Below are 131,397 nucleotides of genomic sequence, written 5' to 3'. Positions count from 1 at the left end.
TGCCTTCTGTGGGAAGTGACAATGGAGAAGACAGAGCAAGCCTCATTCCCAGGGATTCTAGGTAGTGAGTGCAGAAGAAACGAGATCTGGGCTGTCACGGTTTTCACACAAAGTAGGAGCCCTTAATGAATTGCTATCAGAAGTAGGAAATGGTAAGGTTTCCAGGCATTCTCGGCCTCCTAGATAAGGGTGTGCACCCCTTTGCTTACATAGGAGTCCCCATCAACTCCCTACACTGGGCCTGATCAGGCCTCCAGATGGGACTGCTCCCAAGTCAGCAACATAAGATGCAACCAATAAATCTATAGTATGAGGAGCTCGGCTGAACAAATAATAGAGTTTAAAAAATACATTGCATATAAAAATACAGACTAGTAAAAGGACTTATATGTTGAGATTTAACAGGCTTTATAAGCCAGTTACACTGTATGGATTTAAAATTTAATGCTGTGCTCTATTTAAAAATGTGTATGTGTGTGTGTACATGCTCAAACATGTATGTGGAGGTCAGAAGACAGCTTATGGGAGTCAGTTTTCTTCCACTATATTTGCCTTGGGGACTGAACTCCGGCCATCAAGCTTGGTAGCTGGTGCCTTCACCCACTGAGCCATCTGATTGCTCCGAGGAGTTGTTAGGACTGGATTTATATGGCAGTTTGTTAAAATATGGAGGCACACCATTGGATAGGAACTATTCCCTTTCATCCTTAGGGAAGCCTCTGACTCTGCGATTCTTTTCTGGAACCAGTGCTTATATTTTACAAGTCTAGGCTACATTTATAGATGAGAAAGGAAGGGAAATGGAACAAGCGTTGTTTGAAGTCAGTGTGCTGACAGAACTTAATAATTCACCAAAGAAGCTCTTGATGTGCCTTATGCAGAATGGACACACACACACACACACACACACTCACACACACTCACACACACACACACTCACACACACACACACACTCACACAAACATACACACATATGCACTACACACACACTCATGCATACACACACTCACACAATACACACGAACATACACTCTCTCTCTCACACACACACATACACACACACACACACTCACACCTGCACACACAACACACCCTCCTGAAAGTCCCCGAGGCTGTGGGCTCTACTTTGTCCTCTCACCAGTGAAACATGGCATTGCACACAAGAGCACAGTTCAGTTCTGGAAGCTACCCTGGTGCTAGACAGCAATTTTGTGAAGGATATAGGTAGAAAAAAAAATCACTTTCCAAGACTTTCATGACTTTTTTTTTTTTTTTGACTTTTATGCGTTTGCTTACTCCATAAAGCAAAAGAGACCCTTCGTTAGAGAGGCCATCAGCCCTGTTAGTGAACAGAGAAAAATGGGAAGAGGAATCTCCTTCTGAGGGAGGCTCAGGCATGCCACCCGAGCCTCAGAAGGGCAGCCCGCTCCAGCAAGGGCGAGCAGGATGACCTCAGTGCTATTATTGAACTCTTACAGTGTACACTGCAGGCACTTTCTCACATCATTGCATAAAGACTCAATGGTGACGAGACAGGTCTCTTTATACTTGTTCACTACAGAAAAAGACACATGGTAACTTGCCCAAGGTCAAGGTGGCAGAGCTGGGGTAGTTTTGAGGTCCAAAGACTACATTTACCCTGCAAAGTCTGTCTACAGGAGCAGCAGCCAGATCCTCAGGGCAATCTCCCCAGGGAGGAGGGGTTGACGAAACCAAAATTGTGCTTTTTTCCCCCTTCTGATTACTGTTTCTGTCTCTCCTTCAGGCACTGCACCCTAAGATTTCTGTTGTCCCCTGCATGTAGCAGCAGCGCATCCTTGGGTCTCTCACACAGACCACTGGATCATTCATTGACACAAGGTGACCTTTATCCCATCTATGACATCCACTGATGCTTCTGCATGTGAACCCTAGGTCAGGGTGAGGAAGAGGCTGACGGTGTCTTCTCTGCAATCTTTTTCTTTCCAGTTCTCGAAAAAACCCCAATTCTCTCTTTCATTATTATCTTTTTCTGCTCTCTGGGTAAGGAATTGATTTATTTTTCTCCCTGTAATCCTTATATGATCCAGAATCCTCTGACTTGCTGGGTTCTTTATTGAGTGGCAAATCTCAGAGCTGTAGAGTTCTTCTATTTTTATTACCTTTTGTATTTTTTTTTAATTATAAAAGAAATATATGTTCGAGAATAGGATTCTTAAAAGGGCCGTCAAGTACAAAGAGACTGTCAGCCGGAACGGTAGATTTCTTTATTAGGAGGGGCCACAAGGTTGATTTATGATTGGCAGATGGCTCCCATCTGAAGGAGTCAAGGGACTGGTTTCTAATAGGAGTAACATGTCCTTATGTGGGGAGTTGGGGCAGCTTGCAGCCACTGGCAGCTGGTGAGGGTAGCTTTTCATTTCTTCACGCCTGGGTCACTTCAACAGCTGAGTTTTAATAAAGCAAATGTAGCTCAGACAAGGGGGGGGGGAGCAGGCCTCCCAGAACACCAAGGCCCATTTGCACCCCTCCTACTAATCTCACTGCTAAAAACAGCTGAGGCTGAGAGGCCCTCAGAGCGCTGGTTGGATCTGAGCAGTGATCCAGTTGCCCGGAGCTATGCTGAGACATTCCAGAGGCTCTTGTGTCCTCGGCTGCAGGCCACTAGGAGCCAGAAGCCCAAGATGGTACGGACTATTTTTGTTCAAGATGGCCATGCTATCTATGGCACATAGAAGCAAGAAGCCCCTTCTTAAGGGCATGTTCTAACAACTGAAACATGGTCCCCTTTGGGGGAAGCTTTTGGGAGGATTAGGATTAAGTCAGCAAGGGAGAATGCACCCCCCGTAGGGCTGGCTCTCTTCACAGAAGACCTGGACAATGCTAAGAAAAGGTTCCTTTTGAATGAAGAACATGGAGAACTGCCATCTCTTCGGGCTTCCCAGCAACTAGATGGTGCATAACTCACTGAACAAAGACAAGTAAGACAGGGCCTTGAATTCCAAGGACAGTAGATGGAAAATAAGCACCCGAGTAAAGATAAGAAGAAACGGAGAACAAAAACAAAACAGAAAACTCTTAGTGCAGTGGAGAATTGAGGAAGGAGGCAGTTTTACAAAGATCAAAAGGAAGGCGTTAGCCACGAGCATAGTGCTTTGTGCGCAGCAGGGGTGTCATGCGCAGTTCTTCTTAAAATCCAGTTCTTCGTAGAAAAGGTCAAAGGAAAAAAAAACGGGGAGACTATGTTGCCCTCGAGAAAAACCTGTTCTCTCTACTCCCACTTGTTATCCCGCCTTGTTATCCCGACTCCCGGTCAGTAAGGAAGAGACAGTACACTTCAGAAATGATTCCTTGCACATTTTCAGACAGTCATGAGCTCCATTTAGTTGTCTTCTCAAGCAGCAGGCCCCTGAAAGCCAGGCTCAAGTGTGAGAGAGGACGCTTGGGGACTGAGGTGCTACCTGTGAGAACCCAAGACCCAGCCAGAGCCTCCATCCTACACCTTGGTTCTCTAGTAGGCGCTTCCGGTCTGTGTTTTCACACAGCCGTCATTTACGAAGTGCCTACTATTGCCCAGAACTGGGAAATAGGAGCAGAAATCTCTTGGAAAGTAAGATAGAAAAGGAGGGGAGGGCAGGAGAGTGGGAAGAGAGACAGACATTTTCAAATGCGGTTCAGCCTCTGCCCTGCGTGACCTGAGCATCTATAGCAGCTGCACCTATTTTGGGCCTGAGGTCTCCGTCCCTGGGCAACAGGTGGGAAGACCTAAGATTTCCTGGCACATTCCCAGGGCACAACTCATCCTTTTTTTAAAGACTCATTTTAAGCTAGAAACATGGAGTCTTCCTTTTCTGTTTTCCGAGCCAGCCTTGGGGATCTAGGCGTCAGCACATGGGTAGCGACTTGTGGTTTCTGGGTCTCGCTCGCTAGCTCGCTCGCTCGCTCGCTCACTCTCTTGCTTATACTCACACTCGCATGAGCGCACATACACACATAAGCACTCATGCTCGCACCTACGCACGCACGCACGCTCCCTTTCCTGAGCTAATGAGTGAAGTATGTGTCAGTCACAGTTCATGCCCAGGAGCCCACAGACGGGAGTCAAGTAAGGGCATAGGTAGGGAGTAGAGATTAATTTACCCGATTTGTCGTCCAGCCCCAGGCTTAGCATCCCTACACTAACAGCATCTTCCATGGGCTATAAGATTTGACATTACCATTGGTCAGTAGGAGCAAAAGCTCACAGCCCTTTGTTTCCAAACCGTTGCAGAATAAAGACTAATCTTCCAGGGGGAAAATCAGCTTTTTAACTGTGACTTCATCCTTATGATCAGGGGCAGTTTTGCTAGGATGCTTTCTAGTTACCTACATCCTTTACTCTTAGCGAGTGATCAGACGGCACTGCCAGCACGGCTACTTGGACACTGGAATGGGCACCAGCCGCAAGAGTCCCTGACTTTGATAGGCGTCTTCTAGCCTGTCATCAGAAGAGTTCCCTAAGCTGAGATTCCAACCCCTGACCCAGGGCTTGAATGCTCGGTGCTGAGCACAGCGTTAATGACCTTGTTTTTTCTCTTCAGGTTCTGTCTTGTCTCATAATACTGTAGTAATCTATCGATTTAGCTCCATTGTCTGAAGCATAGATAAGAAATACACACAGGCTTTTTTGTGGCTCTTGACATCTTTGTAAGAAAATATTAACAGTGGTTCTGTGGCTTAAGCCATCCTGAGCTAGCTCCAGAGATTAAATAGACGGCTTGAATATTAATCATTACATGAAAAGAGCAATTTTCATATCAGTTTTCCTTAGTGTGTTTCGTGACTTCATTGAACTTCCCCTTTGGGTTTTAAAGGCCGATAAGAAGAGGAACCCATGATCTCTTGTAATATGAAAACAGGAGAGAGAAAAACCCAGGAATTAAAGGTTCAAGTGAGGATGGGGTTGAGGGGGAGGAAAGAGGAGGGGTAGGTGTGGGTTAATAAAAAACTAAGGGTGTATGTATATAAAACCCATATGGAAATCCTCCACTTTGCAGCTAAATTGAAAAAAAAATTAAAGGCATTTGAACACGTGCTTCCCCAAGAAGGTATGGGTTATTAAATTAAAATATGTCAGGCTTCGGGATACTTCTTGAGGAGTAACTGGTCAAGGAGGCTGCAGAGACCCCTCCCCCAAATAACACAAGCTCTTGGTTTCCCACCATAACTATGGTAAGATCCGATTGCTGAAGGCACAATACACTTTGGTTGTGAGAACTCAGGCTGGACCTAACCTGAAGACTTCCTCCCTGATAGATAGCGTCCATCGTTCTGGAGGTTCCATAGGTGACAGCTGGAGGAGAGAAGCCATTAGTGGTGTTGCCCAGATGTGAACCCTGACTGCTACAATACTTATCTGATGGGCAAAGGTGTGTGCCCATGGGCGTAAGTGGCATAAAGGTTACAAGGCTAACCAACCCTTTTCTGAGGGGATTTGAGGTCTGGCATTGTAAACTGGGTCAAAAGCCCACAGCTTAGGAGGTTCTAGGCCCTGGGGGGTGGGGAGGGGGAGAAATCCACTACTGTTGTTCTGTGGATTGGATACACCGTCAAGCTGATATATATATATATATATATATATATATATATATATATATATTCAATCGAGTATATACTATATCTATATTTATATACTCAATCAATTGTGTATATACTATCTATCTATCTATCTATCTATCTATCTATCTATCTATCTATCTACTCAATCTGGCAAACATCTTGGCTTGCTTGTCTGGGACACAGTAGGGCCAGTCACTTCCTTCATGGTCCTGGGGCTCACTAAGAACAGCTTGCTGCTGCCACTCCCTATGGAAAGGCATCCAAGGTCATGTTGCCAGCCCAGGAAGGATCAAAATCTCCAAGTCCAGGTGTTACTTCTATGGAATGCATCTTCTTTTCCCACTGGAATAAACTGAGCCACAGAAAAGTGGGAACTATGTTCAGTGTCCAATCATGTCACAGCCGAGTCTCTGCAGAGCAACAGAGGTCTCCTTAGAGGCCTGCGTGGAATCTGTGTAACTTGCCACAGTTCTTTCCAAACACTCCTGGCCTCTGTTACAGTTGGTCAAGCACCCTTGTCTCAGAATGACACTCGCTAGGTCCCACCTGTGGCAGAAGAAAGGGCCCTCGCTTGATTCCCTACAAACATGGTCATGTTGCATTTGCTGAAATTTTAGCCTTGCTGGGTTGTCTTTTACACCAGCTCAGCCACCAGTGCACACTCTGACATGTTTCTGGAAGCAGCCCCTGCCTTCCATCATGAAGGTCAAATCTGGGACCTCCCACAAGCTACAGAGATACGTTACCACTAAGCTACACCCCAGGCTGTGCTTTACTTTTTACTTTGTGAGTTCCTCAGGCTGGCTTTGAACTCACTCTGTAGCTTACCAAGCCTAGACTTTTCCCTGCTCCCCGCTTCCTCAGCCATGTCTGTACCCAGGTCACCTTCAGTAGTGCCGAACTTTCCAGCTATGCATCTTTGTATTTCCAGTGCCTACCCAGATACCCTGTGTTTTCAAAGGCTCTTAGGAATTGATTTTCTCATATTTGTCTCAAGTAGGTGAAGTGAGGATTGTGGAGGTTAGAGACACAGTCTCCACCTTCTCTCTCACTTCTCTGATGGGGAAGTAGGGGGCAAGAATCTGCCTCTGGATCTCCCTATCTGTGTACAGGATAGGGAGATCCAAGTGCTACACTTGGGAACACCCCACCTACCTCTTCCCTTACCTCCTGACCCATCTGTCCAGACAGTCTCCCATCTGCTCCATCCCAACTACCACAGTGCAAAGTCCTAAGCATTGCCTCCCATATGGAGAACTGCTAGGAAGCCAGAGGCTCCAGGGCGACATGCTGCGCTTGGAGTCATCTTTGAGAGCTTGGTACCAGATTCTCCCACTAGGTGGCACCACTGCTCTGCCAGAAGCACAGTTCCCACAGATCTGTGATAATATTTCTCAGGTGCCAAGGGCTGAATATAGCTCCTGCAAGATGTGACTGGACAGCGAAGGACTCCCCACTACCTCAGCCTACATTCATTAGAAAATGCCACAGCAATGCTGTTGGGTGTTCAAGTTGAGTTAAAAGCCCAAGAGGAAGCCTGTCACAATTTAAACTTTTGTTCATGGAGTTTTGAGTATTAAGTATGAATCTTTTAGTGTGTGTGTGTGTGTGTGTGTGTGTGTGTGTGTGTGTCTGCTCAAAGATGGAGGCAGTGCCCAAAGATGAGCATGGGCCATGACATTGGGGCTGTGCCTGATGAGTTGCTATGGCAATAGATGCTCTTGCTGTTGTACATACATGGCCCTTTCTCTTTGTGAGGGCACTGGGCTAGGGAGGATTTCTGGCCAGCCACCATTCCTGGGTGTCCTGGCTGGTTTTGTGTGCCAACTTGACACAAGCTGGAGTTATCACAGAGAAAGGAGTCTCCCTTGAGGAAATGCCTCTATGAGATCCAGCTGTAAGGCATTTTCTCACTTAGTGATCAACGGGCCATTGTGGGTGGTTCCATCCCTGGTCTGGTAGTCCTGGATTCTATAAGAAAGCAAGTCAGGGGAAGCAAGCCAGTAAGAAACATTCCTGCATGGCCTCTGCATCAACTCCTGCTTCCTGACCTGCTTGAGATCCTGTCTTGACTTCCCTTGGTGATGAACAGCAATGTGGAAAGTGTAAGCTGAATAAACCCTTTCCGCCCCAACTTGCTTCTTGGTCATGATGTTTGTGCAGGAATAGAAACCCTGACTAAGACAGTAGGCCTGAAGCTGTTGAGAAGAGAGAACCATTGGTAGCCGCTAATGTCTCTCAGGATATGTGTCCACGTGGGAAGACTCCACTTTCCCTGTGAAACCCCTGCAGCCCCTTGCCACTTCCCTGCCTGGCCAGGTTCCCCTCAAAACCCCGATATCCACAGTACCCTTACCAGGATTCCTGTTAAAGCTTTAGTTAGTAGAAGGGGCAGGTTTTCTTGCTTTCTGGAACAATCCTTTGTCCCTCACATGGCCTATTTCTTTTCTGTAAGGTATGAAATGTGTTTTAGTCACTCCTTTAGACTCCTTCCTCTCTTGGTCTGAGAAGACCCTTTTTCATTTTCTCTTCTGTCTGAACTGTATTCTCCATCCCTCCTACGATGCCCCTTCTCTGCTCTTCCCTTCTTTCTGTGGATCCAGGCTACACTGCAGAGGTGGAACGAAGAAAGGATGTCCAATAAGCTGCTCAGCAAACTCACAGGGACTAAGGGGCCCCGTGTGCTAACTGTCACTTCTAGCTTGGGTGGGGAGAGTCAGTTGGGGAGCTTTGTAAAACATTGATGTTTATGGTCGGGCCCTGTGGAATAAATACACTCTTACTTCCAGCTACCTGGGCTGCTGAGGTAAGAGGATTACTTGATCCCAGGATTCAGACCCCAGCAGAGGCAACATAGCAAATACCTGTCTCAGCAAGCAAGCAAGCAAGCAAGCAAGCAAGCAAAATACCACCACCACCAACAACAACAACGAATTGCCCAGGTCACCCACAAGATCATCGAAACCAGAGTATATGAGGCGCAGTCTCCATACATCAGGAGTTTATAACACCCCCAAACCTCCATCTGAAAATGATTCCTAGCTGGTGGGAACTAGAGTATCAAAAAACAAACAAACAAACAAAACAACAACAACAACAAAAACAGACTTGGGTTCTGTTGAGCCTAAGCTGCCACCTACAGGCCAAAGTGGGTACTGTTTCCAGCTGCAGGAAGAGAGGGCAGGGTGACACAGAAGCTCTGAAACTCCAGAATCTGCCTTCCAGCTCTCCAATGCCCATCAGACAGCCGACTCATTCCGAGAAACTATGTCTTTTCAAAGCGAGAGTTTCCATGTCTGTGTCCCGCTCCCTCCATCCCAGAGTCTCCTTCTCTGCATGCCAGGCTAAGAGCACATCTAGAATTTAGTCTCAAACTTAAAAAACATACAGAAAATATGTGTTTATTTAAACAGTACTTTAAAATTATATTTCCCCATCCATTCATTCTGCTCAGGGAGGGACTGGGTGGGTACTGAGTGACATCTTAACAGGTTGGTGTCACTGGGGACTCAATGCCATATTCATATGTTAAGAGTGAGACATCTTCTGTGCACCTCTATTTCTTCTTCTGTAACATGAATAATTATTACACCCACCCTAGAGGTTCAATGCTACAGCTCAGATAAAAGGCCCCACACAATAGTGTCTGATAGAAACGGCATTTCCCAAGAGCTAGCTGAATTGTCTGACAATGGCAGGGCCAGACAAAGGCATGAGATACGCTGAATTCTGCTCATTTTACTCTAATCACGTGACTTGATTCATGCAGGTGAATCAAAATGATCCCGAGACTCAAATAATGAGGGTATGTACTCAAACAAACAAACAAACAAACAAACTGGTAAAGTCAGTCTCGCCATCCCCAACCTTTAAAACCAAGTTGCATTTTTAGAGAGTGCCACCAGAGGGCAGTGGTGAGCCACAAATAAATGGCCAAGTTGTTGGACCAAACACAGATTAGGGATGCTGCCTTGGTTTTAACCACCTGGGTTTTCTTAAGCCTGGAGTAGCATGTCCGCTAGTTTTCCCAGGTCTGAGTCTAAATACTCTTCTGGCATCCACCTACAACTTCAAGGTGACATCTTCAAGGTGGGGTTGGCTTTCATGTCCGTAACGGGTCTTCCATGTAACCCTGTTTTCTCCTCACGCACTCACCTGCAAACATGGCAGATGGATCATAAAGTGCACCCCCTCTGCTTGAGAACCCATCCCCGTGTCTTTGCCCACGGACATCTCACGCTCACTAACGGGGGGCAGGGGGGTCTTGTCGCTTGGGAGATACTCTCGGTGTCTGTTGAGCTCTGTTCCACCTACCATTCTTTCCTTAGTTCAAGACAGGTCCTACAAAGGGTTTGGTTTTTCCAACAGAGACTGCACTTCTGTGACCATTCCAGACTCAGAGTGACCCAAGCATTGAGCAAGGCTGAGCACAACCCCAGGTCTCTCCTGAGAACAGTCCCCCAATCTCAAATCCCCAGAACACAGTCCATGCTCCCTGAGTGACGCCTCCTCCCTGCCAAGCTGACTCAAACCTCAAAGCTTCCTGTAAGAACTGTGACAAGAACCGATGCCCACAATTCAACTCTTCTGTCCTCAGCCCACCCTAAGAGATAATTAAAGCAGAGACTTACTTTCTGATCCAGTTAAACAGTGAAGGGATAGTAGGTATCCCTCCAATCTAGCAAGCCCTCAGACGATCCTGGCAGCAATGTGCCCCACTAACCCCAGGGCTGCCTGAACCACCCTACCTACAGGTTCTCATGGGAGAACTTTTTGATTATGTGAGCTCCTTAAGGAGAATAGGGGAGAGGGTTCTTGCGGGATTATGCAATGTTAGAAGTCGATAGGATGCCGGACTTAAGTGCTGCCGACTATTTTAAGAAATGGGAGAGGAAGGATATGAGGACTCAAAGGATTTAATGCTGATTAAATCGGAGAGATCACAACATCCTTGTGGGGGATTTATTGCTAAGATGGAATCGTGCTGAGTGAACAGACACAAGGTGCTCAAGACAGCAGGAGAAGAAGAGGGTATGGTGTCTTCTTGGCCTGTTTGATCACCCTAGAAGAAAGAGAGAGACACAGAGGAAATTCATGGTGGAATCACACTGTGAGCCTCAGGCTTGATCTAGCTGGCCCTACCAGGACAAGCGTGAAGAAAAAAAAAAAAAAAGGAAAGAAACGAAACCCGAAGGGAAATGATTGTTAAAATGAGAGTTTAGGAGCACAGGATCGTATTCAAGATGTCACTTGATGGCCTAGCAACAGATTTCTGACAAGGGAATCTGGCAGCTGACAGACAGTGTCCTGTCTGAATACTCCTAGAGGACATCATGAGCTGGAATGCCTATCCCGACCAGAGAGCTGAGGCATCCAGGACAACAGCTTTGTAGAGCAGGCTGGTTTCAAACTCACATAGATCCATCAGCCTCTGCCTCCCTAGTGCTGGGATATAATACTTTCAGCTTCTTGTAGGCCCTATGAATAGATTCCACACAGGCGTGAAACCTGTGAAAACTGTTGCCCTACCTCTTCTAGTTTATTTCTCCCCACACGATGACCTGGGGTTTGTGCGGTAGCTTCTCAATCACCCATTAGCTGTGGCTACATTACCCTGGGGAAGACGCATGCTTGCCTGATGTCTATGAAGTTGCTGTTTCTGCACATGGTGGCTAAGTCGGGATGGAATTATCTAGAAGATCTCTAGTGGGTACCATTTTGGGGGAAAGAGACATAACCACAAAGCTTCTATGAATTCTGAAGTGCAATGTCTTACTGGCGATTCGCGGCTCAGCAGTAGCAAGGCTGTGGCCTTGAGACATAGCACCGAAATAGGAACAGTGTAGTCCAGGCGCCAAGTCCCCTTGAAGACTCTCCTTACTCCGAAGTATTTTTAGTCATGGTAATTGTAGGTGGTGAGCAGAACACTATAGCCCTCAAAATGGGAGGCTCTCAAACACGCAAGGTCAGCAGGTGTCACCTCCGTAAGCAGACCTGCAAGAAGGAAGGGATTAGCTGTGTACAGGACAGCTTTCCAGAAGAGGCCGTCTTGCGGAGTGATCTGGGGTGACCTTACCCAGGAGATTAATGTGCTTCTCCTCTTGTGCCATTAGCAAGCAGCAAAATATCTGACACTTGGGATACTGTGTGTTGTGGTAACAGGGAGAGTAAACGCAGGGGCATGGTGGTCGCTTGAGTGAATATCTGGAAAGAGAAGTTGGGAGGTGAAGCACATCACTGCATCCCCACAGGTCCAGCAGGCTGTTCTGTCTCCTGATCAACGACTTGGGACCTGAGTGTGGAATTGGCCAACAGTGCTTGATAAAACTGTCCACCAAGAATAGCCAGCTTATATCCTGTGCTTCCTCAGGGACACAGTTTGGATTGGGAATGGCCCCTAATGACCATGTAGTGACAGCTTGCTGTTCAACACAGTAGCCTCTGGGAGGTGGGAGAATCTTGAAAATGTGGGAAGACCCCAGGGGGAAGTCTTACAGTCACTGGGGGTGCGCCAGACCATTCTACACCCCAGCCACATGGTGAGATGTTTTGCTGTGCCAGGGGCTCATGCCAGGATGTGCTGCCCCCTCCCCCACCCTATCAGAGGCCCAAGGGCAATGGGTTTTCCAGTCATGGCTGAAACCTCTAAACTCTGAACTCAGATAAGCTGCTTCTCTTTACTTCAGCTTGGCTATTTGGGGTATGTGTTAGCAGAAAGCGTATGGATGCACCAAGTGACCTTCTGACTTCATGTGCCAGGAAAGAAGTGCTCTAGAGGGGAGATTGGTGTTACCTCACGGACCTAGAGACGGCCCATTTATAGATGAGTACGTGAATGGCTGGCGAACTTGGTGAGCATCCACAAAATTTTGATCACTATGTGCTCTGGTAAAACACATTCTAGCAAAGCAATGTGGAACCTTTTTATTGAGTACTTACTGTATACCAAATGGCATAGAAGGAGCTGGCAAAACATAGTCCCTTCTACCAGGAAGCTTCCAGAGCAGTGACGATCCAGGCCTGATCCACAGGTAACTGTCTGTCTTGTTCTGGCTGCACCTGAAAGGGCCACCCACCCCCTCCGTTGTCACCAAGTCTTGTTGATACTCAATCTTCTGCCTGTCAGAAACCTCAGATACCATCCGGGCCAGGGCCTTTCAGTTCTTCCTGCACATCACAACCATGGAAGGAACTTTGGAAAAACCTGGAGCTTGGACCCATGTCCCCTCGACTGTTCAATGAGCTGATTGGAAGAAGATCAGTAACTTGCAGATCTACCCAGGTGATTCAAAGGCAGGGCTCACAATCCCTGACCAGGCTCAATTGTTCTACCTTCTAGGTAGGTAACGTAAGACCCACAGAATTAAAGGGACAATTCCGAATTTAACCCTCCCATAATGCAGTGATTTCTAGCAGTCAATGATTGCCTCCAAAGCCCTCCCTTCCACTCGTAATCTTCATAATATTTCCATACTTACACATACTTCTCTACATCCTGAACATTTTTTAAAAAAATATGGCTCCTCACAATATTATTTAAGTCATGTCTGTCCTCAGCAATAAACCCTGTGAAGTGTAAATTGAATTGCTATGGATTTAGTAGCAGATCAGTTTACTTAAATTACAGTCAATCCCACTTCAGGCTTGCATCTCCTCTGGAGACACCCAGGGCTGAGTGCTCTTGGGAAGGTCTGGGCAGGTGCTGCAGACCTTTGGTGGGCGTGGTTTGCACAAATAGTGGGAGAAACTACAGTGGCCACAGGAACTGGGCAGGGGCTGATTCACATGGGGTCTGTCACCTTTGATGGCTTTGGTGGCACCCACTTCGGGAAGTGAGGACAGAGGAACCAAGGGACAGGTGATTTCTTTCACCGCTTCTGGAAAGGCCACAGGTCAGCCTAACTGAAGACTTTTAAAATGAGGCTGCCCATTCGTCACCTGGAATCTGCTGACATGACACTGAAGTTGATATAGAAGAGGAGGAAAAAATAATGCACCCGGAAAGTGACTCCAGAGGGCACAGTTTAGATTAAATGCCACGTTTAGCTCTTTGGATTCATAAGGACTCAGGATTTTCAATTCATCTCTCTGCTTACTGAGGATTTTTTTTTTTTTTTTTTTGGGTAAGACCTTTAGTTTTGCTCTCTTTATAAATGCAGTTTAAGTTGACAGTGTTCTTAAATGAGGTGGAGGGTGGGGAGAGGGGAAGAAGATGAATTCCCTGTCTTCTCAGTTTAGCCTTAGGATAAGGAAAGGTCCTTGATATTTGACCAATAAATCATCTATAATTATGTTTTTTGGTTGTTTGTTTGTTTTTTCGAGACAGGGTTACTCTGTGTAGCCCTGGCTGTCCTGGAACTCACTTTGTACAGCAGGCTGGCCTTGAACTCAAGGCCAGCCTCTGCCTCCCAAGTGCTGGGATTAAAGGCATGTGCCACCATGCCCGGCTTCATAATTATGGTTTTTAATGAAGAGGTTTTCTGGTTTCTAAATTTTGGAGAGAAGATATGAAAGGGGTTGTGCCATGGATGGAATGTCCCAGAGGGTTGAAGCACACAGGCTAGCTACCTCCTTTCAGTCCTCGGAGCCTGTGGTGGAGGTAGAGAATAGATATCTAGGGGCTGACCTCTGACCTTTACACATACTGTGTCACAGAATTCCTGCTCAGACTCATAAGCATAACACAGACACACACACACACACACACACACACACACACACAAACACACAGACACACACACACAAACACACAGACACACACACAGACACATACACACACACAGACACACACACAGACACACACACAGACACACACAGACACAGACACATACACACACAGACACACACACAGACACACACACACAGACACACACACAGACACACACACAGACACACACACAGACACATACACACATACACAAACACACAGACACACACACACCACACGGGGAAACACATGCATGCACACATTAAATTAGAAAAAATGGATTTGAGGACCCTTTGGTGAAATGAGAGGACCTACAAACTACCCCTTCTGAACAAAGCCCAAGATTGTGTGTTTTTTTTTCTTCATTCACACATAGATTAAAGGCATAAAGCATTGGGCAAGAATGTACACACCAGCTTGAAGGTAAAGCTGCTGCCCCTGGGAAGAAAGCAAGGGAGAATTGTAGCATTTATTATCGTGATTAATCTTAAAGATTTGAAGTAAATAAAAATACTTGTTAACTCTGGTTATGGATGCTTATTAAATTATTTATCTAACTTCCCCGTCAGCTTGTCTCATGGGTAAAAATGAAAGCTGTTTTAAGGGATTGCAGTTCTAATTCAGATGTTTGACATGTGCTAGGAATTCACGGGATATGTATATTCCCTGAGACGCAAAGTCTTGCATTGTTTATATGGGGAGGCAGATATGATGCTCGGCTCTTGTCCCATACATTGACACATACACACTTGGCAGGAAGGGTTTATTAAAGAGTTAAGAGAGAAAGGGCTGGCAAGATGGCTCATCAGATAAAAACTCTTCTTCTGCAAACCTGATTATCCGAGTTCAAACCTGGAACACACGGACGGGGAAAGAGTCTTCTGATGTCCACACACAAGCTTTAGTGCATAGACACCCACACATATACATCTGACACACAGCCCACAGAAACACATCACACACACACACACACACACGTCACACTCACACTTTACAAAAACACATTACACACATGCACGCACATATACACCACACTCACAACGAATACAAAATTTTTTAAAGAGTTGAGAAAACAAAATTCAATTAAAATAGTTACATGAGCTAGATACTTTAAGAAAGTGTTTAGTTTAATAAAACAGCCTTTGGATGGATCACAGGGCCCCCAATGGAGGAGCTAGAGAAAGTACCCAAGGAGCTAAAGGGATCAGCAACCCTATAGGTGGAACAACAATATGAACTAACCAGTACCCTGGAGCTCTTGTCTCTAGCTGCATATGTATCAAAAGATGGCCTAGTCGGCCATAACTGGAAAGAGAGGCCCATTGGACTTGCAAACTTTATATGCCCCAGTACAGGGGAACGCCAGGGCCAAAAAGGGGGAGTGGGTGGGTAGGGGAGTGGGGGTGGGTGGGTATGGGGGACTTTTGGGATAGCACTGGAAATGTAAATGAGGAAAATACCTAATAAAAAATAAAAAATAAAATAAAAATAAAACAGCCTTGTTTTTTTCCCCAAATCATGATGCTTTAAAAACCTTTTTATTTCCTGAGTTTGTAATTTATTACTTGAAAATGTAATGACACATGCAACCTACATTCATTGGACACCTGAGCGGTATTAAAGGAACTTGGTGATCTCCTATCTCTCACTCCAATCCTTCCAACTCCACAAGTTAGCCACAGCAAGCAGCTCCTCGCCTTTATCCTTCTTCTCTTTTTTTACAAAAAAAATTCTTAAAAGTTGTTCTTGGAAATTTTCAAACCAATTAAAATTTTCTGAGTAGGAATAACTGTTTTCTTTTTTTTCCCCCAGTACCCCAGTCATTTTTGAAAAATGCGCAAGGGAATAAAACCAAGATAAAATAAGAACAGCTAAGTGGGCATGCGTTTCTAATTCGGCTTGAACAGACCTTGTATCTCTCAAATCCTGAATCAAAGATTTAGGCTAGACTCAACTTGCTAGCATACGTGTGTGTGTGTGTGTGTGTGTGTGTGTGTGTGTGTGTGTATCTTCCCTTCAGTCGCTTTCTGTGATGGTGTCTTGATGGCCCTGGGGAAGTCAATAACCAGGAGGCAATCACCAAAGATGCCCTGAGATTCAGCATGGGAACTGCTCCTTGTTTCCCAGGGCAGAGCAGGGATAGAGTCAGAGACCAGGAAGGTTCACTGCCTTCCCCCAGACTTCTGGATAGTCACAGCTCATCATTACCTCCTCCCTCCTGCCCCTCCCCTCCCCCCAACCTTGCCCTTCCTCCCCTGTCCTTCCCTGCACTACCTTCCTTAGCCCCTCCATCTCCGCTTCCAGCTGGCAGAAGAATTGTCGATGTCACTGTCACTCACCTCTTGGGTAACTGGAGCCCCTCAGCTGTTTGGGTCCTGGTTTGGAAGGACATTCCAGTGTTGTCCTGGATCCTGGAACAGCCAGCCTCCCAGAGGGCTTCACCCGTCAAAGCTAGGGGGTTGACTTAGATTTCCTTATGAGCACTCTGTAAGAGAAACTGAAATAAAATATATCACCATAAACGCCAGAGAAAGGCTCAGCAGAGCAATCACAGCCCCTTACTGAGATTCCCCATTTCAAAATCAAACTTTCCCCTAAACCTATGGGTGGGTGGGTGGCTCACCATGCAGTCCTGGAAGCTATGCAGGGGAAAAGCCACAGGAGAAAGATCCAAAGGTAGTATTATCTCTCGGGGATGAGCAAAGCCCAGAGGCGGGATGGGAGGTGACAATCTAGGGAGATGGGACATTTTATTTAGTTAAGAATTGTCATTAATCCCCACAGAGCTTCAGAGATGGGAGTGGGGTTTGCCCGGGCAAAAAACTCGGTCCTTTCTCTGCTTTCTCCTCCTTTTCTCCATTCCTCTTTCTTTTGTTCTTTCCCCCAACCTTAGACACTCCTTTATAAAATAGGTTATTTGAAACCATCAGCATCATAATCTTTGCTCAGGCTCGGCCTCTGCTCCCTGGGGAACAATGACTGGTGGAACAAGCCAGCAGCTCTCAGGGTCTATACAGAACTGACAACGAGCCCTGATATAAAGCAAGGGCTTAGGGTTCAGGCTGGCTGGGACAAATATTACCTCCTGACACTGATATTGGAGACAAATACACACGAGTAAGACTGGGTAAGGAATGGGATGTTAGTTTTGATGTGAGCCCAAAAGTAGTCTGAAAAAGTACATTTAAAATTCCTTTTCTTTTTTTTTAAAATCATATCAAACACTCCCAGAGGCAGAATTATATACTTTATAAACTTGTTCAACACTGCTGTTAAACAAAAACAAGCAGGAGAGACAAGGACTTTGAAGATAGTCCCCAGGGTCTAATAGCAGCAAGCACTTAGTGGTCTTGTGTGGGGACAAGGAGCCTTGGACAGGCTGTGTGCGTTCCTGTGCCTCCTGCCAGGGTCCTTTGGCCTTATCGTCTTACACAGGGAGAAGCAAGAATGTCTTTATAATCCAAGGCCTGGGCTCCTGTTCCTTGATCCCTCTGGGGTAAGAAATCTGACGACAGGGTGAGCCTGCCAGGCATGGCCTCTTGACTCTGAATCTGGCTGAGAGATGGGCCCCGAGTTACAGCTCCTGCTGGGAATGTCCTCAGAAACTCTATCAGGTCGGGCGACCTCAGTTGATCTGCCCGACCCTGGGTTTCTCTGTCGACCCTCGTCAAGGAAGCCTTATTCCATCATGTTATTCTTCATTGCTTATTAGTACAAACCCACTCCACATCTGAGTACTTCCCCGTGTACTGAGTCCCTCACACATTCTCCTGTCCCCCTTTTCAGGCTCACGAGATGGGTGCTAGTGTTACCTCTGTTTTATGAATGACGAGCCTTTAGAGGAAGGAAATGATTTGCTAAAACCACAAGTAAATTAGTTTTAGGGGCTCAGGAAATCTCTCTATGAAAGCATGCACCAAAGCCTATGAATGCACCATGCCTCCTGCATGCTGCTCTTTATAGCTCAGGCTATCACTGGTGCTGCTCTTCATAGCTCAGGATATCAATCACTGATGCTGCTCGTCATAGTTCAGGCTATCAATCACTGGTGCTGTTCTTCACAGCTCAGGCTATGAGTAGGAAGGCATTGAGGTTTTCTGATGAGCTGCATCCATTCAGTAGCATCCCAAGTTGGGATGTTAAAGACCCTTCATCTGCCATCTTTTCCTGTTGCTCTAGAGCAGTGGTTCTCACACTTCCTAATGCATAAAAATATTTTCATTGCTACTCCATAACTGTAATTTTGCTGCTGTTATAATACTGTAAATATCTGATGTGCAGGATATCTGATATGTGATACCTGTGGGGGCCTTGACCCACAGGTTGAGAACCTAGAATGCTCCAGCCTGTTCTGGGTACAGTTTTCTTTCCTTGTTCCATCCAATGGTTACCCTGGGCAGCTGACTCTTCTCCATACTCGCCAAGCTACATGCTGGGATGACTACTACTTCCGGAAAAACTATCATTGAGAAATAAGTAGTAGGATCAGGATAGATGGCACTTGCTGCAATTTCAGAGGCTGAGAATTCATTTTCCAGTATCCCTGAAAGGTGGCTCACAACCAACAGCAACTCTAGTTCCAGGGGATCCTATGCCTTGTTCTGGCTTCTGTGGGCCCCTGCTGTGCATACACATGGACCCACACACATAAATTTAAAAAATTAAATCTTTAAAAATGTAAACAAAAACTTGTAATCGTCTCCACCCGGTGGAAGTCTTTTCCAACCTTGAGTGACCTTTCCCTCACTACTCTGACCACGCCACACCGTGAGAGCATCAGCGTCCACCCCTTCCATAGTGGCATTCTTCACTGGCCTTCCATTGGCCCTGTGGAAGCATAGCTGTTCACTTCCGTCTGGTCCTCCCTGCTTCACAGTGGATACTTACATCATGGTTCTAAGTGTGTGTTGAATACTCAAGGTTTCTGTTCTGCAGGTTGAGCTTAATGAACAACACAAATTTAGATCTCATTAGCAGACTCTATGGCTCATGGTCATTGAAAAGAAGGCACATGACCCAGGTCAAAACTAAAAGCCAACATGAGGTCGGACCCAGGAGTCAGCCCATTGGCAAGCCCTCAGCCTTAAGTGTAATTTCCACATTGTCAATTCTCTTTTTATGACAAATGGTCCAAGGAGTTTGTCACAACGCTGAGCTTGGTGATACATAAGATTCCCAGGGAGAGACTTTTATTCAGAAATGCACCCGAAAGGGGAAGAGGTCACTACTTTGATACAGGAGTGGAAACCAACTAGAGACTCAACTCACTCCATCTCACTGGCAAATAATAGCCCTTCTCCCTGTGTCCCATGTGGCTAAAAGGACCTTTGCAATTAGTCAAAAACCAGTTCTACCCCAGCTATACCAAGCCATCAATGAGCCCAGCACTTCAGGCTGAATGGTTGTTAAAAGAACAAGGTTGTGCTGGGAACCACTGCCACACAGGAATCAAGCTTAGTTATGAGTTTAGGTTTGTGAACGGTCAGGGAGCTACTCGTGAGAACCCATTCACTCATTCCTCAGTCTTAGTCCCTAATATGTGCCCCAGCACTGTGCTAGTCACAGGAAGGTAGACAGACTCCTCATTGGGGTGGGGGGTGTCTTAGGACTATGCAGCTAAAGGCACTTGGTGCTGCAGGCTAGAGGGACATCTTTTAGAAAACCTTTTGCTCACTCGGAAACTCGTGGCCATACCCATGCTAAGCTCCTACCTAGGACCTTCTCATTTGCTGCCTCATCTGACTGGAATCGTCTTTGCCCTGGTGGTTTTCTTGACTGCTGTGTTCTTCTGCATAGATGGCAACTCAATTTCTTTCTCATCAGAGACTTTCCGGGTCACCCTTCCCAGTCATTCAGCGCATCCCTTGGCTTCGTTCTCTGCACTCTTGGAGTTACTGTCTTCATTGGTACGCTTAGTCATAATTTGCACCAAATACAAATCTCACACAAATTATAAATTCATAGGAACACAGTTTTGCTTTTAAACTTCAGAATTTGTAATGCCTGGATCATAGTGAACATTCACACAGATTTATGGAGGGAAGGTCAGAACTCAGCTTTCACACGACTGAGAGAGATGAGATTCTGTAGACACTAAAGGGGGCTGAAGGAGGTTGGTGTATGAGCAGGAGTGTGACCCCAGGTTTGTTTCACCACATTGCAAGAGCAGCTCAGAGGAACCGGGGGCCAGTGATAGGCATGAATATGACATGAATAGTAACTGCATTATGAAAAATCTGTATTTGGGTCTGGAGCACAGTGACCCAAAATGATGACCATGCCGAGTTAGGCTGGAGGGCACCGATGAAGATGCAGATGCAGGAAAGGGCTTGCACAAGGAAATGGGCACCTGTGTGTCAAGGATCAAGAGTTTATGAGGGAAAGCCACGAGAGATGTACCTGCAAAGGCCGGCTGGATAATTCCAGTGTAGGTTTTCAATGCCAGCTACAGAAAGTATTCTCAAAGATGCAAAAGACTGAAAACTTAGCCAGCTGCATCTCTATTGAACATAATTCATCTTGTTGCAGGCTGGGCGATTTAAGCTCAGCGACTTGTCTAGCATGTACAAGAAGATCCAAGGTTTGAACCCCAGTCCATCAAAAAAAAAATCATTATGTTCTGTAAGAAATGAGTCTCTGAAATTCTTAGATAATCTTATATTGATATCCAGACCTCTCTTTTCCAAGTTAATTTTTTAAAAGTTATTTTAATTATGCGTATGGTGGACTGGGCGGGTACCGAGGAGAACAGCTCTTCTCTGGGGATCCCTCGTGCAAGGCAATCACAGCCCAGGCAGGCACAGCACATTTAATCAGATTTGGTACAGACTGTAAATCTGCTGGCAGATCTGGGACTTAATAAAAAAGTGTGTTACAGAGGAGATCTGCTCTCAGAAAGGCAGGCTTTGCCATTAAGACACTTTAAAGCAGACCCAAAGGGGGCAGATACAAACCTTCATTCTGTGTGCATTTTGGAAAAGTACAAGGAATATTGATTGGCATTTTAGGAGTGGAAAGCAGGCTCTTTTATGTCTCTTGCTTCTTTAAAAATGTATCAGCAAAGTCACTAAAAAAACCATCTGTGTCGGCGGTGAGGTGGAAAGCACAGCGGCCGCATGTGTGGGGGGGGAGTGACGCCGCAGAACTTTAAAAAGAAGCCGATGGTGTCTAAAAGCAGATGAGAAAACTGGCTGCTTCCCCGACACAGATCAGCTTCTGTTTGTGGCTCCGCGCGCGGGCCACTTGCTACCATCCCTTCACTTCTCAAGGATCAGCCGCTCCTATCCAAGTATGAAGATGTCAGCGAAAATCTACCTTCTGGGGAAATTCAATCTGGAGAGATGAGCTGCTGACACTCGTAAAAATAGCTGTCAGGCGTTCTGACTTCCCCGTCTGACTCCTCCGGATGAACCGGGGTGACAGGGCAGAGCCTTAGGACCATCAGCTCAGATGCACCAGGCCTGGGGTCAGGAAGTCAGGGGCTGGGGGTAGGACTGCGTTTCAGGGACTCTTGAAATCACCAGAAATCGAATAAAAAAATCTTAGAAGAACTTTTATAGAAGTTTTAGGGGAAGTCTTTCATTAGAATCTCAGATGTTTGTGCCCCCCGCCCCCCCAAATAAGAACCATTGCCTTGGCATGTAATGTCCACAGACTTTTACTCACTCTTAAAAAATGAATTTTTTTTATTGATTAAGAAATACTTAAACACACACACACACACACACACACACACACACACACACACACACACACACAAGCTAAAGTCTCATGTAGCCCTGGTTGCCCTGGTACTTCACAGGTAGGCCAGGCTAGTCTCGAACTCACAGAGATCTGCCTCTGCCTCCCAAGTGCTGGGATTTAAAGGCGTGTAGTAGTATTTCTTGACCTTAAACACAATGTTTTAAGAATAAAACCAAAGTTATAAGAATATAAGGCCATTTACCCATATCTTCATTGCTCCTCCATGTTCTTGCTCCTCCTGTCTTTATGTGTTTTTTCATATATAATTATGGGCACATACAGAAACTGTAGTGCATTGGAGTATGTGCTATTCAATTTTAACGGTTGTGCTCGTGTGTGTGTGTGTGTGTGTGTGTGTGTGCGTGCGCAACTTGCCTTTGGACCCCCTGAAGTCTAGACTCTGCTTCCACAAGTGCACATAGGGCCCCTTTATCAGTTTTCAGTGGCTGCAGAGTACTCAAAGACATACTGTGCTCAGTGGACATACCACACCTCTACTGACGAATACTTAGTTGCTTCCAGTTTCCTTCCACCCAAGCACAATATCATGAGCATAGATGTATGGGTCTCTATATGTGATTCTCTAGCTGACAGGGATTACTTGGCCACATGATACACATTAATTTTGTTAAAAATTTGAAATTAAAATATAATTATGACATTTTTTCTATTTCCTTTTTCTCCTGCCAACCCCTCTGTGCATCCCCCACCCCCTGTTCTCACCCAAATTCATGGCCTCTGGCATCTTTTTTTTTAAATTTACACATATTATTATTTTTTAATTAAAATTTTCTTTTGTACAATATATTTTGCTCACGCCTTTCCACCCCTGGGCTCCTTCCAGCTCTTCCATACCTCCTTGTCTCCCATGTAACTTTAGGTTCTTTTTCCCTCTTTCAAGAAGAAAAACAACACAAAATACAAAACCAAAAAATAAAACAAGCGAACAAACAAAAACTAACAAAAACACACTTTGTGTGTTTGCACGCACACAAAGCTAAACCAAAACAAAATGAAACAAAAAGCTCATATTGTGTTGGCCACCTACTCCTGGGCACGGAGTCTGCCTTGAAGTGTGGTTGATATATCCAGTGACATTCTGTCGGAGAAAATGGATTTCCCTTCTGCTGGATAATATTCATTGTAAGTAGGTTCCTGGTTAAGGCTAGGGCCCTGTGTGTGCCCACTTCCTCCTCTCAGTGCCGAGGCCTCATCTGCCTTAAACCTGTTTTGTGTGAGCTGCCACCGCCCTTAGGATTTCACAGGTGTATCAGTCCTGATCTGACCTATGGGTTTAGGAACGGATCATTAGGAGTCGTTTTTATTGCTAGGCTCCTTTAGCAGGATCCCAGTAGTGGGATTTCCCTAGGCTCGTGACCTATCTAGTCTCAGGTTCTTGGACATTTTAGCAGTGTCACTTATGGGCTCCATCTCATGGAGTGGGCCTTAAATCCAATTAAAAAGTGGTTGGTTACTCGCATAGCATTTGTGTCACTATGGCAGGTGACTGTGGTAGGCTGCAGGGTTTGTAGCTGGGTGACAGTGATTATTATCTTTCTCTCCTGGGACCCTGCAGAGTAGCTTCCAGGGTCGTGACTGTTAGTCTGCAGGGAGAAGCGTCTGCTTAGGTAACAGCTCGATTTCCCCATGTTCTATGACGCAAGTAAGTGCTGCCTCCAGCAGTATGTCATTCCCATCAGGCTGTGGAAACCAACAGCCTTGGTACTAGCCTGGGAGATTTGGGGGTCCCTATGGGACCCCTTTGGAAAAGAACTCAACAAGATGTAGCTCATTCCTGGTACTGGAGGATTTATTTGATGGCAGAGGGTGCCTAGTTAGGGAATCGTCTCTCTTACTATTTGGTGACCTCCTTTAGATTTTTTATCTGTATGTTTTAGCAAGTGTCTACAGTTGGTTTTAATATGGTTTTTCAAATGGCATTTAGTGTTTGCCGTCCTTCCCCATGTTTTCTCCTTTACCCTGCTCTTCTATCCCCCATTTAACCCTCTTTTTCTCTAATCTCCATTCTATCTCTCTATAACACTATATTCTATTCCCCATTTCCTGAGAGATCCTGTCCTTCCCCATGATCCCTTACCTCTGTGGTTATTTGGACTAGAGCATTCATTTGAAGGCTTAAAAGGATATATAAAAGGATGCATATAGTATTTATCTTTTTGGGTCTGGATTACCTCACTTAGGATAATTTTCAATCAATTTACCTGCATGTTTAATAATTTCATTTCCCTTAACTTGGTTGAGTAATATTCCATTGTGCAAATGTAACACATTTTCAGTATCCATTCATCAGATGATGGGCATCTAAGCCCTTTCCAGTGTCTGGCTACAATGAATAGGGCAGCCATGAACGTGGATGAGCACATGTCTCTACAGTAGGGATGTTTAGTCCTTTGGGTATTCATTGAATGACTAAATTCCCTTCTGAAGTTGCTATAGCAGTTTACCCATCCACCAGGAGCCTCTGACTCTGTTTTCTGATTTTTCTAGTCACATCAGATACTGGCAATCTTTTCATTGGTTTTAGTTTGTTAGTTAGTTTGTTTGTTTTACTTTCTCACCAGCATGGAAGGGAAGAATGTAACACCTCACTTTTACCTGTATTTTCTAGTTGGCAGGTTGGGCATCTTTCCACATGTTCACAAACATCCGTGTTTCTCTTTTAGGGAATCAGCTCCTCCGAGCATCTCTCCTCTGTCTCAGCTCAGTGTTCTCAAACCTGGATAAATGCTAGAATTACCCACTGAGCTTTTCAGAGACACTGGCTATTGAGCCCCAGGCCAGTCTGATTCTGCTGGATACCCTGCCTAGCACTCTGTCACCCATCTTCCTACCCATGATTCTAAAACTTCCCTGGTGACCCTGAGCTCCAGCAATGCTTGAGAGGTTGGATGGCAGCTGCTCAGAAGAAGAAAGACCTCAGTTCTAGTTCCTTCTCCCTCACAACATGTCAGCTCCACAGTGCTATGCAGGAGTTCGCTGGAAACTTCCTCTACATTTTACCTGGACCACAGGTGTATGAACTTGTAACCAAGAAGGAAAGACAGGAAGGAAAGAAGGAAGGAAGGAAGGAAGGAAGGAAGGAAGGAAGGAAGGAAGGTTGGCTCAGGTTCAGATATATATAAAATGTTTATGCTATGTCCAATCTGAAGCAACCCAGTGTGAAGCAATCCTTCCAACCTGGATTCTTAGTTTGATTTTGCATTTTACCAGCTATAGAACACTTTAACATCAGTGACAAAGCTTCTGTTTTATTTTTATGTAAAATGAACTTTACTATCATTGCTGACTGGTGTGTGTGTGTGTGTGTGTGTGTGTGTACACATGTGTGCACGCTTGTGTGTGTTATATACATCAGGTGCCTCAGGCCCAGTAGAACTAGTGGATTTACCATCTGACTTTAGATCCCTCCCACTTGCTCCTTGTTGGAGCCTCCTCCTGGCTCCCCTGACAGACCGATTCTACTTTCACTCATCTTGTAGGACAACAGAGTCCTTCTCAGGTCTCTCAATCAAATCTTTATATGCTCTTAAAACCTAAATCTCTCAAGCTGCAATACAAAGAAATCTTTGGTAGGAAGTGATAAAGGGTAACCAATCAATAATCTATCAATACTATCTTGTGGGAGTGCTAGGGTTCAAAGACAGATCCCAATAACTTTCTCGAGAATGAATGAGAGGAGTCAGTAAATTCAAATACAACCAATGAGAGCAGGCAGTCTATAGGTGAGTGATGAGAAACAGGACAGAGTCCAGTAATGAAGAGAGGTCACTGGGTTGGAAAGTCAGGGAAATCTTAAGAATTTAAAGGAAAAGCAGACTGTTGCTAGGTGAAGGGGGGCGGGGAATGGACAAATGTTTCTGGCAAGAAATATGGGGTTAGTAAAAGCAAGGCGACAGAAGGGACAAATGCTCTGTAAAGATGTTTGGTGAACATGTGACAACTGTGGAGAGCAGAGAAGGCTGGGGTGGGGACCTATGGTGACACTTGATATGCTGGGTTTTGGTAGCAGTTGCTTCTTGACCTCAACGGGTGCATTCTCCATCTTGTTAGCATTTGGGATATTGATTTAGTATGGTACAGAACACAATGGGTATTAGAGCGAAGAGCTCCTCTCTCATCAACCCTGTCTTCTTTGTATTACCAACCTCTTGTGAATCTTCCAGGGGTCTCTCCCACATAAGGACAGTCGGTTCATGATGCTTGCCATAGTCATGGTCTGTAAAGTCACTATGAGCGCCGAGTCAGCAAACACTGAACCGCTGCTCTAAGGGGGACGCGGGGTTGCTTCACACAAGCTTCTGCTGGCCATGGCATGTCAGCCATGATGCAGGGAGGACAGGAGCATCGATGAGGATACTGTCTCTTCCCTCTCAAGTAACTTGGAGAGGAAGGAGGGCTGTGGGTGTCAGGTGGCAAGCAGGGACTTGTTAAATCCAGGTAAGTCTAGGGCTGATGGCAGAGAGAGAATTAGGTAGACAACATCAATGAAACCAACTGTAGTCCATGGCAGAGTAAAGGGATGAGAAGGGCAGCAACCAAGGACCTTTATCCAAGCAGAAGTTTTAAAACTTAGATACTCTCAAGCTCTCAAAATAGGGTGAAGTCTAGACAAGAGCAGAATTGTTGAATCTGGAGGTTTATATTTATAATTTATTTATTTATTTATGATTTCCAAGTTCATGGCTTTTGTTTCAAAAAGGGTGGCTTTCTCAGATGTCAGTTTAGGAGGTGAGTTTTAAAAAGCCAATTAAAAAAAGTCTTCTGTTCACTCATTATATAGCATTTCATGATGACACCTCCACCCAGGCGCCCCCTGAGCTCTGCCCCATCAGCTCTGTGGAGTGGAGGCTATTTGGTTTGGAATACTAGAGCTGTAAGGATTTCAGAGCAATGGCTGGAATCCTTTCTACCCTACCAATGCTTCTCCCTGCAGCATCCCCAGCGGGGGCCTGAGGACACTTTGCTGAAACGAAGCTGCGACTTAGCTCTCTGACTCTAACTCTTAAAATGGGCCACCAAAAGTCTAGGGCTGTGTCCAAGGATGAGACCAAGTGTCACTGGGAGGCTGTAGTGGTTTCTACCATTCTCCCAAAGAAACTTTTGTATGAAGTGTACATACCTGGTAGAGAATGGAGCCCTCACAAACATCCATGATGTATCAAATGCCAAGCCTGTGTGCTCAGTGACCTATTCCCCCAAGTTCAACATTCTAGAACATCGCATGACCATGACTTTGGCAGGGATGCTGAGGGACCTTCTGGAATTATCCTCAGCAGGAGAGACAGTTCCTTTCCCCATCCGACACTCACAATGTCTGGAGATGTCTGTGGTTGTCACATCTCCGGAGAGTAGGTTACTACTGAGAAGAAAAGTCGAAGCCACCACTGAATATTCTATAGGCAGGTTTAACACCATAGCAAAATCTGCACATCAGCAGTTCAGAGGACAAGGAGCCCCGGAAGAGGGCAAGCATGGGAGCTTGGTGACTCTACTGTAGCATCTTGCTTAAAATCCAGGTAAAAGGATGTTGAAATGTATCTCAATTGTTACCCCCTGCCAATCTGCTGACAGCTCATTATCCTTGGGGACTTATGATTTACAGTTCAGGACCTGACACGGACAGTAATCAAATATCCATACATGGGAGTTAATTTTGAGAGATTCATGCTTTCTATTCCACTACGGAACACTTCATTTTTCAGGCTTATGCTGCCAACGCAATATATTTTCTTATTTTATAACTGTGTCTTCAAAGCTGTCATTAACATTGACACTGAATGGAGCTGACGTGAGCTCCTTTAATTGAATCTGCAAGTTTGCAGGCTGTTGAACTCTGTCCCTGCAGAAAGTGAGATAAGACTAGTCTTTGTATGCAGGTATTTACATAAATAGCTGCAAGCATGAACAGAGGGCGCAAAGTCACAGGGCTGACCACTCACATTAGTGGATGCATCAGTTATGCATTGTCTGTAAGAAATGGGACAGGTGTGACGGTGCCGCATGCCTGTCATCCCGGAGCTTGAGAGCTCAGGCAGGAGGACCATGGATGGAAGATGAGCCTTGACTGCAGAGTGAGATTCTGTCTGAAAAAGAAAAGGGAAAAGAAAGGAAGGGAAAGGCAAGGGAAGACAAAAGAAACAAACAAAACCCCATTATTATGTATTGAGGTAAAATGATGTCAGAAAACACTATTCCTATTCCCTTCTAAGGAATTTTGCAAACGGCCTTTTTCTTTTTTCTTTTTTCTAAAAGTCAAGAAGTTATTTTATTTATTTTAAAATAAACATTGAAGCTTCCCCATTATCCACCACCCTACAAAACTTTTGAATGTGGAATGTTCAACAGCCTCAGCAGTTTTAGTAGGCTACAAAACCAGCAAAAACTCTAGTTGTCTAATGATGAATATCTGAGAATAATTGTTGTTTTGAGTAGCTGATTACCAGCTTGGAAAAAAAAGTTTGCGAAAGGCTAAAAGTAAAATTTAATTTCTGTACAGAAGATAGCATTAACTTAGGCAAATGGCCTTTTTCTACTCCAAATGAGAGTTAAGAGGGCCAGGTGAGGGAGCAGGTTTTACTGTGTATGCAGGTGACTAGGGTTCTTGTTAAATGCAGATTCTGATCTGGTGGTGTGAGGAAGGATCATGTTCCCTAAAAAGCTGATTTTTGCCTACTTATGGACCATCTTTGAGCACAGTAGGCATGAGAGGTCTCCAAGTAGCATCTTGGGAGAACTTGTTACTATTATTTAAAATCTGTTGGTCATGATATCTCGGACTTGGAAGTTAGAAATCACTTCCATCCCTTGCATGTGACGAGATGCAAATCATGGGTGTTTTTGTGTGTTTGAGGTTTGTTCTGTTTTTTAGGATATAGAAAAAGGAAACATTTAAATGAGTGGAAAAAGAATAAATTGTGGTAGATTGTCTCAGTTAGGATTTCTACTGCTGTCATAAAACACCATGGTCAAAAGCAACTCAAGGAGGAAAGAGTTCATGTCATCTTACAGCTTCCACTTCCTCATCCTGGGAAGACAGGACAGGGACTCTAGGCAGGAACCTGGAAGTAGGAACTGATGCAGAGCCCACGGAGGAGGACTGCTTACTGGCTTGCTCCTCATGGATTTCTCAGCTTGCATTTTTACAGCACTCAGGACTACCAGGCCAGAGATGGCAGCCTTCACAATGGCATGGGCCTTCTCATATCAATAAAGAAAATGCACCAAAGGGTTGCTCATAGGCCACTCTGGTGGATGCAGATTTTTCCAATTAATTTTCCCTCTTCCAAAATGATTCTAACTTGTCTCAAGTGGACATAGAACTATCCAGCACAAAGATAATGTTCTTAGGTATTTATTTTGATTGGAAAGATGGCCCTTCTTCAGAATGAATATCATTTTGTTTTTTTGCTTTGAAAGGGTATCACAGCATTTATTATTTATTTATTATCAAACAGTGAAAAGTCTACTCACTGAAACAGGAGTTGGCAGAACTGAACACCACTCCAGCCAGTGGGCGATCATTCTGAAGAGCCGGGTACTCTCTGTAGGACCTAGCATGAAGTACACCAGGCTCCTTTGCATTTTGGAAGACTATAGATATAAGATGTGGGAAACTGGGAAGGGCTGTAAGGGAGGATTTGCTCGAGGCTTTGAGGTATTTGTTCCATTCTTTGAACAATACATATATCTCATATACATGTAGGTGTCTCATCATACCAGCAAACATTTGAAAGGCTCAGTGGTGGCATTACTGAGAAAAATATTTTTTTTTCTTAGCTGGACATGGTGGTACATACCTTTAATCCCAGCACTCACAAGGAAGAGGCAGGCAGATCTCTTTGAATCTGAGGCCACCCTGGTCTGCAGAGGTAGTTCCAGGATAGCCAGGGCACGTAGAGAGATCCTGTCTCCAAATACTACCCTCTGAATAAGTACGTAAATGTTAAAAATAAGATGATTTCATAAATAGTGTGCCTATAGATGTAGGATAGTAAATCACAATCTGATGGTGATGTGGAATGGGGGGAGGCTTCGTAGTAGAACTTCAAGAATACCAGCTCTTTCTAAGTAGCTGTGGCCTCTGTGGAGTCCCAAAGCATCCAGAAATGACCTAGGCAACTCTGACAAAGAATTTTACAGGTTTCTTCTACTGCTGTGACATCTGCTGACATAATGGGAACAGAAATGGATGTCACCAGAGTCCATGATGAGGGAGCACACACTGACAGAGGCTCATGAAGGCTAAGATTTAGTTCATTATCACACCAGCCAATCCCAATTCCATCCTTCCCTATCATTCTAAGAAATCATTAGCTCTAACAAACTGTAGGAACATTAGAAAGGAAAGACTCAAGAAGTGTCAAGATAATCAACATTGTAGTTTGAAAGCACTTGCCAATAGATTTTTTTACATGGTCTTGATCTTGAATTCTTGACAGTTTGTTACTTTCAGCTTCTGCCTGTTGGTATGGAACATGTCTCCATTAATCTGATGACCATAGGCCTTACCTTTCTTTCTTTCTTTCTTTCTTTCTTTCTTTCTTTCTTTCTTTCTTTCTTTCTTTCTTTTTTCTTTCTTTCTTTTTTCTTTCTTTCTTTTTTCTTTTAAAGATTTATTTATTTACTTATTATATGTAAGTACACTGTAGCTGTCCTCAGATACTCCAGAAGAGGACATCAGATTTCGTTACGGATGGTTGTGAGCACCATGTGGTTGCTGGGATTTGAACTCTGGACCTTCAGAAGAGCAGTCGGCACTCTTAACCACTGAGCCATCTTGCCAGCCCCAGGCCTTACCTTTCTAGAACCCATCAACCACAGGCCAGCTAACACAAGAATTTCAACTCTCTCTCCCCATTAACACTACTCCAAATCTGGAAGCTACCAGGATGCCCCTTAATAACCGAATGAAGAGACAAACTGTGCTGTGCCCATAAGATAGAACCTTACTCAGCAATAAATAAGCTTCCAAGACATGAAATATTAAATGAATGTTGTAAATGAGCAAAATCAGTTTGAAAAAAGCTGTACATTGCTTCTGATTATGTGACTTTCAGAAAAAAACAAAACTGAGAAATAGTTTAAAAAATCAGTGTTTGTGAGGAGCTCAAGAAGATGGGGTCAGGGTATAGGTGAAATGAGGTGTGTGTGTGTGTATCTCTGTGTGTAGGTCAGGAAAACTATTTTTGCATGATTCTCTAATGGCAAACAAATGACACTTTGTATTTGTCAAAACCCATACTTTTTATAACACAAATATTAAACTTTCATGTATGCAACTTAGAAAAATTATAGGTTAGTGTGCACAGCACAATGCATATAGGTTGGTATGCATGCATACGTTGAGAAATTCCCTTAAATAATTGCCCATTGGTAATGGACACATGTAGTGTTCAGATAGTAGTTTCCAAAACCATGTCTAATAAGGGCAGGCAGAGATCCATGAAACAATGCTTAGATCCAACTGAGAGGGGCAATACACGAGATCAACCTGCAGCATCTCATAATGTGAGAAAGTCAGAAGAGACTAAGAAAGGAATGAATGGTCCTTAATCAAAGTAACGAGGGGATGGTACAGAAGCTAACTGAAAGAACTCTCAAAGGCCAAGGTTGGGACAATCTGAGTAGCAACACCCCCCCCCCCCAACATATAGAAACGAATACCTACAAATCTGCTTTGAAAACAAATAACTAGGTGGTAAAGATGCAAAGTTCCACGTAGAAGGATCCTATGTAATCTATGCAGATGTTCTGCCCTTGAGGATGGGCAGCGTGACTCCCACTCCTTCAGCTGCAGGCTGCCCATAGGACTTCCTGCTATGAGCAGAGCATGGAAGGACAAGAGAAGAGTCTTGTCAGCATGGACTCACCCAACAAGCATTCCAGTGGCTAGATGTTCAGGTCAATGTTAACAGTGGCAAGGCCTTGGGATGCTAGGTGATATGATGGAATGATGCTACCTCAGAAACCTTTATTCCCCAGACCCACAGTGTTAGGCATGAGGAGACTCAGGTGATTCGAAAAAACCCTGTGAAATACAACAAGCAGTGATTCTCAACAAACAAACAAACAAACCCACCTACGCACCAACCAAAACCAAGGTGGGCCATCAAAGCAAGAGAAGTCTGAGAGACTGCCACAGCCAAGAAGATCTGAAGAAACCTAATAACTTAATGCACTGTGACCTACTAGAACAGAACATGAGTAAGCAAAAGTTAATGTACTTTCAGAATAGACTCAGGGAGTAGCAGGCACAAGCTATGTATGAGCTTTATTAATAAATATGCACCGGTGGCATTTCTAATAATAAGAAATGTATAATCCTAACTGCTTCGCGGCCTTTTGACTAAGATCAAGTGTAGAAATGCACCATAAGGACATGGTGTTCATAACTGGGAAATGCTTATTAGCTTCTTGGCTTGCATATGGATCTGAAACTTCTGGAGGCTATAGACTTTAATGAATAAATGGTGTTCAATCTGAAAGCCCTGAGAAGCCAAACAAAATGTTGCTAAGAAGCTGACCCATGCTGTTCTGAGCTCCACCTGTATGAAGGGGTTCAGATTTACAAGTTGTGGCTTTCTTCTTTTGGCCTGACAAGGCGACATAATGATGGTGGCAGGTTCTAGCTTACTTTAGGCAATGACAAATTAATCACCTTCAATCCCTTCCTACTCAGAAGTGGGTAGACAGCACCAGTACCTTGATCCCCTCAACCCCTTACCTGCCAGTCAGAAGCCTGTAAGATTTTAAATCCGACTACGTCAGAGTCTGTCGTTTGGCAGCTGTGACTGACCTGCCGAGACCTGGCATATGGACAGCGATAGAGGTGCTGAGGGAGTGTTCTGGGAAGCCCAGCTTCTCTATCTCAGCAAGTTTGTTGATGATGTCAAGTTTCCATAGTTTCAGCAGCTTCTTTGAAACAAATCCTTAAATGCTCCTAGGCGCAGGGAAAGGAAAGCAAGCAGCAGGCTCGTGTTCTCTCTTTAGCCGACAGGTGTGGTTATATTTATTAGGCTTTAGAATTTCTCCCATAAAGGATGTGGGAATGTAAGGCTATCAATCGCAAAATGCCTCAAGAGTGTAACCTCTCCCAGGTGTTTCATATAACTTACAGAGTGGGAATTAGAACAAACATGAGATGAAGAGATAAAGTAGCCAGGGAATACAAGTGTACCTTCCGACGTTCTTAACACACAGGTATCGCCTGTGTCTCCAATCCGTTCAGTTTCTTACAGTATCCCAAGGGACAACTATTTCTAAATCACTCTTTTCAAAGTATCTGCTCACACTCCCCAAGTGAAAAGTATAATCCTATCCTGATTATTGAAAACATACTTTCTTTCGAGGGGTTTCATCTCATATAAGGAGCAAACTTTTGCTGAGCTAAAGAGTTTTTGCTCAGACAAGCAAAGAACCCAAGAGTTTTCAGATGAGACAGCTGGCAGTTCTCCCACACTCGCCTTTTGAGTGCAGTCACAGGGGCCGGCATATCCATCTGAGTGCCGTTGGTGGAAAGCATTGACAGTGAGTAGACTTGCGGGAGGCTGTGGGGTTGTTCTATACCCCTCTCCCCTTACCATCACTCAGGAATGATGCTGGCCTTTGAGGTTAAACCTTCCTCCTCATAATGCAAACCATCCACTTTTCAAGGATGCAGAGCTGTCAGATGTTTACATTTCTTGCAGTTGTAACTGGGGAAGTCCAACAATCCAGTTGGGAAATAAACTGTGTTGGTGGGGGATTTGGGGTAGGTATCTTTAAACTCATCTTCAAAACCTATTTGTTACTCCTTTGTTGCTTTAAAAATGTTGGGGTATTCAAAATGTATCTGAGTCTCCCAGTGATGGACAGATAACATTGTTGTAATGATTTTCTGTCTCTCTCTCTGTCTCTGTCTTTGTCTCTCTCTCTCTTTCTCTCTGTCTCTGTCTATCTGTCTGTCTGTCTGCCTGCCTGTCTCTCTGTTGTATACCTGTTCAACTAGTTAAATATTTGATATACCTGTGCAAAAAAAAATCAGTAAGCTAAATGTCTAAAAGTAGATCTGCTTGCCCAACTGATAATGTGCATTTTCAATGTTGGTAGACACTCTGAAGTCTCCCTCTATACAGACGTGGCCTCCACTTATATTGCCACTAATACCACGTGAGAATCCCCTACCACAGGTGTTTCTAAAATGACAGAGGCACGGGCCACAGAGGACAGATCTACCCCACACCCAGAATATCTAGCTCCAACCCCCTCAGCAATGAAAATCCTATTTCTGAGGGAGCAGCCGTTCTGTTTACTGCATGGTCGCTATGTGACAAATGTGTCCCCAGCTCAAATGTACAAGTTCCAGATGAAGGTGGTTTGTCTTTCAACACAAGCCATCTTTCACCAGGCTGATCTTGAGTCTCCAAGGGCAACACTCCACTTAGCCCTCTGTCCTCAGGATGTGCCTGAGTCAGGGACAGGGGCACTGGGACACTCAGGAGTAAAGAGAGTAAAGACATTTTTCTCTTGGTATTAGCAGATACCTTTCATTTAGTCTGACTCACTTTCTCTTCCATATGAATCAGAGTAACATTGGGACAGTGTAGTTTCAGCTGAACTGTTTTAAGTTCTTGGCTAAGATGTTTATATTTAATAAATTTATTGACAAAGAAGAAATAAGTTTATTCTGGTCAAAACAATCATTTGATAGAATCATCACTAGTTAAGAACAAAATATGCAACACCATCATTGTTATGTACTATTTCTGGGACACTTGACACAAGAGAATATTTTTTTTGAAATTGATCAAGCACACGGACTCCCTTCAGTGTGAGGCAGGGTTCTCCCTTCAGAGCTCAGACTCAGACTTAAGTGGATGAGACAACTGCCTTAGGTTTTCTTAGCAGAGTGACCTATTCACAAGTTAGGAAACCAAACTCTTGGCTGCTCTGTGGCTCAGTAAACTGATGGAGGATGCTCAATATCCAGCCACCCCCACCTCAGCCTGCTAGTTTCCATGGTAGCTATTTGGTGGTCAAAATTCTACAGGCAAGAGGAGGGCTGGTGTGTCCACTGGGAGATAGTTTCTCTGCTTCCCTCCCCTTTCTGTCCATCTTGCTTCCCTTGACCTTAGCACTTCTTTTCATCCCTTTACAACATCCCAGGTTCTTTTCTGTTACATCAGAAGCCTGCTTGCTTCTTGCTTGCTGTTCCCTTTCCACTCTGCAAGCCTCACAGGCCCACCTCCGGCATCTTCCCTCCTGAAGCCTGCAGTGTTCACCCTGCCCACTGGCCTCCTCCTTCTGACTTCTTCGGCCCTAACTCCTCCTCCATCATTTACTTGGTCTCCAATCACCAGCCGCCCTCACAGTTTTCCACTAAGAGAAGCACATTTGAAACTTTCCCTGGCCTCCACCTGTCAGTAACCTCCAACGTGGAGTTTCCAAATCTCTGCTGTTTCTCAAGCGCAGACTGCTGCTGCTGAAATTTGACCATTGCTGTAGCTGTAGGCTTCCCCCATTGAAAGGCTTCATTGCCAGCAGTCCTCTTTGGCAGAGAGTAACAAAGGGTCAAAGGCCACCTGTAGCATTCCAGCTATCCGGAATACACATTTGAACGAAGACAAAAGTAATAGATCTGAGGTAGGGGTAGGGGGCACTTACCTAGCAGGTATAAGGGATTGGATTCAGAGTCCAGAACTGCAGGGGAAAAGGTAATACATTTAAAGTATTGAGTTTATATTTCATATAAAAAGGAAAAGAGGCTCTATTCAAACCATCTTTGATAGAAAAGAATTTCTTCACTTGAAAGCTTAGGAAGAGCTTAGTGGGGGAGCACTCCCCTAGAAGGCACAGGGCCCTGGGTTTGATTCTCAGTACAGTATGTAAAAGAGAAGCACGCAGTTTTTAGAGTTAATGGCAGTACCATTTCTATATTCAAATTATTTGGTTGTGTAAATTTTTTTCTATCAACATTTCAAAGCTTAAGCTATAATCGCTGCTGGCACAGGCGTTTCTTGAGGAACGTGGAAGCGATGCATGATGATTGGCTTGTGATGAGAAAGTTACTTACAAACTGTGCCACCAGTTCAGAAAACTAGCAGAGGTTCCTCACTACAATTCAAAACAGAACTGCCGGAGGCCAGAGGTCTACATCAGTCAGTAGAGTGTTCACTCAGTATGCGGGAAGCCCTGGTTCAGTTCCCAACACTACATAAACTGGCTGTGTTGGTGCATGCCTGCAGTCCCAGCACGTGGGTGGTGGAAGCACGAGGATCAGAAGTTCAAGGTTATCTTCAGCTACTAGACAATGGAAGGCCAGCCCGGACGACATGAGGTGACTCAAGGCCTCTTGCTAAGTAAATGAATTAAAAGAAAAGAGAAAGAAAATGTGATAGCCATGTATGCACACATATGTACACACATATGAATATTCTTCAGGTAGCCTGTCACGTGTGGAAGGTGAAGTAAGCTAGTTGCACAAGAACATATGCTGTGCAATCTTACTTATATGTCGAGATGTAGTGATATAGACAATAAAGGCTGGCGTTATCTAACAAGTAGATTCTAGAAAGCATACTCTACCACACAGTATCTGTAGTTAGCAATGATGTGCCATGCAGTCTAGGGTAGATCCCACCACGATGAAAAGCCAGAAGGATTGCCTTTCAGCCGGCTTCCTTGGCTGCAGGTGACGCCCATGAAAAGACACCAGTGTTTGCTGTCTCTGATAGACACGTGGTGGAGTGAGCATGGACACTGCAGGATCAGCACGTGACACCAGGAGACAGTGCATGGTCACAGGAACAGGAACAGGAAATGGAACAGGAAATGCTGGATCACCTGGAAGCAGGCAAGCCAATGGAAATCACTTTTCTCTCAGCAGAGGTTGGGAACACGTAAGGAGCCAAGGGGTGCTGGAGGAGCCCCCCCCCCCAAGCTGCACCTCCTGCCTCTTATTTAATAAGCCACAGCAACAGGAGAAACTTCCACCATCTCTCAAGCTCCCATCCCTTTGCCCTGGTGTTCCATGCCCAGCCCCGTGCTCACCTACTCCCATCTGAGAGAGCTTCCTCCCTATTCCAGGAGAAACAAAACAAAACAAAACAAAATCAGAAAACCATAACCCTCCATTCATGTTTAAAAACACACTTGATACTCCCATGGTTACATGCCTCCCTCTCAGTTCAAAGTCCATTTATATAAACATGCACATACTGTTTGAGTCTGTGTATGTATATGTATATAGGCAGAAATTATATCTGCATTGCTGTGTAAATACAATTAGAATAACGAGACAAATATACCAATGTCCTATAAAATATAGAAGATCTGACACTACTAGTATCAATGAATTAAAAAGAAAAAGTGATTTCTTCTATGATAATCACCTTTACAAAGCAAAACCCAATAGGAAGCTGTTAGCAGGCAAGCACTGCCTGGGGTGTGTGCTTAGGATCCTGAGTCAAATTACTGAGGGACAGTCCCACTTATTTGCTACATGATCTTCAGCTTCTCTGCCCACTCACCGCTGCTTAATAAAGATTCATATCCTCTGCTTCTCACCAATTTGCCAGTTCATTTAGCAGAATCTGCTGATGGGCCTAAAGATGCAAATGATTGTGAGGGGGCAGTTCAGATTTTTGCTTAAAGATTTGTCTTTTTAGGAGCAAAAGGGAAACAGAAGCCTGCCAATGGTGGTATACAGGACCCAAGTTAACAGCTCACTGTAAAATGACCATCCTGTTAAGTCAGAGAAAGACTGCATTTTTTGGGAAGCCCTATTCCTAAAACGTATTAAGCTCCAATATGATTAAGGGGCTGCTGGAGAATGGCCGTGTTCTTATTTTGATCTGCCTGCTGATGACCTGGATATTTTTAGTTGGTGAAAATTCATCCTTACTATCTTATGATGTGTTTACTTGTGGGTATTCATGCATGTTTCTACAAAGAGTATAAAATGAATGCGGTATCTTCATATATAGATATAGGATACCTGGGAATATCTGGGAATATACTTTATCAAGTTGTTAAAAACCCTGGAATGCTTGCTGCTTGAAACCCCATAAAGGTAAGTTCAGAAATGCAGCATCGTGCCAAGAAGTGTATTTTACTTGTGGAAGCATGTCCGAGCACAGTCAGCAACGGAATCTTTGTAGAAATGATTTCAGACGGGTTTAGATTCAGGTGGTAGTGGGGGTTGGGCTGGGACTAGGCCTGATAGACAAAACTGCTCTGTGACCACAGCAGTCCCCAGAAAGCCCGCTGAGGTCACCAGCTGTGCCTGTCTATCTCACAGGCACTTGAGTTTGGGATGTTAGAGCCACTTGCCACAACCTGCGAACGAAGCCAGATATCCACCTTTCACCTTTTTCTCTTCTCTCCATCCCACCCAGGGCATTTCAGCTGGATCCCAACAGACCCCAGTCTACCCTAGACCCCTCCTTATGGCCCCCAAGTAGACATGCTATTTAAAACAAGCAAAACTTTGCCTTCAGTGGCATCCATCTCCTCTTGAGTTTGTGGATTCCTTGCCTCTGTACCAGCCAGCTTCTCTTTTGCTTTCCAGGGTTTCTGACTTCTGGGTGGGCAGGTGGAAAGCTTACTTTCCTCTTTCTGGTTCCAGGGACACAGTCTTTATTCTTTCTTTTTCTTACACATATCTAGAGTACAGAATATATAGCACACAGGCTGGGAGTCTTTGAGATTTGTGACTTAGTCTCCAGATGGGACCTCGTGCTGATCTCTGCCTTTTAGTACAACAGTGAATAAGTTTATGGTTTCGCCTTCTAGTTGGACTTGTTATTAACAAACTACTATGTAGAGAGAATATTTTTCTTTTTTATTAAATTTATTTATTCACATTACAACCACATATCAGCCCTTCCTTTCCTCCCAGGACCCCCTGATGCAAGCCTCCCCCCCATTTCACCTTCAGAGAAAGCCCCCCACCCCTGCCTGGTGTCAAAACATTTCTCTGACATTAATCCATGCAGGACTAATCGCATCCTCTCCCACTGAGACCAGACAAGGCCTTCAATTAGGGGTCCTTCCATGGACCCTCATTGTTATTTGGCTTCTTTGGGTTTGCTGATTATAGCATGGTTATCCTGTACTTTATGGCTAATATCTACTGTAAGTGACCACATATTATACATGTCCTTTTGGGTCTGGGTTACCTCACTCAGGAGGATATTTTTTAGTTCCGTCCATTTGCCCGTGAAACTCATGATGTCCTTGTTTTGAAAATCTTGTATAGGACCCAACTTCCACACTACTATATTTAATTTTTCCCCCCTAGTGATGCTGGACCTTGAAGGCAAAGTCTTGTGCACGCAAGCAACTGTTCTACCAGAGCTACACCCCAACCTTTGAAGGAATTTCATATGCTAGCTGTCAGTATTCACTAGATCTGTTTCATTATCTGTTCCTTTGACATTCCAGGCATAAACCAATTTCCCCTGTGGGCCCACTATCCTTTCAAGAAAAACATTTTTTTTTTTGTCATATTTTGTCTGGGTCCACCATTCCTCTTTAGCAACTCTAAAGTTCAACATGAATTGAAAAGACAAAAACTCTGGTTTTCCCCTTTTAAGCAACTTTGCATTTGGGCAGCAACGTTGATCTAAAAGTGATGCATAGATATTTCTCTAGTATTTATGTGATTATTTTCACTGCAGGGGATGAAAGTGTCTGACTTTGAGATGTCACAAACTCTATAGGGATGTTTGGTGGTAAACGTCTACAACCCCAGGCTCATAACCTGTGTGCCACAGATGGCAGGAAATCAATATTTTTGTGGTTTTTGGAGAAAGTTTATAGCACACATGATATACATTACCTCGGAATGACTGTTATACAGTATCCTTTAGAAGGAAATAATTTCCCAAACGAGAACACTCTAGCTCTTCAGTCTACCAGTGGATCCACAGACTTACACACAGAAGCTGGTGCCTTGAGAGTCAGGGAAAATGACCTCATTATGGCCTTAATGTATACTGTCGCTGGAAAAGCACTCAGGACCTCTGTGCCACTGTAATAAAGGCTATAGGACTTTTTTTTTGGTCAAAACCATGCACCACAATGAGCAGTGCCTGATATAAACTATGACTTTCAGCAAGGGATGACATAACGATGTTGGTACATCAGTTTTAATATATGTACCTCACTAATGAAGATGTTAGTAGTAGGAAAACTGGGAGAGAGAATGAGGGAGCTTAAAGGGACGTGGAAATTTCTGCCCAAACTTCCTATAAACGTAAAGCTTCCTTTGAAATAGAAGCTAGACATGATCATGGTACATATGCTATCCCAGTGCTTAAGATCCTGAGGCATAAGAAGCCCAAGTTTGCAGACACTCTAAGCTACATGGTAAGGCCCAACCTAGAAGAGGAAATGTACAAATAGGGAAGTGAGTATGGCCAGAGTAATGCTGCCCTATAAGTCCCATTACTTTGCACAACTAACTAGTTTCACATTGTTTTTTAAATGTCCATGTACATTTTTAATTTGAAAATTATATGGGGGAGAGATAGGCCTACTTTTGCTGAACCATTCAGTAAGTATGCTGGCAGACTCTCTGTAACAGAGAATGTGTTTGATGGAATGGAGTAGAGATATATCTACCTTTATCCATGGATCTAAAGTGCCCCCTAACAATGCCTGTCTGTTAGTGAGCATCCATCTTCTTCACTTGGAGATCTAGATAATATTCAGGCTCCCAAGACTCATTCTAGAGGCAGTATAAGGGAACAGATGTGGGAGAGGTGGCTCTTGTAGTGAGATACAGATTTTCTATCTTAAAGTCCTCTATCACCATCATGAGAAGTGATTTTAGATTCGAATCTTGCTTTTCTGGTGATACATCCAGGACTTGCTATGGTGGGAGAATTGGGTTCTGATGATGCCAAGTAACCTTGGTTTCTGGTGCTTATGTTCTTATGCTTGCTTCCTGCCATCTGGTTATCTCTAGTGCTATCTGCCCTCACTATATCTCACTGGAGCCTGACCTTCCTGTGATCCTGGTTGTGTCAGAGCTCCTGGAAGTCAAGCTGTCTCTGTGGTCCTATGATTCTGGGTTCCTGGGATCCTGTGATAATGAGGTCCTGGGTGTGTTTGAGCGCCTGGGACTGGAGTTTCTTCTGGGTGTTGTGAGACTGGCGGCAAAGTTCGCACCGAAGGTCTGCTTAGGGTACCGGCTCAGACAGGAAGGAACCCCTGCCATTGGTTGGGTGGAGTTCCCAGGTGCCCAGGTCCCACTGGTCTTGGTTACTTCCGGTGTTGGAGCAGATGTTGTGTCCTTCTCACCTCTGATCCTCTGATCCTGGGAGTGTTTGAGGGCCTGGGAGTGGATCTTCCTCTGGGTGTTGTGGGCTGGGCTTCAGAGTTTGCGCCCAAGGTCTACTCAGGGCACTGGCCCAGACCAGAAGTGTGTGTGGGATACAGTTTTCCAAAGGAAATGATAGGGCATTGTATATGAAGGAACTTGGAAAGAGAAGGCCCATACTTCAGGGTGTGGGGAGAGTGGATTCCCTCTTGAGAGTCTAAGGTAGCTCGGTGGTTGGAGGTGCAGTTATTTAACTTCCTTATTAATTGGAGGATGTGTGAAGTTGGGGAAGTCATGGGACCTCTCCAGGCTTGGACTCCTCTGTTGTAAGAGGGAGGTCATGAGAACATCTGGCCCATAGACTTGTACCAATTAAACAAAACATCCAAGCCAAATCCTCAGAGCCAGTAAGAGTGTAACAAATGCTCCAGCTGAGGCAGTTACTATTAGCCTTGTATGAGCTACCATAATCCTCTCTTGCAACTTTCCAATAATGAAGTTTTAGTAGGCTAAAATCAGTTTGTTGGTTTTGAGGAGATTGGAAGAAAGATGGTAGCCAAGGGTATAGAGTAAAGTAGTACTCCCCTCCCCCCTCCCATTTCTTCTGTAGCGAGCAAGACACTGTTGGCCAGTCAGGGATGCATAGATCCAAGTTTTAAGTGAAAGTGGTTGGCTGGGGTGAAGCTGGCAGAAGGATTCCTGGTGCTGCCAAGGAAGTGTTTGGAGGAAACAGATGCAAAGAGAAGCAATGATATAAATGTGATGGTTGAGGGAGTGCTGTTCTTCTGAAATGGGAGCTGGAGAAACCCGTGAGTCCTGGAGTAGATTAAGAACCATTCCAAGATGTGCTTGTTAAATTTAGGTAGGCTGTGTTTGGCAGCACATGGGAACAAATAAACTCAAAAGACAGCACTCAGCACATCCTTGCCCTCTTAGTGAGGCTGCTTCAGGGTTGTTCCCTTGCCTCTGACCTACTGGTCCAGAACACATCTTCATATTGCCTTCTCTATAGCACTGGGTTCGTCTCCTTTCTCTTTCCTTCAAGACTATTCTGTTTCTTTGCTTTCTGAGACAAGGCTAAGGATTTCCCCCCCTTGGGAACTCCTGGTCTTACTGAGAGGGTCCCTCTGACCTATTCAAGCTCCTAGATTAATCTCCTGTTAAGATCCCTCCAGTAGCACAAAATACCTCAGCAAATATTTGCAAAAGGGACCTGCCATTTAAGGCTGACTTGTTTGAAATGTGTCCATTGAGTTATTTTTGCCATTAGCATGCTGTCCATCTTGTTTTGTGCATTAATCTATCTTTAGCTCCTCTCAAAAGTCCTACCCACTTTAAAACTTTTTTTTTTGGTCCTAATCAAACACTTTTTTGATCATCATTGTACTTTTCTCATTAGAGCTGTCTGAGCTTTCAAACATGGCTTTCTAAAGCGGGTCCTTGATGAATCATGTTCCCTTTGAATATGTGGCCTTTAGAGGAAACTCTAAATTTGGGTTCCACACACTTAAGAATTTGTATTCTCAGATTAATCAGTAGGAAGAATTAATTGTCCTACTGCTTTTAATGGAAGATCAGGGAAAGAAAGGATCGTTTTCTTGACACATAAAAGGACTGTTCAATCATGAGCAATTTAGCTAAAAGGAAAGAATTAGCTCCGATTTGAAATATGTCATTTTCTCTAGTTCTTGGAACACAGAGAAGGGACTTCTTCCCCGAGCTCAGAACTCAGTGTTGGCCTATATTACCTTCCGTTTTTGCCACTTATTGTGTTGGTTTTATATTTTTACTATTAAAGTGTATACTTACAAACTAATATGATGCTTCAAATTCCTTGATTTTGCCTAACGTAAACATAAACCTAAGCTCCCAAAGGAGAGTGAAGGAGAGCCAGTGCCTTCCTTTTCCTCAGTTTTATTTATTTTATCTGACAAAAGCAAGCCAAAGGAAAATGACTGGGAGTTTCTTTGAAAGGTAAACCAATTCATTAAGCATCTGTTCTCTACCCTGACGGAACCACCCTGGTCTACCTTGACTGCCAGCGTTTGAAGACCCATTGGCTTTCCACAGCTGCCCTGGCTTGTTTTCCTACCTTGGCCAGTCTCAACACTCTGGTCCCAGATTCACTTCTCAGCTAGCTTTGGTGTCTTTGTCCTGTCCATTACGAGCTGAGCAACAATAAGCAACTTATTGAATATTCTCTGGGTCCCAGCATCATAAAGAAAAATACTGAGAACCAAGTCCTGCAGAAGGAGTATAAGGGGAAATATGGGGCCTGCTGAACCTGGTACCTGGTGGTTCAACCTAAGTAAGGTTTAGGTTGACACTGATGGTGTTTCTTCATATAGTGTTTGTTTCTTGCAAAAACACACAGCTGACAAAGAGATCAGCACTGAGGAATATGAAAAGAATGTCCACTGGTCAATAAGAGAGAAAGAAAGAGAGAGAGAGAGAGAGAGAGAGAGAGAGAGAGAGAGAGAGAGAGAGAGAGAGAGAGGAAGGAAGGGTAAGCATATGCAAAGAGTGTCTACCATTCAATAAGAGAGAGTGAGACTATGCAAAGAGTGCTCACCATTCAATAAGAAAGGGTGAGACTATTCAGAGTACTTACCATTCAATAAGAAAGAATGAGAATATGCAAAGAATGCCCAGAATTCAATAAGAGAGGAAGAAAGGAGTGCGAATATGCAAAGTGCTTACTATTCAATAAGAAAATGGTAAAGAACCCATTTTTTTTTGTTTTTTTGTTTCCCAGAGCTGAGGACCGAACCCAGGGCCTTGTACTTGCTAGGCAAGTGCTCTACCACTGAGCTAAATCCCCAATCCCAAACCCAGATTTTTTATTCCTCACTGCTATGGATTGAACTCAAGGCTTTGCAAATGCATGTACTTTATCACTAAGCCACATCCCCAGCCCTAATTAGCCTAATTTTAAAGACAGAGAAAAATTTTAAGTGAGAACGTCTCAAAAGAAGCTCTATGAATGACCAACAACACACTAAAAGATTGTCAACATCACGCCATCAAGCAAAAGCAAATTAACATCATAGCAGGATATTTCTTAAAGCCTAGCAGGCGAAGCTAAAGCTAAAACTGTACTCAGTGTTATAATGCAAGGACGGGGAGAAACTGGAGTCTCATGCCCTGCAGGTTGAAGTATAAAATGGTAACATCAGTTTGAAAAGCTACCTGGCAGTTTATTATGAAGGTAAATAGAAACTTGCTTTTCAATCCAGCAATTCTAGTCTAGATACTTACCCAAGTAAATTACATGTAAGTCTGTGAAAAATATCCATACACATATGTCCCTAGAGTCTTTACTATAATGGCAAAAAAAGTAGAAATGACTCAATTACCCACTGGCAGGAGAATGGATGGACAAACATTTTTATAACGGGCTGCTACCAGGGGATTTAAAAAAGGGTTCAACCACCGAGGTAGCATAAAGTGTGTAAATCTGAAAACATTACGTTGACTTAGGGAAGGAAAAACAAAATTACCTCATTCTTATGAAACTCTGAACAAACAAGGCAATTTATGGTGAAAAAATTGAGAGTGTGGTCTTTCTTGGTAAGAAGTAGCTGGCAGTGTTAGATTAGAGTTCAATAAGGTGATTAAAAAAAGATCCTGGCAAAGAATCCAAAAGATTATCAGGAAAATCCATTCCATCAATATTAAGACATATTCCCTCTGTATTTTTAAGGTTTCGGAAGTCAAGATGTGCCATAGAATCAATGGCATGTCAAAGCTAATTGGCAATTTTTTTTTATTCTTAGAAGCATGTTAAATAATAGAACATTGAAAATTGGTTACTTCAAAGATTTTATTTAATTTGCAAAATTCTTGCTGTAGCCAGCCCAACTGAGTACTTCTTCTGTAGTTCCTGCCTTGGCAGGGCTCCTAACACCTGACTAATAGGTATTGGGCAATCTAACATTGCTCTGACTTCATGCCCTACAAAATTTCTTTCTCTAACAGCTATGCCTCGGAGTCACTGAAGACAAATTAACCTGGCTGCCAGACTCTACTCCACAGCTCCGTAGTGGAGGCTTCAGCCTCCATTAATAGGCTCAGCTAGGCCACGCAGCCTTAAGGCTTCTCTAAGAAGCCAGCTCAGGCTGCCAATTCTCCTCAATCCGTGCGCTGTCCTAATGACTGGTTTTACAGAATGGTGAGAACTGTCAGTCAAGTCTTTTCCACTCCCTCAGATTAGCGTGATGACTTGTGTTGGTTCATTTAGCATTAATTCACAACCTCATAATCCCATGCAGTCCTCAATTAGGGAGGCTGAAAAGCCAAGCGCTCCCACTTCTAGGTTCCCTGGTTGCTTGTGGTAGCCACGTGACCCGTTCTGGCCAATGAACATACTACAATGTGGGAAGCTGCAAGAGACGCTTCTGATCGCCTGTTACACCATCGCCCTGTGTCTTATCTTGGACTTAGGTGTGAAGGCTGAATGCAGCAACACTCTCTGAAAGTTGTTAAACAGCAAGAATGAAGACCTCCATACCAACATGGTAGAGAGGGAAAACAGAAATCTTGAAACAAACTATGGCCACAGTTTTAAGGACTCTGTTAACAACGACATTGTGACTTTTCCTAGAAGGCCTTAACTACCAGTGAGTCTTGATGAATTATCTATAGGTTAAGTATGGTGTTTAGAGCTTGCTTCAAAGTCACCCAGTGGAAGCTGGCCGGAAGGATACATGCGTGAAATAACACTAACAGTTGTGGAAACTGTATACAGACGTAACAGGGCCAACTCAAGTTTTATATGTGTTTTAAATTCTCCATAAAAAGAATAACTTAAAGACGAGATCATGTGACAGCCTAGAGATGCTCAAGGAGAACTGAGAATGAGAGGCAATGAGGTGTGGACTGGATTCTGCACTTCACAAGCACACTCATGGAGAAACTGATGAAATTTGAATGCAAACTGTTTAATTAATAGTATCAATACAAATGTTGTGCCTTTGACTCATATGTTAATGTGAGAGGAAATTAGGCAAAACACACATCAAAACAAAACCTTTATGACATTCCTGTGACTTTAATGTCACTCCAAACCAAAAGAGATGTGTGGGGGGGGGAATGGGGAGGGGGAGGGGGAGAGGAGGGGGAGGGGGGAGGGGGAGAGGGAGATGGAGAGGGAGAGGGAGAGTTTGGCTTTTCAATGGCATTACTTAATCCTGAGTGAACAACACCAGCAAAGGGCCCATCCCAAAGTCCTCATTAACAAAAGAAAACTCTTAATAGCTAATTTAGCTAGAATGTTATTTGCAGTTCACTAAATATGAATTGATAAAATAAGCTCATTTGTCTGGTGCAGTTAACTCTTAAAACCCACAGCTAAGAGCACCAGCACTCAATACCATGCAGTAATTTAGAGGCAGTTCTCTAAGGAGCCAGTTTCCTACCCACAGTGCTGGCCAGAGGCATCTTTCCAGGAGAACTTGTATGCCAACCTCACCCCACCCCCACCCAGAACACTCATAGGGAGCTGGGCTATGAAGAGGAACCGCTGGCTGTCTCTCTCAGAGCCTGCCTGAAGCACACACTGAGTACCCTTTGTGATCAAGAGAGATGTAATGGCTTTCTTTTGTATCTTAATTCTTCATTTTCAATGCTCTGCAGCTTCAGTTCTTCAGCTCCAATGAATCAGTAAATCCAACAGAGAACTGATCTCATACAAGAGCAATAAAACTACAAATACACACACCAGTAAAGTAATAAAAATGTGCGAGACACATATGAATAAAAACATGAAACTTTATGGGAGAGGAAAGAAGGAGCTGAATATAAACAGCATCGCTGTTTTCTCCGAAGTGAAGATGCTGAGTGGCCTTCATCCTAAAAATACTGCCAATCAAAAGTGGGGTGTAGAAAAGAACTAAAATGGCTCCTATGAAAAACATAGCTGGAACACATTTACAAGATAACAGAAGAGACACCTTCCATGATCAAAGGGCTCCTAGAAATGACCCCCTAAACACTAGCCATCAAAGAGAAAATTGATAAATTTGGTTCCATCAAAACTTAAAACTGTGCTCTGGGAAAGGCTATCTTAAGAGAATAAAAGATAAGCAACAACCAGGCCAAAGGCAATTACATATCACAGCTAACAAATGTGAGTAGCTACCTGTTTCTGCTACAAAATGAAAGCATGGGACCCCCATTCCAGCATCATTAAGGATGTCAAGAAAAGATGTAAGGAGATGGACCAGTGGTTGAAGTACTTGCTGTGTATTTGAGAAACTCATTGGTACCTCCAGAACCTACACAGTGCCAGTTGGGCATGAGGACTTGCCTGGGACTTGTCTATGATTCCAGGCACAGAAGCTGAAAATGGGGTCTTCAGAGCAAGCTGATAGTTACAATACCTCATGGAGACCTCTGAATTTGACCAAGGGACTCTGACTTAAAAAGACAAAGTGGAAGTTCCATTGAGAAAGGTTCCTAACTAACATCATGCAGTCATGCACTCACAGGCATGCACATGCATGCACACCTGCTCACACCTGTGTGCACACATGTGAGCACACATACATGCATTCGTACATGGCACGTGCGCCCCCCCCCCACACACACACACAGAGAGAGAGAGAGAGAGAGAGAGAGAGAGAGAGAGAGAGAGAGAGAGAGAGTTAGTCATTGGTTCTGCCTTGAGCATTTGAAATTCCAAAGCCCACCCCTAATGACACACTTCTCCAACTAGGCCATGCCCACTCCAACAAAGTCACACCTCCTAATCGCGCCATTCCCCTGCTGACCAAACATTCAAATCTATGAGCCTATGGGGGAAACATTCTGATTCAAACCACCACAGCTATACAGAGCTACCAAAAGAAACCCTGACTCAAACAAACAAACAAAATTATAATCCAAACTTCCAAGCATAACAGAAAGGAGCTAATACTTACACTGTTGGTACCTGATTGGGAAAAGTTTGGCAGTTTCTTACGATGTGAAATCTACACTTGTTTGTCAACCCTTGATTTAACTCCAGGAAAGGAAAACATACATGTGTCCATAAACACTTGCACATGGATGCTCAGGACAGTGCTAAGTAGATCAATCTCAAACTGCAAACACTGTGTGGCGTTTCTTTGGTAGGGGAGGATGGCTAAACCATGGTACATCCATGCCACGGTGCATCCGAGCGATGAAGAAAGATCATGGTAATGAACTTGGAGCGTTTCAGGGATGCTGAGTCAAAGAGCAGCCTCAGGGGGTTCTGTAATTGTATGGTTCCATGTATATACTATTCTTTTTTTTGGGGGGGGGTTTCGAGACAGGGTTTCTCTGTATAGCCCTGGCTGTCCTGGAACTCACTGTGTAGACCAGGCTGGCCTCGAACTCAGAAATCCGTCTGCCTCTGCCTCTTGAGTGCTGGGATTATAGCTGTGTGCCACCACGCCCGGCTATATATTATTCTTAAGAAGAGAATACAGTGGCAGGCAATGCATAGTCATCATCGGGGGCAAGAGTCATCAGGGTCAAGGGTCATGGCTGGAAGAAAAGGTGATGGGGGGTTTTTTGTTTGCTTTGTTCTTGTTTTTTGAGTTTTTTTTCTTTTGGAATGATTTTTTTAAAATTTTTAATATTTTTATTACATATTTTCCTCAATTACATTTCCAATGCTATCCCAAAAGTCCCCCATAGCGCCCCCCACTTCCCTACCCACCCATTCCCATTCTTTTGGCCCTGGCATTCCCCTATATTGGGGCATATAAAGTTTGCAAGTCCAATGGGCCTCTCTTTCCATTGATGGCCGACTAGGTCATCTTTCGATACATATGCAGCTAGAGACAAGAGCTCCGGGGTTCTGGTTAGTACATCATGTTGTTCCAACAATAGGGTTGCAGATCCCTTTAGCTCCTTGGGTACTTTCTCTAGCTTCTCCATTGGGAGCCCTGTGATACATCCAATAGCTGACTGTGAACATCCACTCCTGTGTTTGCTAGGCCCCGGCATCTTCTCACAAGAGACAGCTATATTTGGGTCCTTTCAGCAAAATCTTGCTAGTGTATGCAATGGTGTCAGCGTTTAGAAGCTGATTATGGGATGGATCCCTGGATACGGCAGTCTCTAAATGGTCCATCCTTTCATCACAGCTACGAACTTTGTCTCTGTAACTCCTTCCCTGGGTGTTTTGTTCCCAATTCTAAGAAGGTGCACAGTGTCCACACTTTGGTCTTCATTCTTCTTGAGTTTCATGCGTTTAGCAAATTGTATCTTATATCTTGGGTATCCTAAGTTTTGGGCTAATATCCACTTATCAGTGAATACATATTGTGTGAGTTCTTTTGTGATTGTGTTACTTCACTCAAGATGATGCCCTCCAGGTCCATCCATTTGGCTAGGAATTTCATAAATTCATTCTTTTTAATAGCTGAGTAGTACTCCATTGTGTAAATGTACCATAATTTCTGTATCCATTCCTCTGTTGAGGGACATCTGGGTTCTTTCCAGCTTCTGGATATTATAAATAGGGCTGCTATGAACATAGTGGAGCATGTGTCCTTTTTACCGGTTGGGACATCTTCTGGATATATGCCCAGGAGAGGTATTGCTGGATCCTCCCGTAGTACTATGTCCAATTTTCTGAGGAACCGCCAGACTGATTTCCAGAGTGGTTGTACAAGCTTGCAATCCCACCAACAATGGAGGAGTGTTCCTCTTTCTCCACATCCTCGCCAGCATCTGCTGTCACCTGAATTTTTGATCTTAGCCATTCTGACTGGTGTGAGGTGGAATCTCAGGGTTGTTTTGATTTGCATTTCCCTGATGATTAAGGATGTTGAACATTTTTTCAGGTGCTTCTCTGCCATTCGGTATTCCTCAGGTGAGAATTCTTTGTTCATTTCTGAGCCCCATTTTTTAATGGGGTTATTTGACTTTCTGGAGTCCACCTTCTTGAGTTCTTTATATATATTGGATATTAGTCCCTTATCTGATTTAGGATAGGTGAAGATCCTTTCCCAATCTGTTGGTGGTTTTTTTTGTCTTATTGATGGTGTCTTTAGCCTTGCAGAAGCTTTGTAGTTTCATGAGGTCCCACTTGTCAATTCTCGATCTTACAGCACAAGCCATTACTGTTCTATTCAGGAATTTTTCCCCTGTGCCCATATCTTCAAGGCTTTTCCCCACTTTCTCCTCTATAAGTTTCAGTGTCTCTGGTTTTATGTGAAGTTCCTTGATCCACTTAGACTTGACCTTAGTACAAGGAGATAGGAATGGATCGATTCGCATTCTTCTACATGTTAACAACCAGTTGTGCCAGCACCATTTGTTGAAAATGCTGTCTTTCTTCCACTGGATGTTTTTAGCTCCCTTGTCGAAGATCAAGTGACCATAGGTGTGTGGGTTCATTTCTGGGTCTTCAATTCTATTCCATTGGTCTATTTGTCTGTCACTATACCAGTACCATGCAGTTTTTATCACAATTGCTCTGTAGTAGAGCTTTAGGTCCGGCATGGTGATTCCACCAGAGGTTCTTTTATCCTTGAGAAGAGTTTTTGCTATCCTAGGTTTTTTGTTATTCCAGATGAATTTGCAGATTGCACTTTCTAATTCGTTGAAGAATTGATTTGGAATTTTGATGGGGATTGCATTGAATCTGTAGATTGCTTTTGGCAAGATAGCCATTTTTACAATGTTGATCCTGCCAATCCATGAGCATGGGAGATCTTTCCATCTTCTGAGATCTTCTAGAATTTCTTTCTTCAGAGACTTGAAGTTTTTATTATACAGATCTTTCACTTCCTTAGTTAGAGTCACGCCAAGATATTTTATATTATTTGTGACTATTGAGAAGGGTGTTGTTTCCCTAATTTCTTTCTCAGCCTGTCTATTCTTTGTGTAGAGAAAGGCCATTGATTTGTTTGAGTTAATTTTATATCCAGCTACTTCACCGAAGCTGTTTATCAGGCTTAGGAGTTCTCTGGTGGAATTTTTAGGGTCACTTATATATACTATCATATCATCTGCAAAGAGTGATATTTTGACTTCATCTTTTCCAACTTGTATCCCTTTGATCTCCTTTTGTTGTCGAATTGCTCTGGCTAGGACTTCAAGTACAATGTTGAATAGGTATGGAGAAAGTGGACAGTCTTGTCTAGTCCCTGATTTTAGAGGGATTGCTTCAAGCTTCTGACCATTTACTTTGATGTTGGCTACTGGTTTGCTGTAGATTGCTTTTATCATGTTTAGGTATGGGCCTTGAATTCCTGATCTTTCCAAGACTTTTATCATGAATGGGTGTTGGATCTTGTCAAATGCTTTTTCCGCATCTAACGAGATGACCATGTGGTTTTTGTCTTTGAGTTTGTTTATATACTGGATTACGTTGATGGATTTCCATATATTGAACCATCCCTGCATCCCTGGGATGAAACCTACTTGGTCAGGATGGATGATTGTTTTGATGTGTTCTTGGATTCGGTTAGCAAGAACTTTATTGAGGATTTTTGCATCAATATTCATAAGGGATATTGGTCTGAAGTTTTCTATCTTTGTTGGGTCTTTTTGTGGTTTAGGTATCAGAGTAATTGTGGCTTCATAGAATGAGTTGGGTAGAGTACCTTCTGTTTCTATTTTGTGGAATAGTTTGTGAAGAACTGGGATTAGATCTTCTTTGAAGGTCTGATAGAACTCTGCACTAAACCCATCTGGTCCTGGGCTTTTTTTAGTTGGGAGACTATTAATGACTGCTTCTATTTCTTTGGGGGATATAGGGCTGTTTAGATCATTAACCTGATCTTGATTCAACTTTGGTACCTGGTATCTGTCTAGGAACTTCTCCATTTCATCCAGGTTCTCCAGTTTTGTTGAGTATAGCCTTTGGTAGAAGGATCTGATGGTGTTTTGGATGTCTTCAGGATCTGTTGTTATGTCTCCTTTTTCATTTCTGATTTTGTTAATTAGGATGCTTTCCCTGTGCCCTCTAGTGAGTCTGGCTAAGGGTTTATCTATCTTGTTGATTTTCTCAAAGAACCAGCTCCTTGATTGGTTGATTCTTTGAATAGTTTTTCTTGTTTCCACTTGGTTGATTTCGCCCCTGAGTTTGATTATTTCCTGCCGTCTACTCCTCTTGGGTGAATTTGCTTCCTTTTGTTCTAGTGCTTTTAGGTGTGTTGTCAAGCTGCTAATGTGTGCTCTCTCTAGTTTCCTTTTGGAGGCACTCAGAGCTATGAGTTTTCCTCTTAGAAATGCTTTCATTGCGTCCCATAAGTTTGGGTATGTTGTGGCTTCATTTTCATTGAACTCTAAAAAGTCCTTAATTTCTTTCTTTATTCCTTCCTTGACCAAGGTATCATTGAGAAGAGTGTTGTTCAGTTTCCACATGAAGGTTGGCTTTCTATTATTTATTTTGTTATTGAAGATCAGCCTTAGTCCATGGTGATCTGATAGGATGCATGGGACAATTTCAATATTTTTGTATCTGTTGAGGCCTGTTTTGTGACCAATTATGTGGTCAATTTTGGAGAAGGTACCATGAGGTGCTGAGAAGAAGGTATATCCTTTTGTTTTAGGATAGAATGTTCTGTAGATATCTGCCAGATCCATTTGATTCATAATTTCTCTTAGTTTCTCTGTGTCCCTGTTTAGTTTCTGTTTCCATGATCTGTCCATTGGTGAAAGTGGTGTGTTGAAGTCTCCCACTATTATTGTATGAAGTGCAATGTGTGCTTTGAGATTTACTAAAGTTTCTTTAATGAATGTGGCTGCCTTTGTATTTGGAGCATAGATATTCAGGATTGATAGTTCCTCTTGGAGGATTTTACCTTTGATGAGTATGAAGTGTCCCTCCCTGTCTTTTTTAATGACTTTGGGTTGGAAGTCAATCTTATCAGATATTAGAATGGCTACTCCAGCTTGTTTCTTCATACCATTTGCTTGGAAAATTGTTTTCCAGCCTTTCATTCTGAGGTAGTGTCTATCCTTTTCTCTGAGATGAGTTTCCTGTAAGCAGCAAAATGTTGGGTCTTGTTTGTGTAGCCAGTTTGTTAGTCTATGTCTTTTTATCGGGGAGTTGAGTCCATTGATATTAAGAGATATTAAGGAAAAGTAATTGTTGTTTCCTGTTATTTTTGTTGTTAAAGTTGGCATTCTGTTCTTGTGGCTGTCTTCTTTTAGGTTTGTTGAGGGATTACCTTCTTGTTGTTTCTAGGGCGTGGTTCCTGTCCTTGTATTGGTTTTTTTCTGTTATTATCCTTTGAAGGGCTGGATTCGTGGAGAGATAATGTGTGAATTTGGTTTTGTCGTGGAATACTTTGGTTTCTCCATCTATGTTAATTGAGAGTTTGGCTGGGTATAGTAGCCTGGGCTGGAATTTGTGTTCTTTTAGTGTCTGTATAACATCCGTCCAGGATCTTCTGGCTTTCATAGTCTCTGGTGAAAAATCTGGTGTAATTCTGATAGGCTTGCCTTTATATGTTACGTGGCCTTTTTCTCTTACTGCTTTTAGTATTCTATCTTTATTTAGAGCATTTGTTGTTCTGATTATTATGTGTCGGGAGGTATTTCTTTTCTGGTCCAGTCTATTTGGAGTTCTGTAGGCTTCTTGTATGTTCATGGGCATCTCTTTCTTTAGATTTGGGAAGTTTTCTTCTATAATTTTGTTGAAGATGTTTGCTGGTCCTTTGAGTTGAAAATCTTCATTCTCATCCACTCCTATTATCCGTAGGTTTGGTCTTCTCATTGTGTCCTGTATTTCTTGGATGTTTTGAGTTAGGATCTTTTTGCATTTTACATTTTCCTTGATTGTTGTGCCGATGTTCTCTATGGAATCTTCTGCACCTGAGATTCTCTCTTCCATCTCTTGTATTCTGTTGCTGATGCTGGTATCTATGGTTCCAGATTTCTTTCCTAGGGTTTCTATCTCCATTGTTGCCTCATTTTGGGTTTTCTTTATTGTGTCTACTTCCCTTTTTAGGTCTAGTATGGCTTTGTTCATTTCCATCATCTGTTTGGATGTGTTTTCCTGTTTTTCTGTAAGGACTTCTACCTGTTTGATTAGGTTATCCTGTTTTTCTTTAAGGATTTGTAACTCTTTAGCAGTGTTCTCCTGCAATTCTTTAAGGGATTTTTGTGCTTCCTCTTTACTGTCTTCTACCTGTTTACCAGTGTTCCTTTGTATTTCTTTAAGTGTGTTATTAAAGTCCATCTTGAAGTCCTCTACCATCATCAGGAGATATGCTTTTAGATCCGTGTCTAGCTTTTCCGGTGTGTTGGGGTGCCCTGGACTGGGCGAAGTGGGAGTGCTGGGTTCTGATGATGGTGAGTGGTCTTGGTTTCTGTTAGTAAGATTATTACGTTTACCTTTCGCCATCTGGTAATCTCTGGGGTTAGTTGTTGTCGTTGTCACTGTTTAAAGATTGGAGCAGAAGCTGTGTTCCACTCACCAGCAGTCTCAAAATCCTGTGGCGGGGGTCGTGGGTAGCTGGCGGGTGTCAGCTGACCCTGCGCTCTAGCTACCCTGTGCTGATCTGGCCGGATGAGGCCTGTGGCCCTACTCAGGCCGGTTTCTGCTTCCCTAACTAATGCAGTCTCAGGTCCCGCGCGCAATTGGATTGGAGCAGAAGCTGTGTTCCACTCACCAGAAGTCTTAAGATCCTGTGGCGGGTGTTGTGGGTAGCTGGCGAGTGTCAGCCGACCCTGCGCCCTAGCTACCCCGGTGCTTTTCTCTCTTTTGGAATGATGATGAAGCTGTTCTGTGTCTAGATGGTGGCTGTGTTCACACTAATTTATTGATGTAGCCAAAAGGAAAGACATGATCCTTGACCTCTAAAATTAATTCTTTTTTTTTTTCATTAAAGTTTCTCATGTAATTTTGAAGTTGGGATCGGAAGTAAATACTAAAATTCTGTCAGAAGAGAAATCATATAAGAAGAATGTAGATATTCTGAACAAAGTGTCTGAAGACCTGCTCCTCCAGTTGCAACCTTTTATGAGATTATCATGGCTAGAGTGCGGAACTGGTTGAAGTGGTATGAATTCAGAGAGCTGTGGGCATAGAACACAAATCAATGGGAGAAGCTGAACCCAGTACATACAGGTTTGATAAACTTAGTTCATGAAAACTTTAGTACTTTCAACCATACACATACGGGCTGCAGTCAATTCACCCTACCCAGTAAATTCTTCAGGGTCAGATTTAACCAATCCCAGATGGAAAAGGTTTGTATTGTGTCTGTACAGACACTTTCCCTTTGTGATTTCCCAATAACTGGGTCTAACAGGTATTTTTTTTTAGCATTTACATATTACATGAAGTATTATAAACAGTCTAGAGATGATTTAAAACATATGAGAGGATGTGGGAAGGAACCAGGAAAACGCTAGGTCATCTTACACAGGGGTCTTGAACACTGGTGGGTTGTAACACCCAGTGGGGCACTAGACCCCATGCCCCTTAGATACCAAGGACGGACTGGATTAAGTAATTTGAAACTAATCTATAACTATCACTGGAAATAATGTTTAAGGGCTGGAGCGATGATGCAGCAGGTAAAGGTGATGGCTGCCAAGCTTAATGACCCAAGTCTGATGCCCAAATCCCACACTGTAGGTCAGGGCAAGTGTTTCCTGTAAGTTGTCTTATGACTGTCACACATATGCTGGGTACATATGATTCCCTCCATGTTGATAAATAAATACATAAAATAATTTTAAAGTAAACTTTAAAACTTCCACATTGTACAAAGTTAAATTTTAGATGCAACAAAAAGAACTAATTGTATAAAACAAGATTATAAAAGCATTTTTTCAGAATTGATGAGAGAGTTCACAGCAGTATAATTTCTAATGGAGGGGCGGGGAACCCATCAGAAATGAAATAGAATATATTCACAGTATGCAGTAGTTATATTAACATATTTGCCCATATGAAAAGATTATTTCTTTTTTCTTTTTGGTTATTTTATTTATTTACATTTCAAATGTTATCCTCCTTCCCAGTTTCCCCTCCACAAACAAATTTTTTTTAAATGTAGAGTACAATTTCTTCTCTCTCTCTCTCTCTTTCTCTCTCTCTCTCTCTTTCTCTCTCTGTCTCCCTTTTTTTTATATTTCTTGCTTCTTCCTTTCTTTGTTTTGAGATGGGATCTCATGTAGCCCAGACTGGCCTTGTACTTACTATTTAGCTGAGGGCGACCTTGAGTACCTGATCCTTTTGCTTGTCTCCTGGATGTTGGGATGACAGGTATGTACCATCATGCCTGGTCAATATATTTTTTTAACTGAAACATTTCATATGTGTCTATTATAACTGTACACAGGCTCGTCTAGAGGGCTGTATGCTCCACTGCTTACAGAGAGATGAGAGGGCTAAGGTGAACGGAGAGCACTCATGAATAACTCCACTAGTTAACTTTTAAAAGATCACTGATGTACACAACAGTCTTATTTATTGTAAAGCATGAACTAACTTTACCACCCACCCATCCACACAATCTGCTTGAGGAAAGGGATTTGAAAGAAGAACCTAGAGGAATTGGAGAAACACTTCATCCAAGATGTCCATGAGAGCCTGTCCTAAGAAAAGGGATCCACACTGGGTCATGCCAGAGTCCTCTTGGCTAGAAGGGCTTTTCATTCAGGCAAGACCTATCACTTTTCTACCCTAAGCCCAGTTCCCCAACAAGAAGCAGTTGTTGAGGAACAGGAGAGACTTTTTGATCATCTCCAGGACCAGGTTATGTTCACCCATTTGATTTGCAGTGTTTTGTGTATGAGGAAGAAAAGCAAAACACAAATCAAGAAAACCACTGCATCCTAGGCCCCGAGAGATGGCTCAGTGGTTAAGAGCAGTGACAGGTTTTGCAATGGTGACCAAGGTTCAGTTCTCAGCACTCACATGATGGTTCACATCCATCCACAACTCCAGTTCCAGGGGATCCAATGCCTTCCTCTGACCTCCATGAATACCAGATACACATGTGGTGCACAAACACATATGCATGCAAAACATTAATACACATAAAGTAAGTTGATTTTAAAATGAAGAATGCTGTATCCTGTGATCTTAACTATGATGACTAGTCTGGCCATTATTGTTAGTGCTAACCAATAGCTAATGCCTAGGTCTACAGAGATGCCTTACTAATCATTTTCTGTGGGGTTTATAGATGTAAGTCATTTATGGACATTAGCCATAATACAAGAGGTGATGCTGGATAAGAAAGAGAGGGAGGGAGGGAGGGAGGGAGGGAGAGAGGGAGGGAGGGAAGGAGTTAAGGAAAGAGAAGACAAAAGGGAGGGGGAGGGGGAGGGGGAGGGGGAGGGGGAGGGGGAGGGGGAGGGGGAGGGGGAGAGGGAGAGGGAGGAGAAATGTCTCCATTGGAGAAGCCCTCTGTACACAAAAAGCAGGAACAAGTATTCCCCTCCTGGCCTTACCAGGATGCTGGAGGCTTGGGTAGTCACACTATCTGACTATCGTTGTCTTACCAGGTTTCATGATTGCCCAGGCCTCTCCCCACCAGAAGGTGATCTTCATGGAAGACACACAAGATGAGATGCATAGAAAAGCCCATCTCATCTCAGCAGAGGAAGAATTTGAAATACACAGTTCTGAAAAGTGCTCAGTGATTCTATGAATATATCAGGTATATTTATTCCCATACATAAAACTCCTTTTGTTAAAATTACTGATGCTGCTAGTAATAAAAATGGAATTTAAAATGACTTTAACGGAATAAAGGACAATTCTGTCAGGATAAATCAAGTCCTGCGTCATGTTTTAAAGTTATCTTTTGTGCTTATAATTTTACTTGTGAGACATACTGCTACAGGGGAGAAATTCCTCAAGTTGTGCTCCTAATTTTAAAAGTCCTTTACCACTTGGGTTAATTGGAGCTACTTCGGGAAGTCCCGCTGAGTTAATTGTCATAAGGTTGCTTCTAAAATTGTCCTTAGGACAAATAAGGCCTTACTACTTTAGGTAGACACAACTCCCCACAAACAGCAAGAGTGAAGTCTTTTAGAATGGAACATGTATACCGTTGTTCATAAAGACATTTATAGCTTTAGGGTTATGAGTCAGTATTTCTTAGAAGTATTAAAGACCATTTTTCAGCACAGCAGGAAATTGGTTTGCTCATGTAACAAAGACTCTCGGAGTACCAGGTGAGATGGTGCTGGACAACCTGGACAACTGCTGCTGGTGTATCAGTTTTTGTGAATAATGTTAATCTTCCTCTCATCCTCCAAGAAGAAATGAGGGCCAGCTGAGGACCTCCCGCCTTCTCACAACTGCTGGAGGAAGTCTAACATTTGCACGAAGCACCTGAGTCCTTCAGGGCTTCCTTTCACTCTTTCAGGCCAGCCTGAAATTTTCATGCTGAATGATTATTTTCTAGCTGGAGTGTGAGTTGAAGGGACCGAAGATGAGGTGAAGATGTTCTAGCCCTACAACAGCTAATACAGCACACCGTATCAAGTGCTTCCTGTCCTCTGTGTCATCTAGTCACCACACAATACAACAAGGAGGGAACAGAAGCTGTCAAAAGTTTTTCTTTGTAGCAGATGTCAAGGTACTGAGAACAAGTGACATCTGAGCCCTCAGAATTTAATGGGAGCACCTACACATACCTGTACCCCAAATCTCAGGGCACTTTGTGGAAGAAGGAGTGATCTTAAGAGTCATACTGCCGGGCATGGTGGCACACGCCTTTAATCCCAACACTCGGGAGGCAGAGGCAGGCCGATTTCTGAGTTCGAGGCCAGCCTGGTCTACAAAGTGAGTTCCAGGACAGCCAGGGCTATACAGAGAAACCCTGTCTCGAAAAACCAAAAAAAAAAAAAAAAAAAAAAAAAAAAAGAGTCATACTATAGGAAGGAGGTCTGGTAAAAACTATGCCGCTGGTGAACTCACAGTAGCCACTGTTGCCTTCAGAGGGCCACACAACACTGAACCAGTAAACATTCATTCCCCCAGAGGGCTTATGGGGCCCTGTCTCTTGCAGGGGAACTAATGGCAGTCAAAGGCTGCCAAAGAAGAAGCCATTGCTTTGAGTGCTCAAGTCATTGGTGAGTTACAGAACCAATGCATAGTGTTACATCTGTGCTTGTGGGTGGCCCTAAGTGACTCCATGTTAAACACATGGGTCATGAAAAAAACAAATAAAAAGATGTGAAAGTGGGGTAGAGATTTGGTGGGAGGAAAGAGGGGTTGGTGGAGGTAAGAGGAAGATGAGAGGGGGTTGAGGAATGAGTATGACCAGAATGTTACACACACACACACACACACACACACACACACACACACACACACACACACACACAGACACAAATAGTAGGTAGGTAGGCAGATAGGTAGATAGTACACATACTATATCTACATATGTATAATATTGTCAAAAATAAATTAGCTTTAAAAAAGAGTTTCAAAAAAGTTAAGCAATATGGTCCAGGCCACTGAGTCATACATTTCAGCATCAGGATGTGAGATGTGCTAGAGCATGGCTCATCATCAGCGAACATGAAATGGACACCTGAGGTGGAGGCCTATGTTTTGAATCATCACTCCATGTTAGATTTGTATTTCCTTCATCACCATCTCCCTCAAGATGTTGACTGCTTTCACTGTGCAGATGGCTTCTGTGGTCAGTTCATGCTCTGAATGAGAATTGTCACATGGGTTCTATGAGGAGTGAAAACAGTACATTTGTATGTGAGCAAATAGGTAAATTAAGGAAGATCTGTTTGCTAAACACCTTGTCGATCTGTGGAGGGTGAGGAGGGGATGGAGCTGGCTGTTTTGAGGACTTCACTTCTCTTTTGTGCTGTGTGCTCTCAAAGGCCTTGGAGAATTTCCCACTTTGTTTCAACTGGTTTGCATGTGAAGAGGAACTGGGTAAAGGGATTGAGAACTACAGCCTTTCGGAGACAGTGGTCCCTCACAGCATCAGTTGCTTCTAGCTCTGTTCTATCCTCTATGCAGAAGGGTGTCCTTCCTTTATTCTGTAGGCAGAGAGTTCTGTCCCACCATAGAGCAGAAGTTCAGAAAGGAGCAGCGAGCTGTCACAGAACAACTTCTCATAGAAGAAAAAAAAATTCAAAATTTAATTTGATGAAGACATTTGAACTTTTCAAGTCTGACCTTTTGGCCAATTTTTTTTTTCAAAATTCTTCTCTAGCTGGGAAACTCTTTGATGATCCACAAGGGCACAATCTGTGAAGTAACTGATGCGTGGCAATAAGTGGCACCTTCAGAAGGATACCCATCTTCCAAGGGCCTGTCGCAGTTACTTCTTGTAAAAGACATCAGATATGAGAAATAGGATTGCTCATTATTCAACTTATGAGGCTAACAGCCTGCCTTCCTTCCTTCCTTCCTTCCTTCCTTCCTTCCTTCCTTCCTTCCTTCCTTCCTTCCTTCCTTCCTTCCTTCCTTCCTTCCTTCTTTACTTCCTTCCTTCTTTTCTTTCCTTCTTTCTTTCTAATTCAGGGATGTCCAGACCATGTACCAAGACAGGCCCCAATGTGGAATGGTGAGCTACATTGATGCCCTTTGACCTTGTGATATTTATCAAATGGTTGGACTTTCTTGTGGATTTCCTGAATTCTCTGTATCTTCTGACTCAAACTTCAGTGCATACCAAAATCCTAGAGTTTGAGTTTCACCCCTAAGTTTCTGATACCGTAGGTCAGGGATGGGGCTTGGTAAGGTGTGCAGATACCAAATTCCTAAGCGAGGCTGCAGCTGTGAGTCTGGGGACACTTTGGGTGCTGGTGTCCAGGACACAGAACTGTAGAACCTGCAGACAGTTCTGACATGGGCCCGGGGCTAAACATCACAGAAGAACCATGTACTCATTAGCATATGGATTGAAGTGTGGTATAGGGAATATTGAAATAAGCATAGATGTTACCCTTGAGGTCAAGAAACCCGTACAGCAATAGGAAAGGCTTAATAGGTTTTCATAGACAACTCAGATGCCTTGCTGAATAGGTGTTATGTGGTTGGCATCTCAGCAGGGATGGAAAGGCTGGAGAAATCTGCACATTTTGGAAATTAATGATCTTTGGACTCATTATAGAAAAAAAAAAAACAGTGAAAATGAACTCAGGGTCCTTTTCCTTCAAATACGTTACAGGCAACAAGTTCTAATATTAGTGACAGCACTTGTCACCATGTCAGTTGGGGGTCTCCAGAGAACAGAGTCTATATGACAAGTTGATGGATGGCTGGAAAGCACTGTCTTTGTAGAGATAAAGACATTTTGAGCTGTAGAACTGAGACCAAAAGGCTGACCAGGACAGTTCCTAGAAACTCCTTAAATTATTGAATATTTTATTTATTTGTTTGTTTGTTTATTTATTTATTTATTTACTTACTTACTTGAGACAAGGTGTCACTATGCAGCCCTGGATGGCATGAAACTCATTCTGTAGATCAGGATGGCCTTGAATTCATAGAGATCTGCCTACCTCTGCCTCCTAGGTGCTGGGATTAAGGTTGTGTATCATCTGGCCTAGTCGGCCATCACTGGAAAGAGAGGCCCATTGGACACACAAACTTTATATGCCCCAGTACAGGGGAATGTCAGGGTCAAAAAATGGGAATGGGTGGGTAGGGAAGTCGGGGGGAGCGTATGGGGGACTTTTGGGATAGCATTGGAAATGTAATTGAGGAAAATACGTATTAAAAAATGTGGAAAAAAAAAGGTGTGTATCATCACATTCTGCCTATTGCTTGTCCTTAGCGTCAGTCAGTCTAGATCATTTACTTTAATCTGACCCCATGAGGGAGTGTCTATTTAACAGTTAGCCACCCCATAATGAGTCTGAACCATCCAGGAAGGATGGGACTTTGCTAGTCCCACCATCTCTTTTCTCCCAGCTTCGATGTACTTTTGGCTAAGTATGTGCTCATGTGCTGAGCATGTTAGTAAGCTCCCTGTTATTTTAACAAACACCCAAGACAGTCAACGTGCAAAGAGAAAGGTTTATTTTGGCCCAGTTTTGGATGTTTCATGACCGATTGGCCCCATTGGTTTGGGCCTTTGAAGATGCCGCCATTTGCCTCGTGATGAGGTAACAAGAGAGAACAGGAAAGATATTAGCAAAGACCAACTCCACATTCCTAGCAGCCAAAAGACTTCTAACTACAGATTCTACCACCAAGCTGGGAACTAGTCCATGAGCTGTTGGGAGACTTTTCAGATGAAAACTACAGTAGCATGAATAAGAAGCACACGCCTCCCCCAAATGCACACAGGCAGTGGAGTTCAGTCCATCAGATCTCCACAGGCTGTCTAATTTGAAGACTCTTCAGGATTAGCTAATTAATGTTTTCCCACAGGATATGCTTTATCATGGGGGATATCAATGGTTTTTAATTTGTTTTTCTTATTTGCTCAAGGGAGAAAGAATACAGGAAATGAAGCTGTGCCTTCCAACACACCAACCAAAGCAAATGAATGTGTGTATGTGTTTGCTTGTGATTTACAATAAAAAAGAGCCAAACAATGAGACAATCCATGAAAACTTCTGTGTTCGATTTTCCAACGTGACTGGAGCTGGGTCTCCAGCATTTGGCTTCTGGAAGCGAGGCCACCGGCTTCTGTCCTGTGGTCAGTTTCTTGGGTCATGCCAAGTTTCAGCTTCTTCACAGGACCAGAGCTTTGGATGGCATGCCCATCCTTCACTTCACATAAAAAATATCCTTCCTCCTCAAGCTCTAAAAATACCCTGGGCCTTGGAGCACGGCCTCCTTTTCAGCAGCTCCTCTGCACAGGAACAGTTGCTTGACCTGGAGCAAGATGAAACCAGAAAGGAAAAGAGTCGGCTTGGTGGGGGCAGATGCACTTGTGGGTCTCCTTGAAATGCCCAGTGTACAGAAGGAACAACAGTCTTTGCCTCCTCAGCCACGAGATCCCAGCCCACACTCTTTGCTTTGCTTTTCTCAGGGAAGGTTTGGATGTGGTATTTTTAGTTTGCTTTGGGTGGGAGATGATTTGGCAAGATGAGATCAAAAGCAACTTGACTTTTCATTCTTGCAGCTGAAATAAAGTAAAGAGAATGAGGTTACTTGGTGATTTCTTTTTCTCCCCTCCCCCCAGCTCTAAAAAGTTAACTTGAGAAACCTCATTGTACTCAAATGAAATAAAATTCCTCAAAGAATTGGTGGCTAGACTTTAAGTCATGTAGAAGACTGTCCAAGAACTCCATGGTTTACTATGCCAATGCGTTCTCTGTCTCTCTGTCTCTGTCTGTCTGTCTGTCTGTCTGTCTGTCTGTCTGTCTGTCTCTGTCTCTGTCTCTCTCTCTCTGAGTCTGTGTATCCCTCTTTCTGTATCTCTGTCTCTCTCTGTGTCTGTGTGTATCTCTGTCTATATCTCTGTGTCTCTCTTTCTCTGTGTGTCTATGTGTATCTCTCTGTGTGTCTGTCTGTCTCTGTCTCTTTGTCTCTCTGTGTCTCTCTCTGTCTCTGTTTCTCTCTCTCTCTCTCTCCTCTTTCTCCATCCCTCCCCCTCTTTGTGTGTGTATTAGGACCTTACATACACCGAGCAAAGCCATTATCATTGAGCTGTATCCCCAGGCCATAGCTGTGTTGGATTAGCATCCCTGTAACATCCTTTGTTGTTACAGGCTGTAAGTCGGTGGAAGAGCATAGGAACTGGGCAGAAGTATAAAGCATAGCTGTTTCCAATTTCAAGAAGCATCCACATGAGTGAAGACACTGGTCCAGTGGGGAAGGTGAACAGTTAGGAGTCCCGACAGAATTCCTGAATGTGTTCTGGGGTTGGGAAGAGATCAAGGGGAGGAGTCAGACAGGGAGAAGTCAGTGGAGCTGATAGCCATGTAGAGGATGGAAAATCAATCTGAGGGTACAGAACTGTGTGACAAATGAAGCAAAGGAAAAAAAAATGAGGTGGAGGAAGCAGGTGCAGTGGAGTCTGAGGGAAGAGGACTGTGAGCTCAAGGCCTGGCCGCATAGCAAGACCTTGTCTCCAAATAGCCGGGGAAACAATTAACCATCAAACAAGTGGAAGGTTTGTGGACAGTGAGGGGAGGTCAAAGGTCTGACGACATAGGCAAAAAGAAAACACTCTGGTCAGCCCTGTGAAATTCTGGAAGAGGACAATCATTCTCAATGAGTTAGTCAGCATAGCCACTTCTGACACATCCCACCCAGCCTGTCTCCCTAGACTCTTCCCTCTTACAACACTTCTCCAAATAGACCGAATTTTCCCTCTTCTTAACTTTGCTCTTTCTGCTTACATTTTTGCATCAAGAATTTCTATTTCCCTGGACTTGACACTGTCAAATCCTTTACATCCCTTCATGGACTCTCAGGGGGATGCGATCAAAACGCATCATATATGTGTTGGGAATGCCACAGTAAGACCCATTATAATCTAAAACAAGTGATATATGCTAATAAGATTGCATAAATTATAATAAAATAATTCTGTTTTTCCTGCCAACCTGTTGAGTTTGAAGAGACTGAAGGAACAGGATGGCAGAGATTGGGTACAGGTGGCTCTTTCCTCTCATCTTCTCAGGGCTCTGTATTTAAACCTTTTACATGCCAGGATAACTATTGTTATATTTATTACTTTAGCTTTCTCACAATGGTGTATGGGACCCGAAGGCGACCACTTTACTGACTCACATGCCAGTCAGCAGCCCAAGGGCTTTAGAATAGCCTGGAGTGAACAAGACTCAGGGGTGCATGCATTAGGCTTCAGAAGCAACACGGTTGCAGTGTGATCACATAAGACACTTCATTCACTCCTGGATCTTGGTTCCAAGAGAAAAAGTAAAGAGAGTCTATCTGTCCCATCCATGCCTGTTAAAAAAGATGGCCACTCTCAAAAACATATCTACAGGACAAGAACTCCTGGTAAAGTGTGTACTTATTGAAGTAATGGGTGCTTATTCTTAGCCACCCAAGCTGTGCATATTGATGCCTGTCATGATAGGAATGGGGACAATAGAGACCATGTATGCACACTGATCATACCTCCCAACTGCATTGTTACCTGGACATGGGTTTTCGATGAGCAAACGCTGACATGTGCACAGATGAATGTGTTTTGTCTCATGTCTAGCAAGACACCACTTCTCCAGATGGCTGTAGGGTCACATGCTTACTAACCCACCATCCCAACCCTTGAGAAGGAGAATCCCAAGTTTACAGCTAGCCTGGGCTATGTATAAAGCAAGAGCCTATCTCAAAACAAGCAAAAAGTTTCTCCTTTTGTTTTTCAATTATTCTTTCCTCAAGTGTGTGGTGTGTCCGCACACTCAGATACGTTTACAGTTAGAAGAAACAAAATATGTTTAGACTCAAGGAAGTTGGTCTCTTGCCTCAGTCTTCCGTAGTCACCAGGATCTTCATGCCCAGATGTTGTGCTTTCTGCTGTGGCACTTCTGGGTGAGGGAGCCTGGGTATGGCCACCTTGCTCTGTCCTAAGCACCTCACCTGGATTTTGTTGGGTTTAAAACAGTACTCTTTCCTGGACAATTCCATCTATGAGTGAACACAGATACAAAACTTCCTTCTTCTATACTTGTTTCAATATAGCAGCAAATAATGTTGGAGTCTTTTAAGGTTAAATATGGAACAACCACAAAGCCACTTCAGATACAGAAAATCAAACTTAAAATGACTTTTGAATTGATCAAATCATCTGTTTCAAAAATGTTAAGTCATGGGAATCTTCAGGCCTTTTGCTGCTGTCATTTTGTTATTTTGTTGTTGTTATATTTATTTATACTCTGTTCTGTCTCTCTCTTTCTCATTCTCTTTCTTTCTGTCTCTCTGTCTCTGTCTGTCTCTATCTCTGTGTTTGTCTGTGTTTCTCTGTGTCTCTGTCTGTCTCTCACTCTCTCTCTCTGATACTTGTGGGATTTGGTTCTCTCCTTCCATCAAGTGGGTCCTGGGGCTTGAACTCAGGTCATTAGACCTGGAGGCAAGAGCCTTTACCTTCTGAGCCACCTCATTGACTCCATTTTTTAGTTTATAAAGTAATTGCTTAGAACATGCTATATCTGGATGTTCAAGCATATTTATGCAGGTGGATTGCTGATACATAGTTACCAAGTTTGGAGCAGCTAAACAGCAATTCCTAGAAAATTATCAGTATCCATTGCTTTCTGCTTACAGAGCCATGGGCCAGGAGTTTGGTCTACTGCAGAGAGAGAGAGAGAGAGAGAGAGAGAGAGAGAGAGAGAGAGAGAGAGAGAGAGAGAGAGAGAGAGAGAGAGAGAGAGACCTGACCCTCTGAAAACTCCCATCTCCAATCCTGCCTCTTCTAAGCCATCATCTTATATTTCTAATTCTGTGTCCATACTTCTTACAACTGCAAGTGATTCTTTTTAATTCATAAATATTCTTTTAGAAATCTCCAGCTTTTATTTTAAAAGCAATAATAGAAACTGGTTTTTCTTCCTGTGGAGACTGGAAGCCTTTCTTTCTTTCACTTTTGTTCAGCCTTCCACTATTATTAAGAATTTTGTTCCTCCCCAGAGGACAGCTGTTAGCCAGTTTCTCCATCCACTCCGTCCATTCTCCACCCACCAAGTCTCCACTCTATGCTATGATTTCTTCACAGTTATCATTACTGTGACAGCTTTGTGTGTCTTACAGGACCAAATTGTGGTTCCTTCATTAGGTGGAATAATGGAGAAGAATGTGTGGGTGAGATCTGAACTTGACTGTGATAAACCCGGGGAGTGATAAGGAAGAGAGGAGGAGATTCCATGAAGACAAGGGGGGCTCATATGGAGCCTGGTACATGATGGGTAACTGGGATGACAAGCAAACAGACCTCACTGTAGCAGAAAGTTCAACAGAAGCACTAACAAAACACCAGGGCCACTGTAGTCACAATCACTACATCAGCAGAGTAAGCAGGGGTACCACACACTGTTTCTAAGTTTCTAGGCCTTTTATAATTTAATCCTCAGACACTGCTATGTGCCACTACTTCCTTATCCTTTTATATTGTGGGAAATGGAGACTTGGGGGGGGTAGTCTAATTTTCCAAGGGCATACAGCTTACATGTAGTCAAAACATAAGTGCAGGTCATGAATGTTAAGACATGCCCTGAGTGTGCACACTTGGGTTTCGGGGATACTTTCTAAATGTTAGCTCCTACTTTGGGTTTAACAAGGGTAAAACCCAACTCCTACACTGAAAAGAACTTGGACCCCATACTTTTAAATCCTGCTGTTATGCTGATTTGAGGAGACTTGAACCACTTTTCAGCATCCTTTTGATTCTTTAGACCCAGTCCTCCTGTAGACGAGGTCAGCGGCTGTTGTTCCCCTTGGAACCTCTCTTCACAGCATAGACCAACACACTCTTGAATTTCCCCCATTTCTGACTTTGGCACCAGTTTTGAATATGACAATTAGCCCAGGGGGTGGCCAGGGTTAGGCCGATTCATTTGATCAGCGCTGAAATCTAGGAGCCACAGAAGGGATATGTATCCTGACTTGTTTTCAGAGTGGAAAAGTACACTAACCCAACTCAATCGGTCTATATCCAAAGCGCTGGTTAGAGGTTAGAGAGTATTGAAGAAGATTTGCCAGTCACAAGTCAGGAACCAAAAGGCAAAAGGAACAACTAGGGCACGTCTCTCAAACACTGGGAAATGATTCTTTGGATTTTCTCCTTCACATTAAAAGATGCCACACCAGGTATTCTCTCTCCAATAGCAAAGCATCCTACAACATCTGAAGGAGGAGCTCACAAAGGGCGGGAACAATACACACATTCTGAGAGGACCGAGTCACTCTGAAATGACCTGAAAGTGAACATCAGCTCAGAAACAGCACAGAACGAGAAATACTTAATAAAACTTAAGGAAGACGCTCGTGGGGACCAGAAATAAAATAAGAGAATCTCTAAATATCAGATCAGACACACATACTGTCTGTTTAATGGAAACCTGCAGCATAGCTCACCAAAGCAGAGGTACTCATGTGTCCCAGCCTCAAAAAAGCTACAGATGCATCATGGAATGTTGATCCAACTCAGCGTTAGAGGAGCAGATGGGACATGACCTTGGGGCAGCCTTTAGCTGTGAGATAACTGGACAAGGGTCCCTTGAGAGTAGCCTGGGCTTTGCTAGACTTTGGCTGTGTTCTCTTTATCCCCACGGGAGGTGAGCACAATGGTATCTTTGGCCTTGTGTTCATTGAAACCAGGAAGGAATTCAGTGGCCAACTGAAAGTGTGGCGGGCCTTGCTGTTGTCAAGAGACCCCTGTAATTGCTGGAAAGCTGGTGTTCCAGGATGCTTGGGGCAGGGCACAACGCCCAGAAGGCACCAGCTGAAGGAAAGGTGCTGGAAGGGGAACTGTGATCCTGGGTCGTGGCTCAGACTGAAAGCTCCAAAGTTTGAGCTTTGACTGCATCAGGCACTTCTCTGTGTCTGTGACTAATGTGCCCTTTGACCAACTTAGCAACTAAGGACTTTTTTAGCACATGACTTTTTTTTTTTTTAAATTACGCCTTCATCAAGTCTTGAAGTAAAAGAGTTCAAATGGGTCAACATTCTACTTCCATTATCCTAGAAAATTCGATATTATAGCTCATTAGTGAAGGCAGAAGAGGAGTCTGGCAAGGTCTTCATGCATCATTTTAACTGGTATGAAAAGCATGATTAGGCCTTCACTCCCTTTGTGTGCGAAGATCTCCATGATGCTAATTATCAAGAATTCAGAAGCTGCATTACTTAAAAACTTTTGATTAGAAAAGTGTCATACTTTGAGCACAAACTGAGGTGTGGGGTTTTGTGTGTGTGTGTGTGTGTGTGTGAGATCTAGCTCAAGTTTCTCCTTAACAGTTTAAAAAAGACATTGCTCAGAAGCTCGAGATAATTCAGTATTTAATATTTTTTTCTTAATATGGTAGATATCATATTTGCTATATTTTATTAACAAAAGAAGGGGTGGAAATATAAAGAGCCTTCCCACGTCATTTATGTAGATACAGCCAAATCAAATCTCTCCTATGTTCCTCTAGTGTATTGCACTCTCTTTGTCATTTTTTTCATGATGTACTATGATATAAAAACATTGGGAAGCACTCTCAAAAATCACCTTTTACCACTAGGAAGTATTCACCTTTTCCCCCCTTGCATATATGCCAGTGAGGAGGGAATGCCATGTTACTATACAGAGAAACAGCTTGGCCAAAGCAGTTGTTAATTTTTTCTTTTTAAATAAAGCCAGGAAATTCTGGGAATGTTAGGGAAACAAAGAGAAGATTTTTCTCTCTGCTTCAATTGTTGAAGGCATGCAACTTAATTTTGCTGGGTTGGAGAAAGAGGATTAACAGGTGAAAATTAAGCCTTGTAAAATTAAAATAAGTGTATTTTATTTATATCGTTTAATAGGAGAAATATTCGAGAGTGATGCAAGGCTCTGAATGGCATGCCCAGCGATGCCAAAAAGACGTTCCGAAGGCAGCCAGGTATCCTGTTGGCTGGCCACTGTCTTTATCCACCAGCCCGAATCTTCCTTTCGGATCATCTTCTCAAATTATCCATAGGAGATTTACCCACATACTCAATAAGAAAAATATTTCTAATTATATCCAACCATTCTTAATATGAATGAGAATTATGCAGAGACGCTCGATTGCCAAGAGGGTTTTTGCCAGACAATTCCTTTTGACTTAAGAAAGAAGAGGCAGTCGCATTGTTTCCATAGCTAGCCATATAAAAGAGTCCCGAACGAGGCTGACTCGTCCTGCTTTAAAAAGCTCCAAGGTAGGTGGGAGCAGGACACTGGCCACCGCCCGAGCTGCAGCTCCCCTGGTCTGTGAATCCTGGTGCCTTCAACTTTGCAGAGCGAGTGGGATTTACTTCTCAACTAATCAAGTGCCTTGCTCTTCTCTCATACAGGACCCTCTTACTTCCTAGCTGCACCTTCTCGTTTGCCAGTGAGGTAAGGGTTGGACTAACCAGTCCCTGGAGGTGTGATGGAGAATCTCTGGGACAGCTCCATGTCACTTAGCATCCTCTGAGAAAGTGCCTGTCTCAGAAGACACTAACAACTGCGTTTAAGGAAAGGGGCTGGGGAGGGATGGAGGATTTTTATCTCTGCCATGTGAGCAAAGTCAATTCTAAAAAGCTGGATTTTTTGTTTTTTTTGTTTTTGTTTTTTGTTTGTTTGTCTTGTCTCTGCAAGAAAAAAAAATCCCTGCTAAAATCTCCTTGGTAGAAAAGGCAATAGAATTCATCTGGTAAATAAGGTCTCTAACAAAAACGAAAGGAAGTACTTAGAACAATGGGACTTTTAAACTTCATGTATGCCTGTAGAAAGTCATCTCATAAAACCAAAACATAGTGAATTTTTTACATACGAAAACGAGAAATTCAGCAGCCCCACTACTGCTGCATGCTGCATCTCCATAGAGGGAGATGGGGAGAGACGATTTAAAGGAGTTTCAAGCATTCGATCCTGCAGTGACTGTACTGGATAACTCTCCCACCTTGTATTGTTCTGCCATCTGTACCTTGAAGCAGTGTGGAACAAGCTGCCAGGTTTCACTTTCTGTACAAGGAAGCTTAGACCTCTGGGAGTCCTGCCATGTAGAAGCACAAAGATGGGTGTGCGTGTGTGTGTGTGTGTGTGTGTGTGTGTGTGTGGGTTATCTCCTTCATGAGTTAGCTCGGTTTAGTGTGCAAAGACATCATGTTAGAATAATTTTACCCAGCATCCAACTTTAAAAAGGTGGTGGTGGGGGGTGCCAAACAGAAACAATTAAAATTCTTCCAAAACTACTTTGGGTAAATTTGGCCAAATAGCTAAACATGGAAATAAAGTGGTCTTACTTTATATGGCCAGAAAGATGTGCGACATTAAAGTAAATGACATTTTCTATGCAAATAATATCCTGAACCTGTTCCAATTACTTAGTGGTCGTTTTAAACATTTTCCCAAATATCACCCTATCCCAAGGGCTTCAAAGTGAAAAGAAGCTAGTACTACCATTCCTGCCCTAACGATGGCGTTACTGAGGCTCAGCATAATCAAGAGACTTACCCAAGGTCACACAATCCTTGGCAACATCACTCTACCTATAACCTAGTTTCCCAACTGGGATGCCAGTCTCAGAGGATGGGAGATACTGGATGTCGAATCCTAAGCACACATCCCTGCAACCTCTTGAACTTCTGTTCTTGTGATGTCTGCTTCAGCAACTGCAGCCTGGTAGTAGTAGAATTGCCTAGTGTAATTTGCAACTGGGGCCCCTGCAGTAGACACTGTAACAGCGGTTCTCAGCCCTCCTAATGTTGCTACCCTGTAATACAGTTCCTCATGTTGTGGTGACCCCAATGACAGAATGATTTCATTGATACTTCATAACTGTAATTTTGTTATGAATCATAATGCAAATATTTGTATTTTCTGATGGGCTCAGGTGACCTGTGTGAAAAGGTCTTTTGACCCCCCCTAAAGGGGTAGCAACTTACAGTATGAGAACTACTGCACTATAAAGATTCCCTAGTAGGAGCTGGAGACATGACTCAGTGGTTAAAAGTAATTGTTGCTCTTGCAGAGTTCGATTCCTAACACTTACATGACACTTCACAACCATCTGTAACTCCAGTTCCAAGGGATCTGATACTCTCCTCTCTGGCTTCTGCAGGCACCAGGCATGCACACAGTACACATAGTACATGCACACAGTATATGCATGAATGTACATACGTACAGGGAAGATACTCATACAAGTCAAATCACAATAACTGTACAAAGATCTGTTATACCAGGCACTGCAGACTGTATGATTTTTTTTTAAATCCCTTCTAGGGTTTGTGAGTTCAGCAGTCATGAGCTCTGATGCCGAGATGGCCGTTTTCGGGGAGGCTGCCCCTTACCTCCGGAAGTCCGAAAAGGAGCGAATCGAGGCCCAGAATAGGCCTTTTGATGCCAAAACATCTGTCTTTGTGGCGGAGCCCAAGGAATCCTTTGTCAAAGGAACCATTCAGAGCAAAGATGCAGGGAAAGTGACTGTGAAAACAGAAGCAGGAGCGGTGCGTAGGGAGCCTGCTATGGTGTACCTGTTAGGTTTGTGCTGCATTTGGCAGGGTTGGTCACTCACTGACTTGACACCAATAGTTATCTTTCCTGTTTACCAGACCCTGACCGTGAAAGAAGACCAGATCTTCCCCATGAACCCTCCCAAGTACGACAAGATCGAGGACATGGCCATGATGACCCACCTGCACGAGCCCGCTGTGCTGTACAACCTCAAAGAGCGTTATGCAGCCTGGATGATCTATGTGAGTGACCCACACCAGGGGTCTTTAAGTGTCATCACCATGTGCCCTAAAAGCCGAGGCACAAATGTGTCCTAAGTATCTCTCAGTCACTAGAAGTCACCAGCAGAATTACTAGTTATTAAAAGGTTCATTATTGAAACTATAAGGCACATATTGTCTTCTCTCCCAAGGGAAGGCCATTGTCCATCTGGCCACAGGCTTTATCACAGATCTGTAGATTAACCATGCTAAGGCCGTTCCTTCCCTTTCTTTCCCTTCCCATCTCTTTCCTTCCCCTCCATTCTCATCTCTTCCCCTTCCCTCCCTTCCCATCTCTGTCAATTGCTGTTGCAGAATTTTGTCAATGAAGAAAAGACAAACACTCTGAAACATTTAAAAATGGAATTTTTAGGGGTTAAATTTCATTGTAGGGATTAAATCTCCCCACACAATAATACCAGAGTCTCTGTGTTTTGGTTCCTTTCATCTGTGCGATCTTTCCAGCATCTCCAGGCAGCCTTGAGTATTCTGCTCCGCTCTTCCCATCCCTGCATTCACACTATGTGTTTCCTGGTTATTCATTAACTTCCCCATCTACTGTGCTGACTGGGAATTTCTCAAAGGACTCTATGCTATTTATGTTTTAGTCTGACATCCTTGCAGGGTCCTAGAATATAATATGCATCCAATAACCATCTGAATGTAATGTATCTTATATTCATATTTTATACAGTTTAGCTAGAACTGATATTCAGCTGGGCAATACCCACACAGGTATACCAGATGTTTATGCTCTATAACCACTTTAATTGGCTAGTGATAGTCCTTAACCAGTTGACAGACAACTTTTAAATTCCTGTGTTTAATCGTTATGCATTTATTTGTTCTTTGTCGCTGTATAACTAAAACATACTTTACAGCATTTCCCAATACTGCCATATCTACACACTGCCCCACTCACTTTTGAAAGGCTTTTATCATGTTGTCTTAAAATATTCCAAAGTCCCCATCCTCTCTTACCGTTGAATACATTTATGTTCAAATTTATGTTCTTATAAACTCGAAGTGTCTCAGTTCTGCAAAGAAAATATATTCTTGTTTCTTTCAAACAACAAACAACAAAAATCTCTCATAGTCCACATTTTAAAACAAATAGACAGACATGGTGTTGGTGCTCTTGCTGTGGGAAAACCATGCCAAGTCCCAAGGGAAGCAGTAGGAACTCTGAACTGGTCATTGCCCTCAACTGATGCAGCTGCCCGTCAACCAGTCACTTTCCATGCTGATGACCAGGAGAAATGTACTCACAGGACTCCTTCTTCTTTTTAAAATCCAACCAAGTGAGTTGCACAGACAAGAAGGACCTTTGGATAGTCATTCTCTCTTTCTTTATACAGACCTACTCAGGCCTCTTCTGTGTCACCGTCAACCCTTACAAATGGCTGCCGGTGTACAACCCCGAGGTGGTGGCGGCCTATCGAGGCAAAAAGCGCCAGGAGGCCCCACCCCACATCTTCTCCATCTCTGATAATGCCTACCAGTTCATGCTAACAGGTAAGTGGCTTGGCTATTTTCTATGTGCCTAAATGTTTCTCTGTAGACCTCTATAGAAAGCCTCGAATCAATTGCACCATTCCCCTCGAGAGAATCCCCTCCCACAGAGGCTCATGTGAGATAATACAGGACGACCAATGAGCTCTCTAATGTTTAGAGGTCAACAAAAATTACTTGCAGTGAGACTTATGAACATAAACAGGCAAGCATCCGTGTGCAGATATACATGTGCACCCATAGAAACAGCCACACATACAGACTGTTACTGTATGGTAAAAAGCAGGAGAAAAAACTTTGCTTTTGCGGTTTCTCCTTATTATCAGAGATTATGATCAACAGTACACAGGATGCTGCCTTTGCTAGAACCAACCAGTGAGATTTTAAGGCATAGCTGGTATTAGGACATTATACTGTGACACTACCTCTATGGTGCTTCACTTAGCTAGGTTGATCTTATGTACTTGTGGGCCCTTTGGAAATGGCTTGGAGAATTCTTTAGGCTGAGCGAGGCATCACAGCTCTTGCTTTCCCTTAAAAGTATGATGAAGCCACGTGTACTGTCAACACTTCCACCTTCCCACCCTTTACGACTCCTCATGCATCAAAATGTTTCCAATGTCTCAGCAGGCATTTGTCCTTTTGCCCACCATGAATGTGTCACTGATTTAAATTGTCATCAAAATGGGATGGGCAAGCCAAGTCTAGTTTAGATATTGATTTCACAGTAGAATATTAGAAAGAAAGCCTTATGCTTCAGGAAAACACAGTGTAGTCTCCCTTCTACCAAGGCTTTTAGGCAATTTCTTCATCATAGGATTTCCCCCATTGAATGGAATGTTTTGGGAAGACATGAGTGGTTGTCCTTGGTTTAAAAGGGTGTATGTGCACCAAGTATGGGGAGAGAAGAAAGGGAAGCTGTCATGTCACTGTGCACTAGGTGCTAAGGCGGCTAAACAGAGAAATAGAAATCTCATGCCCTGATTCCTTCCTAGCCATTTACAAGTGGGTTTGAAACAACATTAAGTGTTTACAATTTCTCTTTGCAGACAGGGAGAATCAGTCAATCCTGATCACGTAAGTAGGGTTTGATGTTTTCTTGGGTTTGATGTTTTCTTTTCATGGCTATGGAAGATGCTAGGTGTGGGGCCTCCTCTGATTGTTTTGACTTAACAGCGGAGAATCCGGGGCCGGGAAGACTGTGAACACAAAGCGTGTCATCCAGTACTTTGCAACAATTGCAGTCACTGGGGACAAGAAGAAGGAGGAGGCAACTTCTGGCAAAATGCAGGTGAGGGTGACTGTCACAGAGTACAGACTTCGAGTGTGTGTGTGTGTGTGTGTGTGTGTGTTATTCCTAGCAAGAAATCCCTGAGCCTGATAAGCAAGGTCTGATCTTTTCCTTGCAGGGGACGCTGGAGGATCAAATCATCAGCGCCAACCCCCTGCTGGAGGCCTTTGGGAACGCCAAGACCGTGAGGAACGACAACTCGTCTCGCTTTGTGAGTCTCTTGTGCACTGTGATGGGCACTGTTCATTGGCCAAAACCGTGGAAAGTCTCTGATGTAGTCTTTGAGTCTTTATTCACATTATATTCTACTGTGGTTTTCTTTGGCTTATTTTGAAGATCAAAAACTCTGGCCAGAAGGACATGTGACTCCTTTCTGGATTATTTTATTTCATTATCATTACTACTACTACTACTACTGCAAAATACTTTATCTTTAATTTTAATTAATAATAACTGCATATATGTATGGGGCACAATGGGATGTTTTAATATATTTATACAGCGTGGGATAATTAACCCAAACTAATTAACACAGCATCACCTCGTATATTTATATTCATAAATTCTTAAATCCAAGATAAAATCTTTCTACTTGTAAAACAGAAGTAGGTATTTTATTTCTGCTATAAATAGTCTCTGGCTTGGTTTAAAATTAAAGCAGTATTGTCCCAAATGTTTTTGAGCATTTTCAATGATTTGATATTCCTGAAAACAAAGTAGACATATTAGTTTTCCTTTCAAGGGTAAATTCATCAGGATCCACTTTGGCACTACGGGGAAACTGGCATCTGCCGACATTGAGACCTGTGAGTGTTCACCTGCAGCGCCACTCTGCTCTCAGGTCTGCTAAAGCTGCCTGACAGTCAAACCTCTTCACCCTGTCAGCTTTCACAGTTTTCCTGCTTCTGATCTGCTTTCTTTTAGATCTGCTAGAGAAGTCCCGGGTCACTTTCCAGCTTAAGGCAGAAAGAAGCTACCATATATTTTATCAGATCACATCCAACAAGAAGCCAGAGCTGATCGGTAAGGGATGCCATAATTCCTCTCCAAAGTCACCCCTCCCCCCCTACACACACACACACACACACACACACACACACACACACACACACACACACGTCACCACACCAGCCAGGGCATTGCCTAACCTGACGCACCATGTCTAAATTCTGTCAAGCCTTTTTTTTTTTTTAAATGGAAAATGAAAGAAGCTTTTCAGGAGTAATTGTGGGAAATCTTTGTAAGTTTGTTAAAATTTATATTTGCTTATTATAAAGATTCTTAAGAAATCAAAGGAAAAGTGAAAAACTATCTCCAATTTCTACTATGAAATAACCATTATGAACACCTACATAAACATCCCATTCACCTTCAATGGGTATATTGTTACATAATGATAAATGTATACAATTTACCTGGTTGGAGTAATAGTCACACTTTTATAATTTATATATATTTACTGAGTGTGTCACAGTTTCATCTATATTAATGTGGCTGCATGGTGTTGTGGTTGGTTGCATAGTGTTCCACACTAGAGGTAGGCAAATTTTACTTAATCATATTCTTTCCCCTTTAAGGTTTCAATTTGCTTCCATTTCTGATTTTAAAATAGCTACTACAATAAAGACTATGGTAGTATGAGGTCAACTTTCCATCATTCTTTGAAAGTTTCACACATGCATACCATTTGTTATGATCATGGTGATGTTTAAAAACTAGTCAATGACAGGAAACACCATGCTGTCATCTTCAAGGTAGTTAGCACCCGTCAGTCTTTCACCCACGTATCAAGTAGTTACCTTAGAATCAGTCTGGAAGTCTCTTGGTTTGATGAAGAGATAGACTATGTTCATCTTTGCTCTCTTCCATGTACTTAGAAATGCTGCTGATCACCACAAACCCATATGATTACCCATTTGTCAGCCAGGGGGAGATCAGTGTGGCCAGCATTGATGACCAGGAAGAACTGATGGCCACGGATGTAAGTAGAACACAGAGCGATGTTTAGAATGACTGCGCAAGGTCAGAGATGTGGTTCAGTAAGATAACTATTCAGAGCTGCCAGAAGAAATAGCAAAGGGTGGTGGGTATTAAGAAAGCACTGGATTCCCAGGATCAGATGCTGTCCCTCCACAGGCTTTTAAGATCCCATCACCTCAGAGTTTGCAGAGGTCGTGATGAAGCTGAGGTGTGACTTCTCAAAAATAATAAGTGTCTGAGGTTTACAATGGTTTCTCCTAAGCTTCTTTTTGACGTGTGAGAAACAAAAGCCTATAACTTAATTGCACAAGTGAGCATCCTCCCCACGTCCCTGCTAAAGAACCTGCTTCCCTCCAGTAGTTCCGGTGTAATTTCCTCAGCCTTACCAGCTAGTGAGGAATGGGAGCATGAGAGGTAAATAACAGGCCTTAATCTAACCGCTCTCATCTTGACTTTGTTGGCAGAGTGCTATCGACATTTTGGGCTTTACAAATGATGAAAAAGTCTCCATTTATAAGCTCACCGGTGCTGTGATGCATTATGGGAACATGAAGTTCAAGCAGAAGCAGCGGGAGGAGCAGGCAGAGCCAGATGGCACCGAAGGTACCGGCTGCGTCTTCCACCTGACGTCATGCTTCGTTTGAAGCTCATGTTCTTAACGTGTTATTCTGAGTTTTCCTAAGAAGGCAGACTCACATTTCAGATCTGAGCTTTATAGAGCACTTAAATAATATGCTATGTAAAGCACAAACATAATTTGGGGTAGTCAAGGTCTTGAACTCAGTAAGAACATACGCAAGGCTATTAAAAATATACTGGAAATTCTGCACTACATGCTTGAAGATAAAGCATGTTTTTCTTTTTTAAGAAAATGGATTTCTTTGCACCCTAATACCATTGTATCCATGCTTTCTTATAGTTGCTGACAAGGCTGCCTATCTTCAGGGTCTGAACTCTGCTGACCTGCTCAAAGCCCTCTGCTACCCCAGGGTCAAGGTCGGCAATGAGTACGTCACCAAAGGCCAGACTGTCGAGCAGGTAAGCATGATATTAATAACCATCGCAAGGGGATCAAAGCATTGAACCTTCCTCATGTAATGTCAAGAGTTCTATCTTCATCTTTCAAGGTGACCAATGCTGTGGGTGCCCTGGCCAAGGCCATGTATGAGAAGATGTTCCTGTGGATGGTCACCCGCATCAACCAGCAGCTGGACACCAAGCAGCCCCGGCAGTACTTCATCGGGGTCTTGGACATCGCTGGCTTTGAGATCTTTGACGTGAGTTGCAAACATATTGATGGAACACCTTTATATCTATGACTATATTACTAAGACGGAGTCTTAGGAACCTTCCTTGCCACTGTCTGTCACATGAAGACACATAGGAGATTTTCTTGGTACCTACTAGTCATTTCCTCTGTCAAGTGACAAACAACATGTGTAAGGAAGACCCTTCAATTCACTGCAGGACAGAGGGAGTTAGCTTGTGAAAAGGGAAAGGTTCTAAAAAAATCCCACGGTGTAAAGGAAGCTGATATTAAGTAGCACAGCAGAACTTAGTAACATCTAATATGCTCAGAGTACACAGTGCAGAATTTACGGAGAAATACTTAGGGAGATAATAAAGTCTGTAAAAGGCTTAATAATTTAGAAGCATCATTAATTAAATGCAATTAACTTTTAATGCTTGTTAATGTAATATCATGAAATAAAATTTTCTATTTGATCATGAGATACATTTCCCTGCTCAGAGCTTTTTAAAAGTTTATCTTCTCTTTTGATTATAACAATAAAACTCGGCTTTAACAGAAAATATAGAAAAGCAAGGAAAAGCACACAATTCTGCTAAGTTCATTTGACATTTTGGTAGGGTTTCTAGAGATATAAATGTGCACTCTTCTATCTTGCAATCTTTTGTGTCCTGCTTATTGTTCCCATTTCACACTAAAGAATAATTACTAGTCACTTGAAATTCCCATCATAGTGATATTCCTGCAAGGCAAGCTCTGAACCAACACTTTATGGATCGAGAGTTTGGGTGAGGCCTCTGGAAGCCATAGGGGCAACTGGAATACATAGAAGGAGGTTAAGTAGAAACCCAGGGGGAAAAAATGTATGATTTTAAGCAAATTCAAGCAAAGAGTATTAGTGCTGATTTAAGACATTCTGTAAAATGGCAACAAACAGGGACTTCTACATGCCTCAAACCTTCCATACTTTTCTGTTTTGTATGAAAAAAGAAAGAAAAAGAAAAGAAAGAAAAGAAAAAGAGACTCTACTGACCAATGATGTTGACGCTCATCTGAAAGTTATTTTAAATAAAATGTTCAGTTAATTTTAGAGAGAAATAAGCACATCTATTTATTTAGTTCAACAGCTTGGAACAGCTATGCATCAACTTCACCAATGAGAAACTGCAACAGTTTTTCAACCACCACATGTTCGTGCTGGAGCAGGAGGAGTACAAGAAGGAGGGCATCGAGTGGACCTTCATCGACTTCGGGATGGACCTGGCGGCCTGCATCGAGCTCATCGAGAAGGTATCCATCCCACTCCGTCTGTCTGTGGCCCCTTCCCATGGACTTCCCGCTCTTATTTACTCAGCCACTTTGCCTCACCTTCAATCCAGCCAATGGGCATCTTCTCCATCCTGGAAGAGGAGTGCATGTTCCCCAAGGCGACAGACACCTCCTTCAAGAACAAGCTGTATGAGCAGCATCTTGGAAAGTCTGCCAACTTCCAGAAGCCTAAGGTGGTCAAAGGCAAGGCTGAAGCCCACTTCTCCCTCATCCACTATGCGGGCACCGTGGACTACAACATCACTGGCTGGCTGGACAAGAACAAGGACCCACTGAACGAGACCGTGGTGGGGCTGTACCAGAAGTCTTCAGTGAAAACTCTGGCTTACCTCTTCTCTGGGGCTCAAACTGCTGAAGCAGGTTAGGCTTCCAAACCTTAAATTTCTATAGTTATTACAATTCAACTATTAGGTTAAGGCTAATGAGATAGCCTAGGCAGAAGGGTGGCATGCCAAACCCTAATTCCTTGAGTAGTAGGCAATGCTGTAGATAGAAATTTGTGGTTCACCTCTCTACTGAAAGAGACCTTATCACAAGGTCCAAAAAGGAACTATGAGGCTCTCAACCCTAAAAAGACCCAGGCTTCTGAAATTTTCTCCTCTTTCTCCCACACTACTGAATGTGAAGCATCTGGGGATATTACATACAATATAGTGGCCAAATTCTACCTACAGCATTAACTTCTGCTGATGATATTTTTAAGTCACTGTGTGACATGTATCAATGTTGGAAGGCTCGTCTTCTCATGGTTAGATGACCGCTGTTTATATCAACTCCATATAGGTAACAAACCACTGAAAATTGGGTGTATAGATAACGAACCACAGAAAAGTGGGTGTAAACTTAGTTAAAAATAAGGTTTCAAGAGGGCCAGTGGGGTAGGAGGAAGTTTCTAGGGAGGAGGAAAGTTTGACTTGAGCATCAAGAGCACAGAAATCTCTATGATTTCTGTGACAAGAGAGAGCCCACTGACTGTCTTTGAACAACGTTATTCTTTTCCTTCTTCAGAGGCAAGCAGTGGTGGAGCTGCCAAGAAAGGTGCCAAGAAGAAGGGGTCCTCTTTTCAGACCGTGTCTGCCCTGTTCAGAGTAAGAACAAACTAACACCCCAATTGCTTTAGGAATTTGGCTCTAGAAGTATGACGTCACATTCTCTGGAAGATTCTAGAAAAGGGTTGACATTTACAATTTTGACTGATCTGTAGTGGAAGGAATTTAAATCATCCAGACACTATCTTATCTCATTCTCATGCTAAGTTGCCATAGGATGAAGGGTACCTCTTGGGAAACCTTACAGAACATAATGATCCACCATTCATAAACTAGTCGGGTGACAACCCAAAGCCATGTACAGAAGTATTAAGAAAATATCAGTAAGACTAAGGAACCTGGAAGTTGTGGTGTTGCCATCCTGTCATCCTTGGGAGGCAGAAGCAGGAGGATTGAAAATGTCAAAACAGCCTGGGATACATTTTTGAGAATATCCAATGACAGCAAGCCCAAACTAAACCCAACTAAACCAACATCAAAACAAAGAGAAAGATTAATGCAACCTAGCAGCTAACCTACAATCAAGCTAATATAATATTGTTGCTACTGATCCATTCAGTTGTCAACACCAAGTTTTAAAGTATTATGTTATGGATGGAACTGTAAAAAACCATCTAAGGTCCAAACATGGTGCATGATTGCATATCCTTATTGAATAACTAGAGCATAGTAAAAGATAGAGGTATCATGTAATACAGTGCTTCTCAACCTTCCTAATGCTGAGACCCTTTAATACAGTTCCTCATGTTGTGGTAACTCCCAACCACAACATTATTTTTGTTGCTACTGTAGTTTTGCTATTATGAACCATAATGTAAATATCTGATATGTAACCCCCAAAAGGCTTGCAACCCACAGGTTGAGAACTACTGATCTAGTAGGTAATCATGTTTGGATGATCAAAGGTCAGGGAAGACAGCAAGACAATGTTAGTACAAAGGGAAAGAAAGCACACCGTCAGGCTTTCCCACACTCATCCCTCCTGCCAACAAGAATGCAGACAGATGGACTGAGGAAGAGGCTACAGCCCAGCAGAAGCAAGAAAAGTCTTTCTTTTTTAAATGAGAACTGCTTCTCCTGGGCCAAGGCTTAGTCAGTAAAGTACTTGTCTTGCAAGTGTGAGGGTCTGAGTTTAGATTCTCAGGACTCACATAAAAAACCTGGCATGGTGGTGTGCTCCTACAAGCCCACCAATGGTGAGACGGGAGGCAGAGACAAATGGAGCCTTGAAAGACCCCAAGATAGCAAGCTGTGGCTAAAGTTCTAATCCAATGAGAGACCCTGTCTCAACCACAAGGTGGAAGATACTCAAGGACTGATACCCAAGGATGGCCTAAAACTGTAGAGGAGTGGTGTGCATGTGCACACACACACACACACACACACACACACACACACACACACACAAGCCACAGAGTTATTTTACAGATGTCAACAATTGCTCTTTCCTCTCCTGCTATTCTGACCAAAGTTCTCTGCTCTTACAGGAGAATTTGAACAAATTGATGACCAACCTCAGGAGCACCCATCCTCATTTCGTGAGGTGTATCATCCCCAATGAAACCAAGACTCCCGGTAAGAGTCTCTAGAGTGAAAGCCCAGAGCATGGCTGCCACATCTCCTGTGTTGTATTCCGCTGAGAGATAAACATGCATTTGCAGGTGCCATGGAGCATGAACTGGTCCTGCACCAGCTGAGGTGTAACGGGGTGCTGGAGGGCATCCGCATCTGCAGGAAGGGGTTCCCCAGCAGGATCCTCTATGCAGACTTCAAGCAGAGGTCAGCCTTCTAATTATGATCTGTCTTTGATGGTTAGTGTAAGCAGGTTGGATGTAAGCAAGACAATTTAGTGAAAAGCATGCCTCTATTTAATTAGTCATAAAAGGAGTGAAGACTCCGACTCTCACAACACTTTAAAAAGATACTATATGTTAAGCACTATATGCAAAATTTCCACTGGATATACGGAGGTTCATAGATACATTCTCTGGTGTCAGTAATTAGGAGAGCTAGCCTTTTTACTATTTGATCTCATTTAACCCCCACCATCACACAGTTGAGATGAGAAGTACTATGACCTCATTTTCTGGACAAATGAAGTAGGGTTCAGAGAGATCAAATTATTTGCTTAAAGACAAAGCTAATAGGTCACTGGGGTGGCATGTTGCACCTAGAGCTACAAATAGGTCACCTTTGTGTTGTGCTTGATTTCAGTTTTCTCTTGCAGGCTACTTTTCCAGTTCCCCAAAATAAAAGGGGACCTGTCATAGTGAAAATTCCTTAGTTAGAACTCCCTGATAAGCTGATCTAGAGAGTCAAGAATGACTTCTGGGTGGCAGCTACAGGACACTGGTCTCATTTAAGTCTAGAGCTGGTTAAGTTGACAGGGAGCAGCAGAACTCAAGACCCAAGGGCACCCACGGTTTGCTCTTAGGCCATTAAGATAACTCCCCACATCTAAAATATCATCTATTATATACCTTAACTTATTTTTTATTATTAAAATATAATTATACCATTTCCCTATTCCCTTTCCTCCCTCTAGCTCCTCTCATGTTCCACCTCCCTTTTTCCTTCTTAAATTCATGGATTATTTCCTAATTAATTAATCCATACTAATTAATTAATGTAATTAATTAATATTAATTAATAATGCATCTATATTAATTAATTTAAAAAGCATAATTTTTTGGGACCAGGTATCTTTAAGCAAATTTATCAAGCCATGATATCATATTATATTGCATAGGTCCTCTACTCTTAAATGTGAACAAGATCATGTGACCCTTCCTTGAGGACAGAGTCTGATAAAAAAGGAAAAGAACAGGAAGAGTGGGGTCATGCACTCCAGAGGCAGAAGTGGTGGGTCTCTGTGACTTTGAGGCCAGTCTAGTCTACATAGTGAGGACAGATAGGACAGCCATAGCTAGCTGTATGTACTTTGTCAAAAAAAAAAAAAAAAGATTGTAAATATAAAGAAGCTACAATGGCATGAAAATATATAGCAAATAGGTTGAAAAACATGCAAATAATGTTCCTCTGTGAACAGAGAATAATAATTCTTAAAAATCTTTAATTTTTAAAATTTAAAATTTTAAAAGAGATTGGCCACTGTTCATAAATAAAATCTTTACAAACTATACTTACTTCAACAGATACAAAGTGTTAAATGCAAGTGCCATTCCTGAGGGTCAGTACATTGACAGCAAAAAGGCTTCTGAGAAGCTCCTGGGCTCCATTGACATTGACCACACTCAGTATAAGTTTGGTCACACCAAGGTAATCCCCCTGAAATCCAGCCTCTTGTCTTCTTGCCCTTTGAACTTTGTATGATGTTTCTGAGCTGCAACATTGCCTGCACACAGGTCTTTTTCAAAGCTGGTCTCCTGGGGCTCCTAGAGGAGATGAGAGATGACAAGTTGGCCCAGCTTATTACCAGGACCCAGGCTATGTGCAGAGGGTTCTTGGCGAGAGTGGAGTACCAGAAGATGGTGGAGAGAAGGTATAAAAATTCATAGTTTATTCACATCTTGTGTCTAAATAGACTTCTATAGGAAAGTGGGAGAACCTGAGTTCTGTCAGCATGGACTATATATATCCTGAGTGTCTGGGTGAAAACTCAAGAAGCATCAGGCATGGATAGTTTTTTTTATCTAACACTGAAAAATACACTAGTGAGTAGGCAGAGATAAAATTTTGCCCTTCTGTTTATTTCTAAAGAGGTTCTATTAGATATATCATTAAATGGAGGACCTTAAAATGTATAGTAATTTCAAAAAATGACTTTATATAGTTTTTATATAAAACAATTTCTTCAGTTGAATTATTTCTATTATTGAACTATCATAATTTAAAATATGGTATTTGTGAAGATCTTTCCACATTAGGCTACTACAATATCATCAAGGGAGTTAACTTCCTGGTAGTCTAGTTGAAGAACTAATACGTGACAGAGCCTGATGTCTGAGGACTGGAAATGAGAAGTGTGTTATACATGGCCATCTGTGCATCCACACACATGAACAAGTCTGTGTGCACACACAAACAGGTTGCACGACACAACTTTTATCACTTGAAGTTATGCTTGTTTTTTCTAACCACAGTCACTATGCTATATTTGGGTAGCTAACTACCTATATATGATGGTCAATAATTTTTAAATAACCTAGATTAAGGCAAATGTAACATTATAAATTAGAATGCTGCATTCATACAGAGTCAGTATTTTTGAACAAGCTCTTCAGATGATCTCAATCATGTCCAAGGTTGGGACACAATGGTGTAGAGAAGTTGGTTACAAGTCCTTGAGCATCACTGTGAAATATAACTTTTCTGATCTGCAAGGTTGACTGAAAATAGAGAATAGGGTGGGATGGAGGGGGACCAAAGCTGTGACACTCACTCCTGAAATTTATACTTGCTTCATCATCCACTGTATCTAATTAGCAACTGCCTTATTTCAGGGAGTCTATCTTCTGCATCCAGTACAACATCCGCGCCTTCATGAACGTCAAGCACTGGCCCTGGATGAAACTCTTCTTCAAGATCAAGCCCCTGCTGAAGAGTGCGGAGACCGAGAAGGAGATGGCCACCATGAAGGAGGAGTTCCAGAAAACCAAAGATGACCTTGCCAAGTCAGAGGCAAAGAGGAAGGAACTTGAAGAAAAGATGGTGTCCCTGTTGAAAGAAAAAAATGACTTGCAACTCCAAGTTCAGGCTGTAAGCTGGGGCTGAACGTTGGGTATCTCTAATCAAGGTGAAGTGCTGGTGCTCTGGCCATGATAAGTGAGATGCATCATTGTCAGGGAGGCACTCATTGTACAGGGAGGGTTAATGACACCAACTGGACACATTTCTCTCACTGCTCATTAAACACCCCCAAAACAGTGCCATGACAATGAAGTAGAACTGTCTGTATTCTTCCAGTCTGCACAATTTCAGCAGTCTACAGGAATTGTGGCTTCTTTTCAGCTTGAAGATAGTCCTCAAAAGTTATTAACACAACCCAAATAATGTAGTAAGAGAAAGATGATGTGGAGAGATTTTTCTTTTCAAATGTCCTTGAGCAACATCTTGACATCCATTGGCTTCATGTTACCACAGAGACAGCAGATGGGTGATGATGTTCTACACCAGATTGCATTGCATTATTGTTAGTTATTGATCTAAAAAACCCATGCCTGTAATTTCTTCCCTCTCCATGGACATTGGCTTTTTGTACCACATCCACAACTCTGTCTTAATTTCTGAACCTTCTCCCAGTTTTTATTCCATCAAACTTGCTAACTGCTCACTTCTGGGCCAGCCATCTTAGAAATCTTTCCATTGATCTGGGAATATAATTTACAGGACTAGTTTCCATTTGGGTTAAACTTACTTGGTCATATATATATATATATATATATATATATATATATATATATATATATATATGTGTGTGTGTGTGTGTGTGTGTGTGTGTGTGTGTGTGTGTGTGTGTGTATTCTTATAAGATTGGTCTCTGCTGTTAAGTTGGGGTGGCATGATAACTCTTCCAGGCTCACAGAAGCTGACTTCTTTCTGCTTCCTTCAAATCTGCACCCAATTATTCCTTTCTATTCTCCTCGGATCCTATTCACTCAGGTGAATTCATGACATGGGACACACCGCAGTCTCTTAGGCATTCAAAGGATGGTGGCAGCGGATTATAAGCATATATATGTATGCAGATATCATATGTAAAAGTGTATCATATATATCATCTGTATATCATATATCTATATATATCATTTATAAAGGAAAACCATCCTCCAGTACCACAGAGAAAAATATTTCAGCACCTGTAGCATCTTGCAGTTTCCTTGTACAAATGCACACCCATCTGCCTCTTGCTGTTTTCCCTAAAAGATGATTTCTACACACTTCATTCCTACCCATCTCACAAGGGTCAGCTTGAAAACTAATTTCATGAATGCATCAGGGAACCAATGCATTTGATTTTCCAATATTATGAGGTATGTTTTAAATTCATGGCAGCCTTTGAGAGATGGGTGTTCTAATCTATTATAAAACTCATTGTCATAAAGGAGAGAAAACAACATAGTTTATTTTCCCCACATAGGCAAAAAGAATTGTACATAGTAGGTGGTTTATGAAATATAAATCCTTAAATAGATAAATAAACAAATGTAAGAAACCCAGTAGACCAATTCAAGAAGGTTAAACTCTTACTATGACAATATATTTTATTCTTTCTCCCTAATTTCAATTATATTGCCAACTCCAGGAAGCTGAAGGCTTGGCAGATGCAGAGGAACGATGCGACCAGCTGATCAAAACCAAAATCCAGCTGGAGGCCAAAATCAAAGAGGTGACCGAGCGAGCCGAGGACGAGGAGGAGATCAATGCGGAGCTCACGGCCAAGAAGAGGAAGCTGGAGGACGAGTGCTCAGAGCTGAAGAAGGACATTGATGACCTTGAGCTGACACTGGCCAAGGTTGAGAAGGAGAAGCACGCCACGGAGAACAAGGTATGAGACGTCTACACGGGAAGCTTATGACTCATTTTAATGAAGAATAAGACATAAAACCAAAGCTATTAAGACCCAATGTTTAATGCAAAGCACGTTTGCTTCCCAAGGTGAAAAACCTGACAGAGGAGATGGCAGGCCTGGATGAAACCATCGCCAAGCTGACCAAGGAGAAGAAGGCCCTCCAGGAGGCCCACCAGCAGACCCTGGATGACCTGCAGGCAGAGGAGGACAAAGTCAACACCCTGACCAAAGCCAAAATCAAGCTGGAACAGCAAGTGGATGATGTAAGTTGTGCATTACCAAGGGAATGAATGGTTTCCTTCTAAAGGAAACTATACATTTCTTCCTACTCAAACACTACATTCATCTAGCTTGAAGGGTCCTTGGAGCAAGAAAAGAAACTTCGCATGGACCTAGAAAGAGCCAAGAGAAAACTTGAAGGTGACTTGAAGTTAGCCCAGGAGTCCATCATGGACATTGAAAATGAGAAACAGCAGCTTGATGAAAGGCTCAAAAAGTAAGCAGGAAAGAACCGCTCAGGGCTGTGCTTCCGGTTGGCTACAGATGGAATTTCTTTTTTTTTTTTTTTTGGTTTTTTTCGAGACAGGGTTTTTCTCTATAGTCCTGGCTGTCCTGGAATTCACTTTGTAGACCAGGCTGGCCTCGAACTCAGAAATCCGCCTGCCTCTGCCTCCCGAGTGCTGGGATTAAAGGCGTGCGCCACCAGATGGAATTTCTACACTGTGTTTCTTTTCTTTAAGGAAAGAGTTTGAAATGAGCAATCTGCAGAGCAAGATTGAGGATGAGCAGGCCATCGGCATTCAGCTGCAGAAGAAGATCAAGGAGTTGCAGGTACGTCCATGGCTTCTATCCGTCTAATTCATCATTAAAGGACCCAAGAAGCTGAGTCGGTCTTTTCCACCACCTCCAGGCCCGCATCGAGGAGCTGGAGGAGGAAATCGAGGCAGAGCGGGCCTCCAGGGCCAAAGCAGAGAAGCAGCGCTCTGATCTCTCCCGGGAACTGGAGGAGATCAGCGAGAGGCTGGAAGAAGCTGGCGGAGCCACTTCAGCCCAGATCGAGATGAACAAGAAGAGAGAGGCTGAGTTCCAGAAAATGCGCAGGGACCTGGAGGAGGCCACCCTGCAGCACGAAGCCACAGCAGCCACCCTGAGGAAGAAGCACGCAGACAGCGTGGCTGAGCTCGGGGAGCAGATCGACAACCTGCAGCGGGTGAAGCAGAAGCTGGAGAAGGAGAAGAGCGAGATGAAGATGGAGATCGATGACCTTGCTAGTAATGTAGAGACAGTGTCTAAGGCCAAGGTACATGTTTGGAAAATGGATATTAATGACACTAATCCATATGGATGCCTCAGTTTGCACAGGGTATTTTCTAGACATTAAGTCATTTGCAGGAGGAGTACAGAAAGATACCAGAGAAATGATAGTGTTTTTTAGTATTTCCATTTTACATACGAAGATATGGGATTCAAAGAAGCCAAGCACAGGAATCCATCCCTCTGTTGTTGATAAGTGACATAGCACAGTCACTTGTGCTCTCCAAATTAGGGTCGCTCATATTTTGTATTGTATAACAATGTTCTAGTATATGGAAAAGGAGTGAAGCATTTTTTAATAACTTCGTAGAGAACAGATCATATAGTTCTTACAGAATTATAAAAATCAGAGTCCAATCTTCAAATTTTCATATTACTATAGCATCCAGCTTCATAATTTCTCTTCAGTAAAAGGAAAGACATCATCTAGATTATATTAAATTTAGAATAATTTGATTTATTTGTTCAAAGAAGTATGTTTTCCTTTGCAGGAAAACTAGCTGCAGCAAAGGCTATCCATTCTCTCAAAGCTTTGTCATCTCTCTCTCTCTCTCTCTCTCTCTCTCTCTCTCTCTCTCTTAGGGAAACCTCGAGAAGATGTGCCGCACCCTGGAGGACCAGGTGAGTGAGCTGAAGTCAAAGGAGGAAGAACAGCAGCGACTGATCAACGACCTGACAACCCAAAGAGGACGACTGCAGACCGAATCCGGTAATTCTCTCTCTTCAACGCTGTCTGAGCATAGAGATGAGGTAGTTAAGAATAAATGAACTGCTGATGTGAGCATCTAATATAAGCGACTAAGAATACCGGTGATTCACCAGAAGGCTGAGAATCAGCCTACATCCAAGTCATGACTAGTGCAAGCTCTGAATCCAAAAGGCCTTGAGGATTTATCCACAGAGGAGGCTCTGGAATCAGGAGACACTCCAGCATGATCCCAGGGTTTCTGTCTCAGCTCACATCTTTTGTTGTTGCCATTCCTATTTTGCAGCACAGGGGATGAAATTCAGGGCTTCACACATGCTAAGCAAGTAGTCTGCATTGAAGTTGTGTTGTGTCCCCAGCCCTTCAGGTCCTCTTGTTTATGTCAGTGTGAACTTAATTTCTGAAGGAAGCAAGGCCCAGGCCCATCTCTCAAGTGTCCCTAGAAAATCCCCAAGATGACTCACTGGGCAACATCTCACAAGCCTGCAGTGTTGAGTTCAAACACTAGAAGCCACAGAAAGTGGGAGAAGAGAACTCCAAACAGTTGTCGCCTTTCACATGAATATTGTAGCAATCACACACAAACAAACACACACACACACACACACATCTGTGGAAGCAGATTTTTTTAGATCCTCATTTTGACAGTCAACACTAGATTTTGCATATTGTCATAGAAATAAGATTTTACTACGAGGAGAGAAAAGGAATGTACATTGTATTTATTCCTCTGGGTTGCCATGCCAGCTTTATTAGAAAACGTAGAGATTTTTGCACAGAGCTCGAAAATATCAGTAAGTAATTTAATCATCCAAATTCTCTATTTGGGGTGCTGAGTTAAATTTGCGTCTGAAATGGGTTTCAGAGTTTGTTCTTTACTTAGAGAACATTAGTGCTGTTTCTTCTGTTTCCCAGGTGAATTTTCCAGGCAGCTTGATGAGAAGGAAGCGCTGGTATCTCAGTTATCAAGGGGGAAGCAAGCATTCACTCAACAGATTGAGGAGCTAAAGAGGCAGCTTGAAGAGGAAGTAAAGGTGATTATTAATCTAAGGCTGATGGCTGCAGTTTGTTTCACGAGTTGACCCTAGAAAGAGCCAGTTCCACCATCGTTAAGGGGAATAAATATTTAAATATCTAGTACAATGAAGATGTGAACATCTCCATAGGCCAAGAACGCGCTGGCTCACGCCCTGCAGTCCTCCCGCCATGACTGTGACCTGCTGCGGGAACAGTACGAGGAGGAGCAGGAGTCTAAGGCTGAGCTGCAGAGGGCACTGTCCAAGGCCAACAGTGAGGTGGCCCAATGGAGGACCAAATATGAGACGGATGCCATCCAACGCACGGAAGAGCTGGAGGAGGCCAAGTATGTGCACATTTGGGAAAGAATGTGCAGAAAACTTTACATATCCATGCCACGTCATTGCGAACTAGCTTCTGTCTTCTAGACTACCATAATAATCCCCCAGTAAAATGAACATATCCCCGACCTCCTGCTGACTTAAAATCCAGTTAAGGTAACAAACAATTGAGAATTCCAGAGCCTGCTACTCTTTGACAAATGTCCCAAGCTCATTGCTACCTCTGCACTGGCTGCTCCGTCTGTACACAACAGTTCCTTTTGGTCTCCCACTAGTTCACTCTGTCTTCTTAGCATGACCTTCCCTAAATAGCTAGAGTTCTCACTCACAAATCACCGCATTTTATTACTCCTCACTGCATTCATATCTGAAGGGTGTTCTTAAGCAACTTTAGACTTGACTGTTGTTGATGTCTCTCTCTTGTCTGAGCTCCATGAAGGAGGCGACATTTGTCTTGTTCACCGCTGTGTATTCATGATGTCTGGTTCTAAGAGGACCCTAGTGAATCTTGTTGAGTGAATGAATAACATCAATATGAAGTTTTCGATACTCTTCAATGTGATGATAGTTCATATCTTTAATATGGTTTCTTCTTCCTAAAACTTCATGTAATCTTCAAGGAAGAAGCTGGCTCAGCGTCTGCAGGCAGCTGAGGAGCACGTAGAAGCCGTGAACGCCAAGTGTGCTTCTCTGGAGAAGACGAAGCAGCGGCTGCAGAACGAGGTGGAGGACCTCATGCTGGATGTGGAGAGGACCAATGCCGCCTGTGCTGCCCTGGACAAGAAGCAGAGAAACTTCGACAAGGTGATTCCCGACGCATCCTCTCTCTGCTTGGCACATCTTTTTCCATCACCCACAGCAGCTCACTGCTCTTGTTTTCTCAGATCCTGGCAGAGTGGAAGCAGAAGTATGAGGAAACCCATGCTGAGCTTGAGGCATCCCAGAAGGAAGCCCGCTCCCTGGGCACTGAGCTCTTCAAGATGAAGAATGCCTACGAGGAGTCTCTGGATCAGCTAGAAACCCTGAAGCGAGAGAATAAGAACTTACAGCGTAAGGCCCTTTCTCTCTCAACAGTACCCATGACTCGGAGGGAATGCTCGCTCTTCTATGCCATGCCTTGACCACAACCTTACCTGCTTTTCACCCTATTTACAGAGGAGATTTCTGACCTCACGGAACAGATTGCAGAAGGAGGAAAGCGCATCCATGAACTGGAGAAAATTAAGAAACAAGTCGAACAAGAGAAGTGTGAACTTCAGGCTGCTCTAGAAGAAGCAGAGGTACAGGCTGCATGCACGGTTAACCAACTTATAGAGGAAGAATTAAGTCCACCTACAGGGCATGCAAACAGGCACAGCACACAGTCTTCTGTGTGTAGTAACACTGCATCATGCTTGTTCCCCGTTTGCTAATGTTGCCTCTCGCTGTCCTGAAGGCATCTCTGGAGCACGAGGAGGGAAAGATCCTGCGTATCCAGCTGGAGCTGAACCAGGTCAAGTCTGAGATCGACAGGAAGATTGCTGAGAAGGACGAGGAGATCGACCAGCTGAAGAGAAACCACATTAGAGTCGTGGAGTCCATGCAGAGCACGCTGGATGCTGAGATCAGGAGCAGGAACGACGCCATCAGAATCAAGAAGAAGATGGAGGGAGACCTGAACGAGATGGAGATCCAGCTGAACCACTCCAACCGCATGGCTGCCGAGGCCCTGAGAAACTACAGGAACACACAAGGCATCCTCAAGGTAGGTGGCACCAAGAGGCGGTCCCAGATGAGTGGTGTGACCCTGCCTGTGGACACAGTGTCTCAATGATGGTTTATTACACAGGACACTCAGCTGCACCTGGACGATGCTCTCCGGGGCCAGGAGGACCTGAAGGAGCAGCTGGCCATGGTTGAGCGCAGAGCCAACCTGCTGCAGGCTGAGATCGAGGAGCTGCGGGCCACGCTGGAGCAGACTGAGAGGAGCAGGAAGATTGCAGAGCAGGAGCTGCTGGACGCCAGTGAGCGCGTGCAGCTCCTCCACACTCAGGTGGGCTTTTGCACAAACACCTCCTGGCAGTAAAAGCATCTCAGAACATAAGAGCTTGTAATTTTTAATGTAACAGCCAGATTTTAACTTTTGCCAATTTTTACTGGGTTTCTGAATGAGAAATCTCTCACTGTTTTATGTTAGCAATTGTTTTTGATTCTCTTCTAGAGCATTTTATGGGTGACCACACTCTACTGTGTCAGCATATCTAGTCATTCTTATTGTCAACACTGACATTTTTATTGTGAAGAAATGTCATGCTACAAACATCTGTTGCAATTTTATTTATGTGCATGGACAGTCTGGTAAATGACAACTATGAAATCATAAGGCTATTTCACTTCTAATGCACGTCAAAGTGCTGACTCTCTCTCAGCATCTCTAATTTTTCTTTTCACAATTGTGATACATAACAAAGCTCTTTAATGTTGAGAAACATTTCTTTTACTTAAAATTTTTTATCTTATGATATTCAAGAAATAACTACCACTAAGTACTTTGATAGCATAAGAAAGTGTAACACTCATTTCCAACCAGAACACCAGCCTCATCAACACCAAGAAGAAGCTGGAGACAGACATTTCCCAAATCCAGGGAGAGATGGAGGACATCGTCCAGGAAGCTCGCAATGCAGAAGAGAAGGCCAAAAAAGCCATCACTGATGTGAGTAGAGTCACATTTCTGCACTCAGTGAGCAGTGGGAGCTACTGATTTCAAGAGCTTTCTTGATTTCCTAATAAGGCCGCCATGATGGCAGAGGAGCTGAAGAAGGAGCAGGACACCAGCGCCCACCTGGAGCGGATGAAGAAGAACATGGAGCAGACCGTGAAGGACCTGCAGCTGCGTCTGGACGAGGCTGAGCAGCTGGCGCTGAAGGGCGGCAAGAAGCAGATCCAGAAACTGGAGGCCAGGGTGGGTGTCCCCGTGTTTGTACATTTCTGTAGGTTTCCAATGGCGCATTGGACCATATTTCTTCAGAGCCTTCCCTTTTGTAGGTGCGTGAACTGGAGGGTGAGGTAGAGAGTGAGCAGAAGCGGAATGCCGAGGCCGTCAAAGGTCTGCGCAAACACGAGAGGCGAGTGAAGGAGCTTACTTACCAGGTAGGCAGTGGTACTTAGCAGCTAAGCCCCGTCCAGATGTATATGAGACACTCACAGTGATAGCGCACCCTATGGTTCTTATAATCTTACAGACAGAAGAAGACCGAAAAAATATTCTCAGGCTTCAGGATTTGGTGGATAAACTCCAGGCAAAAGTGAAATCTTACAAGAGACAAGCTGAGGAGGCTGTAAGTATCTTTAGGATAGAGAATAGTCAAGTCCTTGAATTGGGAAACGCTACTAAATAATTCACTGTATCATCCCATTTAGTAAAGAAACTGTTCTACAGATTCTGTACGTTAGGGCTTTATACATCTTATTGCTTCTCACATATTGTTTCTAGTATCAATAGCTTGATTTTAAGGGAAAATCTCAGCTTACAAAGGAACCACAAGAAGAATTAAAAGCAGAAATTATTCAGGTTGTTCTTCCAGGCTGTGACAGGACAAAGTGGTACAGAGATAAGATACATAAGCAGAAATCCCCAGACACCTAGCTGTTAACAAGCAAACTTAAAAATAACTCTTGGGCACTGGAGAGATGGCTCAGCAGTTAAGAATGCTGGCTACTCTTCCCTGGGGACCTGAGTTCAATTCCCAGCATCCACAACCATCTCTGCCTCCAGGTCCGGGGATCTGACACTCTCTTTTGCTCTCCATAGGTACCAGTCAAACAAGTGGTTTGCAGACATACATCCAGACAAAATATCTGCACACATAAAATATAGAATAAAAGTAAAAAATAACTCAGGCTAAAATAGATATTGGAAACGTGTGATTACCAGATTGTTATTTATTATAAACAATAATAAAAGGAAGATTTGACTTTTACAGATATATGGAATGTAGCCAAATTGTGTAGAGGATTAATAATGCCTATAAAGCAATGGTTTTTATAGGCTTTTAGTATGAATCAAATTAAAAATAAATGAATACATTTATATCTAATTTAGAGATTAATACTCATAATGCAATGAAGCCAAGAAAAGAAATGAATCGGTTAGAGAATATTATTTTGTAACATGACATTTTAGTAATGCCTGATACCTTCTGGAGAATCAATGAAGCAAATATAATATAGCTAGTTTAACGAAAAAATTAGAGACATACAAATAGCGCCAAAGGAATATAAAGGGAGACAGGTCTTGCACATAGAGCAGTGTTTTTAGTGTAATGTGTATAGCAGTTCAAAGAGCTGAAGTCACAAAGATTCTGATCTTTTGTTTTTCCCAGGAGAATGTGCGTTACCAAGCTGGGCTAAAAACTTACTTCAGAATTACTGTTGAAAAGGACCCAGGTCCAGATAGTTCTGTCAAAATTTCAAGGAACAGATAATCCCCAGCTATGTAAGCAGTTCAAGAGCATGGGAAAGAGGCAAAGCCTTCCAATTCACATTACAAAGCTCGCATAACCCTCATACCAAAACCGGTCCAAGGGAGGACAGGGGAAGAAGCGAGGGCAGCCTTCCCCAGGACTGCTGCCACGGCAGGGACACATTGCTAAACACTGAAACCCTTACTTATCCTAAGGGCTTGTCTATCCGTGAGGAAATAGGCTTAAATCCTCCAATGTGAAGATGCCTTATTCGAGAATCTGTCAATACAATCGTTATATCAAAAGCAGCAGAAATAATCATTTTACGTCAAAATAACCTATGGTCAAATTCAATGGACATTTTTCATGTTTTATATGATTATGAAATCATGCTTACTATGACGAGGAATAATTAACTTCAGTTAACTGTCATTACCTAAAAGCAAGCATTAACCACCTAGTCTTATTTATTTATTTATTTATTTATTTATTTATTTATTTATATTCTTGTTTCTCTGATCTTTTTGTCTCCTTTTGCTTTATTCATGGCATATATCCATTCAGATAATTTGGTTGTTGAGGATGGAGAGGTGGTTCAGCCATTAAGAGTACTTGTGGCTCTTCGGAGGATCTGAGTTTGGTTCCCAGCACCCACTCCAGGCAGCTAACAACAACATTCAACTGTAGCTCCAGGCTTTCCAGCGCCCTCTTCTGTTCATCAAGAGGGTCTGCATACACACATGAAGACATACATACATACATACATACATACATAATACACAGATACAATCAAATAAGATTCTTCCAAAATTACGTTTTGTTTGCAAAATTTGTGATGTGATAATTTTGAGACACCAATCCCTAATCATAAAACAGTTTCAGTGGGAAGCAAGAATCTTAGAAAGGGCAAGATTTTACTTCTCTATTCATACCAAGCGCTGTTTCTGCCAGTCTACAAAGCTTAGAAAGATTACAGCACGGGTTTAATAGAATCCCATTCTTATTCTCAGGAGGAACAATCCAACACAAATCTATCCAAGTTCCGCAAGATCCAGCACGAGCTGGAGGAAGCTGAGGAGCGGGCTGACATTGCTGAGTCCCAGGTCAACAAGCTGCGGGTGAAGAGCCGGGAGGTTCACACCAAAATCATAAGCGAAGAGTAAGGCAGTCCCGATGCTGTGGAATGACCGAAGCGAGGCACAAAATGTGAAGCCTTTGGTCATGCGCCTGTGTGATTCTATTCCATCCTGTTGTAAGGAAATAAAGAGCCCAAGTTCCTTTGCAAGCAATCACCTTGGGTTGGCCCTGTCTTTTGTCCCCTTCCTAAAGCAGTGTCAATGTTTGCAACATCTCAGTGATAATTACATCCCATCTGCAACTCAGAGACACACACTTCTTTACAAGTATCTGGTTTATTGGGATGGTTTGAGTTGATAAAGGTGTCACTTACCAAGAAAGCCTGTTCTGATGGAAGTAATTTCTATTTCTTTTGAGTTGTTTCTGGTATCTTCATATTGGCAAATCCCAGAAAGTTTCTACCACCCATAACATAAATCCGATTTTCTAGGTCTAGACAAAGAATGGTGCTAAGTATATTTCTACAGAGATAGTTCACATTAACCATGTCATTAATTCTCCATGTTTAATAACTGCATAAAGAAAATAAGCACCAAGTATTCTTCATTATAATATTAATAACATGAAATTACCCATAGTATACATGATAGCTCATGTGAACCATCAATTTTTTTTTTTTGTGAAAGCTGTAGGATGCCTATCAAATCTGAACACATACAAAACACTATTTTATGTTATAATTTGGTAAAATAAGTTATGTGCCTATTTTTCACATTCTTTGTAGCCTCCTGTATAATTGTATGAATAAAGTTATTGACTAAGAAGACTAGACCAAGAATCTCATAGCAGTTTGCTCAATGCATACATATGCATGTAGATACAATATGAAGATACCAGGAACAAATTTATACACACACACACACACACACACACAGTAGCTATCTAGATATCTAGATTATTGAGACATTTTCCTAGAAGATTAACATTTTAGAGCTGGAAACAACTTTGATGCACTGCTAAAAACACAGTCTTCCTAGACAGTGCCTGGTAAAAGCTAATTGCTAACTTCTCAACTGAGCCAAAAGAAAATTGTCTTGGCTTAAGGTCTTGGCTTATGTGGCAAGTCTGAGACTGATTTCAATGAAGACATGTGAAGGCAACTTCCCAGGTAAGCTGGTTTGCATTGGTCTTGTGGAAGAGCACAGGATTGCTCTTCTCGCTGTAGTGGCTCTTCTTCTCTCGTTTTTTCCCCCTATCTCACCTATCAATGCTTAAGTGTCTTATAGCTTGGTAGTAACAACAACAACAACAGCAGCAAACCAAAGCTTCGCTTTCTCCTCTCTGAAAAGTAACCCCACCCCCACCAGTAGAACCAAAGTTCATCTTAAAATTTCCATCAAATCCTATTCAGAGAATTATGAAAACATTTGCTCTAAGAACTGTTAGTCGCATTTTACAGATACCTAATGGAGAAACAGATACATAAGAAGCAAAGTGATGTACCTGAGGGAGCAAAGCAGCTAGTAACTGTCTAGGAAGCTCCCGGCGGATGCAAAGTTCTTCAAGACCCTTCTTGGTGTCTTCAATCTGCTCTAGATAGAGTGTCACCATCCGGAGTGCTGGGCTACAGATCAATTAGCTCACAGTCCAAACCACTGTGTGACTCTCCTCTGAGAGTAGATGGTCCTCTCTTCTTTGAGCTTGGTTGCTTTGTTAGAAGGATGAGGGTCACAGAGTCCCTTGCAGTAGTGAAATCATATGACCATCGTGATCTGCATCTCTAGATACCTACGTTCACACATGGCAATCTGCAAAACAAGACCCTGGGGGCTCAGTCTCAATCATGCAACCTTAGCTAAGAGAGAAGATTCCAGGCCATTCAGACAGCAAAGCAAACACGAGTTAAAATAGGAAACAATGTCCAGGTGTTATTTGTAAGTGAAAATTTAAATATATACCACCGAGGCTGCTGGAGAAGTCAAACTTACTGGCACTTATAAACAGAAATCCCATTTTTAAAAATTTTCTCACATCCATTTTCATACAGGAAACAGGTTTTCACAAGCAACTTGAGGTTGTTTGTTCATTTGTTTTTAGTGAGAGAACAACGCGTGTGGCTAGGCAACGATTTGGGGGTAGGTCAGGAGTGGGAAGGGGATGACTTGACAGTGAGTCAGAGGTGACTGACTGGAGGAAACAAAAGCAGCTGTCTTTCTTTGGCTGTTCTTCATCAACCAGATTTTAAAATTAAGCTTTGAAGCATCCTTCCAAAGGGACAATGAATTGAAAACAAAACAAAACAAAACCTATCTTCTTGGGAGGAAGCAACAGTTGTTGCAGCTACACTGAGGAGCTGAAAGCTTCCTTGGTTTAATATTGCAATTGTGTGGCAGCTGAAGAGCCTTCACAGAGGGCACTCAGTGAAACAGAAGAACTCCAGGCAACAAAGTGCACGGATTCCAGAACTCAGCAGTCTTTGAAACAACACCTTACATTATTCCAAGGACGGATCATTTTCCTATCACCAACAACTCAAATTATTTATAGGAGATTGATTCATATACTTAACCCAATGTGAGAGGGAATATTTCTAATTATATCCAAACATCCTTAATATGAGGGGAATTAGGCTTGGAGACCTTCCTTGCCAAAAACACATTTTGCCAAATATGTTTTAAGAAAGAGGAGGAGGTTACGTGTTTTCCATATTTGATCCTATAAAAGTACCCCTTGGAATGAGAGTGACTTGTCTTTCCTCATAAAGCTTCAAGGTAAGAGGGTGTGAGGACAGGGCTCTGTGTGGACGGGAAGGGATGCCTGGCTGCTGGTGTGCATGCCACACATCCTGGCTCCTGCTGCCCTTGGCAGTTCCTCCAGTGAAGCACCAAGTTACTCTGTAGCAATTGTAATTAGATGTCTTAGTCTTCCTAGCCATTTACTGGTCCCCTCAGATAAGAACTGTGCTCTTATTGGGAGACACTAGCATTTAATCCGAAGGCATTAGCTTTTTTCTTTCTTTCTTTCTTTTTTTTTTTTTTCAATTACAGTTTGGACCCACGGTCGAAGTTGCATCCCTAAAGGTAAGGTCTTCCCCTCTCTCCCTGCTTTTTCTTCATTCTGAATGCAAGTAATCTTTCGTATTTGCAAAGTGTCTGTTGGGGTTGAAGAATGAAAAGCGTTTCAGTGTCGTGGCTTATCACGCTTCTGCTGAAAAACTCTGAGGGGGGCTCAGGAAACTGGGTCTCATTAACACAGATCCTTTGCGGCACGTGTGATGCTCTCTCGGAGTCCTGGGGATTCCGCGCATGAGACTTTCTATATCTAGCTTTGGAGTTTGTCTTTGAAGCAATTGCAAAATGCAAAATCAGTTTTCTCCTTTAAAAAGAAAAAACACGAGCATTCTATGCTACAGCTTTTTAGCACTAATTAGTGAGACAGTGAGATGACGTCTAAATGGACAGATGGAATGGATCAACCCTTGACTTACCAAAGTACAAACCTGCATGTTGTCTCATAGTCTGTCAAATAAAAATTTAAATGGTGAGAAAGCAGTTTCAGCAAGACAGAGTACTTCAATTTTGGTATCAGTGATTGCAATTTGAATGGAGAAATGGGGAAAAAAAGTTTCCCAAATGGAGCTTTCCCAAAAAAAGGGTATCTTTTAAAATTACAATATGGATTACATAGGATGACTGTCCACGGAGTTTGTACATGGCAAGAAGTTAACCTTAAAGGAAAAAGCTGAGAGAAATATTCAAAATAGTATGAGTAAAAGAACACACACACACACACACACACACACACACACAAAACATAATAAAGTTTGTCAAAATGCAGATAGAGGGAAAAATAAACTGTCATTTTAACACAATAATGCCAAACCAAGTTCTTCACATTTCTACTTGCTATTCTAGTGTGCAATCCTTGTAACTGCTGAGTCTGGAGTGTGGGAATCCCAAACTCTCCACATGCCAGAGAGACCCTAAAACTTTAGCCCGATTGTTCTTTTTAACGAGGCGAGGCAGCCAGTTCCCAGCCCTTCTCTGCATCCGGCATGTGTTCTCAGAGGTGTGAAGGCTGCCAGAAAGAGAAGGACTCCCTGCTTGCTGCTAGGTGCTGGAAATGAATCGGAGAAGGAGAAAAGTATAAAGAGCCAGAAAACATCTTAGCATCCTCTGTCCTCTGTGTTTTATAGAAGCCAGTGGTAGGCAGCTTCTATATATTGTGTGTATATAAATCACAATTCATATACAACAAACGAGGTGCAGGAAGCAGTAGACTTCTCACACAGTAGGAGAGCCACAAACAACTCCTTTCCAAATGCATGATTAAGTACTTGTCAGCACTGGCAAGGAACAAGGAGTCTGACATTTCAGCCACACCAGAGCCAGGGAGATGGTTAGGCCCGGTGCAATGCATTCACCCAACTGTCAGGGAATGAAAAAACAATGCATGTGATGCTAATAGTTTCTGAATTTCTACCATTTCTCTCTTGCCAGGCAGGCTCTCTCACTGGGCTGTGACCAATAGCCCGCAGCCATGAGTTCCGACGCCGAGATGGCCGTTTTCGGGGAGGCTGCTCCTTACCTCCGGAAGTCTGAAAAGGAGCGAATCGAGGCTCAGAACAAGCCTTTTGATGCCAAGTCATCGGTGTTTGTGGTGGATGTTAAGGAGTCTTTCGTAAAAGCAACGGTGCAGAGCAGGGAAGGGGGGAAGGTGACAGCCAAGACCGAAGGTGGAACTGTGAGTAAAACCATCTAGAGCTGGGGACACTACACTGCGGGGCTAGTTTGACTTAGTTCCCAACTTAATATCTCTTGCTTATGGACAGACTGTAACAGTAAAAGATGATCAAGTCTACCCCATGAACCCTCCCAAGTACGACAAGATCGAGGACATGGCCATGATGACCCACCTGCACGAGCCCGCTGTGCTGTACAACCTCAAAGAGCGTTACGCAGCCTGGATGATCTACGTGAGTTCGCTATCCTGGCCTTTTGATCAAGAGAGTGGTTAATATGTCTTTCTCTTTTTTTTAAAAAAAGTAGATGATGAATGTCCCATTCAATAATTATGTCCCCTCTCTTGATGCAGACCTACTCGGGCCTGTTCTGCGTCACTGTCAACCCCTACAAGTGGCTGCCAGTGTATAACGCAGAGGTGGTGGCAGCCTACAGAGGCAAAAAGCGCCAGGAGGCCCCGCCCCACATCTTCTCCATTTCTGACAACGCCTACCAGTTCATGCTGACAGGTGAGTGGCACAAATGTTTTTCATGTGAATTATCACCTAACCCAACAATATCAGAGTCCAAAAGACCTTAAGAAAGAACCGGTTGTTTGTGATTGTTCATGATGTTCTAATTGTTTAGGAAAGTTGCCAAAAGCAGAGCTGGGGGTCGGAGGAGGGGGGGTTAGGCACTATCAAACCAGGGACTAAACTCCACTTGCAATTCCACCCTGGTACTCAGCAACCTAGAGTCATGCTTTACTTTGTGTATTGAATAATGAGAAATGATAACTGAGGGACACACTGCTTGACTAGAAGTGCAAATCACATCATTGACCCCACCCCCTCACAGCTTCAGTTGCTCCTTGTTTGGACTGGCTACTTTTAGAAGTACTGCCATTTTATTTTTTTTATTTTTAATTTATTATTATTTATTATTATTATTTTTTTAATATTTTTATTAGGTATTTTCCTCATTTACATTTCCAATGCTATCCCAAAAGTCCCCCATACCCTCTCCCCCACTCCCCTACCCCCCCCACTCCCCTACCTCTCCCCCACTCCCCTACCCACCCCCCACTCCCACTTTTTGGTCCTGGCGTTCCCCTGTACTGGGGCATATAAAGTTTGCAAGTCCAATGGGCCTCTCTTTCCAGTGATGGCCCACTAGGCCATCTTTTCATCTTTTGATACATATGCAGCTAGAGTCAAGAGCTCCAGGGTACTGGTTAGTTCATATTGTTGTTACACCTATAGGGTTGCAGATCCCTTTAGCTCCTTGGGTACTTTCTCTAGCTCCTCCATTGGGGGCCCTGTGATCCATCCAATAGCTGACTGTGAGCATCCACTTCTGTGTTTGCTAGGCCCCGGCATAATCTCACAAGAGACAGCTATATCTGGGTCCTTCTAGCAAAATCTTGCGAGTGTATGCAATGGTGTTAGCATTTGGAAGCTGATTATGGGATGGATCCCCAGATATGTAGTCTCTAGATGGTCCATCCTTTCGTCACAGCTCCAAACTTTGTCACTGTAACTCCTTCCATTGGTGTTTCGTTCCCAATTCTAAGAAGGGGCAAAGTGTCCACACTTTGGTCTTCGTTTTTCTTGAGTTTCATGTGTTTAGCAAATTGTATCTTATATCTTGGATATCCTAAGTTTCTGGGCTAATATCCACTTATCAGTGAGTACATATTGTGTGAGTTCCTTTGTGATTGGGTTACCTCACTCAGGATGATGCCCTCCAGGTCCATCCATTTGCCTAGGATTTCATAAATTCATTCTTTTTAATAGCTGAGTAGTACTCCATTGTGTAAATGTACCACATTTTCTGTATTTTAAAAGTCATCATATTCTAGATGGTGACTTCTCCTTAGAGAAGGGGGTGTTTGGGATCCCTCATGCTTATAATCAGAAGTTTTCACCCTGCAAAAAAAATTTCACTTTGAGATATGTCTTCCTGATCATTATTTAACAATTCAAAGAAGACCATTCACAAGGTTGTATTCTGGGGCCACAGGAAGAGGAAATGTTTTCTTTGTGAGGTTAGTTCACCCATTTAGAAATGCAGTATTAACCTTGGTTTGAACATCACCATTCCCACCTGTAACAGCACACAATGCATTTCTAGCAGTAGCTATTAATCGGTGGCAAGTGTGCCATTAAAATCTACTGATGGTGACTGAGGGGAGGGGGAGGGAAAGGAAGGAACTGACTTTGGAATATACTGTCCTTTATATGAAGTCAATAGGGTATTCCTCTGTGATGATGTAGTCATGACAGCAATTTATTGCTTTCTTCCTTAACTTGAAAGACTAGAGACTAAATCCCATCTATAACTTTACAATAATATTGTGAAAAAAATCCATGCAAAGTATGATACTTAGCAACTCAAGAAGAATGTATGTGACTGACTTATGTGCTGACCACACACTGCTTCTCTTCCAGATCGGGAGAACCAGTCTATTTTGATCACGTATGTATTTCTATTCTGAAAACTTACTGGTGCTTTCCTCTCACTGGGAAAATGAAAAATAAACCCAAGGAAAAAATTAGGTAGTACTAAAGAAATGATGAGACCAGTGAGGACCTAGGGTCCGCTTTCACTTCATTGTAAAGGGTAGATGGAGTCCAGATGTAAAACAAGAACTCTGCAATTTATCCTGCTGGTCAGTATAGCTTTGAGAGCGCTGTCCATGTGGCATTCCTGGGAGCAGGGAACGTAAAATTTCCTCTTGGGGCTTGGCCAGAGCTCAATCCAGTGCAGAGAGTAGCGCACAGCCTAATGAAGGCAAAGCTTTTGAGGGACAGCATCAGCCATGTTCTTTGAGGCCTACTTAGGGAATTTCTAACCCCTGGGAGTGCTAACTGGAGTCGTATCTCTAGTCTAAGGCAGCCAAGAAGTACACATCACTCAAGATTTCTTACTCCTCCCTCCATGGCTGCTTGGTGGACTCTTCAAGAGCAGGTCTTACTTAGCACCTTGAAAAGAGCCCAGACCATCTTAAGCATCCAAACCACTTGTTAAATGGATAATAAATGGATTCCCTTACTTGTCAAGAGAAACAATATGAGTTACCTGTAGACTAAAATGACCTCACCTAGATGACAGTGACAGAGAGATAGATGTAAAGACAGATGCATGAGAGAGTAAATACTGTTGGCAGAAATAGTTTCACTGAACGCAAAGCTCAATTCTCCACATATTGTTGTTTGTTGGATAGCGGAGAATCCGGGGCTGGGAAGACTGTGAACACGAAGCGTGTCATCCAGTACTTTGCAACAATTGCAGTCACTGGGGAGAAAAAGAAGGAGGAAGCACCTTCTGGAAAAATGCAGGTAAGCTGACTGTCACAGTCCAGAGTCCAGGCTCTTTGGGGCACTTTCAGGCAAGGAAGCCCAGAGCTTGAGATGTGAGGTCTGATCTTTCCCGTGTAGGGGACCCTGGAGGATCAAATCATCAGCGCCAACCCCCTGCTGGAGGCCTTTGGGAATGCCAAGACCGTGAGGAACGACAACTCTTCTCGCTTTGTGAGTCTCTTGGTCTTCTCTGTCTTCCGTTGAAACAATATTGGAAGCATTGCAGCACTCCTACCTGTGTGCTTCAAGCTTTGAAGCTAACATCATCTTTTCCCCTTCCAAGGGTAAATTCATCAGGATCCACTTTGGTACCACAGGGAAACTGGCTTCTGCTGATATTGAAACATGTGAGTAACTGGACCCTCGAACTAGATTCCAAGAATAACAAATGAGGCTTTGGAGGAACACTCTGCAGCTCCTGCTCAGCATGGAGCCTAGAAACCACCTCAGCTGCCAGGCAGGCTTGCCGTGAGTGCCAGCCCTAGGCAATATTCACAGGGTGCTTTACCAACCAACCCAGGCATGAGCTAATGGTTCTGTAGGAACTGCCAGGCATTCTTGGACTCGTTTGAAGTATGCTGGCTCAGAACACGTTCATTTCAAATGGAATATTTCAAAATAGTCAAAGAACAAAGTAACATGGGAGTAGTTGAGTTGCCTGTGGATTCAAAGTATGTGGGTTTTCCTCTTCTGAGCCTCAGTAACTAATTCCCTCAGTAGCTTCTCTATTAGAACACCAGGAGACTCCAAGAAGCAGCAGTTTCTAGTCTAGATTACACTCCAAATGTCAAGGTTCTCTATGATAAGTGAGCGCTCCTTTAGCCAAGTATGTTTTTCCTTCATTTTTGAGGCAGTAAGAGGAAACTCAGTGATTGCAGAGATGTAGCAGGTGGCACCTTATAAACATTGAGCTACTATCTCAAGGGGTCATAAGACTTAACTGATGACCCCAAGTTCTAAAACCATTCGAAGACACTTGGTAATCCCCTCTCATCTGATGTTGGTTCTCCACTATAGATCTTCTGGAGAAGTCTAGAGTCACTTTCCAGCTGAAAGCTGAGAGAAGCTACCACATTTTTTACCAGATTATGTCTAACAAGAAGCCGGATCTAATTGGTAAGAACCTTACATTCATAGATGGAAGTTAGTCTTTCTGTTAACAGTTTCTAATATTAAACATCTACCCTGAATCCTATGTCCCCAGAAATGCTCCTGATCACCACCAACCCATATGACTACGCCTTTGTCAGTCAGGGGGAGATCACGGTGCCCAGCATTGATGACCAAGAAGAGTTGATGGCCACAGATGTAAGTCATGCATTATGAATGAGTCCATGCTAGCAAAAGCCTAGTTAGGGCAAACTACAAATCCTGCCAAGTGAGCTGTGTCTTCTGCCCTTACATCTCTCCTCTTCTGTCTCCTCACAGAGTGCCATTGATATTCTGGGCTTCACTTCTGATGAAAGAGTCTCCATCTATAAGCTCACAGGGGCTGTGATGCATTATGGGAACATGAAGTTCAAGCAGAAGCAACGAGAGGAGCAGGCTGAGCCAGATGGCACTGAAGGTACCAAACCCAAATAGCCAAAGCCAAATAAAACTCTCTGTGTGGGTTAGAAAAGAAAATATAGTCCAAATTCGTGTTTCTTTTGAAGCTGAGCTTCTGGAGAACAATACTCAAATTTATCCCCAAAATAGGCTGTATAAAGCAGTCTAAACACTCTACCTTTGCATACTCTGGGCCCTGGAGGAGGTAACGTTGGGAACATGAATTCTGTTTCTGCAGTTGCTGACAAGGCTGCCTATCTCCAAAATCTGAACTCTGCTGACCTGCTCAAAGCCCTGTGCTACCCCAGGGTCAAGGTCGGCAATGAGTATGTCACCAAAGGCCAGACTGTGCAGCAGGTAAGTGTATGCCCTCTGTGAAGCACACACACCAGAGACCTCCTTGACATTATTAACAATGCCAACAAGAACTGCTCTGTCTCTGAAGGTGTACAACTCCGTGGGTGCCCTGGCCAAGGCTGTCTATGAGAAGATGTTCCTGTGGATGGTCACCCGCATCAACCAGCAGCTGGACACTAAGCAGCCCCGGCAGTACTTCATTGGGGTCTTGGACATTGCTGGCTTTGAGATCTTTGATGTAAGTTGGCAGAAGCTTGGTAGCAGAAGAGTTTTCAAATCTTGTTCTTGTAATCACCAAGGAATGTCAATAAAAACTAGCTGCACATAAACTGATTCATGTAAAAGCTCTGAACAATCTGGACAAGGGTATGAACTTTGAAGTTAAACTAGAGCTCTGTCATTTCCTCCCTGTGTGATTGTGGGGGGTGGCATATGCCTGGTCTCCGCAGAATTTCAACAAGGACCCATCAATTTCTCTAAGACCTTCTTTCCCGTCTTCTTGTCAGTTATAAGACTGCTGCATTTAAAGCTCTTAAAACAGACCCCAATACACAATCAGCAATCAGGAAATGATGGAAAAGATGGTAAAGCGACAATAGTATTCAATCAGTACCAGGAAAGGGGATGTCACATTGATACAGACTTTGAGATCCCTCTCTGCTTAATGAGGGAAATGAAGTGTGTTTTGACCCTAAGGTATCTTCTGCAATGGTCCAGGCATAACAAACATGGCCACTAAATAAACTCAAGTATGTCTGCCTAAAAAAGAATGCTATACAGTCCAGTGAGTAAAGGTAATATGCTCTCTCCTTACCAGTAAGATTTCTAACCGGTCTCATCCTGAAGTTATATTTGTGAACCTTTTTTTTCTATGAGCATATTGATAACTGGATGAAATTTGAGTAAGAGGGCTTGCTATGAGTAAGACAAAACACCCTACCATGCTGAGAGAGCAGTTAGCCTGCCCACTGAGGAAAGCCCAGAGATACTTTCCTGGAGAAACAGAATGCTAATTTCCATCTCCACCTATTTAGTTCAACAGCCTGGAGCAGCTGTGCATCAACTTCACCAACGAGAAACTGCAACAGTTCTTCAACCACCACATGTTCGTGCTGGAGCAGGAGGAGTACAAGAAGGAGGGCATCGAGTGGGAGTTCATTGACTTCGGGATGGACCTGGCGGCCTGCATCGAGCTCATCGAGAAGGTTTGTGTGGCTTGTTCAGATCACAGTTGTGTGGTGTGTAAACAAAAGACTACAAATTGCAATGTATGTGCGATGGAAAAGGATGTCTACTGATAAACAAAATGAGGAAAGCATCCTGATAAATGAGACAAGATGTCTTCTTTAAAAACAAAAGACTACAAATTGCAATGTATGTGCGATGGAAAAGGATGTCTACTGATAAACAAAATGAGGAAAGCATCCTGATAAATGAGACAAGATGTCTTCTTTAAAAAAAAAGTTCATTTTGACTACTTTGCATACACACACACACACACACTACATTGTACATAATATATTTTGGTTATTTCAATCTCACATTACCAATTCTCCCCCCCCCCAGCTCCTGCTAATTCTTGACTCCTCCTCAAAAAGTCACTCTTCTAGTTTTTCTTTTTTTTTTTAATACACTGAGTTTGCATAAGCACACATGAGCATGGGGGAGGGGAGGTGCTCACCACACCATGGACAACTTATCAGTGGCTATCCTACAGAAGAATATGTGCCTTCCCTCTCTAGCTGCCACTAACTACTTGTAGTTCCTCAGGGCACGGTGGGGCCTATGAACCGTCCCATCCAAGGTGGAAGGTTAACAGACCCCATTTTGTACAGGTGTTGGGCAGATAACTAACCACAGGTATTGAGATCATGAGGGCAGTGGCCAGCTCTGTCACACCCAGAAGACACTGGTTCACCCTTCCCCCATCTTTCAGCCCCTGCATTCCTTCTGTCCTTTCTTTTGAGACAGATATGTTCTATAGAGTCCAGAACTCTATGCCTATCCACAATTTACAATCAAAGTCTTACATTGAATGCTATTAGCCTTATAAAAATTTGGCACTAAATAGAACATTTTTTTCTCACTTCTCTGACATGCTTGGACTCACTACTATTGACCTCTGAAGTATGAATTTCTAATGCTGTAGACAGAGGCTTTCAAATTCAAGCTGTGCTAAGCTCATCCAAACACTTAACACCAAGACCGTGCTCTCTGCTCCCACTCCCTTGAGGTTCTTCTGTGGAGGCTGAGTAAGCTTTAGAGTCTGCATTGTTAGCAAGACTAATAACGAACGAGTACAACTGGTCCAGAATGTGTACTTAGAGAAATTCTGCTCCAAGACTTTTAGGTTAAAGACACAAAGTCCAGAAGGGCATAGCCCTCATTTGTCTTCCTTTGCTATCTAGCTAAGAGTCTTATTAAATCAATGACTTCTGGCCAAACAAAGGAGTCTTCACTAGCTCTGTGGAACTGAAGACTGAATTTAGCCATTTGTGTCATCTTTCACTCCTATGAGCAGGCAGAGTTCATGGAGCATTTCTTTCTGTGTTTATTCTTTTAGCCGATGGGCATCTTCTCCATCCTGGAAGAGGAGTGCATGTTCCCCAAGGCGACAGACACCTCCTTCAAGAACAAGCTGTATGAGCAGCATCTTGGAAAGTCCAACAACTTCCAGAAGCCCAAACCCGCCAAAGGCAAGGTTGAGGCTCACTTCTCCCTGGTGCACTATGCGGGCACTGTGGACTACAACATCGCTGGCTGGCTGGACAAGAACAAGGACCCCCTGAATGAGACCGTGGTGGGGCTGTACCAGAAGTCTTCAATGAAAACTCTGGCTTACCTCTTCTCTGGGGCAGCAGCAGCTGCAGAAGCAGGTGATTTTCAATCAGCGATATTTATTCCATGTGGAATTTCTAAGCAGAGAAGTCTGGCTTCTGACTGATTGTGTTTTCCTTTCTCCCCCAGAGTCTGGTGGCGGTGGTGGAAAGAAAGGGGCCAAGAAGAAGGGTTCTTCCTTCCAGACCGTGTCAGCCCTCTTCAGGGTACCAACTTCATTTTCTCTCTAAATGGGTTTAGGGTGTTAGATTATATGCTGCTATATATAAAGGGTGTGGCAGGGCAGGGATATTGTCTTGAAGGCTCTGAAACTGGAGAGGGGTGGGTCAGCTGACAGTGGTAGACCTGAGTTTTAGGGAGAGTCAGAATAACTTTAAAGCAACGCCCCCCCCCCCCCCCCAATGAATAAGATAAGGGTCAGGAGTGAATTACAGAAGTATCAGACGGGAAGCTAAATTGGTAACTCAGTAATGAGGTCATTTAGCATTAAATAAAGAAAATATCCGGCAGGAGAGGATTGCATATATGATGGGCTTTTTCTTGATCCTCTTGGAGCTTGCAAGTGAATTAGGTTCCTAAGTATATACAAGGTAGGAGTCTATCCTTAGTAGAGGCCTCATTTGAAAATGGAGGACTGGTAAATCATGGCAGGAATTGCAGAGCGAGTCAAAAGGAGAAAACATAGGAAACCAGATGTGATAAAAGACTTTCTCTGAAAAATGGTAAACTTTTGATACTCAGTAATATGGTTCTTAGTAGGATGACATAGCTGTGTGCCCGGAGCAAGAAAAGAGCTTGTGAAAATAGAGTGACCAACTGAAGTTTGGAAGGTGGCACTGGATTAGGAGCTAAGCCACGCCAAATATCTTGGTAAAGGCCCCATGTATGAGTGTAGCTCCTTCATATGCTTACGGTACAGTGATAGATATATTACGTATGCCGAGAAATTCATCAGCAGTGAGCAACCATCTCAACAACTAACACGCTCGTGGGCCAAAAGACATAAGTTAGGAGGGCACGTCAAGAACTTAGAAACTTCAGCCACGAGTTTGGAAAATTCAAAACTGGATACTATTCAGTAGAATTGAACCAAAGTGGTGGCTCATGGTTTTTACATCTGTAAATAGGAGTGTTTATAACATCACATACTAAACAAGAAACTCTGGCTCCACAGGAGAATCTGAATAAGCTAATGACCAATCTGAGGAGCACTCACCCCCACTTTGTACGGTGCATCATCCCCAATGAAACCAAGACTCCTGGTAAGACACTTCTGTCATCTATCCAGATAGGCCCCAGTGTGTTTGTCTCAGAGTCTAGACCAGGAAATGCATGTGTTCTTTCAGGTGCCATGGAGCATGAACTGGTCCTGCACCAGCTGAGGTGTAACGGGGTGCTGGAGGGCATCCGCATCTGCAGGAAGGGCTTCCCCAGCAGGATCCTCTATGCAGACTTCAAGCAGAGGTTGTATATTTGTCACTGTGGATTATTTGAAGGCTTTTGGTATTGCTTTATCTTTTTAACAATTAGAAACACAACACATTCAAGTGACTTGGGGACACATTGTAAAGTCCTTTGACTATACAAAGAATAGATACAGGGATAATATAGTTCCTTTGATAATGTTTCTATGATAAGATTTGTTTGGTGACAATAGCTATGTCATTTATTTGGTTGGCTTAAACAGATACAAGGTTTTAAATGCAAGTGCCATCCCTGAGGGACAGTTCATCGATAGCAAGAAGGCTTCTGAGAAGCTCCTGGGCTCCATTGACATTGACCACACTCAGTATAAGTTTGGTCACACCAAGGTAATTCCCCTGAAATCCAGCTTAATGTTTTCCTGTCCCTTTAAACTTTGTGTGAAGTTTCTGATCTGCAACATTGCCTGCACACAGGTCTTTTTCAAAGCTGGTCTTCTGGGGCTCCTAGAGGAGATGAGAGATGACAAGTTGGCTCAGCTTATTACCCGGACCCAGGCTATGTGCAGAGGGTACTTGGCGAGAGTGGAGTACCAGAAGATGGTGGAGAGGAGGTATGAATAAGGGCAACATTCCTTGTTCTAGTCCCTTTATTCCTGATTCCTGTTAGAACCCAACTTTGAACATTTCTGTTATTATCACAGAGAGTCCATCTTCTGCATCCAGTACAACGTCCGCGCCTTCATGAATGTGAAACACTGGCCCTGGATGAAGCTGTATTTCAAGATCAAACCTCTCTTGAAGAGTGCGGAGACAGAGAAGGAGATGGCCAACATGAAGGAAGAATTTGAAAAAGCTAAAGAAAACCTTGCAAAGGCGGAGGCCAAAAGAAAAGAGCTGGAAGAAAAGATGGTAGCTCTGATGCAAGAGAAAAATGACCTGCAGCTCCAAGTTCAGTCTGTGAGTCTCAGAGTTCTCTCTGATGCTAAAATCTCAGCCCAGTGATGATTCCTCAGAATCAAGTGATGATCTAGCAATCGTTTAAATTGACTGCTTTGAGTGTTCTGTAGCATTCCATACACAGCAGTACTGCAAATCAGTTCAGGAGGCGTCTTAGTCGCCTGGATGCAAAACATTCCAAACATTTCTCATTCTTTGTGTTGTTTTTCCTGGCAGATTATGGATGGGAAATAGGGAGATCTTTGCTTTCACACAATCCTACCTATTGACAAATGTCAAAAGAACAATATTATTAGTGAATAGGGAGGAGACCTTATAATAAAAATAAAAATATATCAGTCTTATTTCAATATTCCAAATATTTGACCAATAATATTCTAAAAACTTTCTATACAGTTTTGTTTTAGGAATTTTAGACTACCTAGAAGTATTGGATCAAGGCAAGGCTTTCTATAGACAGTGTCATTTTTTTTTAATGCATGGCATGAGGGATTGGGTTGAAAACCTCACTCTGATGAACCAATAAATATTCAGAAACTTGGAAAATAATATGTGACAAGGGGATACTATCTGATCTATTTTTGTTTCTCCCAAGCTACTGTCAAAACCAAGCATAGAAACATGAAAGGTTGCTCTTTAGTTTTCTGAATTCAGAAGGGGAAACAATCAGTCCCATTGGGTCTTTATTCTGAATACATAACAAAAAGAATTGCTATTATCAAGATTGGCTTGTATCTTTACTGCAGTTTGTAGAGACTGAGGTTTTCCAAAATGAGAAGAATAAAGAGATTATTGAAGAAGAGGTCTAAGCTTGATCTACCTATTCTCTCTCTCTCTCTCTCTCTCTCTCTCTCTCTCTCTGTGTGTGTGTGTGTGTGCGCGCGCACGCGCGCGTGTGTGTATATTAGCAGTATTTCATCTACTACCCACTTAGTAACTATCTCATGCGTTCGTTCTAGAGCCTAGAGATACAAGCAGGTAGTCACAGATTTTATATTTCAAATCCTATTTCTTCATGAGAAACAAGGGTAATACTTATCCAAGGACTACCTGTCTCTATGAACCATTCTCTTTGGTTCTTCCAGTCATTCTTCTCATTCTAAGCTGTCTGTCATTTGAAGATGCTCTTTCCATTTAGGTCACTTTTTATTCTGATGTTCACTGTCCTCTTAGCAAGGTCCTGATATTCAGTTCTTTATTTTAAGATCTTTTTTTTGTATACAAAACTTAAATAAAAATAAACATTAAACAAAGAAAGCCAATTTGAAATTATATGCTGATACCTTAAACATATAACAAAACAATGGTATCGTAGTTTCACTGGGAACCATGTTTTACACTTCTTTGCTATCATTCAAGTTAATAGTCAGTGCCTTGACAATTTTGCTCAGTGTTAGAAAGCTAACTAAAAGAAACCTAATAATACCTTTAAACATCATTTGCTTGCTTGCTTTAAAAATATTAATAAAATCTATAAGGTCTAGGGAACTAAAATCTAAAAATGTCTAATATCTCTTCATAGGAAGCAGACAGCTTGGCCGATGCAGAGGAACGATGCGACCAGCTGATCAAAACCAAAATCCAGCTGGAGGCCAAAATCAAAGAGGTGACCGAGAGAGCTGAGGATGAGGAGGAGATCAACGCAGAGCTCACGGCCAAGAAGAGGAAGCTGGAGGACGAGTGCTCAGAGCTGAAGAAGGACATCGATGACCTTGAGCTGACACTGGCCAAGGTTGAGAAGGAGAAGCACGCCACGGAGAACAAGGTATGAGACGTCTACACGGGAAGCTTATGACTCATTTTAATGAAGAAGTAAGACATAAAACCAAAGCTATTAAGACCCAATGTTTAATGCAAAGCACGTTTGCTTCCCAAGGTGAAAAACCTGACAGAGGAGATGGCAGGCCTGGATGAAACCATCGCCAAGCTGACCAAGGAGAAGAAGGCCCTCCAGGAGGCCCACCAGCAGACCCTGGATGACCTGCAGGCAGAGGAGGACAAAGTCAACACCCTGACCAAAGCCAAAATCAAGCTGGAACAGCAAGTGGATGATGTGAGTCTAACACCTCAGGAACATTTTTTAAAGTTTTATAATTAAACAAGCATGTGCTTGTCTCCCCATGACATAATGGGCATTGCCAAACCACATTCCACACACAAGAACTTTAGGATGTAACTGCTGACATGAAGACCAAGATGAACACACAGGAAAATCAACAAGACAAGTGCTGGATAACAGATATCAGTTAAAAAGAATGAAAGGCATTGAGGGCTTGTTCACCAAGATTTGTATGAACAAACCAGTCTTTAGTTCCCTAGAAACACTGGTGGCTTCAAGAGCCCAAGGGTGATGTCACATGTTCTGTGTAGGAAGCATAGCCACATGTCAATAGACCTCATGCTCAGAGGGACACGAGAACACTGGGCAAGGATATGGAAGATCAGCTGGCCTTACACATGATAAGATATCTAAGAGAGAACCTGTTGGACAAGTGTGAATACAGGTTGCATTAGCCAAGGTCAGGGTGTGAAAACATCCCTTTGCTGTCTACCACAAGTGGGAAATATTGCCCATAAGAGACTCAGTGGGCGGTATAGAAGCCGTGATGCCCCAGCAGTAGTCATGGCACAGACCAGGACACTTCACATTTTAAACACTGACTCTGTACAAAGGGAGGAGTGATGAGGCAGGTCTTTCTAATTCACTAATTCATAACCTGCCCCCTCCCCGCCCCAGAGCATGCTGATACACTATGTCACCAACTCAGCCTGGGACAAATGTGTTAGTCTTGGGACTCCATTCACAAATTGTTAACTTTTAGCTTGAAGGCTCTCTGGAACAAGAAAAGAAAATCCGAATGGATCTTGAAAGAGCCAAGAGGAAACTGGAGGGAGACCTGAAACTGGCCCAAGAGTCCACAATGGACGTAGAAAACGATAAACAGCAGCTTGATGAGAAACTCAAAAAGTAAGTGGTGAAGATAAAGGTCTCAGGGTGTGTGGAGGGATTATTATCAATGGCTCTGTAACTGACACAAGGATTTTCCCTATAGGAAAGAGTTTGAAATGAGCAATCTGCAGAGCAAGATTGAGGATGAGCAGGCCCTCGGCATGCAGTTGCAGAAGAAGATCAAGGAGTTGCAGGTACGTCCATGGCTTCTATCTGTCTAATTCATCATTAAAAGTAAAACGATTGACCCAAGAAGCTGAGTCGGTCTTTTCCACCACCCCCCCAGGCCCGCATTGAGGAGCTGGAGGAGGAAATCGAGGCAGAGCGGGCCTCCAGGGCCAAAGCAGAGAAGCAGCGCTCTGATCTCTCCCGGGAACTGGAGGAGATCAGCGAGAGGCTGGAAGAAGCTGGCGGAGCCACTTCAGCCCAGATCGAGATGAACAAGAAGAGAGAGGCTGAGTTCCAGAAAATGCGCAGGGACCTGGAGGAGGCCACGCTGCAGCATGAAGCCACAGCAGCCACTCTGAGGAAGAAGCACGCAGACAGTGTGGCTGAGCTCGGGGAGCAGATCGACAACCTGCAGCGGGTGAAGCAGAAGCTGGAGAAGGAGAAGAGCGAGATGAAGATGGAGATCGATGACCTCGCTAGTAACATGGAGGTCATCTCCAAATCCAAGGTACAAACTTGACATAAACGTCACAGAGATTTCAGTAGATAAATCATTAGGAACTCACAGGGGGATCAATACAAGTTGGGACTAGGGAAATGGGGAGTAAGTCTGATGTGTTCACCCTAAGTGAGAATAGCTATACCCAAATAATAGGAGTGAAAACAGAGCTCCTTCAGAAACCAAACATTACTATCCAGCTATATATTTTGAGGTTTTAAAATGCTTTAAATATCAACCATAGTGCTTTTCATTCATCCTTTACGATCAAACAAAATTTGCTTCTCACAAACAGCCTCAGTTGGGCATCATTATCTTAAACCAGTTAAGAAGATCTAGAGAAGGCACTGGATTCACCGAACAACATAGTAGCAGTATGCTCAGACCATGTCTTGTTATTCTTCTCATGATAGCTGAAGCTTGTTATTATCTTTCTCAAATCAACATCTATGTCTGGATCACTCAAATGTTCTTTGGTGCAAGTTTTTGCTTGAATAGCCCCTACAACTCTTTGGATACAGGGAAACCTTGAGAAGATGTGCCGCACACTGGAGGACCAAGTGAGCGAGCTGAAGACCAAGGAGGAGGAACAGCAGCGGCTGATCAATGAGCTGACTGCGCAGAGGGGACGTCTGCAGACTGAGTCAGGTAGGCTGTATTCTGGAACCACAAACTTACCATGGGTGTTCAATTTGCTGAACACTTTATTGAGTTACTTGAAGTCACATATTACCTTCCGTGGAAGCACCTCATTATTGAGCAATGGCATTAAGTTGCTTTTTTTCTCAGAAGAAGATAGGTAGTTCAGTAGGTAGGTAGGTAGATAGATAGATAGATTGGTTGATACAATCATTTTTTGTTTTGAACATCATATAGCAGTTTTGGATGCAGTCAAAAAGTTATCAAGTATGAGTTGGGCATTTAGGCACATATCCATAGTTGTAGTCCCAGGGAGTTGAGGTAGAAGAATGCTATATTTAAGATCAACCTGGCATATGCTGTGTGCTTTAGGCTTGCTTAGACTACATATCAAGGCCTGATCTCAAAACAAACAGAATTATCAAATACAAAGTTTATCTCCCTATTGACTCCCCACTTTTCCAAATACTGTTACAAGCTAACAGTTATTTTGTCTCATTAGCCTGATGCTATTCCCATTGAAGGTGACACATCTTGGGAATGAAGGAGCACCTTGTCCAAGTACAAACCTGTGGGGAGTGCACACAGTTCTGTAAGGAAACAGGAACATAAGTGAAGCTGTCATTTTGACCAGCCTGGTCAGGAAGTCTGCAGGAATTCCTTAGTGACTTGACCAACTTTCTACTAAAGTCATGTTGCTCCTCCCATGACACTCAAAGACTGTATTATTGTTGTTAAGGTGGGCAGGACGTTCAGAGTAAAACAAACACTATTCTCAAGCTAGGATACTCCCCCAAATTTCTCCTCTTCAGCACACGTTTTCTTACACTTATCAGTGGCATGATCTTAAAAGGCTAAACATTAAACATGTGGTTTCTAATAAATTTCAAAACAGGTAAGACAAGTAACGAATTTTCACGGGGGGTACTGCCACAAGGCTTGTATTTTCTGAATATGTTACCTCAAGAACAGAAGACAAACTTATGCACCGTTTGGTTTGGGAGCTGTTTACAATTTAGAACCAACTCATTCTGGGATCAGAAAGACCATCTCTTGCTTTCCCAACATGGACAGACCTCTCTCAAAGTGTCTACTGAGCATCAGTTCTGCATATGAGGTCTACTATTTGAAGATTCCCATTTCCCACCAAAAAAAAAAAAAATGTTACAGGTGGCCAACACAGTAACTCGGTAGCCAGAAAGCATCTGAGTGCGTTGACTGTTCTCTGTACATTGTTTTTCATATGTTTGCTTACCTCTTGCAATGCAATCATATCATCTTAAATATCTCCCAAAACCTTGGTTGATCATAAAGAGTTTGGCTCAAAAATTGCCTATATTCTCATTGTTCAAAGATTTGCTCATCAGCCTTGAAGTGGATGATGGACATATGATATAGCCTCCATCTGTCACCATGCTTTAGACTTGGTACCTCCTTTGTTCCAGTTTTTATTTTAGAGTTTTAATGTCTAATGTCAGGCTGAATTTTCTGGACCTTTTTTTTTTTTTTTTACAGGTGAATACTCACGCCAGCTAGATGAAAAGGATTCATTAGTTTCCCAGCTCTCCAGGGGCAAACAGGCATTCACTCAACAGATTGAGGAGCTGAAGAGGCAGCTTGAAGAGGAGATAAAGGTGATCTGGCTTTTTGTTGTTGTCATGGTTATCATTGGTCTTGCAGTTGTTTATACTTATACTGTGTGTGTAGGTTCCCCACCCCCCTTTGTTGGTGGGATCCTTAGCTTAGAGAATAAATACCAATTTAAAAACAAAAAATTCAACCTCTAAACTCTTATTTTTTAGGCCAAGAGTGCCTTAGCTCATGCTCTTCAGTCCTCCCGCCATGACTGTGACCTGCTGCGGGAACAGTATGAAGAAGAACAGGAAGCCAAGGCTGAGCTACAGAGGGCCATGTCCAAAGCCAACAGTGAAGTGGCCCAGTGGAGGACGAAATATGAGACAGATGCCATCCAGCGCACGGAGGAGCTGGAGGAAGCCAAGTATGTGCCTGACTTGGTTAAAATGGCAGTATATCTACTAACAAAGTGCTTGGGTCAGGAATTCTCTGTGGGCAGAGGGTCCTTGCTTTCTCAAAGCTAAAGAATGCTAGAGAAAAATGTGAACATCAATCCATTCAAGAAATATAAATACCCTAGGTAGTCTGTGGAAATATATGACAGAAGTCCATGGCAGACAGAGAAAAGAAGAAGGCAAAAGGAAGCTGAATGGTATTTTTTCAAAGGGGAGAACTTTTGACCTCATTCTGTCTACACAGATGCAGATAGAATTAGTATAATAGCTTATTCAGTTAATTATATACTCTCACGTACTTCTCCCCTTCTCTCTCAACCACTAATGCAATAATTGGCCTAGGGGTATGAGTGCAATGAGAAAAATAATCTGGATTGATAGTAGCTCTCTTTTTATATGCAAAAATATGACTGTAAGAGGAAATAAAAAGATGTGATCAAGGCCCAATGTGGTATACAGATGGAGACACTGCAGTAAGCAAGAAAGCACACAGTTTTATAAAGGAATAGATATACACTGCCATATGAAAGTTTAAGGCTGAAATTTTGTGAGGAAGGATCTAGGTAGGAAAGAGTCTTACTCATCAGTTTAAGGTACCCTTAGGCATTCATTTTCATAATAGTGCACAATCTATATACTGATGAAATCAATGTTTCTGTAGATGCTTAAGAGTGATTTTGAAATAAACTCTAAGAGCTGCATTTGTTTTGGAAAAGATTGTTTTAATAGACAGATTAACAAAAACCTGGCAAAAATGAGAAGAGATACAATTACTCAAAGACAAGGATGTCTCATTTAAATTTAACATGGTCAACATTTGAGTACTTAGTATGTGGGCCAGCCTAGAAGAACACAAAGATTATCAAAATTCAGACTCCACTCTCTGAGCATTAAAACTGAATGCAGACTCAGATATAACTGGCAGGAATTTGACGCAGATTCTGAGTTCTACAAAGGAAGGCAAATGGGTCAAGCTGGCTCAAGCTCCATAAAGTATAACTATGCTGAAATGTGGCTGCATTTAGCACTTGGTGGTAGGAGAGCAACAGTGAATTCCCAGAGAACCCATTGTGTCAAACAAGCTTCAGAAACACTGGTTGGGGAGTCTGGCTTTGGAAATAGTTACTTAGAGCTGTTTTGAAACAGTCGGTTCTACTGCTTACCATTCACATCTACTATCCATTTTCGTTTCTCAGGAAGAAGCTGGCTCAGCGTCTGCAGGATGCTGAGGAGCATGTAGAAGCTGTGAACGCCAAGTGTGCTTCCCTGGAGAAGACGAAGCAGCGGCTGCAGAACGAGGTGGAGGACCTCATGATTGATGTGGAGAGGACCAATGCCGCCTGCGCTGCCCTGGACAAGAAGCAGAGAAACTTTGACAAGGTGTGCTTCTAGAACCTTCTACAGTCTTTAATGTGACCAGCCTTCCAAACTACTTGGCTGTCCTCATCCATTAGCAGGAACTGTGGTGTGTGTGTGTGTGTGTGTGTTCCTTTGTTAGTTTTTCTCCTTCATAATTATTTTTCAATCTGAGACCACTCAGATCAAACTCAGAGTTTCTAGAACACACAGCTTATACCCTGCATCCTCAAACTTTATCAGCTATATCTTCTTCTTCATCCCTTGCTCTTCAGATACTGGCAGAATGGAAACAGAAGTATGAGGAAACCCATGCTGAACTTGAAGCCTCCCAGAAGGAGTCCCGCTCTCTCAGCACAGAGCTGTTCAAGATTAAGAATGCTTATGAGGAATCTTTAGACCATCTTGAAACCTTGAAAAGGGAGAATAAGAATTTGCAACGTGAGTGTCTCTCCCATTTTCCTTAACCAGATATTTGAAGGAACACCCCACCATCTCTATACACATTTCTATTTCCTTTTTCCTAACAGAGGAGATTTCTGACCTCACTGAACAGATTGCAGAAGGAGGGAAACGCATCCATGAACTGGAGAAAATAAAGAAGCAAATTGAGCAGGAAAAATCTGAGCTCCAGGCTGCTTTAGAGGAAGCAGAGGTAGACACACTATTGAACATTTCACAACAATTATAGAAGGAACTAGGTCCTTGCTCTGGGGTGCAAAGATTGGTGAATCAAAAACATAAAAAAAATGATTCTTTATTCTCTCCAGTGAGTATGAAGGTAAAGAATGAATACAAGTACCAGAAGTATATTTTAAGAGCTGTGGTAGAATCAGAAAACAAACAAATATGAGTAAGGGAAGGGTCTGTCCTTAAGAACCATCTGGCTGGAGAAAAGTGCATAGCTTCGACAATTATGCACATCACGTATTTTTATAGCACAAAGACAGGAACAAGTGAGGTGGGATAATTTAACCTTCCTTGAACACTGCACAGTGCCATTCTCCTGCTAACACTGGCTCTCGCTGTCCTGAAGGCATCTCTGGAGCACGAGGAGGGAAAGATTCTGCGCATCCAGCTGGAGCTGAACCAGGTCAAGTCTGAGATCGACAGGAAGATTGCTGAGAAGGATGAGGAGATCGACCAGCTGAAGAGAAACCACATTAGAGTCGTGGAGTCCATGCAGAGCACGCTGGATGCTGAGATCAGGAGCAGGAACGACGCCATCAGGCTCAAGAAGAAGATGGAGGGAGACCTGAACGAGATGGAAATCCAGCTGAACCACTCCAACCGCATGGCTGCCGAGGCCCTGAGAAACTACAGGAACACACAAGGCATCCTCAAGGTAGGTGGCACCAAGAGGTGGTCCCAGATGAGTGGTGTGACCCTGCCTGTGGACACAGTGTCTCAATAATGGTTCATTACACAGGACACCCAGTTGCACCTGGACGATGCTCTCCGGGGCCAGGAGGACCTGAAGGAGCAGCTGGCCATGGTTGAGCGCAGAGCCAACCTGCTGCAGGCTGAGATCGAGGAGCTGCGGGCCACGCTGGAGCAGACTGAGAGGAGCAGGAAGATTGCAGAGCAGGAGCTGCTGGACGCCAGTGAGCGCGTGCAGCTCCTCCACACCCAGGTGTGTAAATAAGTATGAAGGGGAAACTCATGCATGGATATTAACATTGTTCAGAAATATACCCATAATGTTTTATGAAGAGTTTAACATGTTTAACTGGGGAAGACTCACAACATTTTTGTTTATCTGATCTATAACATCCAGCATCGACTGTCCTTTAAAAGTATGCTGTTAACTCAGATAATTTATGGAACCCCTGAGGGATGCTAGTCAATAACTAGTTTACAGGCTCATTTGGACATCTGGTTTTCTGACTTTGTTCTTCAATATTTAATATTTCTGTGTTTGGTATTTTAATCAGAACACCAGCCTCATCAACACCAAGAAGAAGCTGGAGACAGACATTTCCCAAATCCAGGGAGAGATGGAGGACATCGTCCAGGAAGCCCGCAATGCAGAAGAGAAGGCCAAGAAAGCCATCACTGATGTAAGCAGAGGGTGAGATGGAGATAGCAAGCCTGAATCCTGCAGGGACTTGTCAGCCCCTAACCAACTCTATTTTGTCACTCACCAGGCCGCCATGATGGCAGAGGAGCTGAAGAAGGAGCAGGACACCAGCGCCCACCTGGAGCGGATGAAGAAGAACCTGGAACAGACGGTGAAGGACCTGCAGCACCGTCTGGATGAGGCTGAGCAGCTGGCGCTGAAGGGTGGCAAGAAGCAGATCCAGAAACTGGAGGCCAGGGTGGGTGTCCTGGTCAACATGTATTCCTGTCATTCCACTCTAGCACATGACTTTCAATACCTACGACAGCTAGACCTTGTAGGGCATTCTGAGATGAAGAGAAGATAGTCCCTGTTGCTCGACAGCTTAGGTTTGGGCACTTGGAATAAGGATCTACATATAAAACATCAGGCTGGTTGAAGAAGTAGGAACTCATCAACTGATTAAATGATAGAAAATATTTTTATAAATCTGCCTTTGGTAGTGGAAAAGATGGCTCCGTAGTTAAGAACACTTACTGCTCATGCATAGGCCCACCCACGAGATGACACACAACCATCTGCAACACCAATTCCAGGGGATCTGATAACCACTTCCGAGCTCTGTGGTGCACATAGACACATGCAAGCAAACACTCATACACATAAAGTAAAATAAGCAAATCCAAAACCAAAAATTTTTTTAATCCACCTTCTGGTGTAGGTCCGTGAACTTGAAGGAGAAGTGGAAAATGAACAGAAGCGCAACGTGGAAGCTATCAAGGGTCTGCGCAAACATGAGAGAAGAGTGAAAGAACTCACTTACCAAGTAAGGAAAAACCCTTTCTGGGCTCCTACCCCTATGCGCAAAACATTAAAAACCATAGATACAGAATAGAGAAGGGATATTTATGTTTTCAAGAAACTCACACTTTAAATATCTTTCAGACTGAGGAAGACCGCAAGAACGTTCTCAGGCTCCAGGACCTTGTGGACAAACTGCAATCAAAGGTCAAGGCCTACAAGAGACAAGCTGAGGAAGCGGTGAGATCAAAACCCCTGACGTGATTGGGTGGTCAGCAGACAAAACAAAACCAAACCCAAAAAGATGAGCAAGACAAGGAAGGATCCATCAGAGGATCTAGCAAGGGTCTAAGAATGTTGTGCAACTGACCATTCTGAAACAAGCCAGAGAGAAATGTACTAGTGAGAATAAGGATGGGGGTGTAGCTCAGTGGAAGAATGTGGGTAGGCTTCTCTGAGGCCCTGAGTCCAATTGTAAGCATTAACCCAACCAACCAAAGCATAGTCCCTATCGTGTTCTAGAGAGGGGGGAGGAGGAATGTACAGCACAGTCTTGTCATTGAGTCAGCAAGACTGAGGAAGAGAACGGTGTACCTGGGGCCAGAGAACCGGGCAGAAAGTAGCTCACAAGGTCTTCTGGGTCCTGGAAAGAAGCCTGCATCATAATACAAATGCAATCAGGCCACAGAATCAAGGGAAAGATCCCCTTCCAGGAGAGATGTGGCCTGCTTTTTATTTTTAAGGGTCCTTACTACAGTGTAGAGAAAAGATTGTTGGAGAACCCAAGTAGGTGCAGGAATGTGTGTTTTCAGGTAGGTGTGTGGCTTGTATTAAGGCAGAAATAAAATAAGGAGAATTGATGAGTTTCAGGATTCATCCTGGAGAGGGAAGGCATTAGGCTTGCCAGTAGGCTGGCCCTGGAAGTAAAAAGAAGCAAAGCAGGCATAATCCACCAAGTTGTGGTATGAGTAGCCAGGTGGGTGAAGTAAGATATAACTGAAATGGAAATAAAGGGAACCAGATGTTCCGGATGAGAAGGAAATAGGAATTCTACTTTCATTCCATCGCAAGTCATTGTTACATACACACTGAAGAGATCCAGGGCAAAGCTGATGTGTCATGCATACTATGGAGTGCAGAAGGTTCAGTAGTGCTCTGACTGCAGCCTGACGCCATCACATTTCCTGACTCATCCTAAGGAGTCGTTTCACTTGTGTCTCTGTGGAGACATATACCTGTACATTGCAGATAAGGTCCTCTGTCCACTGGTGGCTTTTGTTTACCTTCTGAGCTCTTAGCTCTAAGAGGAAGAGAAAGAGGAAGAAGAGAGCAAAGGAAGAAGAGAGAACAGACACACACAAACACACACACACACACACACACACACACACACACACGGGCACCTCACACCCACAGCCTGGCAAAACACGCACCTTCCCTCCACTCCAGCTCTTGCTTTTTTCTACTGTGAAAGGAAGATGCAACAGCTTTCCTGAGCCACCCCATTTAAAGGCATTTTAAGCTTCATAAATGTTCTAAATCTGAATGTCATATTTTGCGAAGGTTCTTAATAAGACACTAAAAAAAAAGAATAATTACTGGAGACTAAATTAAAACTGGCCTTTCAAAATTCATTACTATATCTTCAAGCATAATCAAAGACAACTTGGATTATTTTAGAGAATAATAAACATGTTTAATTTCTAAACTTTATTAAGTGGGGGATAATTTATGACCCAAGTGGCAATAATTTATATTCAGTTTGGTGTCATAGGGATTGCTTGTGTGAGTCTCGTTCATCCTCTGGAGCCTCAACAGCAGCAATGACAACAGAGCCTGGGAACCTGGCACAATCATAGTAGTGTTAGCTTTTCTGAAAGAAAATTTGTTCTTTTTTTTTTTAAGTCAGACAATGTCATCTGTGTTTACCAATGGCTGCATGAAGCATATACGGAATTAATAGAACCAAAAAAAAAATGTACACACTTCTCTAGACTTCTTTGAAAATTTATTAGAGTGGATTGGTTTTAAGCAAAAGAGACAGCCAAGATGCACTGACCCTAAAGTCTAGAAATGTGAGCATTTTTTCCTTACAAATGCGTTCTTACTCACAGGAGGAACAGTCCAACGTCAACCTGGCCAAATTCCGCAAGATCCAGCACGAGTTGGAGGAAGCCGAGGAGCGGGCTGACATTGCGGAGTCCCAGGTCAACAAGCTGCGGGTGAAGAGCCGGGAGGTTCACACCAAAATCATAAGCGAAGAGTGATCGATCCAAGTGCAGGAAAGTGACCAAAGAGATGAGCAAAATGTGAAGATCTTTGTCACTCTGTTTTGTACTCATGACTTTTGGAGATAAAAAATTTATCTGCCAAGAGCTCGTCGGTCTTTTCCTTCCCCCTTTCCACGGCGGCCGATCATTTTGTACATGAGGGAGAGAGAAAGAAAAGAACCATTGTGTTTACATCTATGACAAACTCCTTAGTCACCCAGGTTAAGCATGGAGAGCAGCCAGGCCAAGTCCAGTAAGTACCACACACATGCCTGAGGGAAGACGGGGAAGCCTGGAGGCATGCTTGATCACCTTCCTGAAGGGATATGAACACTCCATCCTAAGAGGGAGTAAAAATCAATTAAAATGGCAGTTACATACATACAATCAGAGCAAAAATTAAAAAAATTGTCTGTGACTACTGTCAAAAGTTATTATAGTTATTATAGTAACTTCACTAAAATGACATGAATCACTAAACTGGGGTTAGGATTCTTTGAAATAATAGGCGCTCTACTTGCTTGTCTCTATGTAGAGATGTGCAGACTTGGTTGTCTACAGATGCTCAGATGCTTTTTAATTGCATCTTCTTGGCACTTAGGGATGGCAAGGGAGGATTAAGAATGAATGTCTCTTGTTTCTTCCATCCTTTGGAAATTGCCATATCTTAGTCCTTTTCTGGTTTTTGATAGACTACATTAATTATCATATATCTTGCATTTTTATATCAGTTACATATATACTGAATGCCACTTCCCTGCTTTCTCTTTCACTAACACACACACACACACACACAGAGACACACACACTGACACATACATACCTGTACACAGGTATACACACACACACACAGACACACACACATACATACCTACACACAGGTATACATACACACACACTGACACATACATACCTGCACACAGGTATACATACACACACACACACACATATACACACATGTACACAAACATATATATTTCTTTAATGGAAAATCTATCTGATGTTTATCATTTTTTCCAGATATAGTCTAGCATTATACAAAGTATCTTCATGATGGTATAGTTGAAATTGAAATGTGATACCTTTGACTCCAAATATTTTAATTGCCATAAATGTGTTTAAAAAACACACATTAAATGTACATTGACACCCTACTTTCTAGATCTGCAAGACCACAAAATACATATAATATACTGTACAGATGTGGAAAGTCTAGTTATTATATAACACTTCACTCACCAATAGAAATCCTAGCTTTTGAGCTCCAAAGTACCTCTGAACTTTAATGTATTGCAACAAATAAAAATCACGGTATATAATTGAAATTTTGCCTGAAAATGTCAAGTGCCTAAATATTTCAGATAAAAGAAATGCTTCCTACAATGCCGTGACAGTTGCTATTGTCATTACAGCAATGACCGGACCTCTACCTGTGCTGAAATAAGCACAGGCTTTCCATTTAGGTCAATTTTAGCAGATGGTGAATAAATAAAATAGTTAATGTCTTTATTAGAAATATAACAAAGGTCTTTTTAGAGCAATATATAGCCAGTTAAAAAGGAATAATACACAACTAATCATTTTTAACCTTATCACGCAGTAGGTTAAATTGTGCAGCATCTCTAGACCTCAGCTCCTAGAAGATTTTCCCTGTGTTGATATGAAGCAATATGTGTTTGGATCCAATGGGTAATCATAGTGTTATATCTTGAACTAGATTTTAAAATAATTTACAAAGCAGTTTTAACAATCCTAATCTTCCAATTTCCTGCAAAAGGTTAATACTTAATGCCATAATCATACTGCCATTCCATTTAGCTTTTGACTTAGTGGAAAAAAAGCAGATAGGGGGACAGATGCTGGCAAAGAGGCAGGAGGGAGCAAAGGGCCTGGCTGTGCTGGCACCTATTAGCTGAATCTTCACTTGATCATGACTGTGCTGGAAAACACAAGATGTCTACATACCATTGACACTACCCCATCACAAGCTTAAGTTGAAATCTACATGAGCTCTCTCCCCGATTCTCTCTCCAATCTTTACTATTCTCTGTGTGTCTCTCTCTCCTTGTCTCTCTCTCCTATCTCTCTCTGTGTCTTTCTATGTCCTTCTCTCCCTTCCTCTCCTCCATCTCTCTTCCCATCTCCTTCTCTCTCCCAGTCTTCTCCTTTTTCTTTAGCTAGAAATAGTATCTCTATCAATTGCTAGAAATACCTTTAGTTTTTAAGAACTACTAGCCTAAGACATGGTATCCTGTATTATTTTAAAAAACAAAATTCATGGCCTTTGTTTTTTTTGTTGTTGTTGTTTTTTGTTTTTGTTTTTGTTTTTTTACATAAACACACACACACACACACACACATGTGGGGCATTGGGCTATACACAGACAGTCTGGTCTCCCTTGGAGCTGAGGTATGAACCCCGGAGTGGTGCTAATTCACCTACATGGCATGGTAGGCATTCCCTCATGTCTCCTGGACTCAAGGCTCCCGTCGAAGTTTACCGCCCCCACAGCCTCCACAGGAGAAGCGTGGTTAGTAGTCACATAGACGATGTCCCAAGCTTCTGACCTTCAGGCTAGACTCCTCCCAGTTACCTAGCAACAGTAAAGTTAACAGCCCATCATAACAGGGGCTGCTTGGCCCCACTTCACTCTCTAACCTCTCCTCATTCTCTCCTCTCCCCTCCCCTCCCCTCCCCTCCCCTCCGCTCCCCTCCCCTCCCCTCCCCTCCTCTTACTCTCTCCCTCCCTCTTACTCTCTCCCTCCCTCTTACTCTCTAGCCTTTCTTCTCTCTTTCCTTTTCCCTCTTCTCTCCTCTTGGCCATGGCCAGTCTCTCTCTCTCTTCCCCCTGCCTTTCTACAATAAACTCTAAAACCATAGACTGTCTCTGTTCATCAAGGCCCACTGCACTTGGATGATGGGATAGGCTTTCTCCTAATGAGTCATTTCTAATCTCCTGATGGAAGGCCTTCCTGTGATCCAGTCAAGGCCCAGACTAAGGACTCTTACCTGCGTGGAAACCTCTCTCCCTCAGTCCTCTCTCCCATAACCCCGGGGCTGAGGGTGTGGCCCCGGGGCCCCTGGTTTCAGGGGCTGCCCCTTGTCCACCCCCCATCAAGTGGGGTCAGTGGCTTAGATGCCCACCAGGGGCCGAGTGAAAGCATCTGGCAGCTCTCCCACATCTGCCTGCCCAGAGCATGAGGAACTCTGGCTAGAAGTGGGCTATCCTCCCTCCCCACTCTTCCCCTACACTCTCAACACACACACACACACACACACACACACACACACACACACACACACACACACACATCATAGCCTATAAATACAGCTTTGCTTGCCTTCCATTACTCTCTAACTCTTCCTTCTCTGAGGCTCATGCCTACCTTTGTCAGTAGGAACAGACTAAAGACTTGCAGATCCATCTTCCTGCAGTGAGCCTCAAAACAAAACACTTTGATTCTGATCCAGGCCTTCTATGCTCTATTCAATGCTGGCACTGCATTCTTAGGGAACTAACTACTTGGTGGCTCAGAAGAGCCTTTATAGAACCCCCCAAAACATATCTGCAAACAAGCCTATTAGTTGTGCGTTCTGAATCATCAGCCCTATTGACAAAGGATCCCAGAGTCTAGTCAATCTACCTGGAAACAACACTCACATCTGTCTGAGATCCTGCTAACAGAACTGCCAACTACAACATTCCAGACCCCAAAGCAGTCTCAAAATCCAGCTCCAAGTTTACTCGATCACAAACCTAGAGGCAATCCTATGAGTCCTGTGCTGCAACAGGGTAGGGTCTTGCCCATGTAGAAAAACTGAAACTGATATTTGTCCTTTATGTGTAGAGACATCGATGCAAAGTTTACACCGATAATGATCAGGCAAGTGCAACACCAGTAAAGGGAATAAGTAAAGCATAATAATAATAATAATAATAATAATAATAATAATAATAATATAATCAACCAGAGCAATGGAGATCAATCAACATTCTGAAAAAGGATTCAAATAATCAACTTTAAAAATCTTATTAAATAAAAAAATTAAAATTCAGAAATGGATAACTAAACAAAATCAGGACAATAATTTATAAACAAAAAAATGAAGCTTAATAATAAAGAGAGAGAGAGAGAGAGAGAGAGAGAGAGAGAGAGAGAGACCAGGAGCTGAGCATCTAGATCTTAGCACACCTGGTACCATATGAGAGGGACCAATCTCACCTTAAAACCCAGCACACAGGGCCAACATCTGCTAAAATGAGAACAAAGACCTAATCCATCAGAGACCTAGTCCATCTCTCCAGGATTCAGGAAAGTCCCTAAATGTACTAACCCTGCCTTTTGGTGTCTGTAGTTTTGATTCTCTCTAACTATTCTTGCTAACTAAAGTGTATCTTATGAGGATGTGGTTTTTGTACATAAAATAAAAAGAACTGTGAGGATCAGGGCTGGTACAATCTGGGCAAGTTCCCAGGCATGCAGACACCCACCAGCGATAAAGACTTTTATTTCAACTTTCTGAGTGTTCATGTGTGCTCTCTGGCAGACTTACCTCAAAACACAAGGACAGAACGGAAAGACCCAGTCCCAACATCACACTCAGTCACACAAAAGAAAGCCTAGTGAACTCCAAGATGCACCACTTGAAAGTATCAAATGATAAGAGAATTAGGGAAAATGAATGAACAAAGCTATAGGGATTCTGGAACACCACCAAGTATACAAATATATGGGTTGTGGGAGTACCAGAAAGAGAAAAGTGAGAAAGGGGAACATAAAGCTAACTTAAAGAAAGGCTGGATACATTTCCCCAAATTTTTGGAGGGATGTAGATCCGGAATCACGGAAGCTGAAGGACCTCAAGAAAGGGCAACCCCTTAAAGAAGACTACAAGACACATTAGAGTCAGATTGCTAACAAGTTTAAAAACTGCAGGAGGAAAGTAACTTATCTCTTGGGAACCTGTAGGAGGAAACTGGTGGGAGGCGGCTAACAGTAAAGCTCTCCACAAACCAGAAAACTTGCACACTCAGTTCTAAAAGAAATAACCACCAGGCGAAAATGCTGTGTACAGAAATATCATCCTTCAAAAACTTTTCTTTCTTCTTAAAAAAAAAATTCTTGGCAGACAAGAGTTGAAAGAATTCATCACAGTAAGAGCTATCATACAGGAAAAAAAAGAGAGACCTTCACATTAAAATGAAAGAACTCTCAAGTCACAACACGGAGACATGAAGTTATAAACTCACTGCTTAAGGTAAACACACAGTCAATGCAGAACACCCTAATATTTTTTGTGTTTGAGATAGTCTCACACCGTAGCCCAGGATGGTCCAAAGAATCTTGTAGCAATCCTTTGTCAACCTCTCAAGTGATGGCATTGTAGGAGGGAGCTGCCACTTCTGGCTTCAATACCCTAACAGAATGATTACGAAACTTTTAATTCTAGACTAAGTAAAATTTAAAAGTATCAAAGTAGCTACAGTTTCAATAACTTGTTAATGGACACATAAGGTAAACATACGTACAATGTGGCAATATTTTATGATGTAAAATATTTTAACAGTGTGTGTTGAAATCCTATACCTGTCTTATATACCTGGCTTTTTAGGGTTTGTAAAAATATATATTGGGGAAAAGGAAGAAATTAAACAACATTGCTTTGAACATACAATGCAGTATTACAAAGTCATTCAAAAGTAGACCTTGCCATTTGTAACTACAGTGGCTGCCCAGTGAGAACATTATGCCAAGTCAAAGAGGCCAGACACACATTGCACAATCTCATTTCTGTGTGGAGTCTAAAATGTCAGGTTCATAGAAGCAGTGAGTTTCTCCAGGGGCTGAGAGTTGAGAGAAACGGACAAATATTGGTGAGAGGATACAAAGCTCTTGCTTACAGGATAGCTATGTTCTCAAGACTTAATGTGCAGCAAGTGTGATGATCAACATATTGATCAGGCTGTGGTAAACACTGGGAACATGCATTGCATGTAAAGCCATATATATATATATATATATATATATATATATATATATATATATATATATATATATAATTTATCACATAGATTGTCAATAGCTGTTAGCACTAAAGTATTTTAAAATAGAAGAAGCTGGAAATGAGTGTCAGGAAGTGGAAACTGTCTCTCATTCCTACTGTCTTGATCTTCATATAAGGAACTTATCCCTCTTGGGAAGTTTATGCAATGGAATATCTTTCTCTTCCATTTTCTTCCCAAATCCCTTCAAATCTATGGATGTCTTTCACACCCTCCCATGTTCTTCTTTCCCCAGCTACTGTCTGTCTTTTGAAACTTCCTTTCTAAGTATTGATGTGCATACACAGTGTCTTCACTCCCCCGACTCATCAGCTCCTGCGAGCCTAATGTTTGTCCCCTCTTCTCCCTTTCAGTGACACTGTTGTGATCTTTAGTGATTTCTTCACTTCTGAGCTAAACGCTGAGTCCTTAGCCCAACTTTTCTCACCCAGATAGAATGCCTCTGACCATCTTTTCCTTTTGGGATGTTCTCTCTTTCTTTCTGATTTCTAAGACTCTGATCTTTTCCGGTTATCTTCATGGCTCTGCCTATCTGATCTTTTCTCTTTCTCTTTCTCTACCTTTGACAGATCTCCAGATGCTCCCGAAAACTCAGTGTAATGGACTCAAGTCACATTTTGAGCTCTTCTTTTTTTTATGATATTAATATGCCGTAAGTTAATTGGTTAATGGGTTAGTACTGTGTGACTGTTTGACTAATTAGGATGGCGGTGGATGCTGCTACAGCCTTGATATATGACTGTATAATATATCATCCTTTTATGACCTTTATCTTTATAAATGGTCCACTTACAACAACTCAGTGAAATGGTAATTTCCCCCCCATTTTACAAGTGAAGAATTTGAGCTGTTTGAACCAGGTCCTGATTCAAGGGCCCACATT

The 131,397-nt window shown here is 42.9% G+C and overlaps 2 protein-coding genes across 2 annotated transcripts; both read left to right on the top strand.

Annotated features, from left to right (window-relative positions):
• The first annotated feature begins 72,157 nt into the window (after positions 1-72,157).
• LOC110304608 (myosin-2) lies at positions 72,158-96,556 on the top strand. Its single transcript, XM_085829285.1, has 38 exons — positions 72,158-72,361; positions 72,467-72,610; positions 73,987-74,143; positions 75,190-75,217; positions 75,317-75,431; positions 75,550-75,642; positions 76,174-76,237; positions 76,356-76,454; positions 77,309-77,412; positions 77,876-78,014; positions 78,331-78,449; positions 78,539-78,688; positions 79,780-79,950; positions 80,040-80,349; positions 80,998-81,077; positions 82,526-82,613; positions 82,700-82,817; positions 84,194-84,317; positions 84,404-84,540; positions 85,502-85,757; positions 87,304-87,546; positions 87,657-87,833; positions 87,921-88,066; positions 88,311-88,401; positions 88,481-88,870; positions 89,467-89,593; positions 90,506-90,624; positions 90,757-90,953; positions 91,569-91,752; positions 91,833-91,998; positions 92,104-92,228; positions 92,384-92,692; positions 92,777-92,980; positions 93,518-93,643; positions 93,722-93,892; positions 93,976-94,080; positions 94,173-94,268; positions 96,404-96,556. The coding sequence occupies exons 1-38, from the start codon at positions 72,158-72,160 to the stop codon at positions 96,554-96,556; spliced, it is 5,829 nt and encodes a 1,942-aa protein (XP_085685411.1).
• Positions 96,557-101,009: 4,453 nt separating this feature from the next.
• On the top strand, positions 101,010-124,446 carry LOC110304375 (myosin-1). Its single transcript, XM_021175700.3, has 38 exons — positions 101,010-101,213; positions 101,302-101,445; positions 101,565-101,721; positions 103,642-103,669; positions 104,418-104,532; positions 104,632-104,724; positions 104,837-104,900; positions 105,571-105,669; positions 105,758-105,861; positions 105,982-106,120; positions 106,340-106,458; positions 106,547-106,696; positions 107,493-107,663; positions 109,022-109,334; positions 109,426-109,502; positions 110,471-110,558; positions 110,643-110,760; positions 110,984-111,107; positions 111,195-111,331; positions 111,422-111,677; positions 113,200-113,442; positions 113,554-113,730; positions 114,500-114,645; positions 114,731-114,821; positions 114,914-115,303; positions 115,816-115,942; positions 117,449-117,567; positions 117,736-117,932; positions 119,160-119,343; positions 119,595-119,760; positions 119,850-119,974; positions 120,356-120,664; positions 120,749-120,952; positions 121,254-121,379; positions 121,467-121,637; positions 122,100-122,204; positions 122,324-122,419; positions 124,294-124,446. The coding sequence occupies exons 1-38, from the start codon at positions 101,010-101,012 to the stop codon at positions 124,444-124,446; spliced, it is 5,829 nt and encodes a 1,942-aa protein (XP_021031359.1).
• The last annotated feature ends 6,951 nt before the right edge of the window (positions 124,447-131,397 follow it).

The sequence above is a fragment of the Mus caroli genome, unplaced genomic scaffold (genome assembly GCF_978045245.1).
Source record: "Mus caroli unplaced genomic scaffold, Mus_caroli_1 scaffold_13, whole genome shotgun sequence".
In the NCBI taxonomy this organism is placed as follows: domain Eukaryota; kingdom Metazoa; phylum Chordata; class Mammalia; order Rodentia; family Muridae; genus Mus; species Mus caroli.
The sequence above is the reverse complement of the archived record's forward strand: the minus strand, read 5'-3'. Positions and strand labels throughout refer to the sequence as shown.

What these genes read in the sequence shown, in the direction of transcription:
- LOC110304608 (XM_085829285.1), top strand. Translation starts at nt 72,158, where the DNA reads ATGAGCTCTGATGCCGAGATGGCCGTTTTCGGGGAGGCTGCCCCTTAC. An exon ending in GCATCGAGCTCATCGAGAAG is followed by an intron (nt 79,951 to 80,039) that starts GTATCCATCCCA and finishes CCTTCAATCCAG; the next exon opens with CCAATGGGCATCTTCTCCAT. An exon ending in AGCACGCCACGGAGAACAAG is followed by an intron (nt 87,547 to 87,656) that starts GTATGAGACGTC and finishes TTGCTTCCCAAG; the next exon opens with GTGAAAAACCTGACAGAGGA.
- LOC110304375 (XM_021175700.3), top strand. Translation starts at nt 101,010, where the DNA reads ATGAGTTCCGACGCCGAGATGGCCGTTTTCGGGGAGGCTGCTCCTTAC. An exon ending in CCAAGACCGAAGGTGGAACT is followed by an intron (nt 101,214 to 101,301) that starts GTGAGTAAAACC and finishes GCTTATGGACAG; the next exon opens with ACTGTAACAGTAAAAGATGA. An exon ending in CAGAAGATGGTGGAGAGGAG is followed by an intron (nt 111,332 to 111,421) that starts GTATGAATAAGG and finishes TTATTATCACAG; the next exon opens with AGAGTCCATCTTCTGCATCC.